Here is a 144,179-nt window from a genome sequence, read left to right as displayed (position 1 = left end):
CTGTGTAACGGGAGCAGCATGAGCTGTATAACGGGAGCAGCATGAGCTGTATAACGGGAGCAGCATGAGCTGTATAACGGGAACAGCATGAGCTGAATACAGGAGCGGTATGAGCTGTATAACGGGAGCAGCATGAGCTGAATAACAGGTGCGGTATGAGCTGTATAACGGGTGCGGTATGAGCTGTGTAACGGGAGCAGCATGAGCTGTATAACAGGAGCGGTATGAGCTGTATAACGGGTGCGGTATGAGCTGTGTAACGGGAGCAGCATGAGCTGTATAACGGGAGCAGCATGAGCTGTATAACGGGAGCAGCATGAGCTGTATAACGGGAGCAGCATGAGCTGTATAACGGGAGCAGCATGAGCTGTATAACGGGAGCCGTATGAGCTGTGTAACGGGTGCGGTATGAGCTGTATAACGGGTGCGGTATGAGCTGTATAACGGGTGCGGTATGAGCTGTATAACGGGTGCGGTATGAGCTGTATAACGGGTTCAGCATGAGCTGTATTGGTAGGGTGGGGTGAAAATACCTTAGGGATTTTGACCATGGGGACCTGGTAATCGGATGGTTGAGATGGTGACTGCTGGGGCTTCAATTCTTTCCCTAATTATAATCCCAGCATTATGCAGCACACTGTGTCCACTGGACATGATTATAATACAATTCTATTACACCCTATACAGACGGGGTCAGTAGGAATTAACGACGGCCGGGATGCCGGACGTCAGTATATAGATAACGGCATCCCGGCCGTCAGTATGCCGGCAGCGTGGCGAGTGCTAGAAAGCCCCTTGCGGGCTCCGTGGCTCGCTGCACTCCCCACAGGTTCTATTTCCACTCTATGGGTGTCGTGGACAATCACGAGGGGGAACAGCCCCTGTGAACCGGGATTCCGGCTGGCGGCATTGTCAGCAGTCGGGATTCCGGCGTTGGTATGCTGACTGTTCGGATCCTGACTGCCGGCAATTTAACTGCATCCCATACAGACATAGGACAGTGCACATGACCATAATCCAAATGTATCACACCCCATATACACACCTGACCACTGCACATGACCATAATCCAAATGTATTACACCCTATATACTGTAAAAGTCAAATTACTTTCTAACAAATATTTAAAATGCCAGCTCTAATATATACTGTGGACGCATGCGCATCTTATTACCATGTGCTATGAATGTGCGCTATACATCGTAAAACACTACATCCCATAAGAGAAACCAATACACCCACACATTATCTGAGTTCCAAAGCTCATTGATGTATATATTTGTTATTAAAAGGATATGTATTCAATATATCACAATGTACAGTGTATATATATATATATATATATATATATATATATAGTTACATGGTTACAATTTACACAGTAAGCAGTTATTACAAACTAATTCAAATACATACATGGCCAGCAATACAATTACCATATTTTGCTCAAATACATTCTCCACTCCATATCACTCTCTCTCTCTCAGTAAAATCATGCAGCCACCGGACAGGCAGCATCTCCACTATCATCTGGGACAAAAAAAAGGCAGCCGGCTCTGTGTGTGATCACCTATACACTGAGTCTCTTGGGGGCGTATACAGATCTCTTGTTACTAGTCTAGGGGAGGGAACTTTCTCATTCATGATGAGTCATTGGTCAGTTCATATGCAAGCCTTGAAGACATCAAAAGGGATGGCCTGATTTTCATGTCCATCACATGCTTTAAATGGAATCCTTTTGTTCTCATCAGAATTGTGGCTTTATATTCCTACATTCAATCATAACTACTCATGGCAATGTGCTACAACTTAATAACAGGCATCAAATGAATCTACACATTAATCTGGTTACTTTGATACCAAGCACAACATGTCCATCCTGCTCCGTTCCAATAATACACATACATGACGTTACTCCATTATATAATTTAAAACCTTATGATGTCTGGCATTTGATATGTTCAATTTATGTGCTGTATGAAATATGTATCGAATCTATCTTTGTGGCATGTCTGTGTAAATGCGTATGTTACCATATATTGCTGTGCTCGCTGCGCGTATTTGCAAGTATAGCGACTCACTATGTGTGGAGTCTGTATGTTCTCTCTATGTAATATTTTTGACTTTGACAGTCCACCCTTTGGCAGTAAACAATAACTGCCATAAATTATTAACATAAGAAAAATATTTCAGACAATAATCGGTGACCTAGACACACGTATGTATTCATTTCGCAAATCAGACACTTGACTATATTTGGGGAAGACAGGGAGGAGGACGAGACATCCTCTATATGCACTTGGCGGTCATGGGACCACTGGCTGGGTGTGGGACAATATTTAACCTATAGAGTATGCTGGGACAGTGCTTTGGCCTATAATGTCTGATTTGAACGAACATTTCACACATACATGTACCTACATCTTCGTACACTGATGTTCGGATTCGATTGAGGTTCTGCTGGGTAGAGGGAGAAGACACAAACAAATCGTGAAAGTGACATAAAATTTTCATGATATACATTCCTATAATTCCCTAAACATAGTTTCCATTTCTGGAACGTTTGCTAGGTCTATTTCATCATTGAACAAGGGTTATAAGTAGTGTCCTTCCTAAATAACATAAACCTTCGGAGTTCGGGGAGAGCCACTCATAAACCTTTCTTCCACACATATTAATGAGCTCTTTATCTGCTATGTGTGAATAGCCATTGTATGATTGTTCCTGATTACCTACCAATTTCCTGAAATTGGTGAGATTTAAACATACCAAGGATTTATCTATGGTACTGGTGGATCTTAAGACTAGGGGGTCTAGTTATATTATACTCTTTGTCCACCAGTCCCCTCCCCCTTTCGTGTAATTCAAGTACCTCAGCTAACTCTAAAAAAAATATGGCACTAAGACTAATCCTGCATCTTTTCGTCTTAGATGTACCTGTGTGCACATCCAACATTCCGTTTGGTTTAAGACCTTACCCACTAGTGAGTGGTAATCACTCAATGGATGTCTGTCACCTTATTGCTAGACTGACATCTCTGGATGCTCTCATCTTCAAATATGGGGTCACAATAACTACAAAATACGACTGGTCTTTCTGTAATCCTTTAGCACGCTCAGGTAGTGTTCAACAGTGCCGCCTCTCAGTCTTCACGGAACAGACTCTCTGGTGATACTTTTGCGATCTCACTCCATTTACGAGTTCCTTCCGGACTACCAACTTTCCTGCAATGGTAATCGTTGACCCAAGTCTCTCTCTCGGCTACTTTCACTGGGATAGTGCTGTCAACAAAACTTGGTACGGTCCTTCCCACCTGTCTATTTGGCAACCTGAGCGTAAGAACAATCACACAATCTCTTGGTTCACAATCAAGACAGGAATCAACAGTTTTAAGTTCTTTTGTCAAGTTCTCAAATGCTGGCTCATCTCGATAAGGTACTGTACTGTCACCTCATTGGTGTATTTCTGATCATTGTGCGGATCAATCATGACATGAGGTTGTCTTCCAAAAACAAAAAAACAAACACAAAAAATTCGAAGAGGGTGATTCGTTAAGTGAAGATCTGGGAGAGGTTCCGATGCTACATAATACTAGTGGCAGTGTCTATGACCACAATAGTCCAATTTCAAGCTTTGCTCCTACTCCTAGGTATACCATATCTACACACAAATTTCTGCACAATTTTCTTTGCGGTAAACACAGCAGCATCCGTGGCGGCAGGAAATGCCTCTACCCAGTTTGAGAAACATCAGTGCACACTAATACATAACAATAATTCCTAAAGGGTGTTAACTGTACGAAGTCGATTTGTATTACCTGAAAAGGTCCGTCTGTAGGAGGGATATGGGATGGCTCCGTTGGTATTGCCTTGCCAATATTCTTCCTCAAGCAAGTAAGACATGTCATTGCTTTCTTACCTGCATGAGAAGAGAATCCTGGTGCACTCCAATAGGCTCTTACCAGCTTGTACATACCCTCCTTGCACAGATGAGTCAGACCGTGTGCCGCCTCAGCTAGACTTGGAAGATATGTTCTGGGGGCCACTGGCTTACCGTGTCCATCTGTCCAAAGTCCTGAGGACTCTTGGCCATATCCCTTCGCCTTCCAGACTGCCTTTTCCTGTAGGGAACACAAATTTTGCATTTCAATTAACTGTTGTGTGTTTGCAATGAAGAGTACAATGAGCATAACTCAAAAAAAAGAAAAAAAAAACATCTCTAGAGGAGAGAAATATCACTGACCTGGTTGGGAAGTGTTGTGGACTCGGGGCTTCTTCCGGTGACCGGGAAGAGGAACCGCTACTGGGTCGCAGTAGAGATGGCCGGATGTAGGTCTTCCTCATACAGGATTAAGACGGTAGGCAGGAGGCACGGGTGAATGCTTGAAGGTCTCCTGAAAGACAAGATTTGTAAAGGGGTTGATGAATTGGTGGAGAGTACCAAAAGCTACAGTGAGCGATGTTGGGGTGCTGGAGGCACTGAGGTACTAGAGGCACCGAAATGCTAAAGGTACTGAGGTGTTTTTGAAGGCGCTGAGGCGCTTAGAGACATTGTGATGCTTGAAGACTCAGTGGTGCTGGAGGCACAAAGGTGCTGGAGGCACGGAGGTGCCGGAGGCACAGCGGTGCTGAGGCACAGCGGTGCTGGAGGCACGGAGGTATTGAGGCACGGAGGTATTGAGGCATGGAGGTGCCGGAGGCACAGCGGTGCTGAGTGCTGAGGCACAGAGGTGCTGGAGGCACGGAGGTGCTGAGGCACTGAGGTGCTGAGGCACGGAGGTGCCGAGGCACGGAGGTGCCGGAGGCACAGCGGTGCTGAGGCACAGAGGTGCTGGAGGCACGGAGGTATTGAGGCACGGAGGTGCTGAGGGCACGGAGGTGCTGAGGCACGGAGGTGCTGGAAGCACGGAGGTACGCTGAGGCACGGAGACACTGGAGAAACTGAGGTGACGAGGCACGGAGGTGCTGAGGCACGGAGACACTGAGGTGCTGAGGCACGGAGACACTGAGGTGCTGAGGCACGGAGACACTGAGGTGCTGAGGCACGGAGACACTGAGGTGCTGAGGCACGGAGACACTGAGGTGCCGAGGCACGGAGACACTGGAGACACTGAGATGCTGAGGCACGGAGGTGCTGGAAGCACGGAGGTGCTGGAAGCACGGGACGCTGGAAGCACGGGAGCTCTGGAGATCACAGGTACAGTAGCAACGATGATACTCAGGCGCCGGAGCACTGCCCGGCGTCTGAATTTGAACTTCCCGCCAGGGCCTGATTGGAGGAAGCCCTGATGACGTCACCCGCACCTCCCGTGGACGCCGGGCGCACACGCCGGCTGGCCGGAGCGCCGGACGCCGGGACCCGCCAGCGAGGATGGCCGCACGGAGACCCAGCGCGCCCGGAGGGGTAAGTATGGGGACCGCGGCGGCGGCGTGACAGTACCCCCTCCTCTAGGAGTGGCCCCTGGACACTTTCCCGGCTTCGTAGGATGTCTAGCATGGAAAATCCGGACTAGTCGAGGAGCCGAGACCTCAGAAGCCTTTATCCAACTTCTCTCCTCAGGACCATATCCTTTCCATTCCACCAGATATTGCAGATTCTTGTGAAGGTAACGAGAGTCTAGAATAGTTTTGATCTCGAAGTCTGTTCCTGTTTCAGTCTCCACTGAGGTGGGGCCAGAGGCCTTTGAATGAAAACTATTAAGGACGAGAGGACGAAGAAGAGAAACATGGAAGGCATTAGGTATACGTAGGTGCGAAGGTAAACCCAGCTTGCAGACCACAGGATTCAGGACTTGTAGCACAGGGTAAGGACCGATGAATCTTGGAGCAAACTTCATGGTGGGCACCTTCAACCGGAGATTACGTGTGGACAGCCATACCCTGTCACCAACCTTGTATTGTGGAGCGGCTCGCCGTTTCTTATCTGCAAAGAACTTGTACCGGACTGAAACCTTCTTAAGATTAGCATGAATCTTACTCCAAATTTGTCCGAAGTGTTGTAGAGTGGACGTTACAGCTGGAACCTCTTCTATCGGAAGGCTTGGAAATTCTGGAACACGTGGATGGAACCCATAGTTGACGAAGAATGGAGATTCACCAGTGGAAGAATGAAACGAATGATTATGGGCAAACTCCGCCCAAGGTAACAACTCCACCCAGTTGTCCTGTGAAGGGGAGAGATAAAGACGAAGGAAAGTCTCTAGATCTTGATTGACTCATTCCGTTTGTCCATTCGTTTGGGGATGATAAGCGGATGAAAATTTAAGTTTAATCTGTAGAGTCGAACAGAGGGCTTTCCAAAACCTTGCGGTGAACTGTACCCCACGATCAGAGACTATTTCCTGTGGCAACCCATGCAACCGAAAATGTTCTTGGATGAACAGTAGAGCTAGTTTCGGAGCTGTCGGTAGACCAGTCAAAGGAACGAAGTGTGCCATCTTCGAAAAACGGTCGACGATTACCCAAACGGTGTTGCAACCCTTGGAACTGGGCAAGTCAGTGATGAAGTCCATGGAAATGTGAGTCCAGGGTCTCACAGGAATAGGCAAAGGACGAAGCAACCCAGCAGGAGGCAAGCGAGGAGATTTATGTTGTGTACACTGTGGACAAGAATTAACGTAATCCTGTACATCCTTCCTCATGGTGTTCCACCAGTAAGACCTTTGCAGAAACTTGTACATCTTCTGGGCACCGGAATGACCGGAAAACTTGGAATTATGGGCCCACTGTAATATTCTTGGCCGGAAACTAGCTGGTACGGACATTCTTCCAGGAGGAGGAGCTGGAGTAGTTAAAGCAGCGGAGACAGAAACTGGATTTAGAATTAAACTCCGCTCAAAAGATTCATCCTCGTCTGTGGAAACTTGTGAACGGGACAGCGCATCCGCTTTAATATTGAGAGTCCCGGCCCGGTACTTGATAACAAAAGAAAATCGGGTAAAGAAAAGTGCCCATCTCGCTGGCGGGGATTCAAGCATTGTGCGGATTTGATGTACAACAAATTTTTGTGATCCGTGTAAATGGTAAACACATGTTTAGCCCCTTCTAAGAGATATCTCCACTCTTCCAAGGCGGATTTAATTTCCAAAAGTTCCTGGTCTCCAATGGTGTAATTTCGTTCGGCCGTAGAGAATTTACGAGAGTGGAAGCCACACGGATGTAATTTCTTATCAGAGGAGTACTGAGAGAGAACGGCCCCAACCCCGACTGAAGATGCGTCCACCTCTAGGAAAAAAGGTTCATCGAAATTTGGTTGTTGGAGAACTGGAGCGGACATGAAGGCGAACTTCAAGTGGGAAAAGGCCTCAATGGCTTCGGGAGGCCACAAACTCGGATTAGAGCCTTTTCTAGTCAGGGCAGTAATGGGTGCGACAATGGTGGAGAAACCCCTAATGAATTTCCTGTAGTAATTCGCAAAGCCCAGGAATCTTTGTATTGCTTTCAAAGAGAGAGGCTGAGTCCAGTCACGAATGGCAGAGAACTTTTCCAGATCCATGCGAAGCTCCGTCCCCGAGATGATTTAACCGAGGAACGGAATTGATGTTACCTCAAAGGTACATTTGGAGAGCTTAGCATAGAGATGATTCTCTCGTAAACGGTGGAGCACTTCTTTGACTTGAGTCCTGTGTTCAACAAGATTTTTGGAAAAAATCAGTATGTCGTCCAAATATACCACAACACTCTGATATAACATGTCTCGGAAGATTTAGTTGACGAATCCCTGGAAAACAGCAGGCGCATTACTAAGACCGAACGGCATCACCAAGTATTCGTAATGCCCATCCCGGGTATTGAAGGCAGTCTTCCATTCATCCCCTTCTCGGATGCGTATGAGATTATAAGCTCCCCTCAGGTCGAGTTTGGAGAAAACGTGGGCACCACGAACCCTATCAAATAACTCTGTGATTAGTGGCAATTCTTGATAGTGATATCGTTTAAGCCGCAGTAGTCGATACATGGTCTCAACCCCCCGTCCTTCTTCTTCACGAAAAAGAAGCCCGCTCCAGCAGGGGAGGAAGAGGGGCGAATAAATCCCTTGAGCAGATTGGACTTAATATATTCCGACATAGCTTGAGTCTCGGGAAGTGACAGGGGATATGTGCGACCACAAGGTGGCGTCTTCCCTGGGACAAGGTCAATAGGGCAGTCCCAAGGCCTATGAGGTGGTAACAGATCAGCTGCTTGTTCCGAAAACACATCCTTGTACCCTTGATACGCCTCCGGAATATACTCTTCATTCGTCTTGGAAGAGACACGGAGCGGACAAACAGGAGTGAGACAATTAGCGTGACAAAAGGAACTCCAAGACAGAATTTGTGAAGACTTCCAGTCAATGTGGGGATTATGAATTTTTAGCCAAGGCATTCCAAGGACCAGATCGTGGTGCATTTCTGGAATCACCAAGAATTCCAGACTTTCTTGATGTAGAGCCCCGACCTGCAGCTTAACTGGCTCCGTGCGCCACATTATGAGACCCTTGGAAATTCTAGTCCCGTTGATAGCCGTCAACGAAATAGGCCGCTCGATAGGCCGTAACTTTAAACCCATGCTTTGGACACAGGAGGAAGAAACGAAGTTCCCCGCAGCTCCGGAATCCAACAGGGCTTCACAAGACCTTGAGGCTGAATCGGTGACTAAAATTACAGGAAGCAAACAGTCCAAAATTGGAGAAGATTTTGTCATAACCCCCAGCTTGACTCCTCCGGAACAAGCTAGGCCTGCCCGTTTCCCGGACGGGATTTACAAAACTTGAGAAAATGATCTGCGGCTCCACAGTAAAGGCAAAGTTTACCCTCACGACGACGCTGTCATTCTTCCGGAGACAGTCGGGATCGGTTAATTTGCATGGGCTCGTCCGAGTTAGGCATAGCCACCGGTCTAGGAGTAGGATTATGGAACCTGGAACGATCTGAACGGCTACGTTCTCTTCCACGCTCCTGCATCCGAAGATCCACTTTGACGCAAAGGGAAATCAACTCTTCTAATGGATCCGGCAGATCCCTTGTGACCAACTCATCTTTCAGCCGGTCGGAAAGACCGTTCCAGAAGGCAGCTCTCAGGGCATCATTATTCCAGCGTAATTCAGAGGCAATGGTCTGGAAATGAACCACGTACTGACCCACGGAACGGGAGCCCTGACGAACACGGAGCAAGTCGGAAGAAGCAGTGGTCATCCTGCCGGGTTCGTCGAAGATTCTTCGAAAGGACGTGATGAAGTTGGTGTAGTTGGAAACCACGGGATCAGATCGTTCCCACAAGGGAGACACCCAATCCAACGCTGATCCTTCAAGCAGGGAAATGATATACGCTACCTTAGAGCGATCCGTAGGGAAGTTATGAGAGAGCAGCTCGAAGTGCACCTCGCACTGATTTAAAAAACCACGGCAATTCTTTGGGTTCCCATTATAGCGGGAAGGAGTAGGAAGCTGAAGACGTGACCTGGTACCGGCCGGAGGTTGGACATTACTGGAAACAGCAACTGGAGCCGGAATTGCGGAGGCTAAGGATGCTTGGATTTGATCCAATCGGCCGGACAGTTCCTGGAGATATTGCATCACTTGACCCTGTGTCGCCTCTTGAGACTGAACTCGGGAAGCTAAACTATGGATGGCGCTCGACTCTGTGTTCCGATTCCCCGGGTCCATGTGGCCTGAGTATACTATCACTGACCTGGTTGGGAAGTGTTGTGGACTCGGGGCTTCTTCCGGTGACCGGGAAGAGGAACCGCTACTGGTTCGCAGTAGAGATGGCCGGATGCAGGTCTTCCTCATACAGGATTAAGACGGTAGGCAGGAGGCGCGGGTGAATGCTTGAAGGTCTCCTGAAATACAAGACTTGTAAAGGGGTTGATGAATTGGTGGAGAGTACCAAAAGCTACAGTGAGCGATGTTGGGGTGCTGGAGGCACTGAGGTACTAGAGGCACCGAAATGCTAAAGGTACTGAGATGTTTTTGAAGGCGCTGAGGCGCTTAGACGTTGTAATGCTTGAAGACTCAGTGGTGCTGGAGGCACAAAGGTGCTGGAGGCACGGAGGTATTGAGGCACGGAGGTGCCGGAGGCACAGCAGTGCTGAGGCACAGAGGTATTGAGGCACGGAGGTATTGAGGCACGGAGGTGCCGGAGGCACAGCGGTGCTGAGTGCTGAGGCACAGAGGTGCTGGAGGCACGGAGGTATTGAGGCATGGAGGTGCTGAGGGCATGGAGGTGCTGAGGCACGGAGGTGCCGGAGGCACAGCGGTGCTGAGTGCTGAGGCACAGAGGTGCTGGAGGCACGGAGGTATTGAGGCACGGAGGTGCTGAGGCACGGAGACGCTGAGGCACGGAGGTGCTGGAAGCACGGAGGTACGCTGAGGCACGGAGGTGCTGAGGCACGGAGACACTGAGGTGCCGAGGCACGGAGGTGCCGAGGCACGGAGACACTGAGGTGCTGAGGCACGGAGACACTGAGGTGCTGAGGCACGGAGACACTGAGGTGCTGAGGCACGGAGGTGCTGAGGCACGGAGACACTGAGATGCTGAGGCACGGAGGTGCTGGAAGCACGGGACGCTGGAAGCACGGGAGCTCTGGAGATCACAGGTACAGTAGCAACGATGATACTCAGGCGCCGAAGCACTGCCCGGCGTCTGAATTTGAACTTCCCGCCAGGGCCTGATTGGAGGAAGCCCTGATGACGTCACCCGCACCTCCGGTGGACGCCGGGCGCACACGCCGGCCGGATGGAGCGCCGGACGCCGGGACCCGCCAGCGAGGACGGCCGCACGGAGACCCAGCGCGCCCGGAGGGGTAAGTATGGGGTAAGTATGGCGGCGTCGTGACAAGAAAGAAGAAGAAAATATCAGGTCTGCGTTCACCAACGGGCATATCAGTGTCTATACAAAAAATTCCCTTCACCAGTATTCTCATCCTTCCTCCACCCTTTGTGCATGACAAGGCACACTGCAGTAATACTGGTGTTATCGTGCTGGTGAGATATACTGGGTTCAGGCAGAAATCTGAAGGACCAATTAAGCATGTAGTGTTTGAACTGTAATTGGGTCCATGTATTATACCACCCTGTGTGAACGCAAAAGATGAAGAGGAAACTGTGGAGAAACAGAATAGAGGTTGGTGACAGATAAGTTTGTAGAGGTGGAGAGGATTTTATTAAAATGACCGCTGGATTGGGCACTACGGGGAATTGACTCTCAACTATCTTGTTTATCCCCGTTAGATCCTGCACTAGCCTGTAACCCCTCCCCCCCACTCTTTTTCACAGGGAAGATGGGACTATTGGCTGTGCTGGACGTCCTGACTAGGATGCCCTGCTGTAGCAGCCGTTCTATGACGGGGTATACTAATTCTACCTCTGGCTTTAGAGGATACTGAGGGATTTTTGGAGCTTTCCTGCCAACTTTTATTTGTTCTACTACTGGGGCTACATTTGCCATCAATCCAGTGTCCTGTCCATCTTTGGTCCAAAGGGAACCCGGTATTTGTGAGATAATTTCCTCTACCTGTGATGGACATGAATCTAGAACAGTGTAATGCAACATTAGTCTTTGAGGGTATCTAACATACCTTGTACTTCCTGAGCAGGAGTACAATATATGTATTTCACATTTAACAAAATCTCTGTTACGTTAGTCAGGGGCCATTTCTGTTAGGAAAAAGAAGGAAAGGAAAGAGTTTAGCATCGTAGGGGCCCAATCGTAACTTCAGCAGATTTTTGTCAAAGGGTAATGTTGCACTTCTTTCGTTCCTCCCATTTGCCGAATTAGTGTTTACCAGTGATCTTATCCAGACGGAGAATTTTCTAGTACTGCAAAAGACAAAAAAAAAATGTAAGAAGCTTCTAGGTCATGCTAAGTATTCATTCAATCCTTCTCATCCCGTATTAAGGGTCTGTACATGGTCCTAGGAATGAATACTTCTTATATGGTAACTAAAACAAATATTCGGGGGTTACCCTGTCTCTGTCCGCTTTCCTACTGGCAAATACTAATGTGCGGACAGGTTTTTTCTCCATTTCTGACGTTACTTTCTTGATTTTATTTTATTTTTGGGTTTTACTATATATGTACATGAATGACACCATACTTACCAGTTCCACTGGTCTAAGCCACTTCCCCCGCAGGCTACTGCTCTTCTTTTACTGGTTGGATACTCCTCTGAGTGCATGAGAAATGGCTGAAACCAATCAGGTCGCTTTCTCCTCCTAAATAAAACTTCGACATTCATTAGTAGTACATATATAGGTTACATTAATATTTTTCATATTTTTATTATTTTCTATAGTTTGTATGCTGGCCGTAACTGCTTCCAAATCTACCTATAGCGGTGTACTTGCTTTCTCTTTTTTTTTCCCCTACTTGTTTATTGTTGCTACTAGTTCAAATAGTTCTTATATTTCCGTTCTTGTCTTATATGACTTTGGTTAGACACACTACCTGCAATACCTTAGGATCAAACTCACCAACCCCAGGGAATGATGCCATATCTTCAGCAGTCATACGAACCCATTCATTGCAATAAGCCTCCGCGTGTGGACCATATTTCCCACACATAATAAACCTTGCTGACCCCCTGGCCCGCAATTCTTCAGCCTGAACCCTCGCTGCTGAACGTCTCTCACTTGAGCAACTGGCTCCCATATTTGTGGGCCTTTTCCCACAAACACCAAAATACTCAATGCAAGCAGACGGTGAAAGTCCTCCGAGCGCTCTTCACCTGCTCTCGTCCACGTTGGCCAGTACAACGATACACTGTCGATAGTGGATCGCAATGTACCCAACCTAGGGCTCCTATAAGACCTTACAGCACCGCAATTTATTTCGGCGGAGGCTCTGTTGGAATATTTTCCTGAGAGAGGCAGCGAAAAAATTCCTTTTCGGTATCTTTCCACTGGAATTTTTGTAGGGTGAAAAAAACAGTTTCCTAATAACTATTGCTCACCCTTTCCAGTGGAAGCCCACCAGGGAGATTTCCCGACGTTATCAAAGAAAAAACCCTTTCTTTTTCCTTTTACACAATCACGTCTGCGTATGCTCGACACAGCGCATATGATACAATAATATCACTTTGTGCTGTATAAAACACACGGACGTGCGGTTCAATCGCACAGCCTATAGATACTAGTTATCTATATGCCCTACGATCGCGGGAGTCGAATTCACAAGTTGCGCTCCTCAGCCGGAGCGTAACAAAAAAAAAATCTATATGTTTGGGATTCACCTTTACTTCAATTCACAATTCTTATTTTTCACAATTCACAATTCCTAATTACGCTCCTGTGCAAGTCTCCTCACGACTTGCGTATTTCGCTCTTTATGTTCACGTAAGGTAGCGAACCTTACACCACCTCTACTAACCCAGTGTTCCCACGGGACCCGATTTTCCGGGGTTCAGCTCCACTCACTCTTACTTTCACTCACTCAGATACACCTTGTTTTTCTTTTCTGTACAGAAAATTTCACTTCCTTTGATTGATGGTTTTAACCCAGAGGCAGTACCGTCTAAACAAAGTCTCAAGGTAATCTGCTTTTGAAATCGGATAGTTATGTGCTATTGTATTAAATGTATACTATCCTGCCTTTAATTGAACAAACTATCGTGTGATTTGTACTTAGCGTCCGCAATCCTACGCAACCTTGCGTTAACATGCGACCGTGCGTGCCTTTTACGCTATGTGCGCGCTCCTGTACTTTGTCCGTACCACATGTACAAACGTGCGTCCGCAACTCAACAAACCACACAGTCTCCATAAATGTGAGCAATAAAAGCTACTATCGCTAAAACACAACACACACTTGTTCTGTATAAACCTTAAGCGAATAGGCCAGAACTGCGTTTCATGTTTTTATAATTACTCCCTTAACACACTATTTCAAATATATTCTATATAGCAAACAAATGTATCTGATTTCACACAGATCTATACTGACTGTTAACCTATAATTTAAATGATATGATTTAGATTGGACAGCTATCTTGCAGAACATACATTAATATAAATATACACATAATTATAATAATATATATATATATATATATATATAAGTCCCAAAGAAATAGACGACACTCAGAGACTTTGAAGAAATGAATATACAAGGCTGTATTCAAAATCGACGTTTCGGGGTGCAACCCCCTTTCTCAAGATTGCATCACAGGTTATGTCTGTTATGCTGTGATGCAATCTTGAGAAAGGGGGTTGCACCCCGAAACGTCGATTTTGATTACAGCCTTGTATATTCATTTCTTCAAAGTCTCTGAGTGCCGTCTATTTCTTTGGGACTTGTACATTATCTTTTGGATGGAGCACCTGAGTCCTTAGCATCTAATTAAGTGAGTGCCGGCTGCCTGTGGACATTGTGTGTGTATATATATATATATATATATATATATATATATTAGTGATGAGCGGGTTCGGTTCCTCGGGATCCGAACCCGCCCGAACTTCACCCTATTTTGCACGGGTCCGAGCAGACTCGGATCCTCCCGCCTTGCTCGGTTAACCCATGCGCGCCCGAACGTCATCATCCCGTGGTCGGATTCTCGCGAGATTCGTATTCTATATAAGTAGCCGCGCGTCGCCGCCATTTTTCACTCGTGCATTGGAGATGATCGTGAGAGGACGTGGCTGGCGTCCTCTCAGTTTCTATGTACAGTGTGCTGCAAATATCTGTGCTCAGTGTGCTGCAAATATCTGTGCTCAGTGTGCTGCAAATATCTACGTTCTCTGCCTAAAAACCCTCCATATCTGTGCTCAGTGTGCTGCAAATATCTGTGCTCACACTGCTTTATTGTGGGGACTGGGGACCACCAGTATTATATAGGAGGAGTACAGTGCAGAGTTTTGCTGACCAGTGACCACCAGTATTATACGTTCTCTGCCTGAAAAACGCTCCATATCTGTGCTCAGTGTGCTGCAAATATGTGTGCTCACACTGCTTTATTGTGGGGACTGGGGACCACCAGTATTATATAGGAGGAGTACAGTGCAGAGTTTTGCTGACCAGTGACCACCAGTATTATACGTTCTCTGCCTGAAAAACGCTCCATATCTGTGCTGCAAATATCTGTGCTCACACTGCTTTATTGTGGGGACTCGGGACCACCAGTATTATATAGGAGTAGTACAGTGCAGAGTTTTGCTGACCAGTGACCACCAGTATTATACGTTCTCTGCCTGAAAAACGCTCCATATCTGTGCTCAGTGTGCTGCAAATATCTGTGCTCACACTGCTTTATTGTGGGGACTGGGGACCACCAGTATTATATAGGAGGAGTACAGTGCAGAGTTTTGCTGACCAGTGACCACCAGTATTACACGTTCTCTGCCTGAAAAACGCTCCATATCTGTGCTCAGTGTGCTGCAAATATCTGTGCTCACACTGCTTTATTGTGGGGACTGGGGACCACCAGTATTATATAGGAGGAGTACAGTGCAGAGTTTTGCTGACCAGTGACCACCAGTATTATACGTTCTCTGCCTGAAAAACGCTCCATATCTGTGCTCAGTGTGCTGCAAATATCTGTGCTCACACTGCTTTATTGTGGGGACTGGGGACCACCAGTATTATATAGGAGGAGTACAGTGCAGAGTTTTGCTGACCAGTGACCAGTGACCACCAGTATTATACGTTCTCTGCCTGAAAAATGCTCCATATCTGTGCTCAGTGTGCTGCAAATATCTGTGCTCACACTGCTTTATTGTGGGGACTGGGGACCACCAGTATTATATAGGAGGAGTACAGTGCAGAGTTTTGCTGACCAGTGACCACCAGTATTATACGTTCTCTGCCTGAAAAACGCTCCATATCTGTGCTCAGTGTGCTGCAAATATCTGTGCTCAGACTGCTTTATTGTGGGGACTGGGGACCACCAGTATTATATAGGAGGAGTACAGTGCAGAGTTTTGCTGACCAGTGACCAGTGAACACCAGTATTATACATTCTCTGCCTGAAAAACGCTCCATATCAGTGCTCAGTGTGCTGCAAATATCTGTGCTCACACTGCTTTATTGTGGGGACTGGGGACCACCAGTATTATATAGGAGGAGTACAGTGCAGAGTTTTGCTGACCAGTGACCACCAGTATTATACGTTCTCTACCTGAAAAACGCTCCATATCTGTGCTGCATTGTAGTATATATAGTAGGAGTACAGTGCATAATTTTGCTGACCACCAGTATATAATATATAGTAGTACGGTACAGTAGGCCACTGCTCTACCTACCTCTGTGTCGTCAATTATACTATCCATCCATACCTGTGGTGCATTTAAGTTTTGCACAGTATATATATATATATATATATATATATATATATATAGTAGGAGGACAGTGCATAATTTTGCTGACCACCAGTATATAATATATAGCAGTACGGTACAGTAGGCCACTGCTCTACCTACCTCTGTGTCGTCAAGTATACTATCCATCCATACCTGTGGTGCATTTCAGTTGTGCGCAGTATATATAGTAGTAGGCCATTGCTATTGATATATTACTGGCATATAATTCCACACATTAAAAAATGGAGAACAAAAATGTGGAGGGTAAAATAGGGAAAGATCAAGATCCACTTCCACCTCGTGCTGAAGCTGCTGCCACTAGTCATGGCCGAGACTATGAAATGCCATCAACGTCGTCTGCCAAGGCCGATGCACAATGTTATAGTAGAGAGCATGTAAAATCCAAAAAAATAAAGCTAGCTCAAGGCTAGTGGTTCAGCTTCACCTGAGGATGGAAGCACTCATCCTCCTGCTAGAAAACTTAAAAGAGTTAAGATGGCAAAAGCACAGCAAAGAACTGTGCGTTCTTCTAAATCACAAATCCCCAAGGAGAGTCCAATTGTGTCGGTTGCGATGCCTGACCTTCCCAGCACTGGACGGGAAGAGGTTGTGCCTTCCACCATTTGCACGCCCCCTGCTATTGCTGGAAGGAGCACCCGCAGTCCAGTTCCTGATAGTCAAATTGAAGATGTCACTGTTGAAGTACACCAGGATGAGGATATGGGTGTTGCTGGCGCTGGGGAGGAAATTGACAAGGAGGATTCTGATGGTGAGGTGGTTTGTTTAAGTCAGGCACCCGGGGAGACACCTGTTGTCCGTGGGACGAATATGGCCATTGACATGCCTGGTCAAAATACAAAAAAAATCACCTCTTCGGTGTGGAATTATTTCAACAGAAATGCGGACAACTGGTGTCAAGCCGTGTGTTGCCTTTGTCAAGCTGTAATAAGTAGGGGTAAGGACTTAAACCACCTAGGAACATCCTCCCTTATACGTCACCTGGACCGCATTCATCAGAAGTCATTGACAAGTTCAAAAACTTTGGATGACAGCGGAAGCAGTCCACTGACCACTAAATCCCTTCCTCTTGTAATCAAGCTCCTGCAAACCACACCACCAACTCCCTCAGTGTCAATGTCCTCCTTACACAGGAAAGCCAATAGTTCTGCAGGCCATGTCACTGTCAAGTCTGACGAGTCCTCTCCTGCCTGGGATTCCTCCGATGCATCCTTGAGTGTAACGTCTACTGCTGCTGGCGCTGCTGTTGTTGCTGCTGGGAGTCGATCGTCATCCCAGAGGGGAAGTCGGAAGACCACTTGTACTACTTCCAGTAAGCAATTGACTGTCCAACAGTCCTTTGCGAGGAAGATGAAATATCACAGCAGTCATCCTGCTGCAAAGCGGATAACTCAGGCCTTGGCAGCCTGGGCGGTGAGAAACGTGTTTCCGGTATCCACCGTTAATTCACAGGGAACTAGAGACTTGATTGAGGTACTGTGTCCCCGGTACCAAATACCATCTAGGTTCCATTTCTCTAGTCAGGCGATACCGAAAATGTACACAGACGTCAGAAAAAGAGTCACCAGTGTCCTAAAAAATGCAGTTGTACCCAATGTCCACTTAACCACGGACATGTGGACAAGTGGAGCAGGGCAGACTCAGGACTATATGACTGTGACAGCCCACTGGGTAGATGTATTGCCTCCCGCAGCAAGAACAGCAGCAACGGCACCAGTAGCAGCATCTCGCAAACGCCAACTCGTTCCTATGCAGGCTACTTTCAGGTTACTTTTTAGGTATCACCGCTTTCCATAAGAGGCACACAGCTGACAACCTCTTACGGAAACTGAGGAACATCATCGCAGAATGGCTTACCCCAATTGGACTCTCCTGGGGATTTGTGACAATGCCACCAATATTGTGCGTGCATTACATCTGGGCACATTCCAGCACGTCCCATGTTTTGCACATACATTGAATTTGGTGGTGCAGAATTATTTAAAAAATGACAGGGGCGTGCAAGACATGCTGTCGGTGGCCCGAAGAATTGTGGGCCACTTTCGGCATTCAGCCACCGCGATTCCGCTAGGCATGTGGGACTTGTGGATGGAGCCCTTAATTCGCTTAACCAGGATTCACGGGTGGTCAATCTGTTGAAATCAGAGCACTACATTTTGGCCACCGTGCTCGATCCTAGATTTAAAACCTACGTTGTATCTCTCTTTCTGGCAGACACAAGTCTGCAGAGGTTCAAAGACCTGCTGGTGAGAAAATTGTCAAGTCAAGCGGAACATGACCCGTCAACAGCTCCTCCTTCACATTCTCCCGCAACTGGGGGTGCGAGTAAAAGGCTAAGAATTCCGAGCCCACCCGCTGGCGGTGATGCAGGGCAGTCTGGAGCGAGTGCTGACATCTGATCCGGACTGAAGGACCTGCCAACGATTACTGACATGTCGTCTACTGTCACTGCATATGATTCCGTCACCATTGAAAGAATGGTGGAGGATTATATGAGTGACCGCATCCAAGTAGGCACGTCAGACAGTCCGTACGTATACTGGCAGGAAAAAGAGGCAATTTGGAGGCCCTTGCAGAAACTGGCTTTACTTTACCTAAGTTGCCCCCCCTCCAGTGTGTACTCCGAAAGAGTGTTTAGTGTAGGCGCTCACCTTGTCAGCAATCGGTGTACGAGGTTACTTCCAGAAAATGTGGAGAAGATGGTATTCATCAAAATGAATTATAATCAATTCCTCCGTGGAGACATTCACCAGCAATTGCCTCCAGAAAGTACACAGGGACCTGAGATGGTGGATTCCAGTGGGGACGAATTAATAATCTGTGAGGAGGGGGATGTACACAGTGAAAGGGGTGAGGAATCGGATGATGAGTAGGAGGTGCCAACAACAAAAAATTTGTGCAAACCAAAACTGGCAAATGGCGCTATAAAAGGCACATATATAGCCCCAAATTAGGTGTCACAGTAATTAATGACAGAAGAAACAATATCACAACACTGACAACATTATGAGTGACACTACTCTTAATTACGTTCCTGTAGTACGTTCAAAATCCAGCGTGTCATATCATCTCTTAGATATCTCTGTCCGTCCCTCTTAATTTTCCGTCAGGTCAAGGGTCTCAGTCGTAGCAATCATATATGAAACAAGAAAAAAGGACCGTATCTCGTGCAGTACGTTCTTTTTCTTTTAATATAACATATAAACTTAACACTACATAAAAAATCCAAAGCACACTAAGCGTCGTGTGATCTCCCACACAGGTAAAAGGGGGAAATAATTACCGGAAAGTCTGAGAACCCGTAAAAGTTCTCAAACAGGTGTAATTCAAATTCCAGATGGCCTCCCGGGAAATGGTCCACTGGAATCCGGTATTCAGTTCCTCCCTGAAGTAATGCGGGGCTCACAGACGCTGTACCACCAACGCGTGTCAAACCCTTCTGGGTCCTTTGTCAAGGTTGAGTGTGCTCAACTCTTCCCTGGATGTTCCTTAAATTGTACTGCCAACCAATCAGGAAATAAATTGTATATGGAGGACACCTGTTAAAACATGGCTGCCCCCATGTGTTTATCCCCGTCGTTATGGTGATTGGTTAGCAAAACTTTCCCAACTTTTCAAAATTTATAAGACAAATGTTTAAAATTCTTCTTATGGTATTCACCCCATCAAGATTAGCACAAACTCTTTAAAACAGGTAAAGAAAAAAACATCTGATACATAAAAAGAACTATATGTCCCGCCTGCTGATCTTGCACACGTCACGTCGCACGTGGTCTACCAGTTGCTAGGTGACCGTGTGCGCCGTCTCCTTTGGTGGACTCAATGTCCCGTCAACCGTTCTGTCGAGCGGTACGTCACGTCCTGTTTCTCGGTTGTCAAGCAACCGCGCGCTCTCTGTGTCCCGAGTGTCTGAGTATGGTATATATTGACACTCCTGCACGAGCGTCATATTCCCCCGTTTGTTTGACAAATATGCGTCGCGTCATTTCCTGTTCTTTTGTCGCTAGGCAACCCTATCTATCGTATCACATTGATAGTATTTTGTGAACATATAGAAGGCAGATCGAATGAAAGATACAGCGGGTGGGGCATTTTCATAATAGTTACCAATAATAAAATTATATCTCATATTTAAAATGTCTAAAATATTTAAATAATACTATTCTGTTACATATTATAGGTACTCATTCCCATTCTCGCGCAGCCTAGCAACAGACAGTTCAAATGTGTCCTTTAGTTCGTCCTTTTAATAAATCTGTACATCCAGAAACCGGAACTGGGTTGATGGTCTCTACAAATGTTTTCCTTCTTCTTTTTTTCTCTCTTTATGATGCTTGATAATATTGAAGTTTGAGGAGGTCAAAGAATATATGTGATCTTTTGATGCCTGAAAGTCCACATTATATTTCTTTCTCTATCTAAAAAGAAAAAGAGGAGGCCAGACAGTACCAATGGAAGTGGACTTGCTAATATATGAATATATATATATATGCACAGAACTCTATGGCAATGATTGTTGACTCTTATTTACAAAAAACATTTTAAATATAGAGATCACAGAAAATCCATTCTTGAAAATTTATTCAAGGATGACGGGGAACATATCGAACTCTTAGATGAGAGTTTAGAGAGCATTATGCGAAAATTGGAGACCACCCTGATTAAAGAGAATAAAATCTGGTGGGAAACAGTGACCCTGGAAAAGTATGTATCCAGTCATATTATTCCAAGAGGCCTTCAAATTAATAAAAAAGCATCCTTTGATAGTGCATTCGAACCCTTTAAAGAGGAGTGGGATAGAATTATTTGTGAGTGTTCCTACTCTCTTATGAGATTAATAATAGAGGAGAGGAGGAGAGAATTAACCAAACTTGATGAGGAAATCAAAGTATATAGAAATCTTATTATCCCTTTCTCTGATTTAAATGACTTTAAGGAGTTAGAATTAAAAATAGAGGCAAATATCAAAAGAAATGAAAAAATATTAATTGATAGAAAGATGAGAAAGTTCATCAGAGATAAAAGGGAAAAGAACAAACAAGAAGAACATATTGACTTAGATACCTCTTTCAATACACAAAATATAACCCCATTGAGAAACACCAAAACTGAAAGACACTTGGAACGAACAAATATGAAAAGGGAAATAAACAATAGAAGATACCAGGAGAGAGCTACCCTACCCAGGAATAGGGACGATATACACCAAAGAAGGGATGTGAGGTTCCTCAGATATCAAGACAGAAATGTACCAAAGAGAAATTTTAGATCACCAGAACAAAGAACCAACTATGGATCCCATAGAGATAGGTCCAATAATGGATATAGAAGGAGAAGAGATGAACATGACGATGATATGACGTTCGTACCACGGAGGAACAGATTTGCCCCACTGGACAGGGAGGGGGTTTTTTTAGAGAGAGGGAGGAGACGGACCAACTTCAGATAATCCAACATAAACGGACCCAAAGAGGGAGAAGGGGGGGACTGAGAAAGAAAAGAAAAATCAAAAAGAAAAATAGAAAAAAGAGAACCAAACCAAGTCCAACCTGTCAAAGTCAGAAAAATATCTCTATACACACTGCCATATTTGCACCTCATTCTGGTCCGCGCTGCGCATGCGTGCGCTCTCCCGTGCGTGCGCATACTCACAGTCGCGGGCACCCGCAGGCGCACGGTATGCGTATTTACGGTAGAGTTTATGTGATCGTAGCGTGCGACTCAATCGTTACATATTTTCAGTAATAATGTATTTTGTAGATCATGGTCCCTTTGATAGATTCTGAAAGTTTAGTTAACATAGCATGTTCCTGAACAGAGAGATCCCTCTTTGTATTGTACGAAGGGTCTAACAGGGGTCATACAGTGGTGTTTGGTACCCATCGGAAGAGTATTTAAATAGCAATATTCCGGTGTTGGTTTGGAGCGGATTAATCGCTCATGCGAATAGTTATGGACATAAGAAGTTTATGTCCATTTACTATTATTTGTTCTTATTTAGTCATGCGGCGGGAAACTCAGTATCCCACCCACCTGAACAGTTGGAAGCAGTCACAGCCCACCTGTATGAATCAACCTATGACCTTTTGTTATAATGCGAAGCCAAATTCCTGTGTCCAATGAACAATGAGATTGTAGGGACCATTGAATTGTATTGTGTGTGGGGCATAAATAGGCAGGCCGACCATATCCAGTTCACTCTCTTCAACGGTTCTCATTGCTGATAATCGGGAGCTGGATATCGAGGCGCATGCGATCGTTTCCCCTTGTGCGTAAGTGTTTCTCCGCAATCATATTGATCTTCTTGTTATTCCGAGCCAATCTCTCTCAATCTCTCTCTCTCTCTCTCTCCTTCTCTTTCTCTCTCATTTTCCCTTAAATTGTATTGTATTGTATTTCCTGTGTAGTTATCTGGTTAGGTAGTCTATGTTATATTGTAGTGTATGACTTGTATTATGTTTAACTCTTTTGCAAGTATAGCATTCATAATATATATATTAGGCGTTGGACCCTGAGCACGGTATCTGTGTGTTTCTTATAGTATTAAGTATTCTCAGAGCGTCGGTGACGCTCGAACAGCTTTAAAGGTAATAAGGTTATACTGTGTTGCATTTACACTCTAACATTACACTAAGGTTTTACTGCACAATACACTGTTTACGGTTTAGATACAAAGGTTTAATATAGTGAGCGTCAGCGCCACTGCTGATCTCCTCGTGGTCCCGAGCGTCCGCTACGCTATAGCGAATCATTACGTTAGTCAACAGCCAATAACGTGCCTGCCTGTGATCTCTTGGCCGTGAGTGAACGTGACGCTTGAGCGTCTCGATCACGGCAAAGCGATTGTTACGCAACTAGCGTACCCTTACGGTACTTCATACGTAGATAGCGTACAGTGTTCTTAGACCTCATAAAGGGTATTATATACGATAAATATTTAGCTTTATCAATTGGAGGCTCGTCCTGTCCTTCACATATCTGCACTAGGTAATTTCAGCAGACATTATCCAGCAGCAAAGGGCGGGAGATCATATTCCTCGTAGTGCTGTTTGGATAAGCGTCTGCTTCTCTTAGTAAAGGGTGCTGAAGGAATCCGGGAACCGGAGGTAAGAACAAAACAATAGTGTCTTTTTAAAACTGTTCATTTTTCTGTCTTGCGTACACACGCATGCACACATATATATCTGCATTTCCTTTTCATTGGTGTATTTTCGTATGTCACTCTCCTGTTTGCCAGTTCTATAGTTGATAAACGTGCTTAGAGAGAGTTGTCACTATTTCATAGTTTAAGAGTAAAGGTAATATAGTTAAAGTATAGACAAACACACAGCTGTGCCTGAGAGACAAGGCGAAGTCAGTGTGGTGCGCGGTAGATGATAAAGGATCATCTACATTGATAAACGTATAAATTGTGTTACGGTGGATCTTTGCTTTGCGTACACGTGTCTCTAACAAAAGACTGAGACTTGCGTACGCAATCCAAGGGCCGACGCACGCAGCGTATATTACGCAACGGAGCGTACGGGTACGCCCACGTAACTCAAATCACAAGTTTTTTTTCTCTCCTCTCAACGCGATAAGTAGCGCCACGCGGTAAATAACGCCAGGCGATAAATCGCGCAAATCTATTTTTTTTACATTCCAAATTTAAATTAACAAATCCTTCTCCTAATTGGTAACACATCTGGTCTAAAGAAAAATTTCTGCGCAGAAATAGAAATAGAAACAAAAGTGTATATGCGGTGAATGAGTGTTTGTTTTTACAATTTTAAAGGTTGAACCACAAGAAAAGTCGAGTACTCGTGAGGTACATGCGTGTAAGTGACGTACACGGTGGCTAGGGTGGCATCCCTGGTTAAATATACAATTTGAGCATTAGAGTGTAGCAGACCAGGAGGTCATACTGTAACAGACCAGGAGGTCATAACAGACCAGCAGGTTCAGGTACAGCAGACAAGGAAGTCCGCTATACAGTCCACAGGCACAACACCAAGAAAGGGTTGGTGCAACACCCATATAGGCCATATAAGTTCTGGCTGAAGGAATTCGCAGCCAAAATTTTCGATTCCGTTGGTCGCTCAGTACATAAGATTAGTTGCTTGTGTACTAAACGATTGTACCGCACGTAATTGTGTGCATTAGTAAACCTGACCGGTACTATTTGTGTACGAAGGTCATAAACGCTATTTGTACATTCTAACGTGATTTGTGTAATTTTTTTTATTTTAAGGGAAGTTCGCTGCTCACTCAGGAACTATCCAGCAACCAATAGTTACTGGAAAGAGTAAGTGTTCTTCGGATCACCCTCACAGGTTCCAGTAAATAGAGGTTCAGGTCGCAGGGGCCCTAGGTCGAGTACGCCAGCACCATATCGGTGTGATCAGGTCGTATTGGTCGGCGTGGGCGAGTGAGTGGGGTACTCGGTAAACCGCCACCGTCAGCCTATTTTGGACATTTGGTTTGCGTAAGGGTTGGCTGGATAAAGCAACATTTTCGAACTATGGGGGCCACTTGTTCAGGTAGGGGGCGATCAACCTCGGTTCGGGTTGATTCAGTGAACCGACCAATTGGGTCGGCAAGGTATGTAATGTGTGAGAAATACGGAAGTCACACAGAAGCTTTATGTGATGAATGGGAGAGAATGACAGTACATGACGGGGAGAAATTCCCAAGAGTAGGTAGCTTCAGCTCAGAAGTGTTACAAAATTTAAGGAGGAGGATATGTCTCATTAAATCAACAAAGAGACGAATCAAACATTACGATTATTTGCAGTTGTGGCAACAGGAAGGTGACATACAGAGAGGATTGGCTCAGGCGGCGGGATCTGGCTCGATCAGAAAACTGATAGCCACGGCCCCACCGCCACCATATATATCAGGAGAAAAATTGGTTGCGGAGAATGACGCATTAAGGTGTAACAAACAACAAACTCTTAGCAACTGTGTAAATGTTAAAGATAATGTTAACCAATTAACCAATGCAAGTATTAACCCGTGCAAGTTGTACCCTGTTTTGAACTTCCCTCAGGAATGTGATCAACAGGACGAATCGGCAACAATTTCAGCGCTCTCTCTAGCAGCCACCATAGCAGAGACCACAGTAGGCACAGCTCCACCCCCGAGATTAGTAACGAAAGCCCCTAGCGGAGGGATAGGTGAGGTCGTATCAACGGGTAAGTACGGCACCATACACTATGCTGAAAATATTTCACCACAGCCTGTAGAATCTACACAGAATGAGGTTGTTAGAGTTAATCCCGTTAGAGTAATAGCAGTGCCAAATGGGAAAACAGACACATCAGGAGCCACTCCCATTAGAAACATTGCCATGTACACCCCATTTTCCCGAATGGAATTAAGGACCATAGTGTCTGAATTCCCTGACCCTAGAAAAGACTTAGTTGCCAGTCAAAAATACATCAGAGACTTAGGTAACACTGTAGAGCCCAACAATAAAGACTGGCAGATATTGCTGAGAGCATTTACCCTCCAATGTTGACGCAACTCAATTTTTAGCTGACTGCGGATTAGATCAGGATGTACCTCTTACAGATGTGTACAACAAAGATAATGTAAAAAGAATAAGCTTACAGTTAAAAGAGTATTTCCCAGCGGTAGTCAGATGGAACAAGATATTCTCCATTAAACAGAAGGAGTCAGAGACAGCTGCAGAGTATTTTCACAGAGCATTATCAGAAATGGCAAAATACACAGGCATAGAGGACATTAAAACAAACACAAACCATCGAGAAGTAGCAGTATCGGTACTGATGGATGGTTTGAAAGAGTCATTGAAGACTAGGGTACAGACCACACAACCATGTTGGCGAGGTCTGTCTGTGGCTACTTTGAGAGAGGCTGCTATTGATCACGATAGGAACATCACCAGACACAGGGAACAACAAGGTGATAAATTAATGGCCGTAAGTATACAGGCCCTGACCACAAGGCAGCCTTTGTTTGTATCACCAAACCCTGTGGGTAAGTCAAGTGTGGTTACTTGTTATTCTTGTCATAAACAGGGACACATGGCACGAGATTGTAGAATGAAGAATTCACGAAACTCATACCAACCCCCTAGACAACGACACGACACACGACATTGGGAGCAAGGTCCGCAGAAACGGAGTTATGAGCCACATACAGGGGAAACAAAAAGATACCCCCCGAACAGAGACTGGCAAGCTTCTGGTAGCTCCCAATTAACTCCGTCACAAGTAGTTGCTGCCAGCGGGATTCAGGGAGGTCACCATGCCCAATAGGGGTGTGGCCATACCTGTAATCTGCAGCCAGTAAAATTGATTGCAAGTCTTGGAAGTGAACCAGAAATTGCAATCAATGTAGCTGGTAAATCATTAAACTTTCTTGTAGACACAGGGGCGGCCAAATCAGTGATAAATTCGACAGTGGGCATGAGAACCACTGGTAAGACAATTCCAGCCATAGGGGTAACGGGAGTAGTCCAGCACTACCCTGTTAGCAAACCAGCCGAGATTACAGTAGGGCCTTTACATACCAAGCATTCCTTTCTGCTGGCTGCATCGGCACCGACTAATCTCCTGGGAAGAGACTTACTGTGGAAAATGGGGTGCGTCATTTATTGTACTCCTGAAGGTGTATTCTTGGACATACCTGAGAATCACGCTCAGGAAGTGCGAGACATGTTAGACTCCCCGTCAAAATTAATGTCACATACCATTATGACAAATAGGACTCCCTCCCAAGTAGAAGAAATGACATCTCAGATACCAGAGTCACTTTGGACTAAAGATGGACAGGACACTGGATTAATGGCAAACGTAGCTCCGGTAGTTGTACAAGTAAAAGATGGTAGGATAGCTCCAAAAATCCCACAGTACCCTCTGAAGCCAGAGGTGGAGTTAGGAGTTTACCCAGTAATAGAGCGCTTGCTACAACAGGGCATTCTGGTAAGAACGTCCAGCACTGCTAATAGTCCCATCTTCCCTGTGAAAAAGAGTGGGGGGAGGGGTTACAGGCTAGTGCAGGATCTAAGGGGGATTAACAAAATAGTTGAGAGTCAGTTCCCCGTAGTGCCAAATCCAGCTGTCATCCTAATGCAAATCCCTCCCACTGCGAAATTTTTCACTGTTATTGACCTCTGCTCCGCTTTCTTTTCGGTACCTCTGCACCCTGACAGTCAATATTTGTTTGCATTTACATACAGAGGAGTCCAATACACATGGACTCGATTACCACAAGGATTCATAGATAGCCCAAGTATATTTTCTCAGGCTTTGCATGATTGTTTACAGTCTTTCCAACCAGTGAGTGGATCAGTATTAATACAGTACGTGGATGATCTACTACTGTGTTCTGATTCATTGGAAGCATCCCTGAAGGATACGAAACAGCTCCTGTTTCATCTTTCAGACACAGGACACAAGGTTTCCAAAGACAAGTTGCAATTATGCCAAACTAAGGTAAAATATTTGGGACACTGTTTAACACAAGGACTGAGACACCTGACCGCTGATAGAATTCAAGCAATTAGAGACATGACTCTGCCACAAACCCAGCAACAGATCAGAACATTTTTAGGAATGTGTGGGTATTGCCGTAATTGGATCCCAGGGTTTTCCATTTTAGCGTTACCTTTGCAGGAGATGGTCTCCTCAAACAAACCTGATCGGATTTCGCATACAGACGAGTCTGAGGCAGCATTTGAGAGACTTAAACAGTGCCTAACGCAGGCACCAGCATTAGGTATGCCGGACTATGGGAAACCCTTTGAACTATACGGAACAGAAAGTGCTGGTTGCGCGGCAGGCGTACTAACCCAAAAGCACGGTGATGCCAGCAGGCCAGTAGCATATTACAGCGCTCAGCTAGACACGGTAGCGCGATCCCTCCCCACATGCTTGCGAAGCGTTGCTGCGATAGCATTGCTAGTAACGAAAAGCGAAGACGTCGTGCTAGGTCACAACCTCACAATTCATACACCACATGCAGTGTCAGCCTTGTTAAATTCTGCCCAAACCAGGCACGTCTCATCAGCGCGGTTTACAAGATGGGAATTGGCACTAATGGCCCCCGTAAACATCACCATAAGGAGATGCAGTGCATTAAATCCTGCAACATATCTCCCAGGTGTGTCTGGACAGACCCAAAGGGTGGAGGATGAGAGTACTGGGGAAGGAGGATTTAATACAAAGGAAGACACTCATGATTGTATGGAATATTTGACCCAAAATTTTGCCGCAAGGCCTGACATCAGTGACAACCCACTGGAAGATGTAGAACTTACGTTCTACACGGACGGTAGTTGTCATAGACAGTCAGACTCGGGAGACTTGTGTACTGGATACGCAGTTGTAGATGACCAAGGCACCATAGAAGCGGAACCGCTAGGCCCACCTCACTCAGCCCAGGTTGCTGAACTGGTCGCCCTAACCAGAGCATGTGAATTGGCTAAGGGCAAATCAGCCAATATCTACACCGACTCTAGATACGCATTCGGGGTAGTCCATGATTTCGGAGCCCTATGGCGCCTCAGAAATTTCATGACGGCAGCTGGTACACCGGTAGCGCATGCAGCTCACATAAAAAGGCTTCTAACAGCGATACAGGAACCCGACAGAGTGGCTGTTATCAAATGTAAAGCACACACATATAGCCAAGACCCAGTATCACTTGGTAACAGCCGAGCAGACGAAGCTGCTAAATTAGCAGCTGCTACCCCCAGACAGACAGACACCACACAACTGATGGTATTTAATACCATCAACACACAGAAGTTGTGTGAAATGCAAAATTTGTGTTCCACACAGGAAAAGGCAGTCTGGAAGGCAAAGGGATATGGCCAGGAGTCCTCAGGACTCTGGACGGATGGACATGGTAAACCAGTGGCCCCCAGAGCATATCTTCCATGTTTGGCTGAAGCAGCTCACGGGCTGACTCATCTAGGCAAGGAAGGGATGTGCAAGTTGGTAAGAGCATATTGGTGCGCCCCAGGATTCTCCTCTCATGCGAGTAAAAGAGCCATGTCATGCCTTACCTGTTTGAGAAAGAATATTGGAAAGGCAATACCTACAGAACCATCCCATATCCCACCTGCCGGCGGCCCTTTCCAGGTAATACAGATTGACTTCATTCAATTACCCCCTTGTCGAAATTTGAAATATGTACTTGTTTGTATAGATGTTTTTTCAAATTGGGTCGAAGCATTTCCGGCGGCCACAAATACCGCTATGTTTACTGCTAAGAAAATTGTGCAGGAATTTGTATGTAGATATGGTATCCCTAGAATTATCGAAAGTGATAGGGGTACCCATTTTACAGGTGATGTCTTTCAAGGAATGTGTAAATTGATGGGAATTGATAGCAAGCTGCACACTTCATACCGTCCACAGGCCAGTGCGAAAGTGGAAAGAGTGAACAGCACTATTAAAAATAAACTGAGTAAAGTGATGGCAGAGACAGGATTGACATGGCCAGAAGCTTTACCCATTGTACTGTACAGCATCAGAACCACTCCCAGGTCCCCTCTTAATCTGTCTCCCTTTGAAGTCTTGTTTGGTCGACAACCACATGTCATGATTAACCCTCAGGATGATTTGAAGTGTAACAATGAAGTGACTGTAAAATACTTGATTAACATGAGTAAACAGTTAAGGAATCAAAATGATAATCTGAAGTTAGTGATTCCTGATTTACCAGATAGTAATTGTCATGACATTGAACCTGGGGATTATGTAATGATACAGAATTTTCTACGCTCAGGTTGCCTTATTGACAGATGGGAAGGACCATACCAGGTCTTATTGACTAGCACTACAGCATTGAAGGTTGCTGAGAGAGAGACTTGGGTTCATTCGTCCCACTGTAAAAAGGTTGCTGATCCAGAGAGGTCCCATGATAAGGAACAGACGGTAGAGGTTGTATCACTGGAGTGTCTGTTCCAGGAAGATTGAGGCGGCACCTGAGCATTGAAAATCACAAGACCAAAAGCAGTTGTCGATCCCCTGTTCCCTTTTATTGTTTTTCTCCAACTCCCCATCTCCTCTTTCCCTCAAATTATTTTTTTTTCCCCTTCTCATTCTTCTCCGTTTCCTCCTACAAGATGGACTTGCCCCAAGAGACTGTGATCCGGATTTTCCTGTTGACCATGATGTTGACCAGAGCAGTCTGTCCCGGCGAGAGTACCATGGAGGTCGAGAGAGGTTCTGGAATGGGTTCTGATGACAGAGATGGAGGCGTAGTTTTCCAAGAACAACATAATCAACAAGCAAAGGCGAGTATCAGAAAACGATCCGACAGCATTGACCATAGAAGGAATTGTGAAGGATTGTTAGCTGAAGAAAACTGTATCTGTCGGCTCTGTAACAATGTCATTGAGGATGGGTGCATAAAGAAATGCCAATCCAGTTTTAATATCCATATGGACCGGCATCCATTGAATGACTATCACTCCTTAGTGGGTAGTGTGTTAAATAAAACAGATTGTTGGGTATGCTCTCAAGTACCTCAAGGTCATAGCAAATCAGGGCTAGTACCATTTCCTTTAACGTTAGGGGAGGTACTTGAGTTAAGTGGTGGGAGACCGGTGGACAGGAGGTTTAATATCTCCAGCCCTCCTAGTTTGAAGCTCCACCAATACCATGTGGATAGGTCCCTATTATGTTTTAACATCTCCAATCCCCGAAAGCCGGGAAATTGGGAAGTGTCATGGAGTAACCAAACCATGACCTTTTCGCATAGAGCAGATAGAATGCCTACAGATACAGAGCTTGTACGCCACATAGCCAGTAGAGGAAAATCTTTCCGGTATAGGTATACCTTAGGAAATAGGATTACTAGAGTTGGAGAGGTATCACTAGGATACTGTGCACATATCGTACAACCTGATACGTGTACTAAGCAGATGGAAGAATTAGGGTTAGGAGATTTCACATGGAAGGTGTGTAATATGGTTATGTCCTACTCCGTCCCATATGTTCTCCCCGATGATGCATATTTCATATGCGGGAGAAAGGCGTACAAGTGGCTTGCCCCAAACTCTGAAGGATTGTGTTATATTGGAAAAGTACTGCCTGAAGTAATGACTGTATCACATGACAAAATGAAAGACATACACCGTGGTGCCCAAGCTCCTTATACTCACACCCATTACGAGCACGTTGTTAAAAGGCACCTGATAGAGAAGACAGAGCATCCGGCCTCTGATCTGATAAGTGAATCCACCGGGATTCAATTCTTAATCGCGTTAGATTTCACCCGCACCGCTAGAGGAGTGCTGAATTATAAATACATATCGGCGCTCGCAAATTTGTTAGATAATATCACTGAAATGTATGATGACACATTTAGGTATACTGGAAGGGAACTTCAAGCTTACAAAACAGAACTGGTACAGCATAGAATGGTTCTCAATTACCTCACAGCAGTGACAGGCGGATATTGTGTCACACTGGCAACACAATACGGCGTGAAATGTTGCACATATATTACGAATAGCACCGAGGATCCGGTCGAGGTCATAGACCAAAAGATGGACGATATTCTCCAATTGAAGTGGGAATTTCGCAGGAGACACAATCTCACTCTTGCTGCTGTAGGTAATGAGCTGACTGGTTGGGTGTCATGGTTGAACCCGCGAAATTGGTTTTCTGGTTTAGGAGAATGGGCTCAAGGAGTCATAATGGATGTTGGGAAGTTTCTCCTATGTATCTTAGGTGTTGTCATATCGATTGGATTGATATTTAGATGCGGTCAGGCTTTAATGAAGTGCAAACACCGTACAAGGGTAATGAGTTTGAGGAGTGAGGAAACTGTAATTCCAATGGATTTGATTTATGACCCAACGGTAGAAACAATGATGTGATGAAAATGCGATTTCTACGGTCCGTTTCTTTCACCTGTTTTTCCGTTTTCTCCAAGGTAAAAAGACCCACTTGGACGAGGAGTTTGATGAGCCGATATACAGACAACAGATGGATTAAAGAAGAAGTTTTGACAACCTGATACACGAATTTTTGATGAACTATGCCATGGATCCCCAGTTTCCCTAGAAATTTTAAAATTACGCTAGCCCAACACTTTTGTAAATCTATGGCCATTGACAGCTTTTGCTCGCACCTTATGGGCAAAAGCACAAAGAAGACTGCATTCAACAGACACCAAACAAGACCTCAATCGACGAATGTACATTTACCTGACATAGAATACCACTGCATTTACCGTAATTATGTCTTTTCTTCATCTCTACAACCTTCAGGTAATTACACACATAGTATAGGGAATACAGGCACAGATATCAGCAATCACATATTCCCCCATTCATGTATCATCAACTAAAATGTGCTCCCCATTTTGTTCAAAATCCGAAAAGAGCTCGGTAAAGTTTGACAGCCCATCCACAGACCCGTACCACGGGATAAGAAGGAATTCAAATGTATACTTCGCAATACCTCGAAGCTTGATTTAAAACACGTACGGCACGATGATACATGACCCCCAAGCACGGATTCATACACACATGCTTCTGCTATCTCACTAGGTCATACCCTTTTCCTACCTTCTCCTCTCCTCCCCTACCCAACCATGTAAATGTATTAACCCCTGACATATATTTTTCTCTTTTGAAATGTTTTAGAAGGTGGCAGTTATTATTGACTGCCAAAGGGTGGACTGTCAAAGTCAGAAAAATATCTCTATACACACTGCCATATTTGCACCTCATTCTGGTCCGCGCTGCGCATGCGTGCGCTCTCCCGTGCGTGCACATACTCACAGTCGCGGGCACCCGCAGGCGCACGGTATGCGTATTTACGGTAGAGTTTATGTGATCGTAGCGTGCGACTCAATCGTTACATATTTTCAGTAATAATGTATTTTGTAGATCATGGTCCCTTTGATAGATTCTGAAAGTTTAGTTAACATAGCATGTTCCTGAACAGAGAGATCCCTCTTTGTATTGTACGAAGGGTCTAACAGGGGTCATACAGTGGTGTTTGGTACCCATCGGAAGAGTATTTAAATAGCAATATTCCGGTGTTGGTTTGGAGCGGATTAATCGCTCATGCGAATAGTTATGGACATAAGAAGTTTATGTCCATTTTCTATTATTTGTTCTTATTTAGTCATGCGGCGGGAAACTCAGTATCCCACCCACCTGAACAGTTGGAAGCAGTCACAGCCCACCTGTATGAATCAACCTATGACCTTTTGTTATAATGCGAAGCCGAATTCCTGTGTCCAATGAACAATGAGATTGTAGGGACCATTGAATTGTATTGTGTGTGGGGCATAAATAGGCAGGCCGACCATATCCAGTTCACTCTCTTCAACGGTTCTCATTGCTGATAATCGGGAGCTGGATATCGAGGCGCATGCGATCGTTTCCCCTTGTGCGTAAGTGTTTCTCCGCAATCATATTGATCTTCTTGTTATTCCGAGCCAATCTCTCTCAATCTCTCTCTCTCCTTCTCTTTCTCTCTCATTTTCCCTTAAATTGTATTGTATTGTATTTCCTGTGTAGTTATCTGGTTAGGTAGTCTATGTTATATTGTAGTGTATGACTTGTATTATGTTTAACTCTTTTGCAAGTATAGCATTCATAATATATATATTAGGCGTTGGACCCTGAGCACGGTATCTGTGTGTTTCTTATAGTATTAAGTATTCTCAGAGCGTCGGTGACGCTCGAACAGCTTTAAAGGTAATAAGGTTATACTGTGTTGCATTTACACTCTAACATTACACTAAGGTTTTACTGCACAATACACTGTTTACGGTTTAGATACAAAGGTTTAATATAGTGAGCGTCAGCGCCGCTGCTGATCTCCTCGTGGTCCCGAGCGTCCGCTACGCTATAGCGAATCATTACGTTAGTCAACAGCCAATAACGTGCCTGCCTGTGATCTCTTGGCCGTGAGTGAACGTGACGCTTGAGCGTCTCGATCACGGCAAAGCGATTGTTACGCAACTAGCGTACCCTTACGGTACTTCATACGTAGATAGCGTACAGTGTTCTTAGACCTCATAAAGGGTATTATATACGATAAATATTTAGCTTTATCAAACCATTGGAGATACCGTCGACACCCCAATAGTCATTAACAACGACGAAGTACCCATGGTCGAAACGGAACCTATACGTACAGAGAATTCGAGTACTGGTGATAAAGTTAAAATTTTTAACATCAGCACACATTCACTTTTAAAATTTGAAATGTCTGTATTGGAAAAAGGAATGAAATATGCTCCAACAACTTCAATCAATAAATTCTCTACATTTATTGATATACACAAATTTATCAGAAAATTATGTCTAAAAATTTTTTTTTTTACTAGAGAAGCTGTAACAGAGTTTGGAGAGACAGAAATAAGCGGAAGGACCCATTTTAAGCCGAAATCAGCTTTTTACCCGCAACATGTAAAGGGAAATTTTATGGAGACCTTTACTGCATTAGTACAAGATGACCTGAGGAACTTACAATGTAACAAAGTTCAATGTAATTTATCATTTAAAGAAAGAGAAGCCCTAAAAAATCTGAAACTCAATTTGGATCTAGTTATCAAACCCGCCGATAAAGGCGGGGGAGTAGTCGTCGTGAATAGGGAATGGTATATTAAAGACGTTGAACAACATCTTAGCGATAGGATTACATATCTCAAATTAAGGGCAGATCCTACCCATAAAATAATAGATCTGTTGAAAACTCTGGTCCAAAAATATGTAGACCAAGTTGTCCTGAATGAGAAAACAAAACTTCTTGATAAATACCGAACCAACGGTTCCGGTCATCTATCTATTGCCAAAGGTCCATAAAAATCCGGTACATCCACCAGGACGACCGATTGTTTCCGGTATTGGTTCTGTAACCGCCAATCTGTCAGAAATGATCGACTTTTATTTGCAGCCTCTGGTGGTTACCAATAGGTCGCATTTGAAAGATACAAAAGACCTTTTAAAATTTCTACCCACGATTATATGGGAGGAGGGGATGTATATGGTTACGGCGGACGTCAAGTCACTTTATACCATCATCAATCACGAGGCTGGCGAGTCAGCATTGACAAATTTTCTGGGAAGAAGCAATATCGACGAAAAAACACAGGAGTTCATAACAGAAGGAGTTAGATTCATTCTCACTAATAACTATTTTAACTTCAATGGGAATTTTTTTCTTCAAAAGAGAGGAACCGCTATGGGCACGAGGTTCGCCCCGAGTTACGCCAATATCTTTATAGGTAATTGGGAGGACAATGCTATTTGGGGACCCAACCCATTCGGGGCGAACCTGGTGTCATGGAAGCGATATATAGATGATGTGCTGTTCATATGGAGAGGTCAAAGAGATTCCCTAGAGAATTTTTGCTCCTATTTGAACACCAATACTCTGAACATCGAATTCAGTTTTACCATCAGTCCAGAAAGCATTGACTTTCTCGATATTACTATATATCTAAAAGAAGGCCGGCTGCATACAAAAACTTAAACTAAACCCACTGACTCACAGACATACATAGAGAGGAACAGCTGCCATCATAGGAATTGGCTAGAATCCATCCCTAATAGCCAATTCAAAAGGATCAAACGCAATTGTTCAGAAGAACATATGTTCATGGAACAGGCCAAACATCTTGAAGAAAGATTTTTGAAGAGTGGCTATAATAAAACTTCTCTAGACACAATACAAGAAGATCTTAAAGAGATTGACAGAGATGATTTGTTAAAAGAGAAGAAAAAGATGGAAGGAAACTCTAAACAATTTGAGTTTGCGTTCATAACAGGATATAATACTCAACATAAAGCTATAGAGAGATCCTTCAGAAAACATTGGATGGTTCTAAAAAAAGATCCAATTTTGAAAGAGATACTACCAGCAAAACCTGTGTTTATTTACAGAAAGGCCCCCAACCTAAAAGATCAACTAGTAAAAAGTGACCTACCAAGAACACGGAGGGAAGGAAGAATAACAACTAAGGGTTTTCATAGGTGTGGTAGTTGCATATGTTGTAGAGAAATCCAAACGGATAAAGGAAAGAAATTGGAAAAAATAGAGATAAATGGACTTAAACATGAAATCAGGGATTTTATTACCTGTAACGTAAAGAATGTTATCTACACAATAGAATGTTCCCGTCATCAATTTTATATAGGACGCACATCGCGACCATTAAAAACACGGATAGGGGACATATTAGAAATGTTAGGAAGGGTTTAGAGACACATGCATTGTCCAAACATTTCAAACAACATCATAATTGTGACTCTAAACAAATAATACGGTTTGTGGGTCTCAAACAAGTCACATGTAGCCATCGTCAGAGGGATCTCTCCAAACGTTTGGCAAAAATAGAAATGGAATATATTTATAAATTTAATACTTTGGTGCCAGGGGGGATTAATGCAGACTTTGAATTAAAATGGTTTTTGTAAATAAGAGTCAACAATCATTGCCATAGAGTTCTGTGCATATATATATATATTCATATATTAGCAAGTCCACTTCCATTGGTACTGTCTGGCCTCCTATTTTTCTTTTTAGATAGAGAAAGAAATATAATGTGGACATTCAGGCATCAAAAGATCACATATATTCTTTGACCTCCTCAAACTTTAATATTATCAAGCATCATAAAGAGAAAAAAAAAAGAAGGAAAACATTTGTAGAGACCATCAACCCAGTTCCGGTTTCTGGATGTACAGATTTATTAAAAGGACGAACTAAAGAACACATTGAACTGTCTGTTGCTAGGCTGCGCGAGAATGGAAATGAGTACCTATAATATGTAACAGAATAGTATTATTTAAATATTTTAGACATTTTAAATATGAGATATAATTTTATTATTGGTAACTATTATGAAAATGCCCAACCCGCTGTATCTTTCATTCGATCTGCCTTCTATCTATTCACAAAATACTATCAATGTGATACGATAGATAGGGTTGCCTAGCGACAAAAGAACAGGAAATGATGCAACACATATTTGTCAAACAAACGGGGGAATATGACGCTCGTGCAGGAGTGTCAATATATACCATACTCAGACACTCGGGACACAGGGAGCGCGCGGTTGCTTGGCAACCGAGAATCAGGACGTGATGTACCGCTCGACAGAACGGTTGACGGGACATTGAGTCCACCGAAGGAGACGGCGCACACGGTCACCTAGCAACTGGTAGACCACGTGCGACGTGACGTGTGCAAGATCAGCGGGCGGAACATAGTTCTTTTTATGTATCAGATGTTTTTTTCTTTACCTGTTTTAAAGAGCTTGTGCTAATCTTGATGGGGTGAATACCATAAGAAGAATTTTAAACATTTGTCGTATAAATTTTGAAAAGTTGGGAAAGTTTTGCTAACCAATCACCATGACGACGGGGATAAACACATGGGGGCAGCCATGTTTTAACAGGTGTCCTCCATATACAATTTATTTCCTGATTGGTTGGCAGTACAATTTAAGGAACATCCAGGGAAGAGTTGAGCACACTTCAACCTTGACAAAGGACCCAGAAGGGTTTGAAACGCGTTGGTGGTACAGCGTCTGTGAGCCCCGCATTACTTCAGGGAGGAACTGAATACCGGATTCCAGTGGACCATTTCCCGGGAGGCCATCTGGAATTTGAATTACACCTGTTTGAGAACTTTTACGGGTTCTCAGACTTTCCGGTAATTATTTCCCCCTTTTACCTGTGTGGGAGATCACACGACGCTTAGTGTGCTTTGGATTTTTTATAAGTTTATATGTTATATTAAAAGAAAAAGAACGTACTGCACGAGATACGGTCCTTTTTTCTTGTTTCATATATGATTGCTACGACTGAGACCCTTGACCTGACGGAAAATTAAGAGGGACGGACAGAGATATCTAAGAGATGATATGACACGCTGGATTTTGAACGTACTACAGGAACGTAATTAAGAGTAGTGTCACTCATAATGTTGTCAGTGTTGTGATATTGTTTCTTCTGTCATTAATTACTGTGACACCTAATTTGGGGCTATATATGTGCCTTTTATAGCGCCATTTGCCAGTTTTGGTTTGCACAAATTTTTTGTTGTTGGTAAATTGTGGGGGTGAGGGAGTCGCCCTTTTAGTGCAATCCCGGTATAGGCTGCTTTGCGCACTAGGAGGATTCTTTTTACTTTCTTTTACACGATGAGTAGGAGGTGGACATCTTGCCTCTGTAGAGCCAGTTTGTGCAAGGAGAGATTGATTGCTTCTTTTTTGGTGGGGGCCCAAACCAACCAGTCATTTCAGTCACAGTTGTGTGGCAGACCCTGTCGCTGAAATGATGGGTTTGTTAAAGTGTGCATGTCCTGTTTATACAACATAAGGGTGGGTGGGAGGGCCCAAGGACAATTCCATCTTGCACCTCTTTTTTCTTTCATTTTTTTTTTTTTGCATCATGTGCTGTTTGGGGACTATTTTTTTGAAGTACCATCCTGCCTGACACTGCAGTGCCACTCCTAGATGGGCCAGGTGTTTGTGTCGGCCACTTGGGTCGCTTAGCTTAGTCATCCAGCGACCTTGGTGCAAATTTTAGGACTAAAAATAATATTGTGGGGTGTGAGGTGTTCAGAATAGACTGAAAATGAGTGGAAATTATGGTTATTGAGGTTAATAATACTATGGGATAAAAATGACCCCCAAATTCTATGATTTAAGCTGTTTTTGAGGGGTTTTTGTAAAAAAAAAAAACACCCGAATCCGCCAAAAAATTTTCAGGGAGGTTTTGCCAAAACGCGTCCGAATCCAAAACACGGCCGCGGAACCGAATCCAAAACCAAAACCCGAAAAATTTCCGGTGCACATCACTACTATATACACACCTGACCGCTGCCCATGACCATAATCCAATGTATCACACCCTATATACACACCTGACCACTGCACATGACCATAATCCAATGTATCACACCCTATACACACACCTGACCACTGCACATGACCATAATCCAAATGTATTACACCCTAAATACACACACCTGACCACTGCACATGACCATAATCCAATGTATCACACCCTATACACTAGTGATGTGCACCGGAAATTTTTCGGGTTTTGTGCTTTGGTTTTGGGTTCGGTTCCGCGGCCGTGTTTTGGGTTCGAACGCGTTTTGGCAAAACCTCACCGAATTTTTTTTGTCGGATTCGGGTGTGTTTTGGATTCGGGTGTTTTTTTCAAAAAACCCTAAACAGCTTAAATCATAGAATTTGGGGGTCATTTTGATCCCATAGTATTATTAACCTCAATAACCATAATTTACACTCATTTCCAGTCTATTCTCAACACCTCACACCTCACAATATTATTTTTAGTCCTAAAATTTGCACCAAGGTCGCTGGATGACTAAGATAAGCGACCCAAGTGGCCGACACAAACACCTGGCCCATCTAGGAGTGGCACTGCAGTGTCACGCAGGATGGCCCTTCAAAAAAATACTCCCCAAACAGCACATGACGCAAAGAAAAAAAAGAGGCGCAATGAGGTAGCTGTGTGACTAAGATAAGCGACCCAAGTGGCCGACACAAACACCTGGCCCATCTAGGAGTGGCACTGCAGTGTCACGCAGGATGGCCCTTCCAAAAAATACTCCCCAAACAGCACATGACGCAAAGAAAAAATAAGAATTTACTCACCGGTAATTCTATTTCTCGTAGTCCGTAGTGGATGCTGGGACTCCGTAAGGACCATGGGGATTAGCGGCTCCGCAGGAGACTGGGCACAACTATAAAGAAAGCTTTTAGACTACTGGTGTGCACTGGCTCCTCCCACTAAGACCCTCCTCCAGACTTCAGTTAGGATACTGTGCCCAGAAGAGCTGACACAATAAGGAAGGATTTTGAATCCCGGGTAAGACTCATACCAGCCACACCAATCACACCGTATAACTCGTGATACAATACCCAGTTAACAGTATGATAACAACTGAGCCTCTCAACAGATGGCTCAACAATAACCCTTTAGTTAAGCAATAACTATATACAAGTATTGCAGACAATCCGCACTTGGGATGGGCGCCCAGCATCCACTACGGACTACGAGAAATAGAATTACCGGTGAGTAAATTCTTATTTTCTCTAACGTCCTAAGTGGATGCTGGGACTCCGTAAGGACCATGGGGATTATACCAAAGCTCCCAAACGGGCGGGAGAGTGCGGATGACTCTGCAGCACCGAATGGGCAAACTCTAGGTCCTCCTCAGCCAGGGTGTCAAACTTATAGAATTTAGCAAACGTGTTTGACCCCGACCAAGTAGCTGCTCGGCAAAGTTGAAGAGCCGAGACCCCTCGGGCAGCCGCCCAAGAAGAGCCCACCTTCCTCGTGGAATGGGCTTTTACTGATTTAGGATGCGGCAGTCCAGCCGCAGAATGTGCAAGCTGAATCGTACTACAGATCCAGCGAGCAATAGTCTGCTTTGAAGCAGGTGCACACAACTTGTTGGGCGCATACAGGATAAAGAGCGAGTCAGTCTTTCTGACTCCAGCTGTCCTGGAAACATAGATTTTTAGGGCCCAGACTACATCCAACAACTTGGAAGCCTCCAAGTCATTTGTAGCCGCAGGCACCACGATAGGTTGGTTCAGATGAAAAGCTGATACCACTTTTGGGAGAAACTGGGGACGAGTCCTCAATTCTGCCCTATCCATATGGAAAATCAGATAAGGGCTTTTACATGACAAAGCCGCCAATTCTGATACACGCCTGGCCGAAGCCAAGGCCAACAACATGACCACTTTCCACGCGAGATATTTTAAATCCACGGTTTTCAGTGGCTCAAACCAATGTGACTTTAGGAAATCCAACACCACGTTGAGATCCCAAGGTGCCACTGGAGGCACAAAAGGGGGCTGAATATGCAGCACTCCCTTAACAAAAGTCTGAACTTCAGGTAGTGAAGCCAGTTCTCTCTGGAAGAAAATCGATAGAGCCGAAATCTGGACCTTAATGGAACCCAATTTAAGGCCCATAGTCACCCCTGACTGTAGGAAGTGCAGGAAACGGCCCAGCTGAAATTCCTCCGTTGGGGCCTTCCTGGCCTCACACCACGCAACATATTTTCGCCATATGCGGTGATAATGGTTTGCGGTTACTTCTTTCCTAGCTTTAATCAGCGTAGGAATGACTTCCTCCAGAATGCCCTTTTCCTTCAGGATCCGGTGTTCAACCGCCATGCCGTCAAACGCAGCCGCGGTAAGTCTTGGAACAGACAGGGCCCCTGCTGCAGCAGGTCTTGTCTGAGCGGTAGAGGCCATGGGTCCTCTGACATCATTTCTTGAAGTTCCGGGTACCAAGCTCTTCTTGGCCAATCCGGAACAATGAGTATAGTTCTTACTCCTCTTCTCCTTATTATCCTCAGTACCTTTGGTATGAGAGGAAGAGGAGGGAACACATAAACCGATCGGTACACCCACGGTGTTACTAGAGCGTCCACAGCTATCGCCTGCGGGTCTCTCGACCTGGCGCAATATTTTTCTAGCTTTTTGTTTAGGCGGGACGCCATCATGTCCACCTGTGGCCTTTTCCAACGGTTTACAATCATTTGAAAGACTTCTGGATGAAGTCCCCACTCTCCCGGGTGGAGGTCGTGTCTGCTGAGGAAGTCTGCTTCCCAGTTGTCCACTCCCAGAATGAACACTGCTGACAGTGCTAACACGTGATTTTCCGCCCATCGGAGAATCCTTGTGGCTTCTGCCATTGCCGTCCTGCTTTTCGTGCCGCCCTGTTGATTTACATGGGCGACCGCCGTGATGTTGTCTGACTGGATCAGTACCGGCTGGTTTTGAAGCAGGGGTTTTGCCTGACTTAGGGCATTGTAGATGGCCCTCAGTTCCAGAATATTTATGTGCAGGGAAGTCTCCTGACTTGACCATAGTCATTGGAAGTTTCTTCCCCGTGTGACTGCTCTCCAGCCTCGAAGGCTGGCATCCGTGGTCACCAGGACCCAGTCCTGTATGCCGAATCTGCGGCCCTCTTGAAGATGAGCACTCTGCAGCCACCACAGCAGAGACACCCTTGTCCTCGGAGACAGGGTTATCAGACGATGCATCTGAAGATGCGATCCGGACCACTTGTCCAACAGGTCCCACTGAAAGGTTCTTGCATGAAACCTGCCGAATGGAATCGCTTCGTAGGAAGCTACCATTTTTCCCAGGATCCGCGTGCAGTGATGCACCGACACCTGTTTTGGTTTTAGGAGGCCTCTGACTAGAGATGACAGCTCCTTGGCCTTCTCCTCCGGGAGAAACACTTTTCTCTGTTCTGTGTCCAGAACCATCCCTAGGAACAGTAGACGTGTCGTAGGGACCAGCTGAGACTTTGGAATGTTTAGAATCCAGCCGTGCTGTTGTAGCACTTCCCGAGATAGTGCTACCCTGACCAACAACTGCTCTCTGGACCTCGCCTTTATCAGGAGATCGTCCAAGTACGGGATAATCAAAACTCCCTTCTTTCGAAGGAGTATCATCATTTTCGGCCATTACCTTGGTAAAGACCCTCGGAGCCGTGGATAGACCGAACGGCAACGTCTGGAATTGGTAATGACAATCCTGTACCACAAATCTGAGGTACTCCTGGTGAGGATGGTAAATGGGGACATGCAGGTAAGCATCCTTGATGTCCAGTGATATCATGTAATCCCCTCTCGTCCAGGCTTGCAATAACCGCCCTGAGCGATTCCATCTTGAACTTGAATTTTTTTATATATGTGTTCAAGGATTTCAAATTTAAAATGGGTCTCACCGAACCGTCCGGTTTCGGTACCACAAACATTGTGGAATAGTAACCCCTTCCTTGCAAGGCAGATTTGAGGAAACGGCGGGGGGGAGACGTCTCGAATTCCAGCTTGTACCCCTGAGATACTACTTGAAGGATCCAGGGATCCACCCGTGAGCGAGCCCAATGATTGCTGAAATATTTGAGTCGGGCCCCCACCGTACCTGGCTCCGCCTGTGAAGCCCCAGCGTCATGCTGTGGACTTAGAGGAAGCGGGGGAGGACTTTTGCTCCTGGGAACTGGCTGTATGCTGCAGCTTCTTTCCCCTACCTCTGCCTCTGGGCAGAAAGGACGCGCCTTTAACCCGCTTGCCCCTATTGGGCCGAAAGGACTGTAACTGATAATACGGTGCTTTCTTTGGTTGTGAGGGAACATGGGGTAAAAATGTAGACTTCCCAGCTGTTGCTGTGGAAACGAGGTCCGAGAGACCATCCCCGAACAACTCCTCACCCTTATAAGGCAGAACTTCCATGTGTCGTTTGGAATCTGCATCTCCTGTCCACTGCCGAGTCCATAACCCTCTCCTGGCAGAAATGGACATTGCACTAATTTTGGATGCCAGCCGGCAAATATCCCTCTGTGCATCCCTCATGTATATAATGGTGTCCAGTAGCCTAAGAAGCCCAAACTACCACCTGTTAGGTAGGTTCGCTTCTTCTCCCCTTAGTCCCTCGCTGCAGTGAGTCTGTTGCCAGCAGATCTCACTGTAAAATAAAAAACCTAAATATACTTTCTTTCTAGGTGCTCAGGAGAGCCCCTAGTGTGCATCCAGCTCAGCCGGGCACAAGAATCTAACTGAAGTCTGGAGGAGGGTCTTAGTGGGAGGAGCCAGTGCACACCAGTAATCTAAAAGTTTTCTTTATAGTTGTGCCCAGTCTCCTGCGGAGCCGCTAATCCCCATGGTCCTTACGGAGTCCCAGCATCCACTTAGGACGTTAGAGAAAAAGAGGCGCAATGAGGTAGCTGTGTGACTAAGATAAGCGACCCAAGTGGCCGACACAAACACCTGGCCCATCTAGGAGTGGCACTGCAGTGTCACGCAGGATGGCCCTTCAAAAAAATACTCCCCAAACAGCACATGACGCAAAGAAAAAAAGAGGCGCAATGAGGTAGCTGTGTGACTAAGATAAGCGACCCAAGAGGCCGACACAAACACCTGGACCATCTAGGAGTGGCACTGCAGTGTCACGCAGGATGGCCCTTCAAAAAAATACTCCCCAAACAGCACATGACGCAAAGAAAAATGAAAGAAAAAAGAGATGCAAGATGGAATTGTCCTTGGGCCCTCCCACCCACCCTTATGTTGTATAAACAGGACATGCACACTTTAACGAACCCATCATTTCAGCGACAGGGTCTGCCACACGACTGTGACTGAAATGACTGGTTGGTTTGGGCCCCCACCAAAAAAGAAGCAATCAATCTCTCCTTGCACAAACTGGCTCTACAGAGGCAAGATGTCCACCTCATCATCATCGTCCGATTCATCACCCCTTTCACTGTGTACAGCCCCCTCCTCACAGATTATTAATTCGTCCCCACTGGAATCCACCATCTCAGGTCCCCGTGCACTTTCTGGAGGCAATTGCTGCTGGTGAATGTCTCCACGGAGGAATTGATTATAATTCATTTTAATGAACATCATCTTCTCCACATTTTCTGGAAGTAACCTCGTACGCCGATTGCCGACAAGGTGAGCGGCTGCACTAAACACTCTTTTGGAGTACACCCTGGAGGGAGGGCAACTTAGGTAGAATAAAGCCAGTTTCTGCAAGGGCCTCCAAATTGCCTCTTTTTCCTGCCAGTATACGTACGGACTGTCTGACGTGCCTACTTGGATGCGGTCACTCATATAATCCTCCACCATTCTTTCAATGGTGACAGAATCATATGCAGTGACAGTAGACGACATGTCAGTAATCGTTGGCAGGTCCTTCAGTCCGGACCAGGTGTCAGCACTCGCTCCAGACTGCCCTGCATCACCGCCAGCGGGTGGGCTCGGAATTCTTAGCCTTTTCCTCGCACCCCCAGTTGCGGGAGAATGTAAAGGAGGAGCTGTTGACGGGTCACGTTCCGCTTGACTTGACAATTTTCTCACCAGCAGGTCTTTGAACCCCTGCAGACTTGTGTCTGCCAGAAAGAGAGATACAACGTAGGTTTTAAATCTAGGATCGAGCACGGTGGCCAAAATGTAGTGCTCTAATTTCAACAGATTGACCACCCGTGAATCCTGGCGAATAAAGGGCTCCATCCACAAGTCCCACATGCCTAGCGGAATCGCTCTGTTTTAGCTCCTCCTTCAATGTCTCCAGCTTCTTCTGCAAAAGCCTGATGAGGGGAATGACCTGACTCAGGCTGGCAGTGTCTGAACTGACTTCACGTGTGGCAAGTTCAAAAGGTTGCAGAACCTTGCACAACGTTGAAATCATTCTCCACTGCGCTTGAGACAGGTGCATTCCACCTCCTTTGCCTATATCGTGGGCAGATGTATAGGCTTGAATGGCCTTTTGCTGCTCCTCCATCCTCTGAAGCATATAGAGGGTTGAATTCCACCTCGTTGCCACCTCTTGCTTCAGATGATGGCAGGGCAGGTTCAGGTGTTTTTGGTGGTGCTCCAGTCTTCTGTACGCGGTGCCTGTACGCCGAAAGTGGCCCGCAATTCTTCTGGCCACCGACAGCATCTCTTGCACGCCCCTGTCGTTTTTTAAATAATTCTGCACCACCAAATTCAAGGTATGTGCAAAACATGGGACGTGCTGGAATTTGCCCAGATGTAATGCACGCACAATATTGCTGGCGTTGTCCGATGCCACAAATCCCCAGGAGAGTCCAATTGGGGTAAGCCATTCTGCGATAATCTTCCTCAGTTGCCGTAAGAGGTTTTCAGCTGTGTGCGTATTCTGGAAAGCGGTGATACAAAGCGTAGCCTGCCTAGGAACGAGTTGGCGTTTGCGAGATGCTGCTACTGGTGCCGCCGCTGCTGTTCTTGCAGCGGGAGGCAATACATCTACCCAGTGGGCTGTCACAGTCATGTAGTCCTGAGTCTGCCCTGCTCCACTTGTCCACATGTCCGTGGTTAAGTGGACATTGGGTACAACTGCATTTTTTAGGACACTGGTGACTCTTTTTCTGATGTCTGTGTACATTTTCGGTATCGCCTGCCTAGAGAAATGGAACCTAGATGGTATTTGGTACCGGGGACACAGTACCTCAATCAAGTCTATAGTTGGCTCTGAAGTAACGATGGATACCGGAACCACGTTTCTCACCGCCCAGGCTGCCAAGGCCTGAGTTATCCGCTTTGCAGCAGGATGACTGCTGTGATATTTCATCTTCCTCGCAAAGGACTGTTGGACAGTCAATTGCTTACTGGAAGTAGTACAAGTGGTCTTCCGACTTCCCCTCTGGGATGACCATCGACTCCCAGCAGCAACAACAGCAGCGCCAGCAGCAGTAGGCGTTACACTCAAGGATGCATCGGAGGAATCCCAGGCAGGAGAGGACTCGTCAGACTTGCCAGTGACATGGCCTGCAGGACTATTGGCTTTCATGGGTAAGGAGGAAATGGACACTGAGGGAGTTGGTGGTGTGGTTTGCGTGAGCTTGGTTACAAGAGGAAGGGATTTACTGGTCAGTGGACTGCTTCCGCTGTCGCCCAAAGTTTTTGAACTTGTCACGGACTTATGATGAATGCGCTGCAGGTGACGTATAAGGGAGGATGTTCCGAGGTGGTAAACGTCCTTACCCCTACTTATTACAGCTTGACAAAGGCAACACACGGCTTGACACCTGTTGTCCGCATTTGTGTTGAAATAATTCCACACCGAAGAGCTGATTTTTTTTTGTATTTTGACCAGGCATGCTCTGCGCTCTGAAATCTCTTGTGTTTAGTTAATCAATTAATTAGTTAATTAGGTGCAGTCTAGCAGGGTGAATAATTGACTCAATGCAGTTCAATTTAAATAGCAGATACTTTTATCACAAAATGTATACACAGTTTAAAAAAAACCAATAGATACATAGAAACAATTAAAAAAAGAAAAGAAAAAAACAAATGTTGCAACTTCTTATACGCACACTGATTAATGATATTATACTTATCTCAGAGATATATTAATAAGAGCAGTATGTAATCCAAGTAAATATTTATTTAAATAAGAACAAAGCTCTCACTGGAATTAATTAAATAATGGACAGACACTGGCGTCCCAGTGTGTCTTTAATTAATGTTGGTCCGCAAAAATATTATTTGTAGTAAATGGGCCGTAATAGTTACCACCGTGCTGGTTCCTGAGAATTATTGCAGGGTCCTGTGTAATTGCACGTGGTAAATATGATGTGATGTTGCCACTTTTCAATGAATGTGAAGCAGTCCCACTGATGTTATTAGGATTGCTGGTATGGAAAGCCGTCAGTCACATGCAAATTGTTAAAATGAGGATCCTCACAGCGGAGGACGTAATCCGTATAACTGGCGGTGTAGCTGCGGCCAGCCGGCACTGTCTCACCTATCCTCGCGGCGGAGGACCGTGACCGTCTAGTTCACGGAGATATTTCCCAGAGACAGTGAAGTTGTATAATTGCAGCAATCTTACCGCACTGTATAGAACAAGCTGGGTATGATCTGACGGCTGTAGTTTGGATATCAGCGGAGTACGGCACTAATAAGCTGGAGACCAAGTCCGTGCTGTATAGTATTCCTTCAGGAGAACTTTGAATGAGAAAAAGGGGCATCAACGCGTTTCGTCTCCTAGCAACCGGAGACTTCCTCAAGACGAATACCCTTCTGTTGGGAGCTGTGTTATTTATACCCAACTAATTGATTGAATGAAATCCAGTGTGTCAATTTGAAACCACAAAATCATTTAATAATATTCATATTCAAATAACTTAAAATAAACACTTTTACGGTCTAAAACCTTTACATAAAATATATAATAATTAAAAGAACATTGAGTCAATGAAGCCATATTCTTTAGTAATCAAATAAGACACTAAATTGTATAATTTTGATAATTAAACATTAATTAGAAAACTTCTGAGTGAAAGAACAGAGCAGAAGACAGAGGGTGGTGGGACCTTAACCCTCTATATTCCACAACAATTAAATATTATTAAAAATAGTAAAGTTCTCTCTCTAATATTTTACATAAAGATTCACATAATATCTTACACCTAATCCTGCCCGATACGGTTGACTTACAAATATTTTACTATGTCTTAAAGAAATATCTAGATAATTCTTTATATATTTGATGTACCCATAAAATGAGTTTGTTCCATTATTTCTATAAAGTATTTATCTTAGAAAATATATAAAAAAATATATAAAAAACTGTCCTATAAATTCATCTAAAAATAAAGATATACATACCTACACGTATAACTACTTAGATATTAAATATAAAAAACTAGAAGCGAAAATGCAAGTAATAGTCCATAGCTTTATTTAATATGTGCAAATTATAGCTACATTTAGAGCCCACATACATATATATATATATATATATATATATATATATATTACACACCCATATACTTAGTGGGACTAAACTAAGCATGTATAATCTAAGGCTTCATTTAGACCTTTAGGATATAAAGTGTCCAACTTAAAGATCCATGATGATTCTCCTATACATCATTTACGGAATCTGTCTCCTCCTCTTTTTGTACTTAAAATTTGTTCTATACCTGTTATTGTTAAAGTAGATGGATCACCATTATGTACTCTGGAAAAATGGCGCGAGACACTGTGAGTTTGAAGTTTTTTTATAATATTGAGTCTGTGTTCTCTAAATCTTGATTTTAAAGAGCGAGTAGTTCTCCCTATATATTGAAGAGAGCAAGGACACTGTAGTACATAAATACAGTATTCTGAATCACAATTTATGAATTGTTTAATTTGAAAAGAATTCCCATTAGAAGTTGATATAATGGATGAAATTTTATTCCTCATATATTTACAAGTTAAACAGATATGTTTATTACAACAATAATTACCCAGGGGTCTCTTTGGTAGCCAAGTCGAACTACTTACTGAAATCTCTGGTTTGAGAAAACTCGGTGCTATCATTTCTTTTAAATTGGTATTTCTTCTAAAGATCACTACAGGTTTATCAGATAAACATTTATTTAAAACTGGGTCTTGTTTGATTAACTGATAATTTGTTTGTATTATTTTTCTTATGGTATTAGATTCTTTATTAAATTTTGAGATAAACTTAACTGAGCTTTCCATAGAAACATCAGCATCTACATGTTTTGGTTGATTATTCTGATTGTTTTCAATCCAATTAATTTCAGTCTAACCAACTGCTTTTGCTCAGCAGCTCTATAGTGCAATATTCATGTTTTGTGATTATTTTTGCTTAATTCATATATTATTCATAGCGCCGAGGTTCACAGTTTGAGCCTAGTCTCTAACTGTATTCATAGATTTTGACCAGGCATGTCAATGGCCATATTCCTCCCACGGACAACAGGTGTCTCCCCGGGTGCCTGACTTAAACAAACCACCTCACCATCAGAATCCTCCTTGTCAATTTCCTCCCCAGCGCCAGCAACACCCATATCCTCATCCTGGTGTACTTCAACAGTGACATCTTCAATTTGACTGCGGGTGCTCCTTCCAGTACTTGCAGGGGGCGTGCAAATGGTGGAAGGCGCAAGCTCTTCCCGTCCAGTGTTGGGAAGGTCAGGCATCGCAACCGACACAATTGGACTCTCCTTGGGGATTTGTGATTTCGAAGAACGCACAGTTCTTTGCTGTGCTTTTGCCAGCTTAAGTCTTTTCATTTTTCTAGCAAGAGGCTGAGTGCTTCCATCCTCATGTGAAGCTGAACCACTAGCCATGAACATAGGCCAGGGCCTCAGCCGTTCCTTGCCACTCCGTGTCGTAAATGGCATATTGGCAAGTTTACGCTTCTCCTCAGACGCTTTTAATTTTGATTTTTGGGTCATTTTTTTACTGATTTTTTGTGTTTTGGATTTTACATGCTCTGTACTATGACATTGGGCATCGGCCTTGGCAGACGACGTTGATGGCATTTCATCGTCTCGGCCATGACTAGTGGCAGCAGCTTCAGCACGAGGTGGAAGTGGATCTTGATCTTTCCCTATTTTTTTAACCTCCACATTTTTGTTCTCCATATTTTAATGCGCACAACTAAAAGCCACCACAGGTATACAATGTAGATGGATGGATAGTATAGTATTATATTACTTATGGACGACGAGTGCACTGACGACACAGAGGTAGGTACAGCCGTGGCCTACCGTACTGCTATATATATATATATATATATATATATATATATATATATATATAGATATTATACTGTATAATAATAACGGACCTAGTGGACACTGTCAGCAGACTGCTAAACTAGTATGAAGAAAAAAAAAGCCACCACAGGTATACAATGTAGATGGATGGATAGTATAGTATTATATTACTTATGGATGACGAGTGCACTGAAGACACAGAGGTAGGTACAGCCGTGGCCTACCGTACTGCTATATATAATATACTGTATAATAATAACGGACCTGGTGGACACTGTCAGCAGACTGCTAAACTAGTATGAAGAAAAAAAAAGCCACCACAGGTATACAATGTAGATGGATGGATAGTATAGTATTATTATATTACTTATGGACGACGAGTGCACTGACGACACAGAGGTAGGTACAGCCGTGGCCTACCGTACTGCTATATATATATATATAGACTGTATAATAATAACGGACCTGGTGGACACTGTCAGCAGACTGCTAAACTAGTATGAAGAAAAAAAAAGCCACCACAGGTATACAATGTAGATGGATGGATAGTATAGTATTATATTACTTATGGACGACGAGTGCACTGACGACACAGAGGTAAGGTACAGCCGTGGCCTACCGTACTGCTATATATGTATATACTGTATAATAATAACGGACCTGGTGGACACTGTCAGCAGACTGCTAAACTAGTATGAAGAAAAAAAAAGCCACCACAGGAGTGTTTTTCAGGCAGACAAACGTATACTGGACTGGTGGTCACTGTCAGCAAAACTGTGCACTGTACTCCTGCTATAACTGCTCCCCAGTCCCCACAATTAGGCAGTGTGAGCAGTGCACTCAGCACAGATATATCATGCAGCAGTGCAGCACACTGAGCACAGATATGGTGGAGCGTTTTTTTCAGGCAGAGAACCAACGGATTAAACTGGTGGTCACTACTATTATAATCAAAACCCTGCACTGTACTCCCTAACAGCTGCTCCCCGTCCCCAATCCTCCCCACAATTATAACTAAGTCACTCTGTGTCTTTTCTACTATAACGGAGAGGACGCCAGCCACGTCCTCTCCCTATCAATCTCAATGCACGTGTGAAAATGGCGGCGACGCGCGGCTGCTTATATTGAATCCGAGTCTCGCGAGAATCCGACAGCGGGATGATGACGTTCGGGCGCGCTCGGTTTACCCGAGCCACACGGGAGAATCCGAGCATGGCTCGGACCCGTGTAAAAAGGCTGAAGTTCTGGGGGGTTCGGTTTTTGAGAAACCGAACCCGCTCATCACTACTATACACACACCTGACCACTGCACATGACCATAATCCAAATGTATTACACCCTATACAGGTTGAGTATCCCTTATCCAAAATGCTTGGGACCAGAGGAATTTTGGATATGGGATTCTTCCGTATTTTGGAATAATTGCATCCCATAATGAGATATCATGGCGATGGGACCTGAATCTAAGCACAGAATACATTTATATTACATATACACCTTATACACACAGCCTGAAGGTAATTTTAGCCAATATTCTTTATAACTTTGTGCATTAAACAAAGTGTGTCTACATTCACACAATTCATTTATGTTTCATATACACCTTGTATACACAGCCTGAAGGTCATTTAATACAATTGATAAAGCTAAATATTTATCTTACTTAAAACCCTTTAAGAGGTCTAAGAACACTGTACGCTATTAACGTATGGAATACCGTAAGGGTACGCACGTTGCGTAACAATCGCTTAGCCGTAGTCGAGACGCTCAAGCGTCACGTTCGCTCACGGCCAAGAGATCACAGGCAGGCACGCTATTGGCTGCCGACTAACGTAATGATTCGCTATAGCGTAGCGGACGCTCGGGACCACGAGGAGATCACCAGCGGCGCAGACGCTCACAATGTTAAACCTTTATAACTATACCATAAAACAGTGTATTATGCAGTAAACCTTGGTGTAGAGATAGAGTGTGAATGTAACACAGTGTAACCTTATTAACTTAAAAGCTGTTCGAGCGTCTCCGACGCTCTGAGTACACTTAAAAATATAAGAAATACACAGATACTGATCTTAGGGTCTAACGCCTTATGTGAATGTTTATACTTGCAAAAGAATAATACAATACAAGTCATACACTACCAATATAACATAGACTACCTAACCAGATAACTACACATGAAATACAATAACAGTACAATAACACTTTTAAGAGGAAAAGGGGAGAAGAGAGAGAGAGAGATATGGCTCACAATAACAATAAAGACAATATGATTGCAGAGAAAAACTTACGCACAAAGGAACGATCGCATGCGCCTTTCTGAATATCCAGCTCCCGATTATCAGAGATGAGAATCGTTGAAGAGAGTGAGCTGGATACGATCGGCTTGTTTATTTATGCCCCACACACAATACAATTCAATGGTCCCTACAATCTCATTGTTCATTGGACACAGGAATTCGTCTTCGCATTATAACAAAAGGTCATAGGTTGATTCATACAGGTGGGCTGTGTCTACTTCCAACTGCTCAGGTGGGTGGGAAACTAGGTTTCCCGCCGCATGGATAAGTGTAAATAATAGTAAATGGACAAACTTCTTATGTCCATAACTATTCGCACGAGCGATTAATCCGCTTCAAACCAACACCGGAATATTGCTAATTAAATACTCTTCCGATGGATACTAAACACCACTGTATGACCCATGTCTGACCCTTCGTATCAAACAAAGAGGGATCTCTCTGTCCATGTACATGCTATATTAACTGAACTTTCAGAATCTATCAAAGGGACCATGATCTACAAAATACATTATATAGTTAAAATATGTAACGATTGAGTCGCACGCTACGCACACATAAACTCTACCGTAAATGCACATACCGTGCGCCTGCGGGTGCACGTAACAGCGGGTATGCGCACGCACGGGAGAGCGTACGCATGCGCAGAGCGGACATGTATGAGGTTCAAATATGGTAGTGTGCATCGTGATATTTTTCTGACTTTGACAGTCCACCCTTTGGCAGTCAACAATAACTGCCACTTTCTAAAATATTTCAAAAAGAGAAAAATATATGTCAAGTGTAAATACATTTCCATGGTTGGGTAAGGGAGGAGAGAAGAAGGTGTGAAAAGGGTATGACCTAGTGAGATAGCAGAAGCATGTGTGTATGAATCCATGTTTGGGGGGTCATGTATCATCGTGCCGTACGTGTTTTAAATCAAGCTTCGAGGTATTGCGAAGTATACATTTGAATTCCTTCTTATCCGGTATCAAGGGTCTGTGGATAGGCTGTCAAACTTTACCGAGCTCTTTTTGGCTGTGGTTGTAACAAAATGGGGAAGCACATTTTAGTTGATGATACATGAATGGGGGAATATGTGATTGCTGATATCTGTGCCTGTATTCCCTATCAACTATGTGTGTCATTACCTGAGGGTTGTAGAAATGAAGATAAAGAACAATTATGGTAAATGCAGTGGTATTCTATGTCAGGTTAATGAACATTTGTCGGTTGAAGTCTTGTTCGGTGTCTGTTGAATGCAGTCTTCTTTGGGCTTTTGCCAACAAGTGTGGGCAAAAGCTTTGTCAATGTCCATAGACTTACAAAAGTGTTGGGCTAGCGTAATTTAAAATTTCTAGGGAAACTGGGGGTCTATGGCATAGTTCATCAAATATCTGTGTATAAGGTTGTCAAAACTTCTTCTTTAATCCATCAGTTGTCTGTATACAGGATCATCAAATTCCTTGTCCAAGTGGGTCTTTTTACCTTGGAGGAAACGGAAAAACAGGTGAAAGAAACGGACCGTATAATCGCATTTTCATCACATCATTGTTTCTACCGTTGGGTCATAAATCAAATCCATTGGAATTACAATTTCCTCACTCCTTAGACTCATTACCCTGGTACTACGTTTGCACTTCATTAAAGCCTGACCGCATCTAAATATCAGGCCAATTGATATGACAACACCTAAGATACATAGGAGAAACTTCCCTACATCCATTATGACTCCTTGAGCCCATTCTCCTAAACCAGAGAACCAATTTCGCGGGTTCAACCATGACACCCAACCGGTCAGCTCATTACCCACAGCAGCAAGGGTGAGATTATGTCTCCTGCGAAATTCCCATTTTAATTGGAGAATGTCGTCCATCTTTTGGTCTATGACCTCGACCGGATCCTCGGTGCTATTCGTAATATAAGTGCAGCATTTTACGCCGTACTGCGTTGCCAGTGTGACACAATATCCGCCTGTTACTGCTGTGAGGTAATTGAGAATCATCCTATGCTGAACCAGTTCTGTTTTATAAGCTTGAAGCTCCCTTCCAGTATACCTAAAAGTGTCGTCATACATTTCAGTGATATTGTCTAATAAATTTGCAAGCGCTGATATGTATTTATAATTCAACACTCCTCTGGCGGTGCGAGTGATGTCTAACGCGAGTAGAACCTGAATCCCGGTGGATTCATGGATCATGTCACAGGCCGGATGCTCTGTTCTTTCTATCAGGTGCCGTTTAACTACGTGCTCGTAATGAGTGTGGGTATAAGGAGCTTGGGCACTGCGGTGAATATCTTTCATTTTGGCATGTGATACAGTCATTACCTCAGGCAGTACTTTTCCAATATAACACAATCCTTCAGAGTTTGGGGCAAGCCACTTATACGCCTTCCTCCCGCATATGAAATATGCATCATTGGGGAGAACATATGGGACGGAGTAGGACATAACCATATTACACATCTTCCATGTGAAATCTCCTAACCCTAATTCTCCCATCTGTCTAGTACACGTATCAGTTTGTACGATATGTGCACAGTATCCTGGTGATACCTCTCCAACTCTCGTAATCCTACTTCCTAGGGTATACCTATATCGGAAAGTTTTTTCTCTACTGGCTATGTGGCGTATAAGCTCTGTATCTGTCGGCATTCTATCTGCTCTGTATGAAAAGGTCATGGTTTGGTTATTCCATGACACTTCCCAATTTCCCGGCTTTCGGGGATTGGAAATGTTAAAACATATTAGGGATCTATCCACATGATATTGGTGGAGCTTCAAACTAGGAGGACTGGAGATATTAAACCTCCTGTCCACCGGTCTCCCACCCTTTAGCTCAAGTACCTCCCCTACCGTTAAAGGAAATGGTACTAGTCCTGATTTGCTATGACCTTGAGGTACTTGAGAGCATACCCAACAATCTGTTTGATTTAACACACTACCCACTAAGGAGTGATAGTCACTCAAGGGATGCCGGTCCATGTGGATATTAAAACTGGATTGGCATTTCTTGATGCACCCATCCTCAACTACATTGTCACAGAGCCTACAGATACAGTTTTCTTCAGCTAACAATCCTTCACAATTCCTTCTATGGTCTATGTTATCGGATCGTTTTCTGATACTCGCCTTTGCTTGTTGATTATGTTGTTCTTGGAAAACTACGCCTCCATCTCTGTCATCAGAACCTCTCTCGACCTCCATGGTACTCTCGCCGGAACAGACTGCTCTGGTCAACATCATGGTCAACAGGAAAATCTGGATCACAGTCTCTTGGGGCAAGTCCATCTTAGAGGAGGAAATGGTGAAAAATGAGAAGGGGGAAAGAAATAATTGAGGGAGATGGGATGGGAAGTGGAGAAAAACAATAAAAGGGAACAGGGAATCGACAACTGCTTTCGATCTTGTGATTTTCAATGCTCGGGTGCCGCCTCAGTCCTCCTGGAACAGACACTCCAGTGATACAGCTTCCTCTACCGTCTGTTCCTTATCACGGGACCTCTCTGGATCAGCAACCTTCTTACAATGGGACGAATGAACCCAAGTCTCTCTCTCGGCAACCTTCAATGCTGTAGTGCTAGTCAATAAGACTTGGTATGGTCCTTCCCATCTGTCAATAAGGCAACCTGAGCGTAGAAAATTCCGTATCATTACATAATCCCCAGGTTCAATGTCATGACAATTACTATCTGGTAAATCAGGAATCACTAACTTCAAATTATCATTTTGATTCCTTAGCTGTCTACTCATGTTAACCAGGTACTTTACAGTCACTTCATTGTTACACTTCAAATCATCCTGAGGGTTAATCATAACATGCGGTTGTCGACCAAACAAGATTTCAAAGGGAGACAGATTAAGAGGGGACCTGGGAGTGGTTCTGATGCTGTATAGTACAATGGGTAAAGCTTCTGGCCATGTCAATCCTGTTTCTGCCATAACTTTGCTCAGTTTATTTTTAATAGTGCTGTTCACTCTTTCCACCTTCGCACTCGCCTGTGGACGGTATGGAGTGTGCAGCTTGCTATCAATTCCCATCAACTTACACATTCCTTGAAAGACATCACCTGTAAAATGGGTACCCCTATCACTTTCGATTATTCTAGGGATACCATATCTACATACAAATTCCTGCACAATTTTCTTAGCAGTAAACATAGCGGTATTTGTGGCCGCAGGAAATGCTTCGACCCAATTTGAGAATACATCTATACAAACAAGTACATATTTCAAATTTCGACAAGGGGGTAATTGTATAAAGTCAATCTGTATTACCTGGAAAGGGCCGCCTGTAGGTGGGATATGAGATGGTTCTGTTGGTATTGCCTTTCCGATATTCTTTCTCAAACAGGTAAGGCATGACATTGCTCTTTTACCTGCATGAGATGAAAATCCTGGGGCGCACCAATATGCTCTTACCAACTTACACATTCCCTCCTTGCCCAGATGAGTCAGCCCGTGTGCTGCCTCAGCTAAACATGGAAGATATGCTCTGGGGGCCACTGGTTTACCCTGTCCATCTGTCCAGAGTCCTGAGGACTCCTGGCCATATCCTTTTGCCTTCCAGACTGCCTTTTCCTGTGTGGAACACAAATTTTGCATCTCACACAACTTCTGTGTGTTGATGGTATTGAATACCATCAATTGTGTGGTGTCTGTCTGTCTGGGGGTACCGGCTGCTAACTTAGCAGCTTCATCTGCTCGGCTGTTACCAAGCGATACTGGGTCCTGGCTATATGTGTGTGCTTTACACTTGATAACAGCCACTCTGTCGGGTTCCTGTATCGCTGTTAGAAGCCTTTTTATGTGAGCTGCATGCGCTACCGGTGTACCAGCTGCCGTCATGAAATTTCTGAGGCGCCATAGGGCTCCGAAATCATGGACTACCCCGAATGCGTATCTAGAGTCGGTGTAGATATTGGCTGATTTGCCCTTAGCCAATTCACATGCTCTGGTTAGGGCGACCAGTTCAGCAACCTGGGCTGAGTGAGGTGGGCCTAGCGGTTCTGCTTCTATGGTGCCTTGGTCATCTACGACTGCGTATCCAGTACACAAGTCTCCCGAGTCCGACTGTCTGTGACAACTACCATCCGTGTAGAAGGTAAGATCTACATCTTCCAGTGGGTTGTCACTGATGTCGGGCCTTGCGGTAAAATTTTGGGTCAAATATTCCATACAATCATGTGTGTCCTCCTTTGTATTAAATTCTCCTTCCCCACCACTCTCATCCTCCACCCTTTGTGCCTGTCCAGGCACACCTGGGAGATATGTTGCAGGATTTAATGCACTGCATCTCCTTATGGTGATGTTTACGGGGGCCATTAGTGCCAATTCCCATCTTGTAAACCGCGCTGATGAGACGTGTCTGGTTTGGGCAGAATTTAGCAAGGCTGACACCGCATGTGGTGTATGAATTGTGAGGTTGTGACCTAGCACTACATCTTCGCTTTTCGTTACTAGCAATGCTATCGCAGCAACGCTTCGCAAGCATGTGGGGAGGGATCGCGCTACCGTATCTAGCTGAGCGCTGTAGTATGCTACCGGCCTGCTGGCATCACCGTGCTTTTGGGTTAGGACGCCTGCCGCGCAACCAGCACTTTCTGTTCCGTACAGCTCAAAGGGTTTCCCATAGTCTGGCATACCTAATGCTGGCGCCTGCGTTAGGCACTGTTTAAGTCTCTCAAATGCCATCTCGGATTCGTCTGTATGCGAAATCCGATCAGGTTTGTTTGAGGAGACCATCTCCTGCAAAGGTAACGCTAGAATGGAAGACCCTGGGATCCAGTTACGGCAATACCCACACATTCCTAAAAACGTTCTGATCTGTTGCTGGGTTTGTGGCAGAGTCATGTCTCTAATTGCTTGAATTCTATCAGCGGTCAGGTGTCTCAGTCCTTGCGTTAGACAGTGTCCCAAATATTTTACTTTAGTTTGGCATAATTGCAACTTGTCTTTGGAAACCTTGTGTCCTGTGTCTGAAAGATGAAACAGGAGCGGTTTCGTATCCTTCAGGGACGCTTCCAATGAATCTGAACACAGTAGTAAATCATCCACATACTGTATCAATACTGATCCACTCTCTGGTTGGAAAGACTGTAAACAATCATGCAAAGCCTGGGAAAATATACTTGGACTATCTATGAAACCTTGTGGTAATCGAGTCCATGTGTATTGGACTCCTCTGTATGTAAATGCAAACAAATATTGGCTGTCAGGGTGCAGAGGTACCGAAAAGAAAGCGGAGCAGAGGTCAATAACAGTGAAAAATTTCGCAGTGGGAGGGATTTGCATAAGGATGACAGCTGGATTTGGCACTACGGGGAACTGACTCTCAACTATTTTGTTAATCCCCCTTAGATCCTGCACTAGCCTGTAACCCCTCCCCCCACTCTTTTTAACAGGGAAGATGGGACTATTGGCTGTGCTGGATGTTCTTACCAGAATGCCCTGTTGTAGCAAGCGCTCTATTACTGGGTAGACTCCTAACTCCACCTCTGGCTTCAGAGGGTATTGTGGGATTTTTGGAGCTATCCTACCATCTTTTACTTGCACAACTACTGGAGCTACGTTTGCCATTAATCCAGTGTCTTGTCCATCTTTAGTCCACAGTGACTCTGGTATTTGGGATGTCATTTCTTCTACCTTGGATGGATTCCTATTTAACATAACAGTGTGGGACATTAATTTTGATGGGGAGTCTAACATGTCTCGCACTTCCTGAGCGTGATTCTCAGGTATGTCTAAGAATACACCTTCAGGAGTGCAATAAATGACGCACCCCATTTTACACAATAAATCTCTTCCCAGGAGATTAGTCGGTGCCGATGCCGCCAGCAAAAAGGAATGCTTGGTGTGCAAAGGCCCTACTGTAACCTCGGCTGGTTTGCTAACAGGGTAGTGCTGGACTACTCCCGTTACTCCCATGGCTGGAATTGTCTTACCAGCGGTTCTCATGCCCACTGTCGAATTTATCACTGATTTGGCCGCCCCCGTATCTACAAGAAAGTTTAATGATTTACCAGCTACATTTATTGCAATTTCGGGTTCACTTCCAAGACTTGCAATCAATTTTACTGGCTGCAGATTACAGGTATGGCCACACCCCTATTGGGTATGGTGACCTCCCTGAATCCCGCTGGCAGCAACTACTTGTGAAGGGGTTAAATGGGAACTGCCAGAAGTTTGCCAGTCTCCTTTTGGGGGATATATTTTTGTTTCCCCTGTATGTGGCTCATAACTCCGTCTCTGTGGACCCTGATCCCAATTTCGTGTGTCATGTCGTTGTCTAGGGGGTTGGTATGATCTTTGTGAATTTTTCGCTCTACAGTCTCGTGCTATGTGTCCCTGTTTATGACAAAAATAACATGTTACCACATTTGACTTACCCACCGGGTTTGGTGATTTAAACAAAGGCTGCTTTGGGTCAGGGCCTGTATACTTACGGCCATTAACTTATCACTTTGTGACTCCCTGTGTCTGGTGATATTCCGATCGTGATCCACAGCTGCCTCTCTCAAAGTAGCCACCGACAGACCTCGCCAACATGGTTGCGTGGTCTGTACCCTTGTCTTTAATGCCTCTTTTAAACCATCCATTAGTACAGATACTGCTACTTCTCGATGGTTTATGTTGGTTTTAATGTCCTCTATGCCTGTGTATTTGGCCATCTCTAGTAATGTCCTGTGAAAATATTCTGCAGCTGTTTCTGACTCCTTTTGTTTAATGGAGAAAATTTTGTTCCACTTAACTACAGCTGGAAAATACTCTTAACTGTAAATTTATTCTTTTTACATTGTCTTGATTGTACACATCTGAAAGGGGTACATCATGGTCTAATCCACAGTCAGCTAAAAATTGAGCTGAGTCGACATTGGAGGGTAAACATGCCCTCAGCAATATCTGCCAGTCTTTGTTATTGGGCTCTACAGTGTTCCCTAGGTATCTGATGTATTTCTGGCTAGCAACTAGATCTTTCCTAGGATCAGGGAATTCAGACACTATGGTTCTTAATTCCATTCGGGAAAACGGGCTGTACATGGCAATGTTTCTGATAGGAGTGACTCCTGTGGTGTCCGTTTTCCCATTGGGAACTGCGATTACCCTAACGGGAGCAAGTTTAATAACCTCATTCTGATTAGATTCTACAGCCTGTGGTGAAATGGTTTCAGCATAGTGTAAGGTGCCGTACTTACCCGTTGATACGACCTCACCTGTCCCTCCGCTAGGGGCCTTTGTTACTAATCTTAAGGGTTGGGCCGTGCCTACTGTTGTCTCTGATATGGTGGCTGCTAGAGAGAGCGCCGATATTGTTGATGCTTCGTCTTCTTGATCACACTCCTGGGGAAAGTTCAAAACAGGGTACAACTTGCACGGGTTAATACTTGCATTGGTTAACTCATTAACATTTACACAGTTGCTAAGTGTTTGTTTGTTACACCCTAGTGCGTCATTCTCCGCAACCAATTTCTCTCCTGATATGTATGGTGGCGGCGGGGCCGTGGCTATCAGTTTCCTGATAGGATTAGATCCCGCCGCCTGAGCCAATCCTCTCTGTATTTCACCCTCCTGTTGCCATAACTGCAAATAATCATAATGTTTGATTCGTCTCTTTGCTGATTTAATGAGACATATCCTCCTCCTTAGATTTTGTAACACTTCTGGGCTAAAGCTGCCTACTCTTGGGAACTTCTCCCCGTCATGTACCGTCATTCTCTCCCATTCATCACATAAAACTTGTGTGTGTGAACCGTATTTTTCACACATTACGTACCTTGCCGACCCGATTGGTCGGTTCACTAAATCAACCCGAACCGAGGTTGATCGCCCCCTTCCTGAACAACTGGCCCCCATAATTTGCAGGTGTTGCTTGCTCTACCTCTGACCTTTATATCAGGGTCTTCAGCGAACCCTTACAAAAAAACAAAATATTCAAAGATAGGTTGACGGTGGTAGTTTACCGAGTACCCCACTTACTCGCCCACGCCGACCAATACGACCTCCACACTGATATAGTGCTGGCGTACTCGACCCAGGGCCCCTATGAACCTTTGTTTACTGGAACATGTGAGTGTGATCCGCAGAGCATTAACCCTTTCCAGTAACTGTTGGTAGTTGGATAATTCCTGAGTGACCAGCGAACTTCCCTTTTAAAAATAAAAAATTACACAAATCACGTTAGAATGTACAAATAGCGTTTATGACCCTTTTCGTACACAAATGGTACTAGGTCAGATTACTAACTAATGCACACAATTACGTGCGGTACAATCGTTCAGTACATAAGCAACTAATCTTATGTACGGAGCGACCAACGGAATCGACATTCAGCAGCTGCGAATTCCTTCAGCCTGAGCTTTATGGCCTATATGGGTTCCGCCCCAACCCTTCTTGGTGTTGGGCTACTTGACTCTATAGCGGACTTCCTTGTCTGCTGTACCTGGACCTCCTGGTCTGTTATGCGACCTCCTGGTCTGACCTCCTGGTCTGCTACAGTATGACCTCCTGGTCTGCTACACTCTAATGCTCTTTATATGTTTAACAAGGGATGCCTCCCTAGCCACCATGTATGTCACTTACACGTATGTACTTCACGAGAACTCGATGATTTCTGTGGTTCAATCCCCAAAATTGTAAAAACTTATATATGCAAACACTCACTCACCACACGTACACTTTTGTTTTTATTTCTATTTCTGCGCAGAAATTTCTTTCCTTTAGACCAGATGTGTTGTAAATTGGAGAAGGATCTATTAGCTTAAATTTCGGACACTGAAATAGACTTGCGCTATTTATCGCGTTGCCACCTCTTCGCCTGCTAAAATAACACTTATCGTGTGATTTGAGTTACGTGGGCGTACCCAGACACTCCGTTGCGTAATATACGCTGCGTGCGTCGGCCTTTGAGTTGCGTGCGCGAGTCTCAGCCTTTTGTTAGAGACACGTGTACGCAATGCAGATATCCACCGTAACACAACTAACACGTTTATCAATGTAGATGATCCTTGATCATCTACCGAGCACCACACCAATCTCTCCTTGTATCTTTAGGTAGAGCTGCGTGCGTGCTTTGCAATTTATCCCTTAATGTATTACTTTTACACTTTAACTATGAAATAGCGACAAATCTCTCTTAGCACGTTTATCAATTGTGAAATGGCAAACAGGAGAGTGATATATGAAAATACACGAATGAAAAGAAATGCAGATATATGCGTGCATGCGTACGCAAGACAGAAATAAACAGTTTTAAAAGACACTAGCGTTTTGTTCTTACCTCCTGTTCCGGATTCCCTCAGCACCCTTTACTAAGCGAAGCAGACGCTTATCCAGACAGTACTACGAGGAATATGATCTCCCGCCCTTTGCTGATGGATAATGTCTGCTGAAATTACCTAGTATAGATATGTGAAGGACGGACGAGCAGCCAATTGATAAAGCTAAATATTTATCTTACTTAAAACCCTTTAAGAGGTCTAAGAACACTGTACGCTATTAACGTATGGAATACCGTAAGGGTACGCACGTTGCGTAACAATCGCTTAGCCGTAGTCGAGACGCTCAAGCGTCACGTTCGCTCACGGCCAAGAGATCACAGGCAGGCACGCTATTGGCTGCCGACTAACGTAATGATTCGCTATAGCGTAGCGGACGCTCGGGACCACGAGGAGATCACCAGCGGCGCAGACGCTCACAATGTTAAACCTTTATAACTATACCATAAAACAGTGTATTATGCAGTAAACCTTGGTGCAGAGATAGAGTGTGAATGTAACACAGTGTAACCTTATTAACTTAAAAGCTGTTCGAGCGTCTCCGACGCTCTGAGTACACTTAAAAATATAAGAAATACACAGATACTGATCTTAGGGTCTAACGCCTTATGTGAATGTTTATACTTGCAAAAGAATAATACAATACAAGTCATACACTACCAATATAACATAGACTACCTAAACAGATAACTACACATGAAATACAATAACAGTACAATAACACTTTTAAGAGGAAAAGAGAGGGAAAGGGGAGAAGAGAGAGAGAGAGAGATATGGCTCACAATAACAATAAAGACAATATGATTGCAGAGAAAAACCTTACGCACAAAGGAACGATCGCATGCGCCTTTCTGAATATCCAGCTCCCGATTATCAGAGATGAGAATCGTTGAAGAGAGTGAGCTGGATACGATCGGCTTGTCTATTTATGCCCCACACACAATACAATTCAATGGTCCCTACAATCTCATTGTTCATTGGACACAGGAATTCGTCTTCGCATTATAACAAAAGGTCATAGGTTGATTCATACAGGTGGGCTGTGTCTACTTCCAACTGCTCAGGTGGGTGGGAAACTAGGTTTCCCGCCGCATGGATAAGTAAGTGTAAATAATAGTAAATGGACATAAGCTTCTTATGTCCATAACTATTCGCACGATCGATTAATCCGCTTCAAACCAACACCGGAATATTGCTTATTAAATACTCTTCCGATGGATACTAAACACCACTGTATGACCCATGTCTGACCCTTCGTATCAAACAAAGAGGGATCTCTCTGTCCATGTACATGCTATATTAACTAAACTTTCAGAATCTATCAAAGGGACCATGATCTACAAAATACATTATATAGTTAAAATAAGATTTTACTTACCGATAAATCTATTTCTCGTAGTCCGTAGTGGATGCTGGGACTCCGTAAGGACCATGGGGAATAGCGGGAGCCAGGGACAGGGCACAAAATAAAAGCTTGAGATATCAGGTGGTGTGCACTGGCTCCTCCCCCTATGACCCTCCTCCAAGCCAGTTAGGATACTGTGCCCGGACGAGCGTACATAATAAGGAAGGATATTGAATCCCGGGTAAGACTCATACCAGCCACACCAATCACACCGTACAACTCGTGATCTGAACCCAGTTAACAGTATGATAAATTTAAAGGAGCCTCTGAAAAGATGGCTCAACAATAACAACCCGAATTTTTTGTAGCAATAACTATATACAAGTATTGCAGACAATCCGCACTTGGGATGGGCGCCCAGCATCCACTACGGACTACGAGAAATAGATTTATCGGTAAGTAAAATCTTATTTTCTCTAACGTCCTAAGTGGATGCTGGGACTCCGTAAGGACCATGGGGATTATACCAAAGCTCCCAAACGGGCGGGAGAGTGCGGATGACTCTGCAGCACCGAATGAGAGAACTCCAGGTCCTCCTCAGCCAGGGTATCAAATTTGTAGAATTTAGCAAACGTGTTTGCCCCTGACCAAGTAGCTGCTCGGCAAAGTTGTAAAGCCGAGACCCCTCGGGCAGCCGCCCAAGATGAGCCCACTTTCCTTGTGGAATGGGCTTTTACTGATTTTGGCTGTGGCAATCCTGCCACGGAATGTGCAAGCTGAATTGTACTACAAATCCAACGAGCAATCGTCTGCTTTGAAGCAGGAGCACCCAGCTTGTTGGGTGCATACAGGATAAACAGCGAGTCAGTTTTCCTGACTCCAGCCGTCCTGGAAACATATATTTTCAAGGCCCTGACAACGTCCAGCAACTTAGAGTCCTCTAAGTCCCTAGTAGCCGCAGGTACCACAATAGGTTGGTTCATGTGAAATGCAGAAACCACCTTAGGTAGAAATTGAGGACGAGTCCTCAATTCCGCCCTGTCAGAATGAAAATTTAGGTAAGGGCTTTTACATGATAAAGCCGCCAATTCTGACACACGCCTAGCTGAAGCCAAGGCCAACAGCATCGACACCTTCCACGTGAGATATTTTAAATCTACCGTAGACAATGGTTCAAACCAGTGTGATTTTAGAAATCTCAACACAACATTGAGATCCCAAGGTGCCACTGGAGGCACAAAAGGAGGCTGTATGTGCAGCACCCCTTTCACAAATGTCTGAACTTCAGGTACTGAAGCCAGTTCTTTCTGGAAGAATATCGACAGGGCCGAAATTTGAACCTTAATGGACCCTAATTTTAGGCCCATAGACAGTCCTGTTTGCAGGAAATGCAAGAAACGACCCAGTTGAAATTCCTGTGTAGGGGCCTTCTTGGCCTCACACCACGCAACATATTTACGCCAAATGCGGTGATAATGTTTTGCGGTTACTTCCTTTCTGGCTTTTACCAGAGTAGGGATGACTTCTTCTGGAATGCCCTTGTCCTTCAGGATCCGGCGTTCAACCGCCATGCCGTCAAACGCAGCCGCGGTAAGTCTTGGAACAGACAAGGCCCCTGCAGTAGCAGGTCCTGTCTTAGAGGTAGAGGCCACGGTTCGTCCGTGAGCATCTCTTGAAGTTCCGGGTACCAAGACCTTCTTGGCCAATCCGGAACCACGAGTATAGTTCTTACTCCTCTCCTTCTTATGATTCTCAATACTTTCGGTATGAGGGGCAGAGGAGGGAATACATACACTGACTGGTACACCCACGGCGTTACCAGAGTGTCCACTGCTATTGCCTGAGGGTCCCTTGACCTGGCGCAATATCTGTCCAGTTTTTTGTTTAGACGTGACGCCATCATGTCCACCTTTGGTCTTTCCCAACGGTTTACAATTTGGTGGAAGACTTCTGGGTGAAGTCCCCACTCTCCCGGGTGAAGGTCGTGTCTGCTGAGGAAGTCTGCTTCCCAGTTGTCCACTCCCGGAATGAACACTGCTGACAGTGCTATCACATGATTTTCCGCCCAGCGAAGAATCCTTGCAGTTTCTGCCATTGCCCTCCTGCTTCTCGTGCCGCCCTGTCTGTTTATGTGGGCGACTGACGTGATGTTGTCCGACTGGATCAACACCGCCTGACCCTGAAGCAGAGGTTTTGCTTGAATTAAGGCATTGTAAATGGCCCTTAGTTCTAGAATGTTTATATGAAGAGATGTTTCCATGCTTGACCACAAGCCCTGGAAATTCCTTCCCTGTGTGACTGCTCCCCAGCCTCTCAGGCTGGCATCCGTGGTTACCAGGATCCAATCCTGAATGCCAAATCTGCGGCCCTCTAGTAGATGAGCCCTCTGAAGCCACCACAGGAGAGACACCCTTGTCCTTGGCGACAGGGTTATCCGTTGATGCATCTGAAGATGCGATCCGGACCATTTTCCCAGTAGATCCCACTGAAAAGTTCTTGCATGGAATCTTCCGAATGGAATCGCTTCGTAAGAAGCCACCATTTTTCCCAGGACCCTTGTGCACTGATGCACTGAGACCTGTCCTGATTTTAGGAGGTTCCTGACTAGCTCGGATAACTCCCTGGCCTTCTCCTCCGGGAGAAACACCTTCTTCTGGACTGTGTCCAGAATCATTCCTAAGAACAGTAGACGTGTCGTTGGAATCAGCTGCGATTTTGGAATATTTAGAATCCATCCGTGCTGACTTAGCACTACCTGAGATAGTGCCACTCCGACTTCTAACTGTTCCTTGGTTCTTGCCCTTATCAGGAGATCGTCCAAGTAAGGGATAATTAAGATGCCTTTTCTTCGTAGAAGAATCATCATTTCGGCCATTACCTTGGTAAAGACCCGAGGCGCCGTGGACAATCCAAACGGCAGCGTCTGAAACTGATGATGACAGTTTTGTACTACAAACCTGAGGTACCCTTGGTGAGAAGGATATATTGGGACGTGGAGATAAGCATCCTTGATGTCCAGCGACACCATATAGTCCCCCTCTTCCAGGTTCGCTATCACCGCTCTGAGTGACTCCATCTTGAATTTGAACCTTTTTATGTAAGTGTTCAAAGATTTTAGATTTAATATTGGTCTCACCGAGCCGTCCGGCTTCGGTACCACAAATAGTGTGGAATAATACCCCTTCCCCTGTTGTAAGAGGGGTACCTTGATTATCACCTGCTGGGAGTACAGCTTGTGAATGGCTTCCAGAACTGCCTCCCTGTCGGAGGGAGACTTTGGTAAAGCAGACTTCAGGAACCGATGAGGAGGAAACGCCTCGAATTCCAGTTTGTACCCCTATGATACTACCTGTAGAATCCAGGGATCCACTTGCGAGTGAGCCCACTGCGCGTTGAAATTCTTGAGACGGGCCCCCACCGTGTCTGAGTCTGCTTGTAAAGCCCCAGCGTCATGCTGAAGACTTGGCAGAAGCAGGGGAGGGCTTCTGCTCCTGGGAAGCGGCTGCATGGTGCTGCCTTTTTCCTCTTCCTCTGCCCTTGGGCAGAAAAGAGTGACCTTTTGCTCGCTTGTACTTATGGGAACGAAAGGACTGAGTTTGAAAAGACTGTGTCTTTTTCTGTTGATGTGAAGTAACCTGGGGTAAAAAGGTGGATTTTCCAGCCGTTGCCGTGGCCACCAGGTCTGTTAGACCAGCCCCAAATAACTCCTCCCCCTTAGCCGGCAATACTTCCATGTGCCGTTTGGAATCTGCGTCCCCTGACCACTGTCTGGTCCATAATGCTCTTCTGGCAGAGATGGACATTGCGCTTACTCTTGATGCCAGGGTACAAATATCCCTCTGCGCATCACGCATATATAGCAATGCATCCTTTAAATGTTCTATAGTTAACAGAATATTGTCCCTATCCAGGGTATCAATATTCTCAGTCAGGGAATCCGCCCATGCTACTCCAGCACTGCACATCCAGGCTGATGCGATTGCTGGTCGCAGTATAACACCAGTATGTGTGTATATACTTTTCAGGATATTTTCCAGCCTCCTATCAGCTGGTTCTTTGAGGGTGTCCGTATCAGGGGACGGTAACGCTACTTGTTTAGATAAACGTGTGAGCGCCTTATCTACCCTAGGGGGTGTTTCCCACCGTGCCCTAACCTCTGGCGGGAAAGGGTATAGTGCTAATAACTTATTAGAAATTAGCTGTTTTTTATCGGGGGAAACCCACGCTTTATCACACACCTCATTTATTTCCTCAGACTCAGGAAAAACTATTGCCAGTTTTTTCACACCCCACATAATACCCGCCTTTGAGGTATTTGTAGTGTCAGAAAGGTTCAATGCCTCTTTCATTGCCGTGATCATGTAACGTGTGGCCCTACTGGACATTACGTTTGTCTCGTCACCGTCGACACTAGATTCAGTATCTGTATCTGGATCCGTGTCGACCCACTGAGGTAGCGGCCGTTTTAGGGCCCCTGAGGGTGTCTGAGACGCCTGAACAGGCACTAATTGATTTGCCGGCTTTCTCATGTCGTCAACAGTTTTTTGTAAATTGCTGACATTATCACTTAATTGCTTAAACACAATCATCCAGTCAGGTGTCGACTCCCTAGGGGGTGACATCACTAACACAGGCAACTGCTCCGCCTCCACCTCATTTTCCTCCTCATACATGTCGACACACGCGTACCGACACACAGCACACACACCGGGAATGCTCTGATAGAGGACAGGACCCCACTTAGCCCTTTGGAGAGACAGAGGGAGAGTCTGCCAGCACACACCCAGCGCTATATATATATATACAGGGATAACCTTATATAAGTGTTAATCCCTTATAGCTGCTGTTAATCTAGTTATTTGCTGCCAAAATGCCCCCCCTTCTCTTTTTTACCCTGAATCAGATGCAGTACTGCAGGGGAGAATCAGGGAGCCGTCCTTCCAGCGGAGCTGTGAGGGAATAATGGCGCCAGTGTGCTGAGGAGATAGGCCCCGCCCCTTCACGACGTCCTTAACTCCCGCTTTTTTGTGTAAAATGGCAGGGGAAAAAATACATCCATATAGCCCTGGAGCTATATGTGATGTATTCCTTTTGCCAGCTAAGGTATATGTGTGTTATATTGCGTCTCAGGGCGCTCCCCCCCAGCGCCCTGCACCCTCAGTGACCGGAGTGTGAAGTGTGCTGAGAGCAATGGCGCACAGCTGCGGTGCTGTGCGCTACCTTAGTCTTGAAGACAGGATGTCTTCTGCCGCCGCTTTCACCGGACCTTCGTCTCTTCTGGCTCTGTAAGGGGGACGGCGGCGCGGCTCCGGTGACCCATCCAGGCTGAACCTGTGATCGTCCCTCTGGAGCTAACGTCCAGTAGCCTAAGAAGCCCAATCCACTCCGCACTCAGGTGAGTTCGCTTCTTCTCCCCTTAGTCCCACGATGCAGTGAGCCTGTTGCCAGCAGGACTCACTGAAAATAAAAAAACCTAACTAAACTTTTATTCTAAGCAGCTCTGGAGAGCTACCTAGTTTGCACCCTTCTCGGCCGGGCACAAAAATCTAACTGGCTTGGAGGAGGGTCATAGGGGGAGGAGCCAGTGCACACCACCTGATATCTCAAGCTTTTATTTTGTGCCCTGTCTCCTGCGGAGCCGCTATTCCCCATGGTCCTTACGGAGTCCCAGCATCCACTTAGGACGTTAGAGAAAATATGTAACGATTGAGTCGCACGCTACGCACACATAAACTCTACCGTAAATGCACATACCGTGCGCCTGCGGGTGCACGTAACAGCGGGTATGCGCACGCACGGGAGAGCGTACGCATGCGCAGAGCGGACATGTATGAGGTGCAAATATGGTAGTGTGCATCGTGATATTTTTCTGACTTTGACACAATATTTTTAATAACTGTGTATTAAACAAAGATTGTGTACAGTGAGCCATCAAAAAACAAAGGTTTCACTATCTCACTCATAAAAGTCCGTATTTCGGAATATTCCGTATTTCGGAATATTTGGATATGGGATACTCAACCTGTATACACCTGACCACTGCACATGACCATAATCCAAATGTATCACACCCTATATACACACCTGACCACTGCACGACCATAATCCAAATGTATTACACCCTATATACACCTGACCACTGCACATAACCATAATCCAAATGTATTACACCCTATACACACCTGACCACTGCACATGACCATAATCCAAATGTATTACACCCTATATACACCTGACCACTGCACATGACCATAATCCAAATGTATTACACCCTATATACACCCCTGACCATAATCCAAATGTATTACACCCTATATACACCCCTGACCATAATCCAAATGTATTACACCCTATATACACCTGACCATAATCCAAATGTATTACACCCTATATACACCTGACCACTGCACATGACCATAATCCAATTTATTACACCCTATATACACACCTGACCACTGCACATGACCATAATCCAAATGTATTACACCCTATATACACCTGACCACTGCACATGACCATAATCCAAATGTATTACACCCTATATACACCTGACCACTGCACATGACCATAATCCAAATGTATTACACCCTATATACACCTGACCACTGCACATGATCATAATCCAAATGTATTACACCCTATATACAATTATACACCTGACCACTGCACATGACCATAATCCAAATGTATTACACCCTATATACACCTGACCACTGCACATGACCATAATCCAATGTATCACACCCTATATACACACCTGACCACTGCACATGACCATAATCCAAATGTATTACACCCTATATACACACCTGACCACTGCACATGACCATAATCCAAATGTATTACACCCTATATACACCTGACCACTGCACATGACCATAATCCAATGTATCACACCCTATATACACCTGACCACTGCACATGACCATAATCCAAATGTATCACACCCTACAGTATATACACACCTGACCACTGCACATGACCATAATCCAAATGTATTACACCCTATATACACCTGACCACTGCACATGACCATAATCCAAATGTATTACACCCTATATACACCTGACCACTGCACATGATCATAATCCAATGTATCACACTCTATATACACCTGACCACTGCACATGATCATAATCCAAATGTAGTATTACACCCTATATCAGTGTTTCCCAACCCCGGTCCTCAAGGCACACTAACAGTCCTGGTTTTAGTGATATCCAGGCTTGAACACAGGTGACTTAATTAGTACCTCAGTTATTTTGATTTAACCATCTGTGCTGAAGCCTGGATATCACTAAAACCTGCACTGTTGATGTGCCTTGAGGACCGCGGTTGGGAATGCCTGCCCTATATACACACCTGTCCACAGCACATGACCATAATCCAAATGTATTACACCCTATATACACCTGACCACTGCACATGACCATAATCCAAATGTATTACACCCTATACACACACCTGACCACTGCACATGACCATAATCCAATGTATCACACCCTATATACACACCTGACCACTGCACATGACCATAATCCAAATGTATCACACCCTATATACACACCTGACACTGCATATAGACATAGGGCACTACTACCAATGTAAGAGGTGGAGGAGGGCTGGCACAGAGGGCACCCTCCCCCTGTGGCTCTGTGAGAGGAGGGCTGCCAGGATGTGTCATCCCTGTGTTTATGTTTAGAAATCGAAAACATCAAAACTGCACCTTTAACTGTCTCCTGCCCGGACCCCCACCCTCCCAGCAGCTGCTCAGCCTGTCAGACCCCGTGTGTGACAAATGCCAGTGGGGAGCTGTCAGGAGCCAGCCGGGTATTACCTCTCCCAGCTGCATTCTGGGTACAAAGATGGCTGAGAAGCAGAAGCACGACGGCCGGGTGAAGATAGGACACTACGTCCTGGGGGACACGCTGGGAGTCGGCACCTTCGGGAAAGTGAAAAGCTGAGTGCATTATCCTATTATCACTGCTGGGGGAGAGGCTGCTGCGTGCTGGGCTGCCCGGGCTGCGCAGGCGGCGTAACGCTGAGCCGGTACACCGCTGCTGCGCCTGGAGACAGCGCAGCGCGCTCTGGGAATAGCACTTATCACCAGCTGTCAGTCGTCCCCCCCGGGGACTATAGAACGCGGCCACCTGCTCTGGCCGTATAGGGGCTGTGTGTCAGGTGGATGATGGCTACATCATGTGTGGGGTGGGTGGGTGGTTGTGTTGGGGGAGTCTGATCATTTCCTGCTGGGGGACAGATGTAGCTGTGTAGCATGCTGTCTGTATACAGGGAGAGGTCTGTAGGGTGTATTATACAGAGGGTGGTCACCCTATACTAGAGATGGTGACCTCTGTTTTACAGTGTGACCTAGAGTTACAGGATGGGGTGAGGACGCTCACAGGGAGGTACCAGGCAATGTGTATATTATCGCCTCGATTCTGAGTCCACCTCCCATGGTTCCGGCTAATTATGGGAGTAACTGCGTCCAGTGTCGGCAGCCTACGTACTAGACGCTAATTAATAATAATAATTTTATTTATATAGTGCTCTTTCTCCAACAGGACTCAAGGAGCTTTTATTGGAGTAACTGCGTCCAGCGTCGGCATCCTATGTACTAGACGCTTGCTAATTATCGGAGCATCTGCGTCCAGTGTCGGCAGCCTATATACTATTTGCTTGCTAATTATAGTAGCATCTGCGACCAGCGTCGGCAGCCTACGTACTAGTCGCTTGATAAGTTTGGGAGCATCTGCGTCCAGCGTCGGCAGCCTACGTACTAGTCGCTTGATAAGTTTGGGAGCATCTGCGTCCAGCGTCGGCAGCCTACGTACTAGTCGCTTGATAAGTTTGGGAGCATCTGCGTCCAGCGTCGGCAGCCTACGTACTAGTCGCTTGATAAGTTTGGGAGCATCTGCGTCCAGCGTCGGCAGCCTACGTACTAGTCGCTTGATAAGTTTGGGAGCATCTGCGTCCAGCGTCGGCAGCCTACGTACTAGTCGCTTGATAAGTTTGGGAGCATCTGCGTCCAGCGTCGGCAGCCTACGTACTAGTCGCTTGATAAGTTTGGGAGCATCTGCGTCCAGCGTCGGCAGCCTACGTACTAGTCGCTTGATAAGTTTGGGAGCATCTGCGTCCAGCGTCGGCAGCCTACGTACTAGTCGCTTGATAAGTTTGGGAGCATCTGCGTCCAGCGTCGGCAGCCTACGTACTAGTCGCTTGATAAGTTTGGGAGCATCTGCGTCCAGCGTCGGCAGCCTACGTACTAGTCGCTTGATAAGTTTGGGAGCATCTGCGTCCAGCGTCGGCAGCCTACGTACTAGTCGCTTGATAAGTTTGGGAGCATCTGCTCAGCACACATCTCTCCCGGCGCTCAGCACAGCGCAATGTGTGCTGAGCGTGCGGGGGGAGACGGGAAGGGGGGGGGCGCTCATTTCACCCAGCGGGTGAAATGAGCGACCTACTAGATTGGCCTGCATGGCAGGCCAATCTAGCACCAGCGATAGCGATTCGCGGGGCTGCGCATCGCTATCGCTGTGAGGGATACACACGGAGCGATCATGCTTAAAATCTAAGCAATCTAGTCAGATTGCTTAGATTTTAAGCAGCGATCGCTCCGTGAGTACCCCCCTTTACTGCTATATATCTGCCCCGGGGCGCTGCTGTGGTGCTGCAGGAAACACTATGGGGTGTAATGAATGCTGGCTGGTTATTACAATCTACAAGGGTCGCATATATTAACCACAGAGATGCACAAATGGAGATGAGATCACCTGGACGCTGGCTGGTGCGCCAGTAATTTTTGGCCAAAAGTATGCCAAGCAGTGGCGTAAGTTTGTCCCAGTTGCCCGGAGGCAAGAAAAATACTGATGCCGCCCCCCCCCTATATATATATATTATATATATATATATATATATATATATATATATATATATATATATATATATATATATATATATATAACAAAGAACCCAGCACTCACCAAAGTAAACTCACTTATCCTCAACAATTCAATAAATAAATGATGGGGGTTTAGTTGGTGGATTGGCCAATGCACGGAAGCCTGCATACCGATTTTCAAGGTACCCCACCTTCATGCAGGTCCTACACTATCACAGAGTCTTAAAACCTGACTACTTCACTGCTGTTACACACATCATCTGCCTGCTAGATTTAATGTGTACCTGCCACAGACTTTATGGCTTTTAAAGGCACACTAGTCACCTATTGCACTGGCTCAACGATGATTGCTAAGGAACAGCTGAGACAGGTTCAGGATAATAAAGTCCACACAGGGGTGCATGAGAAAGCTAGTGGCCACGGTTAATAAGAGCTAACCATAGATTAACCCCATCGTATACATACAGAAAAAAACACAGCACTCACCACACCAGAAGCGGGGCACAGCTATGCACTTACCACTCACAGGGTGGGGTGCATGTAACACAGCACTCTCCACCACAAAAGCGGGGTACACAGCCGTACTTACCACTCACAGGGCGGGGTGCATGTAGCCCATGACCACATCGCTCTAATAAATACAAACAAAGAACCCAGCACTCACCAAAGTAAACTCACTTATCCTCAACAATTCAATAAATAAATGATGGGGGTTTAGTTGGTGGATTGGCCAATGCACGGAAGCCTGCATACCGATTTTCAAGGTACCCCACCTTCATGCAGGTCCTACACTATCACAGAGTCTTAAAACCTGACTACTTCACTGCTGTTACACACATCATCTGCCTGCTAGATTTAATGTGTACCTGCCACAGACTTTATGGCTTTTAAAGGCACACTAGTCACCTATTGCACTGGCTCAACGATGATTGCTAAGGAACAGCTGAGACAGGTTCAGGATAATAAAGTCCACACAGGGGTGCATGAGAAAGCTAGTGGCCACGGTTAATAAGAGCTAACCATAGATTAACCCCATCGTATACATACAGAAAAAAACACAGCACTCACCACACCAGAAGCGGGGCACAGCTATGCACTTACCACTCACAGGGTGGGGTGCATGTAACACAGCACTCTCCACCACAAAAGCGGGGTACACAGCCGTACTTACCACTCACAGGGCGGGGTGCATGTAGCCCATGACCACATCGCTCTAATAAATACAAACAAAGAACCCAGCACTCACCAAAGTAAACTCACTTATCCTCAACAATTCAATAAATAAATGATGGGGGTTTAGTTGGTGGATTGGCCAATGCACGGAAGCCTGCATACCGATTTTCAAGGTACCCCACCTTCATGCAGGTCCTACACTATCACAGAGTCTTAAAACCTGACTACTTCACTGCTGTTACACACATCATCTGCCTGCTAGATTTAATGTGTACCTGCCACAGACTTTATGGCTTTTAAAGGCACACTAGTCACCTATTGCACTGGCTCAACGATGATTGCTAAGGAACAGCTGAGACAGGTTCAGGATAATAAAGTCCACACAGGGGTGCATGAGAAAGCTGTGGTGAGTGCTGTGTTTTTTTCTGTATGTATACGATGGGGTTAATCTATGGTTAGCTCTTATTAACCGTGGCCACTAGCTTTCTCATGCACCCCTGTGTGGACTTTATTATCCTGAACCTGTCTCAGCTGTTCCTTAGCAATCATCGTTGAGCCAGATGATGTGTGTAACAGCAGTGAAGTAGTCAGGTTTTAAGACTCTGTGATAGTGTAGGACCTGCATGAAGGTGGGGTACCTTGAAAATCGGTATGCAGGCTTCCGTGCATTGGCCAATCCACCAACTAAACCCCCATCATTTATTTATTGAATTGTTGAGGATAAGTGAGTTTACTTTGGTGAGTGCTGGGTTCTTTGTTTGTATTTATTAGAGCGATGTGGTCATGGGCTACATGCACCCCGCCCTGTGAGTGGTAAGTACGGCTGTGTACCCCGCTTTTGTGGTGGAGAGTGCTGTGTTACATGCACCCCACCCTGTGAGTGGTAAGTGCATAGCTGTGCCCCGCTTCTGGTGTGGTGAGTGCTGTGTTTTTTTCTGTATATATATATATATATATATATATATATATATATATATATATATATATATATATATATAATAAGATTTTACTTACCGATAAATCTATTTCTCGTAGTCCGTAGTGGATGCTGGGGACTCCGTAAGGACCATGGGGATATAGCGGCTCCGCAGGAGACAGGGCACAATAATAAAAGCGGATCAGGTGGTGTGCACTGGCTCCTCCCCCTATGACCCTCCTCCAAGCCTCAGTTAGGATACTGTGCCCGGACGAGCGTGCATAATAAGGAAGGATATTGAATCCCGGGTAAGACTCATACCAGCCACACCAATTACACCGTACAACCTGTGATCTGAACCCAGTTAACAGTATGATAACAACGAAGGAGCCTCTGACAAGATGGCTCACAACAAGAATAACCCGATTTTTGTAACAATAACTATGTACAAGTATTGCAGACAATCCGCACTTGGGATGGGCGCCCAGCATCCACTACGGACTACGAGAAATAGATTTATCGGTAAGTAAAATCTTATTTTCTCTGACGTCCTAGTGGATGCTGGGGACTCCGTAAGGACCATGGGGATTATACCAAAGCTCCCAAACGGGCGGGAGAGTGCGGATGACCCTGCAGCACCGAATGAGAGACTCCATGTCCTCCTCAGCCAGGGTATCAAATTTGTAGAATTTAGCAAACGTGTTTGCCCCTGACCAAGTAACTGCTCGGCAAAGTTGTAAAGCCGAGACCCCTCGGGCAGTCGCCCAAGATGAGCCCCCTTCCTTTTGGAATGGGCTTTTACAGATTTTGGCTGTGGCAGGCCTGCCACAGAATGTGTAAACTGAATTGTATTACAAATCCAGCGAGCAATCGTCTGCTTAGAAGCAGGAGCACCCATCTTGTTGGGTGCATACAGGCTAAACAGCGAGTCAGATTTTCTGACTCCAGCCGTCCTGGAAACATATTTTTCAGGGCCCTGACAACGTCAAGTAACTTGGAGTCCTCCAAGTCCCTAGTACCCGCAGGTACCACAATAGGTTGGTTCATGTGAAAAACAGAAAACACCTTAAGGAGAAATTAAGGACGAGTCCTCAATTCTGCCCTGTCAGAATGAAAAATTAAGTAAGGGCTTTATATATGATAAAGCCGCCAATTCTGACACACGCCTGGCTGAAGCCAGGGCTAATAGCATCGTCACCTTCCATGTGAGATATTTTAAGTCCACAGTGGTGAGTGGTTCAAACCAATGTGACTTTAGGAAACTCAAAACAACATTGAGATCCCAAGGTGCCACTGGGGCACAAAATGAGGCTGTATATGCAGTACCCCTTTTACAAACATCTGAACGTCAGGCACTAAAGCCAGTTCTTTCTGGAAGAAATTCGACAGGGCCGAAATTTGAACCTTAATGGACCCTAATTTTAGGCCCATAGACAGTCCTGTTTTCAGGAAATGTAGGAAACGACCCAGTTGGAATTCCTCTGTAGGGGCCTTCTTGGCCTCACACCACGCAACATATCTTCACCAAATGCGGTGAAAATGTTTTGCGGTTACATCCTTCCTGTCTTTGACCAGGGTAGGGATGACTTCATCTGGAATGCCCTTTCAGGATCCGGCGTTCAACCGCCATGCCGTCAAACGCGGTCGCGGTAAGTCTTGGAACAGACAAGGCCCCTGCTGGAGCAGGTACTTTCTTAAAGGTAGAGGCCACGGGTCTTCCGTGAACATCTCTTGAAGTTTCGGGTACCAAGTCCTTCTTGGCCAATCCGGAACCACGAGTATCGTTCTTACTCATCTCCCTCTCATGATTCTCAGTACTTTTGGTATGAGAGGCATAGGAGGGAACACATACTCTGACTGGTACACCCACAGTGTTACCAGAGCGTCCACCGCTATTGCCTGAGGGTCCCTTGACCTGGCGCAATATCTGTCTAGTTTTTTGTTCAGGCGGGACGCCATCATGTCCACCTTTGGTTTTTCTCAACGGTTTACAATCATGTGGAAGACTTCCCGATGAAGTCCCCACTCTCCCGGGTAGAGGTCATGCCTGCTGAGGAAGTCTGCTTCCCAGTTTTCCACTCCCGGAATGAACACTGCTGAGAGTGTTATCACATGATTTTTCGCCCAGCGAAGAATCCTTGTAGTTTCTGCCATTTCCCTCCTGCTTCTTGTGCCGCCCTGTTTACGTGGGCAACTGCCGTGATGTTGTCCCACTGGATCAATACCGGCTGACCTTGAAGCAGAGGTCTTGCTAAGCTTAGAGCATTGTAAATTGCCCTTAGCTCCAGTATATTTATGTGGAGAGAAGTCTCCAGACTTGATCACACTCTGGAAATTTTTTCCTTGTGTGACTGCTCCCCAGCCACTCAGGCTGGCATCCGTGGTCACCAGGACCCAGTCCTGAATGCCGAATCTGCGGCCCTTTCATAGATGAGCACTCTGCAGCCACCGCAGAAGAAACACCCTTGTCCTTGGAGACAGGGTTATCCGCTGATGCATCTGAAGATGCGATCCGGACCATTTTTCCAGCAGATCCCACGGAAAGGTTCTTGCGTGAAATCTACCGAATGGGATCGCTTTGTAAGAAACCACCATTTTTCACAGGATCCTTGTGCAATGATGCACTGATACTTTTCCTGGTTTTAGGAGGTTCGTGACTAGCTCGGATAACTCCCTGGCTTTCTTCTCCGGGAGAAAACATCCTTTTCTGGACTGTGTCCAGAATCATCCCTAGGAACAGTAGACGTGTCGTCGGAAAAAACTGCGATTTTGGAATATTTAGAATCCACTCGTGCTGTCGTAGAACTACTTAAGATAGTGCTACTCCGACCTCCAACTGTTCTCTGGACCTTGCCTTTATCAGGAAAACGTCCATATTTCTTTTAAGAAGAATCATCATTTCGGCCATTACCTTGGTAAAGACCCGGGGTGCCGTGGACAATCCAAACGGCAGCGTCTGAACTGATAGTGACAGTTCTGTACCACGAACCTGAGGTACCCTTGGTGAGAAGGCAAATTTGGACATGTAGGTAAGCGTCCCTGATATCCAGTGACACCATATCGTCCCCTTCTTCCTGGTTCGCTATCACTACTCTGAGTGACTCCATCTTGATTTGAACGCTTGTATGTAAGTGTTCAAATATTTCAGATCTCACCGAGCCGTCTGGCTTCAGTACCACAATATAGTGTGGAATAATACCCCTTCCCTTGTTGTAGAAGGGGTACTTTGATTATCACCTGCTGGGAATACAGCCTGTGAATTGTTCCCAATACTGCCTCCCTGTCGGAGGGAGACGTTGGTAAAGCAGACTTCAGGAACTTGTGAGGGGGAGACGTCTCGAATTTCCAATGTACACCTGGGATACTACGTGTAGGATCCAGGAGTCCACTTGTGAGTGAGCCCCCTGCGTGCTGAAACTCTTGAGATGACCCCCTACCGCACCTGAGTCCGCTTGTACTGCCCCAGCGTCATGCTGCGGACTTGGCAGAAGCTGTGGAGGGCTTCTGTTCCTGGGAATGGGCTGCCTGCTGCAGTCTTCTTCCCTTTCCTCTACCCCTGGGCAGATATGACTGGCCCTTTTGCCCGCCTGCCCTTATGGGGACGAAAGGACTGAGACTGAAAAGACTGTGTCCTTTTCTGCTGAGATGTGACTTGGGGTAACAAAAGGTGGATTTTTCAGCTGTTGCCATGGCCACCAGGTCCGATGGACCGCCCCTTTATACGGCAATACTTCCATGTGCCGTCTGGAATCTGCATCACCTGACCACTGTCGTGTCTTCGTCTGGCAGATATGGACATCACATTTACTCTTGATGCCAGAATGCAAATATCCCTCTGCGCATCTCGCATATATAGAAATGCATCTATAGTCAATAAAATCTTGTCCCTGTCAAGGGTATCAATATTTTCAGTCAGGAAATCCGACCAAGCCCCCTCAGCGCTGCACATCCAGGCCGAGGCGATTGCTGGTCGTAGTATAACACCAGTATGTGTGTATATACTTTTAGGATATTTTTCAGCTTCCTATCAGCTGGCTCCTTGAGGGCTGCCGTATCTGGAGACGGTAACGCCCCTTGTTTTTATAAGCGTGTGAGCGCCTTATCCACCCTAAGGTGTGTTTCCCAACTCGCCCTAACTTCTGGCGGGAAAGGGTATACCGCCAATAATTTTCTATCGGAGGAAACCCACGTATCATCACACACTTCATTTAATTTATCTGATTCAGGAAAAACTACAAGTAGTTTATTCACACCCTACATAATACCCTTATTTGTGGTACTTGTAGTATCAGAAATATGTAACACCTCCTTCATTGCCCTTAACATGAAACGTGTGGCCCTAAAGGAAAATACGTTTGTTTATTCACCGTCGACACTGGAGTCAGTGTCCGTGTCTGTGTCTGTGTCAACCGACTGAGGTAAATGGGCGTTTTTACAAGCCCCTGACGGTGTCTGAGACGCCTGGACAGGTACTAATTTGTTTGCCGGCCGTCTCATGTCGTCAACCGACCTTGCAGCGTGTTGACATTATCACGTAATTCCTAAATAAGCCATCCATTCCAGTGTCGACTCCCTAGAGAGTGACATCACCAATACAGGAAATTTGCTCTGCCTCCTCACCAACATCGTCCTCCTACATGTCGACACACACGTACCGACACACAGCACACACACAGGGAATGCTCTGATAGAGGACAGGACCCCACTAGCCCTTTGGGGAGACAGAGGGAGAGTTTGCCAGCACACACCAAAAACGCTATAATTATACAGGGACAACCCCTTATACAAGTGTTTTCCCTTATAGCATTTTTATATATGTAATCATATCGCCAAATAAGTGCCCCCCCTCTCTGTTTTAACCCTGTTTCTGTAGTGCAGTGCAGGGGAGAGCCTGGGAGCCTTCCTCACAGCAGAGCTGAGCAGGAATATGGCGCCGTGTGCTGAGGAGAATAGGCCCCGCCCCCTTTTCGGCGGGCTCTTCTCCCGGAGTTTGTGAGATCTGGCAGGGGTTAAATACATCCATATAGCCTCAAGGGCTATATGTGATGTATTTTAGCCATAAAAAGGTATTATACATTGCTGCCCAGGGCGCCCCCCCCAGCGCCCTGCACCCTCAGTGACAGTTGGTGACTGTTGGTGAAGTGTGCTGACAACAATGGCGCACAGCTGCAGTGCTGTGCGCTACCTTATGAAGACTGAAAGTCTTCTGCCGCCTGTTTCTGGACTCTGGACCTCTTCAACTTCGGCATCTGCAAGGGGGGTCGGCGGCACGGCTCCGGGACGAACCCCAGGGTGAGACCTGTGTTCCGACTCCCTCTGGAGCTAATGGTGTCCAGTAGCCTAAGAAGCAAATCCATCCTGCACGCAGGTGAGTTTACTTCTCTCCCCTAAGTCCCTCGTAGCAGTGAGCCTGTTGCCAGCAGGTCTCACTGAAAGAAAAAAACCTAACTTAAACTTTTATTCTAAGCAGCTCAGGAGAGCCACTTAGATTGCACCCTTCTCGGCCGGGCACAAAAATCTAACTGAGGCTTGGAGGAGGGTCATAGGGGGAGGAGCCAGTGCACACCACCTGATCCGCTTTTATTATTGTGCCCTGTCTCCTGCGGAGCCGCTATATCCCCATGGTCCTTACGGAGTCCCCAGCATCCACTAGGACGTCAGAGAAATATATATATATATATATATATATATACACACACACACATAAGCCAAAAGCCGGCACTCGTTTGCTAACACGTATACCTTGCCCTGGTGCTCCTCCCGGGTCAAGCAACCCCAATCCATTCACTGTATAGGGTGGCACTCACGGGTCTTGATGAACGAGAATAAAAGACTGACGGAGTCCGTTCTAAATGTTCATTTAGAACGGACTCAGTCAGTCTTTTATTCTCGTTCATCAAGACCCGTGAGTGCCACCCTATACAGTGAATATATATATATATATATATATATATATATATATATATATATATATATATATATATATATATATATATATATATATATATATATATATAATATATATATATATTATTTTTTTTTTTTTGCTCCTGCATAGCAAGCCTGCAGATTCTAACTATATGAAGCTACTACAAAACTGTTGCAACTAGGCAGATCTATGTAGGAGGCCAGCCACACACTACACAGATCTGCTCAGTCACTCACAATGCTGATCATTTCTCTGACAATTAATTTGCAAGTGTCATATCCAGGATTAGAACCCACAACCTATTACACTGGAAGCAATCACCTTACTGATGGAGATATCTGCTCTTGCACAGGAAGTATGGGAATTCTAACTATATGAAGTTACTTGTAATTGTCAGAGAAATAACTTCATATAGTTAGAATTCTCATGCTTCCTTTATAGGGGCAAATATCTTCATCAGTAAGGTATCTGCTTCCAGTGTATCTATAATAAAGACGGTGTGATTTGTAAGGTGCAGTGACTAGTGGGGAAGTCGGCTATGGAAGAGATACCGGCTGCTGTCATTTAACTTAATTTATTAATGTCGCTGAACACATGGAAAAGGAGGAGAGGTGCCCCACTTCAAAGCAGGAGCCCGGCGGCAGCTGACTCTGTTGCCTTCCAGAGTTCGGCCTCTGATGCCAAGCACCTCAATGTTGCTGTTTGTTATATTGCAGAGTTTATTATAATTATTCTAATTAGCAGTGCTTGGTACTATAGAGTGTGCATCGGCATTATATTTTCTCTTTCTTTGTGGAACTACAAGTCTCAGCATGATAGCACCTCTCATTAAATTTGTAATTAGCGTGTGCAGTACAAGGTCCCCCTCCCACATATTAATGTTTTCAGTGTATTTGAGTGTTCTTTGGAAGTACGTCAAATAAGGAGGCTGCAGGAGGTTTGTGGCTACTGTATGTCTGTGGAAAGAGTAAAAATATCAATATAATGGCCTATTCCCACCTTAGAAACATCGATTCCGCTATATCAACTGTTACAACCGGTTATGGGTCAATAGATCTGCAGGAAAATGGTCTACAATCAATAGGTCGACATCAAATTGTCAACATTGAAACTGTCGGCAGGGTCAAAAGGTGGACATGGTCATCTTGTCGACATGGACAATGTAGACAGTGGAAAAGGTCGACAGGTACAAAAGGTCGACACGTGAAAGGTCTACATGGAAAATTGACAACACAAAAAAAGTTCAACGCACTTTTATTTATTTTTTTGGGTGTTTTCGCCGTCATAGCACAGGGAACCCCAATTAGTGCATCAAGTCCCCTTGCATGGCTTGTTTTGCTCACCACGCTTCGGGCAAGGTAACTATCCCCAATCATAGTCCACATGGATGGTACATTTATGACATATTCTGTGGCATAAGTATCTTCTTTATTTTCTTCTAATAATTAGTTTGGGAGGCACTGATAGCAGTGCCTCCCATACACAATGGGAACAGGATAGAGCAGGGGGGCAAGCCCAATAAAAAAACATGCTGAATGCGGCACTTAAACAAGTGCCTCGCGGACAGGGACACCACCCCTATGTCAGTGAGGCAGCTCTGATTGGACAGCGGATCCAGTGCTGGATCCGCTGTCCAATCACCCACAGGCGGTGCGATGGGCGGAAGTGGCGGCAGGTCCCGGCGGTGACTGTCATTGAAGCTGTCCCGGGCTCGCGGCTACAGCAGCGGTGGAGCGCGGAGCGGTGCCCGTGAAGGCGGTAGCTGTGGGAAGCGGCGATGGCCAGCGCTCTTCCCTATCCTTCCTGCTGACCGCATGCAGGTAATGCGTCTTTCTCATATGTCATACATCCTTACTGAGTGTACTTACTCTAAAACAGGGCACCCTTCCCTTCCCCATCCCTCCCCTCCAAACACGTGCAAATACATGCGATGACATTGGTCGCCAGCGCTGGGAAGCGATTCGGATTGGCTATTTGCACAGATGCTGTTAGGTGTGGTGGTCTTTGCGTGGACATGTTACGTATTTTGCTTTGTTTATATTAGCCATATTTCATGTAAACAATACAGAGAGCTGTAACTTATATTAAATAGGGGTTTTCTATAGGTTTTATTGATACATAATCACAGGTGTTGTTTTTACCAAACAAAACTAATTTTTAAGACTATGGGTGTAAATGATTGTGATATATGGTGAGCATAAACCAGGCATACCCCCTCCTGCCTTGGAGTCTTTGCTCTTTGGTGGCCAACGTCATCTTCCCAAATATAACTTGAAAGATGAACCTGGCTGGAGAGGACGGACCCGCTTCCAGATCAAGTATGGTAGGAAGCAGGTGCCATACCCCGTGCCCTGCCAGCCCCCCCCCCCCCCCCTCCCCCTGGTTAAAAAGGTACCTTCCTTGTGGAGCGCGTGCAATTATTTTATTATTAAAATACTTGTATATTAAAGGTCACAGTCACGCCCACTTTCTTGAGCCATTTACCAGGGCCCGGCGTGTCTCTCTGCAGCCTTGATGACATATATGTACTTGCCTTCAGGACAGTCCTGAGTAACGTGTAAGCAGTCCATGAACGAGGCTTCTATTCACAATGCAGGGAGAGCCTGGGGGCAGCGCAGCATCTGCAGAATGCAGAGTACTGACCCGTCGCTGTGTCATTCTTCATTGGCATCAAACAAGAATGACACATAGACACAGTGTAGGCTTAACCAGTATTTATGAGGATTCAACCAATCACTGCTGTAGAAACTACTGACATCACTGAGCGGCATTAGGCAGTTCAGCATACACTACAGTATGTGTGGACGTCATATCACCCAAAGGACGATACTCGGCATTAGGAATAGGGGGCGCTGGTCAGCACACAGGGGTCTGGTCTGGGCACTGGGTGTATGGCACAGGACCCCTAGTAACGCATGTCCCCCTGCGTACAGCACCTCCTGTGCCCATTACAGACACGCCGCTCTAGCCACGCTACGTAACCTATGTTGCTTTTGGACATTTGTTGAGGAAATTCTTTACAGTCTTCTACTGATTTCCCGTTTTATAACCGTGCGCCATCAGACATTGGCCACATTCACCTAAATCCACCTGCATTTTTTTACAGCTTTCCAAAATATAATCCGCTCCTTCAGGCTCTGCTAATGATGTTTAATAACTTGTGAGAAATTGGCAGCGGGTCGCTGAGTGACACCTCTCTTTTGCTATTTCTTATTTACTAAACATTACTTACATAATATGGATTCATTGAAACTCCAGACTGCTGAGATGTTGGATTAACTGTAACGAGGAAAACATCTACTTTGGAAAGGAAATAATGAGACCTTTTTTTTTTTTTTTACTCATAGTTTTTCTTTAGTATTATTTTTTGTTTCTGATCATCGATGGTTCCTTTTTATATTCTTATACAAGTAAGATTTGTTTATATGTGTAGCACCGAATGTACTCAGAGCCAAAAGGCCAACCATGGAACCGTGTTCTAGATACAGTGATTTCTGGTTTGAACCTTTCATAATACTATATACTTTACATAAAGGGGGTCATTCGGAGTTGATCGTAGCTGTGCTGCCGCCGTTCTGCCCCCCGCCCAGCGACCACCTCTGCCTGTCAATCAGGCAGAGGCGATCGTAGCAGCCCGATGCGCGGTTCTGACCCATTCGCACCGCTGACCCATTCGCACCTAGAGAAAATGGGTGTGGATCGTTGGGTCGGCATTAACTAAGTTGACAGTCATTAGGTTGACCACTATTCGTCGACCGTGACTAGGTCGACACCTGAATAGGTCGACACGTCATTAGGTTGCCATGGAAAAAAGTCGACATGAGTTTAAAAAAAAATTGGTGTCGTTTTCTCCGTAAAGTGACCGGGAACCCCAATTAGTGCACCGTGTTCCCTCTCATGGCTCACTTCGCTCGCCATGCTTCGGGCAAGGTGCCTCGCTCCTCTATCCCTGCGCTCGGCACAGATTACCGTTCCCAATCGTAGTCCACGTGGAACTTAAAGTATGAAAATGTTAAAAAAATAAATAAAATCTGAAAAACTCATGTTGACCTTTGTCACGTTTACCTAGTGACCATATCGACATAATGCATGTCGACCAACAGTGGTCGACTTAACGCGTGTCGACCTAAGTGTTGTCGACCTAAAGATAGGACACCAAAGAAAATATCAGATCATACATTTATGCTAATACGCAGCAAGCCACTCATTTTGGGGGTCATTCCGACCCGATCGCTCGCTGCAGTTGTTTGCGCTGACAACTGGGAAGGGCCCCCATTTGTCAAGTGACCTGGGCCCCCCCAAAGGCTTAATCTGGCCCTGCATCTCCAAGCTCCGGCAGAAGAGAGACTGCACCCTTATACCCCTTTCACACCAGCACCTCTGAACACGGGTTATTGGCACATGAACGCGCATAACCCGTGTTCATGTGCGGTATGAAAGGGTACCGGGCTGAAATACGGGGTCCAGTGACCCGGTATTTCAACCCTGCTCTTGAGCAGGGTTGAACCCGCGTTCAACCCGGCTCACTGTGCGGTGTGAACGGGAGCCGGGTCAATGTGCCCCGGCTCCCGTTCACTCTCTATGTATAGGCGGCGCTTGGAGATCATGTGCTCTCTAGCTCCGCCCCTGCCGCGTCACCGCTGACGTCAGCAACCCGGCAATATGCTGGGCTACTGACTGCAGTATGCAAGGCGTCTTACCCGGGAATGTCCCTGCATGATCCCGGGACCGTATTCCCGGGTAAGACCCCTGCATTTTTGGTCTGAAAGGGGTATTAATGTGCAGTGTAAACTGCGCCGCCCTGGAATTAACCCGGGTCAGAGGTGCAGGGTGTATTGGGTCTGTCCCGGGTCTGACCTGGATTGGAACTTGGGCCCTCATTCCGAGTTGTTCGCTCGGTATTTTTCATCGCATCGCAGTGAAAATCCGCTTAGTACGCATGCGCAATGTTCGCACTGCGACTGCGCCAAGTAACTTTACTATGAAGAAAGTATTTTTACTCACGGCTTTTTCTTCGCTCCGGCGATCGTAATGTGATTGACAGGAAATGGGTGTTACTGGGCGGAAACACGGCGTTTCAGGGGCGTGTGGCTGAAAACGCTACCGTTTCCGGAAAAAACGCAGGAGTGGCCGGGGAAACGGTGGGAATGCCTGGGCGAACGCTGGGTGTGTTTGTGACGTCAACCAGGAACGACAAGCACTGAAATGATCGCACAGGCAGAGTAAGTCTGGAGCTACTCTGAAACTGCTAAGTAGTTAGTAATCGCAATATTGCGAATACATCGGTCGCAATTTTAAGAAGCTAAGATTCACTCCCAGTAGGCGGCGGCTTAGCGTGTGTAACTCTGCTAAATTCGCCTTGCGACCGATCAACTCGGAATGAGGGCCTTGGTTCCAAGTTCCAGGTCGGATCCAGGATTTTGGCGGACAAGAGGTATAAAGGAAGTTCTTAGCCCACAGCCCTGTTATACTCCACCAGTAGGTGGTTATTTGTAGATGCCTCCCTGTTCCAGCATCGCAGTCCCTCTGTCACCATTTATTTCTCAGCAAAAAAAAAAAAAAAAACATACCCAATAGCTGGACCTTGTGTCAACATTTTCCAAACTGTTCCACACAGTGGCGTAAGTTCGTCACAGTTGCCCGGAGGCAAGATAAATATTGGTGCCCCCCTATTTCCTATATTAAGATAAGCGAGGGGGTACACTTATTAGGGTGTTGGTGTGAAAAATTGATTTGTAAAAAAATGTGTTGACCTTTTTTGTGTCAACCATTTTCTTGTCGACCTTTCTGTCCTGTGGACCTTTTGTACCTGTCAACTATAGACCCTGATGACCTTTTACCTGTCGTCCCAACTACCCTGTCAACCTGTTGACCTAATATGGGTCGACCCATTAGTCCATACTCGTTAAACTGGCTCTGGTTTTGGAGCAATGGTAAAAAAGTCACTGCTTGTGTGAACTCAGATTCATAGAAAACTCAAAGAGGCAAATTAGTGTATAAAGAGCAAATTTGAGTGGTAAAAAAACATTATTATTTTTTTACAAATTCACAGTTATATTCTCATAGAATCTTGAGTTTAAATTCTAGTAAAATAATTAAGTCCAAGTCCAAGGTTTCAGATTGAGGACTTTCATGGGAAAGCAGAACACGGATACCCCTTTCACACCTCAACTATAACCCGATAAATAGCCGTTTTTTAAGCCTTCCAAAACGGTTCTAGCTGCGGTGTGAAAGTGCCACTTTGAATTTACTGGTTACAGATTACTGGTATTTTAAAACGGGTAAAAAGCAGGGTCCTACACGGTTCAGACCCGTTTCATTGTGCAATGTGAAAGGCTCTGAAACGGTATTTCCAAACCACAGAAGGTGATAGGCTGTCTCCATGTGTGATGTCACCAGGCAGAAGCAGGAAATAAACTGGAGGAAACACACGAGAGTGAAGAAGCATTTTTTTTTAGACAGTATACAGTTTAAAATGGCAAATTGGAGTGATGAGGAGGTTAGGGAGCTGCTTAGGATGAGAGGGGATGAAGAAATTGCTACACAAATCACTGGGACAGTGAAGGATGCAGTAATCTACAAAAACATGGTAAAGATGCTTGAAGCTGCTGGGTTCCATCGTACGACTAGCCAAATTATTAATAATTAATTAATAATTATTAATAATGTGGCCAGAAAAGTCCATTTAAAATGACAACCACTGTTTTCTATGGGAGAAACGGGTTCAGTGTGAAAGGTACCAAAACGGTAATGAAACGGTAATATACCAGTTACAACATGCGATGTGAAGGGGGTTTAACTGCTCAGACCCGTTTTAAGAACCGTTTAAAGAACCGTTTCAAAAGCAGGGTTTGCGATGTGAGAGCAGCATTAGAGATCTATTTAGCTGCTCCTGCCCCAGTCAGGATTATCAGTAACTTGCAGCAGTTACACCAGTCGAGTTGTTTAACAGAGGGTAAGTAATACCCCTTTCACACCGCAGCTTGAACCCGGTAAATTGCCGATTTTTCAGGCTTCCTAAACGGTTTGAGCTGCGATGTGAAAGGGTCACCTTCAATTTACCGTTTTCAAAATACCGGTATTTTGAAACGGTAAAAAAGCAGGGTCCTACCCGTTTCAGACCCGTTTCATTGTGCAGTGTGAAAGGGTCTGAAACGGTATTTGCAAGCCCCAGAAGGTGATAGGCTGACTCCATGTGTGATCCCAGGAAATAAACATTTAAAATGACAACCACTGTTTTCTATGGGTGAAACGGGTTCAGTGTGAAAGGTACCAAAACGGTAATGAAACGGTAATATACCAGCTACAACATGCGATGTGAAGGGGGTTTAACTGCTCAGACCCGTTTTAAAAACCGTTTAAAGAACCGTTTCAAAAGCAGGTTTTGCGATGTGAAAGCAGCATAAGATTGGCATAGGTGTGTCTGACAAGGTCAAGACATCCCTATCGTCTGTGTTATACATACAGAGCTACGCTGTCTGATTAGAGAGGCTCCATGTGATATAATCCACACATCACTCAGATGGTAACAGACCCATCCTTTGTGTTTTTTTTCAGTGGGGGAACATCAATTGACAGGGCACAAAGTGGCGGTGAAGATCTTAAATAGACAGAAGATTCGGAATCTGGACGTGGTCGGGAAAATTAAACGAGAAATACAGAACCTGAAGCTATTCCGTCACCCACATATTATTAAACTGTAAGTGTTGTGTGTTGGCGTTTATTACAAACACTGCATTTTCCCCAAGTTACTTACATAGTACAAAGTCAAGCTGTTTGGAGGAAATAAGATAGGTTAAGCTCAGGCAATGCAAAATAAATTGCTGATATACAGTACTGTGCAAAAGTTTTAGGCAGGTGTGGAAAAAATGCTGCAAAAGTAAGAATGCTTTCAAAAATAGAAGTGTTAATAGTTTATTTTTATCAATTAACAAAATGCAAAGTGAATGAACAGAAGAGAAATCTAAATCCAATCAATATTTGGTATGACCGCCCTTTGTCTTAAAAATAGCATCAATTCTTCTAGGTACACTTGCACAAAGTAAGGGATTTTGTAGGATTATAGTCAGGTGTATGATTAACCAATCATACCAAACAGGTGATAATGATCATTTTCATATATAGGTTGAAACCATACTTGCCTACCCTCCCGGAATGGCCGGGAGGCTCCCGAAAAACGGTTGACCCTCCCGGCCCCCCGGAAGAGCAGGCAAGTCTCCCGATTTACGGGGGTCACCCCCTGCCCGCCGCCCACTTAACGAGTAAAGTGGGCGATCCGGGCAGGTGATGACGCGATTCTTGTTGAATCGCGTCATCGTAACCACACCCCCTGCTGTATAATGCCGGTAATCGCGGCATTACACAGCGGGGGCGTGGCTTAAATGACGCTGACCGGAAGCCACGCCCCGTTCCGCCTCTGGCCCGCCCCCGTTCCACCTCTGGCCCGCCCCCTGACACATCACCTCATTGCCCCCCCCCCCCCCCTGCTGAGCCGACGGGCAAGACTGAGCACAGCAACAAGACACAAAGTAGTTATACTGCATCAGCAAGGACTCTCCCAGGCAAAGCAGACTGGGATTTCAAGTTGTGGTGTTTAAGCTCTTTTGAAGAAGCACAAAGAAACGGGCATCGTTGAGGACCGTAGACGCAGTGGTCGGCCAAGGAAACTTAGTTCATCAGAGGAAAGACACATCATCTTTACTTCTCTTCGAAATCGGAAGATTTCCAGTAGTGCAATCAGCACAGAACTGAAAGAAACCAGTGGGACCCAATGTAAACCCATCTACTATTCAGAGAAGTTTGGCCAGACTTGGTCTTCATGAAAACATAGGAACTGGGTGCAGAAACATGGCAGTAGGTGCTCTGGACTGATGAGTCAAAATGTGAAATATTTGGCTGTAACAGGAGGCAGTTTGTTCGCCGGAGGCCTGGAGAGCGGTACAATAATGAGTGTCTGCAGACAACAGTGCAGTATGGTGGAGGTTCCTGGCAAGTTTGGGGCTGCATTTCAGCAAATGGGGTTGGGGATTTGGTCAGGATTAATGGTGTCCTCAATGCTGAGAAATACAGGCAGGTACTTATCCATCATGCAGGGAGGCATCTGATTGGCTCCAAATTTATTCTGCAGCAGGACAACGACCCCAAACATACAGCCAATGTCATTAAGATCTATATTCAGCGTAAAGAAGAACAAGGAGTGATGATATGGACCCCACAGATCCCTGATCTCATCATCATCATCGAGTCTGTCTGGGATTACATGAAGAGACAGAAGGATTTGAGCAAGCCTACATCACCAGAAGATCTGTGGTTACAGAAGGAGCCGTGCTCATCTATAGCAGTTCCATCGCAAACGTGCACTCCAGGCGCGACTAGGCGATCTGGCGTCTAGCCGCACTACGGGTGTGCACTGAGACCCTCCCATTACAGCTAATGGGGTGTATTACGGACGCCCGTATCGTAGATGTTGCGATAGGTGCTCCTCGGCAGACGCACTGAGGCGCAGACGGAGCCACGATTAGCGTGGCTCCATCTGTAGTTCTCCAAGATGTTTGGAACAAGCTCTCTGACGAGCTCCTTCAAAAACTGTGTGCAAGTGTACCTAGAAGAATTATTGCTGCTTTGAAGGCAAAGGGAGGTCACACCAAATATTGATTTCATTTAGATTTCTCTTCTGTTCATTCACTTTGCATTTTGTTAATTGATGAGAATAAACTACTAACGCTTCTATTTTTAAGGCATTCTTACTTTGCTGCATTTTTTCCACACCTGCCTAAAACTTTTGCACTGTACTGTAAATGGGATGTATTTTCCCTTTAATTAGGACATTTGTGTCTCTGATTGTAGCATTGTAAATATTATTATATTATACACTCAATGTCCATATCTGTCTCAGCACAAAGCGTGTACACACTGGCTGATATGATTGTTTGTGAGTTTGACCTTGGTGTGTTACTGTATCTCAGAGACAAAGTTTATAAACAATTGCGCACACTGTAGATCTGTCTGCAGGATGTTACGTTGTGTCTGTGTTTTTGCATAGTGTTGCTTTCTACACAAATATAAAGGGGCCAATGCAGTGCCGGGATTATTAACTTTCCTCATGGCCGGGATAATCGAGTTCTTTAACATAGTTATCAAGAACTGGATTTTAACCACTTGCCTTATAAGCAGAGCCATTTTAATATATAGGAACACTGGGCAGCAGCCCAGGGCCCCACTTTTCTAGGGTCCTTCAATGGTAGGGCTGGGGGTAATCTGCTCCCAAGGCTAGTGCCTCAGGAGCTTCTTGGGGGGGCAGGTAAAGAATGCCGCCCCGGCCGCTCTGAATGGCTGTCAGCATGCTGATTGGTGGATGGCTGGAGCTAGCCACCAATCAGAATGCAGCATTCTCTACCTGCCTCCATCCTGTAGCCAGACAGTGAATTGCTGTACGCACGTTGATTGGTGGTTGGCTGGAGTATCCACCAATCAGTCCTGACAGCCATTCTCTACATGGCCATTCTCTATATGGAACTGCAGTAGGGCTAAGTTTTTGATATTTTTTAATTTATTTATTCCCTGTGGATGAGTGGTGGGCCCCAGTTCATTGCTTTGCGCAGGGTCTACAATGCTGTTAAGGCGGCTCTATTTATAGCACCAGTGGGTAACTGTTCCAATTCTGTTTTATATCGGGGTATCCTATTCTGAGACAGCAGCGCTATAACACTTTTTTTTTTTTTTTTTTTTTACGCCATTAGTGCAACTCAGGTTTTGGTTGCTATGGGTAACGTCTCCACTCTTTTCACTGCTAGATACATCAGGCCCTATGTGGGAAAGTTAAGATAACGGAGCTAATTATTATTCAGGGTTGATGAATCCGTTCAGACCTCTATAGAGTAGTTTAATATTATCCAGATGTAAATGTCAAATAAATATCTGCGTGCCTCAATACAAGTGTGTAATCTGTTTCTTCTGTAGGTACCAAGTGATCAGCACCCCCACAGATTTCTTCATGGTGATGGAGTATGTGCCCGGTGGCGAGTTATTCGACTATATATGCAAACACGGGCGGGTGAGTCAGGTTGTATGACTACAAGCAGAGAATGTTGTGACACATATCAACAATGCGGCAGGGACCTTTGACTGAATGGTACAAAAATCTGCCCAGTAGAGACAGGCGACCCTTCTCCGTATGCCTGAATGAGAATCGCACTGAGCGAAGGGTAATTCTATGATACTGCCACAAGATGGCAGTTATGTGCAATAGCATTATCACCACCCAGTTCCCGCCCTAAAACGCCCTATTTCATGGAAGATAGATCTGACCAAGTTCTGGCTCAGAACAAGACGGACATATTCAAAAATTTGTGAATCAGATGGCTCTCCTTGTAGCCACAGCCCTGCATAGCTCACAAACTCCATGTACAAGAGCACCGCACACCTCTACGCAACCTAGCCTACAATCTAAATGCCCGGTTACACCCATTTAGCCGCAAGTGAAATGCGACTGGGTTACGTGCAACTCTGAGGGCCTGATTCAAAAGATTTACGGTAAAGGCACAAATACTGCATCTTCGAAAGCAGCGGCTGTGCGGAAACGTGCAAAAGTCGCAAGAGGCGTCTTGTGTTAGAAGACGCGGACTGCCGGTTTCTGTGATCTGCTGACTGCGTCCAAAGGAACAGCATCGGATCCTCTCGCCATCTGACATCTGCCTAACCCTCAGATTACTGACCCATTCAGAGGTCAGGACAGGGGCCAGGAGAAGAGGTCATAGTCCAGGCAGAGGTCAGGACAGGCAGCAAACGGTCAGTCAGGGTCCAGTCGAATCAGAGGTTAGGGCAGCCCAAAAGCAGCATAATCCAGAAACAAGATCAACATAGGAGGAGTATAACATTCTGCACCTTTAGGGGGTCTATTCATGAAGCAGTGAAAAGAGTGGAGAAGTGAGTCTGTGGAGAAGTAGCCCATGGCAACCAATCAGTGTTGAGGTAACATTTATAAAGTGCATTCTATAAAATTATATGTAGCAGCTGATTGATTGCCATGGGCAGTTTCTCCACTGGCTCACTTCTCCACACTTTTCCCTGCTTCATGAATAGACTCCATAATGTGCAGTGAAAGGAATAACTACCTGCACAAAACAGAGGTAGGCAATAAATAACACATGTAGACAGCTGCGATGCAAAATAACCGATGTCTGACGGGGAGGAGGATCACGCATTGCGGTGCACTTGTACACCAGCCACCGCTTTGAGAACACCCCTTTTCAGGGACACGATTGAGTCCTGGGACGCCTTGCTTGTTTATTTTAGATTTGGGCAAAATTATCTTATAAGGAGGTTTTGTACACAATAAAATGTGTTTCTTGTAGCTATCATAAATGTCTATGGGGGTCATTCCGAGTTGATCGCTCGCTAGCTAGTTTTAGCAGCCGTGCAAACGCTATGCCGCCACCCACTGGGGAGTGTATTTTAGCTTAGCAGAAGTGCGAACGCTTGTGCAACCGAGCTCTACAAAAACAGTTTGTGCAGTTTCTGAGTAGCTCTGAACCTACTCAGCGCTTGCGATCACTTCAGCCTATTCGTGTCCGGATTTGACGTCATACACCCACCCAGCGAACCCCCAGCCACGTCTGCGTTTTTTCAGACATGCCTGCGTTTTTGCAAACACTCCCTGAAAACAGTCAGTTGACACCCAGAAACGCCCCCTTCCTGTCAATCTTCTTGCGGCCGTCAGTGCGAAGAAAAACTTTGCTAGAACCTGAGCACAACCACAAAGGGCTTTGTACCCGTATGTCACGCGTGCGCATTGCGGGGCATACGCATGTGCATAAATGCCATTTTCTCACCTGATCGCTGCGCTGCGAAAGTCGGCAGCGAGCAGTCAACTCGGAATGAACCCCTATGTGCATTGCCCATGGCAACCATTTAGATTATAGCTCTCCTTTACATAGCATAGTCTATAAAATGATAGCTAGAATATCATTGGTTGCTATGAGCAACACCTCCGTTTGGCCTCTTTAGGAGGTTTGATAAATCTCCCCCACTGTGTGCCTGTCTCACTGCTAAATACTTCAGGGTAAATTTACTAAAGCTTCTAAAAGTGAAAAGAGGTGATGTTTCCAGTAGCAACCAATCAGATTCTTTCTATCATTTTTTTTATTGCATCCTAGGAAATGATAGATAGAACCTGATTGTTTGCTATGGGCTTTTCACCTTTAGAACCTTTAGTAAATGTATCAGTTGATGTTTCCAGTCATGCCTGTCTCCTGGTCACCCAGCAATAACCCTTGTCCACTTCTCCAGAGATGACAAGTCCCGTTTCCACCCCGCAGGTGGATGAGGCTGAGGCCAGGCGTCTCTTCCAGCAGATTCTCTCTGCTGTAGATTACTGCCACAGACATATGGTGGTGCACCGAGATCTGAAACCGGAGAACGTGCTCCTGGACGCACATATGAATGCCAAGATTGCTGACTTCGGTATGTGACTCCCCAAGCCTTCTAGGAATGCAGCCAGCCAGCCAGAAGGTCATTTGCTGAAGGTTGTCGGTGTAACCTGTTCCACAGAGCGCTGTGCACGCTTCACAAACATTCTTCACAATCTTGCAAATACTTTCATAAGCTCAGAAAAGAATATTAATGAATTAATTGTGAGATGAGAAAGTTGACAGAACATGATGTTTGTAAGAAAACAAAGAGGAGCTTCCTCGGTTCTGTAACAGGTCCAGAACTATTAACGTTTTCTAAATCTGAACTTTTTGGGGGTATACGCAATAGGGTACGATTTTCCGTGAAGCGGCGCCGTCTTGGCAATTAAACCCATAGATTTAGATCCACAATACCTTAAAAAGCAAAACCCGGTTGGTTTTGCCTTTAAAGTTATTGGCACTTAAAGGGGGGGTATGCAATTAGTGCCGATTTTTTTTGCCAAGTAGAAAAAACTGCACTTTTCCACGTTTTTAGGGTGAATATGTATTCGCACTATTCAATTCCAGTGCTGCTTTTTCGACTTGTCGAAAATGCCTGCACTGGCGAAAAACACATGGATCGCCCAAATCACCGCCGATCCACATGTTTTGTTGAATTGACAGGGGGTTTTCCCCATTTTCGCCCATGCCAATTCAACCAAAAAAAAAAAAGGTGAAACTGTATTAAAAAATGGGCGAAAATGACGAAAAAAAGGCACTGATTGCATAACCCCCTAAATCTACAGGTTTAACCGCAGAGATCGCTCTGGCTCACGGAAATTGCTCACTATTGCGTATACCCTTTTGTAAGATCTCGTAACGAACATTTATGAAAGTGTCATCCTGCTGCCATAAATAGGGCAAGCCAGGCAATGTTTTTCTCTATGATGTACCTGCAAAATATTTCTGTTCATAATTGTCTTGAAAGTCACACGTATCCCAAGATACATAATAATTAGACACTATACCATACAGGTTTCTTTGATTTGTCCCTTAGATTTTGTCTTGTGAAAACTGAAAACCAACATTTCAGTAGACATAGGAAGTGAACGTGACATATATTTTCACAATGAAGAACTGTATAAGCTCAATAACGTAGGCAATACAGTGCAGCCATTACCATCAGCGCTCATCATTTCATTTGTCACTATCCCTGGTATTTAATGCCTTTTATAAGGGAACACAGGAGCTGGCACAGAATTGAACGCACACCCATTTTGCGGATGATTCTTCCATACAGTGGCAGCTCTGTGTCCTATGCTAGCCCCACCCCCTGAATGTGTGATTCCCACACACATGATGCGGCTGTTATAATGTCCGATGTACGTTCAGCTCGGAAACAGTCCCACAATGGCCCTCATTCCGAGTTGATCGCTCTCTAGCTAGTTTTAGCAGCCGTGCAAACGCTATGCCGCCGCCCACTGGGGAGTGTATTTTAGCTTAGCAGAAGTGTGAACGCATCTGCAGCCGAGCTCTGCAAAAACAGTTTGTGCAGTTTCAGAGTAGCTCTGAACCTACTCAGCGCTTGCGATCACTTCAGCCTATTCGTGTCCGGATTTGACGTCATACACCCACCCAGCGAACGCCCAGCCACGCCTGTGTTTTTTCAGACACGCCTGCGTTTTTGCAAACCCTCCCTGAAAACGGTCAGTTGACACCCACAAACGCCCCCTTCCTGTCAATCTTCTTGCGGCCGCCAGTGCGACTGAAAACTTCGCTAGAACCTGTGCAAAACCACAAAGGCCTTTGTACCTGTATGTCGTGCGTGCGCATTGCGGTGCATACGCATGCGCAGAAATGCAGATTTTCAGCCTGATCACTGTGCTGCGAACAACGGCAGCTAGCGATCAACTCGGAATGACCCCCAATGTCCTTCAGTTAGGTAGCACAAGCTAATTAGCCTTGAGGAATACCAGTTAATCTGCTGTACATGGCAACTCCACATTTTTCAATTCATATTCCGCAGTCCATAGATATATTGTTTGAAATGTATATTTATTTATTTACGTTTCTACCATTTGGTTGACAAAATACATATTTACATTCATTCTAACCTACCTACTTGTGAGCTAGAGACTTCAGATGATGAAGGAGTTTGAAAAGATAGTAGTCCGAGTCATGAGGCCATGTTGTTGCCATCATTCTGCAGAAAACGTTAATGGTAATCACACCTGTTCCAGGCAAAGAGTTTTTAAAAAGTACCCGCAACCCATATACTCTCTATATTGTAACTGTGGGGTTCACAGGAAGGCTGAAAGGAGACCCCTATATGTCATCCCTGTCTCTCACTTCCAGTATTGTTACTATGGGCACCGAGTACAAGTGCAAATTGTTATAGCACCCAGATTCTGCGTAAGGACAGGGGCAGTAGATGGGACAGAAATGGGTCGCCTTCTGCTGAAAATCTAAAGGGACTCCGGGAAGGAAAGCCCCGAATATGGACCCACATGGTTAATATAACAGGGTCAAGGGGCAAACTTAAAAAAATGTTGAACCAAGGAGATTCAGAAATGATCACAAGCCCTCACACTATTTTTTTATCCATTGGATATATCCATAAAAAGAATCATTACTCTGTCCAATGAATAGTTTGGACCTTAATACATGTAATCTACGATTCTATCCAGGTCTGTCTAACATGATGTCAGATGGGGAATTCCTGCGGACCAGTTGTGGGTCTCCGAACTACGCAGCCCCTGAAGTTATATCGGGAAGGTAAGATCTGTACGAGACGGGACATAACACTGAAGATGGATTTACTGCTGGATTACTATATGATGTCGAGCACGTCAACTTCTTATTAAATAAAAGAATGGTCATAATTGTTATTGCCTAGGGAAATCAAGAAAACTCTGTAATGATACAGTCTGAACTGTAGGAGGCGCTGTTTTGTCATATACCAGTGGTTCTCAAACTGTGTGCTGTGGCTCCCTGGGGTGCCTCGGGACACTTGCAGGGGTGCCCTGGGTTGGTGGTCCAGGACCAATTCTAATTATTTATGGTCAATGTAATAGGCAAAACCAGTGCTGGTGCCAATCCTAACATATGTGGACAAACAGAAGCAAATCTTGTCCCTTACCACATAGCTGAGCCTAAGAATGACATATAAACACAATTTACTTAATTTTATATTTATTTCTAAATTTCTCAATAATAAACTTTTGGCCTAGGGGCGCCGTGAAGAAAATTCTGATTCTCTAGGGCACAGTGATTCAAAAAAGTTTGGGAACCACTGTCATATACAAATGTAGGATGTGCAACTGGATGGAGCTTGGTGAGCTGCATAAATAATACATTTGAACATCATGTAATCTGCTGTATCTAGGAGTGTCAATAGGGGGGGAGGTGTGGGTACAGAGTACCAGGGCCCAGGACTACCAGACATGCAAAGCTCTTCAAGCCCCCGGCATAATTCAGTAGCACCAATAGGATTGCAGGGATTTACTAAAGGCAGTAGGGTGTTCCTGAGGCAGTAGGGTGTCCAGTTCTTCCAAACACCCCCAAGGGCCTGAGTCGGTTGCAGCGATGATGTCAGACTCAGTGCAGCGATGATTTTCCTCTGTGCAAGCCTCTCAGTCACACACTGCATGCATCCCAAGTTTGCTTGTGCAGAGTCACATTAAAGATTTGGACGCACAGTGGGGGTAATTCAGAGTTGATCACAGCCGCAAATTTGTTAGCAGTTGGGCAAAACCATGTGCACTGCAGGTGTGGCAGATATAACATGTGCAGAGAGAGTTAGATTTGGGTGGGTTATAGTGTTTCTGTGCAGGGTAAATACTGGCTGCTTTATTTTAACACTGCAAATTAGATTTCAGTTTGAACACACCCCACCCAAATCTAACTCTCTCTGCACATGTTACATCTGCCCCCCCCCCCCCCCCCCCCCTGCAGTGCACATGGTTTTGCCCAACTGCTAACAAATTTGCTGCTGCGAACAACTCTGAATTAGGCCCAGTGTCAGATAGCAACCAATCGGGTGCTGTCTATCATTTCTCTATTGCCTTTTAGAAAATGATAGACAGCATCTGATTTTTTGCTATGAGCATCATCACCAATTCCCTGTTTTAGAAGCTTTAGTAAATGTTCCCCTCTGAATCAGCCCCTAAATTGGGGACATCCCAAAGACTTAGGCTAGTCCAACTAGTTGTGACTATAAATACTGTCATTCTGTTTTGAGGGTGAATAAAATGTGGCATTGTTTTGTCATTCTGCCCATGTAGATTGTACGCAGGCCCGGAAGTTGATATTTGGAGCTGCGGCGTCATCCTGTACGCTCTCCTCTGCGGGACTTTGCCGTTTGATGATGAACACGTTCCAACGCTCTTCAAGAAAATCCGCGGTGGAGTATTTTACATCCCCGAGTACTTGAACCGTTCCATCGCCACCTTGTTAATGCATATGCTGCAGGTCGACCCACTTAAACGTGCCACAATCAAAGATATCAGGTAACGCCATCAAACTGTACAGGGATCATCATACGCTTCTTAATAATGGAAAAAGACATGAATCTATTATATCTGCAGAGGACCTGCCACCAGATTTACAAAAACATTTGTGTGTCCAATATTCTAGTTTTAGAATAAAATTCATGTTTGTCCGAAATGCCGATATTTACGCTAATGAACGATTATCGGTAGACTGCGCTTGCGCCGTGATCGCACGGCGTACACGACAGAGTAATTGACAGGAAGGAATGCAGGCAGCCAATCATTTACAAGGCATGGTTATGACTTGTAAATGATCGCCCCTTTAAACAAAAACGTCCAAGCTCGACCGGCATCCCGCAAGTCGGGCGAACTCGGACTCCATTATTTCTCTAACGTCCTAAGTGGATGCTGGGGACTCCGTAAGGACCATGGGGAATAGCGGCTCCGCAGGAGACTGGGCACATCTAAAGAAAGCTTTAGGACTAACTGGTGTGCACTGGCTCCTCCCCCTATGACCCTCCTCCAAGCCTCAGTTAGATTTCTGTGCCCGACGAGAAGGGTGCACACTAGGGGCTCTCCTGAGCTTCTTAGTGAAAGTTTTAGTTTAGGTTTGTTATTTTCAGTGAGACCTGCTGGCAACAGGCTCACTGCATCGAGGGACTAAGGGGAGAAGAAGCGAACTCACCTGCGTGCAGAGTGGATTGGGCTTCTTGGCTACTGGACATTAGCTCCAGAGGGACGATCACAGGCCCAGCCTGGATGGGTCCCGGAGCCGCGCCGCCGGCCCCCTTACAGAGCCAGAAGAGCGAAGAGGTCCGGAAAAATCGGCGGCAGAAGACGTTCCTGTCTTCAATAAGGTAGCGCACAGCACTGCAGCTGTGCGCCATTGCTCTCAGCACACTTCATACTCCGGTCACTGAGGGTGCAGGGCGCTGGGGGGGCGCCCTGAGACGCAATAAAACATGATAAAAATACCTTACATGGCAAAAAAATACATCACATATAGCTCCTGGGCTATATGGATGCATTTAACCCCTGCCAGAATATACAGAAAAACGGGAGATAAGGCCGCCGAAAAGGGGGCGGAGCCTATCTCCTCAGCACACTGGCGCCATTTTCCCTCACAGCTCAGTTGGAGGGGAGCTCCCTGGCTCTTCCCTGCAGTCACTACACTACAGAAAGGGTTAAAAAAAAGAGAGGGGGGCACTAATTAGGCGCAGTATTAAAACATACAGCAGCTATAAGGGGAAAAACACTTATATAAGGTTATCCCTGTATATATATATAGCGCTCTGGTGTGTGCTGGCATACTCTCCCTCTGTCTCCCCAAAGGGCTAGTGGGGTCCTGTCCTCTATCAGAGCATTCCCTGTGTGTGTGCTGTGTGTCGGTACGTTTGTGTCGACATGTATGAGGAGAAAAATGATGTGGAGACGGAGCAGAGTGTCTGTAACAGTGATGTCACCACCTAGGGGGTCGACACCTGAGTGGATGTACTGTTGAAAATTACGTGACAGTGTCAGCTCTGTATAAAAAAAAAACAGTGGTTGACATGAGACAGCCGGCTACTCAGCTTGTGCCTGTTCAGACGTCTCATAGGCCGTCAGGGGCTCTAAAGCGCCCGTTACCTCAGATGGCAGATACAGACGCCGACACGGATACTGACTCCTGTGTCGACGGTGAAGAGACAACCGTGATTTCCAGTAGGGCCACACATTACATGATTGAGACAATGGAAAATGTTTTATACATTTCTGATAATACGAGTACCACCAAAAAGGGGTATTATGTTCGGTGAGGGAAAAACTACCTGTAGTTTTCCTGAATCTGAGAAATAAAATGAGGTGTGTGATGATGCGTGGGTTTCCCCCCGATAACAATTGATAATTTCTTAAAAAGTATTGGCTGTATACCCTTTCCCGCCAGAGGTTAGGGTGCGTTGGGAAACACCCCCTAGGGGGGATAAGGCGCTCACACGCTTGTAAGAACAAGGGCTCTACCCTCTCATGAGATGGCCGCCCTTAAGGATCCTGCTGATAGAAAGCAGGAGGGTATCCAAAAATGTATTCACACACATACTGGTGTTATACTGCGACCAGCAATCGCCTCAGCCTGGAGGTGCAGTGCTGGGTTGGCATGGTCGGATTCCCTGACTGGAAATATTGATATCCTAGATAAGGATAGTATATTATTGCCTATAGAGCATTTAAAAGATGCATTTCTATATATGCATGATGCACAGCGGAATATTTGCCGACTGGCATCAAGTATAAGTGCGTTGTCCAATTCTACCAGTAAAATGGTCAGGTGATGCGGATTCCAAACGGCATTTGGAAGTATTGCCTTTGAAAGGGGACATTTGGGGTCGGTCTTTTAGACCTGGTGGCCACGGCAACAACTGGGAAATCCACGTTTGTACCCCAGGTCGCCTCTCAAAATAAGACGCCGTATTATCAGGCGCAGTCCTTTGTTGGCAAGCGGACAAAAGGTTCCTCTTTTCTGCTCGTGACAGAGGGAGAGGAAAAAGGCTGAAGAGATTAGCCAGTTCCCAGGAACAGAAACCCTTTCCCGCCTCTGCCAAGCCCTCAGTATGACGCTAGGGCCTTACAAGCTCAGGCACGGTGGGGGCCCGTTCTCAATGAATTTCAGTGCGCAGTGGGCTCACTCGCAAGTAGACCCCTGGATCCTTCAGGTAATATCTCAAGGGTACATATTGGAATTTGAGACGTCTCCCCCTCGCCGTTTCCAAAAGTCGGCTTTACCGACGTCTCCCTCTGACAGGGAGGCAGTTTTGGAAGCCATTCACAAGCTGTATTCCCAGCAGGTGATAATCAAGGTACCCCTCCTGCAACAGGGAACGGGGTATTATTCCACACTATTGTGGTACCGAAGCCAGACGGCTCGGTGAGACCGATTCTAAATCTAAAATCTAAAATCTTTGAACACTTACATACAGAGGTTCAAATTCAAGATTGCGTCACTCAGAGCAGTGATTGCAAACCTGGAAGAAGGGGACTACATGATGTCTCGGGACATCAAGGATGCTTACCTTCATGTCAAAAATTACCCTTCTCACCAAGGGTACCTCAGGTTATGGTACAGAACTGTCACTATCAGTTCAGACGCTGCCGTAGGGATGGTCCACGGCACCCCGGGTCTTTACCAAGGTAATGGCCGAAATGATATCCCTTCGAAGGAAGGGAATTTTAGTTATCCCTTACTTGGACGATTCCCTGATAAGGGTAAGATCCAGGGAACAGTTGGAAGTCGGTGTAGCACTATCTCAGGTAGTGTTGCGGCAGCACGATTGGATTCTCAATATTCCAAAATCGCAGCTGGTTCCGACGACTTGTCTTCTGTTTCCTAGGGATGTTCCTGGACACAGTCCAGAAAAAAGGTGTTTCTCCCGGAAGAGAAAGCCAGGGAGTTATCCGAGCTAGTCAGGAACCTCCTAAAACCAAACCAAGTCTCAGTGCATCAATGCACAAGGGTTCTGGGTAAAAATGGTGGCTTCCTACGAAGCAATCCCATTCGTTAGATTCCACGCAAGAACTTTCCAGTGGAACCTACTGGACAAATGGTCCGGGTCGCATTTTCAGATGCATCAGCGGATAACCCTGTCACCAAGGACAAGGGTATCCATCCTGTGGTGGTTGCAGAGTGCTCATCTTCTAGAGGGCCGCAGATTCGGCATTCAGGACTGGGTCCTGGTGACCACGGATGCCAGCCTGCGAGGCTGGGGAGCAGTCACACAGGGAAGGAATATCCAGGGCTTAGGGTCAAGCCTGGATACATCACTTCACATAAATATCCTGAAGCTAAGGGCCATTTACAATGCTCTAAGCTTAGCAAGACCTCTGCTTCAAGGTCAGCCGGTGTTGATCCAGTCGGACAACATCATGGCAGTCACCCACGTAAACAGACAGGGTGGCACAAGAAGCAGGAGGGCAATGGCAGAAGCTGCAGGGATTCTTCGCTGGGCGGAAAATCATGTGATAGCACTGTCAACAGTATTCATTCCGGGAGTGGACAACTGGGAAGCAGACTTCCTCAGCACGACCTCCACCCGGGAGAGTGGGGGCTTCACCCAGAAGTCGTCCACATGATTAAAAAACTCGACAGGTATTGCGCCAGGTCAAGAGACCCTCAGGCAATAGTTGTAGACGCTCTGGTAACACCGTGGGTGTACCAGTCAGTGTATGTGTTCCCTCGTCTGCCTCTCATACCCAAGGTACTGAGATTGATAAGATGGAGAGGAGAAAGCACTATATTCGTGGCTCCGGATTGGCCAAGAAGGACTTGGTAACCGGAACTTCAAGAGATGCTCACGGAGGATCCGTGGCCTCTACCTCTAAGAAGGGACCTGCTCCAGCAAGGACCCTGTCTGTTCCAAGACTTACCGCGGCTGCGTTTGACGGCATGCCGGTTGAACACCGGATCCTGAAGGAAAAAAAGGCATTCCGGATGAAGTCATCCATATCCTGATCTAAAGCCAGGAAGGATGTAACCGCAAAAACATTATCACCGCAATTGGCGAAAATATGTTGCGTAGTGCGAGGCCAGTAAGGCCCGACGGAGGAAATTCAACTGGGTCGATTCCTACATTTCCTGCAAACAGGAGTGTCTATGGGCCTGAAATTGGGGTCCATTAAGGTTCAGATTTCGGCCCTGTCAATTTTCTTCCAAAAAAGAACTAGCTTCAGTCCCTGAAGTTTAGACGTTTGTAAAAGGGGTACTGCACATACAGCCTCCTTTTGTGCCTCCAGTGGCAATTTGGGATCTCAATGTAGTTTGGGTTCCAAAAGTCACATTGGTTTGAACCACTTAAATCTGTGGAGTTAAAATATCTCACATGGAAAGTGGTCATGCTGTTGGCCCTGGCCTGGGCCAGGCGCGTGTCAGAATTGGCGGCTTTATCCTGTAAAAGCCCTTATCTGATTTTCCATTCGGACAGGGCGGAATTGAGGACTCGTCCTCAGTTTCTCCCTAAGATGGTTCCAGCGTTTTCACCTGAACCAACCTATTGTGGTGCCTGCGGCTACTAGGGACTTGGAGGAATCCAAGTTGCTGGATGTTGTCAGGGCCCTGAAAATATGTTTCCAGGACGGCTGGTGTCAGGAAATCTGACTCGCTGTTTATCCTGTATGCACCCAACAAGCTGGGTGCTCCTGCTTCTAAGCAGACTATTGCTCGTTGGATTTGTAGTACAATTCAGCTTGCACATTCTGTGGCAGGCCTGCCACAGCTAAAATCTGTACAAGCCCGTTCCACAAGGAAAGTGGGCTCATCTTGGGCGGCTGCCCGAGGGGTCTCGGCTTTACAACTTTGCCGAGCAGCTACTTGGTCAGGGGCAAACACGTTTGCTAAATTCTACAAATTTGATACCCTGGCTGAGGAGGACCTGGAGTTCTCTCATTCGGTGCTGCAGAGTCATCCGCACTCTCCCGCCCGTTTGGGAGCTTTGGTATAATCCCCATGGTCCTTACGGAGTCCCCAGCATCCACTTAGGACGTTAGAGAAAATAAGAATTTACTTACCGATAATTCTATTTCTCATAGTCCGTAGTGGATGCTGGGCGCCCGTCCCCAGTGCGGATTGTCTGCAATACTTGTACATAGTTATTGTTACAAAAATCGGGTTATTATTGTTGGAAGCCATCTTTTCAGAGGCTCCTCTGTTATCATACTGTTAACTGGGTTCAGATCACAAGTTATACGGTGTGATTGGTGTGGCTGGTATGAGTCTTACCCGGGATTCAAAATCCTTCCTTATTGTGTACGCTCGTCCGGGCACAGTATCCTAACTGAGGCTTGGAGGAGGGTCATAGGGGGAGGAGCCAGTGCACACCAGTTAGTCCTAAAGCTTTCTTTAGATGTGCCCAGTCTCCTGCGGAGCCGCTATTCCCCATGGTCCTTACGGAGTCCCCAGCATCCACTACGGACTATGAGAAATAGAATTATCGGTAAGTAAATTCTTGTTATTCCCCCCTTGTCTTTTTTTGCTATATTTGGTTGTACTGTCAAAGTATCTCCCATCGAGAGAAGTATGTACTGTAGCATCCACGCCGTTGGAAAAGGGGGTGTGGTTTTAGAAAAGGGGGGTGGCTTCGGCCCCCAGTTTCTCGTCACTATCGAGGCACGACCAGCACTCAGTAAGCTGCTGGCATGCCCCCTCTCCCTCTGTCTGTGTGAATAGACACTGTGTGCGCGTGCGCACAGCGTCTGTTCACTGCTGCTCTGCTAAGCAGAGCAGCGAGAGTAAGAGCCTCCCAACTGCGCCCCCCCCCCACCCTACCGCGGGGCACTGCTGCCCGCGGGTGGGACAGCAAGACAGTCCCAAAAAAGCGGGACTGTCCCACGAAAAACGGGACAGTTGGGTGGTATGGAAGAGGTCCACATCAGCCGTGCCGGACTTTGGACAGGTAAGCTGCTAATCAGGGGCCTCACATTGTAGTAGATCTATTGCGTTTGCGTTTTTGCGGTTTATAACATGCACCCAGGTTTTCTGTTCTGTACCGTTATTCAGGCCAGTCATTGCCTGATTTATTACACTACAGATGATATATATTTTATATTAGCTCATATCACCTCTGTCTTCTCTGCTGAACTGTATTATTTGTTTTGCATATAAATGTTTAGTCGCGCAGCATCATTGCTTTGGACTGCTCTGGGGGCAGAACTGAGCACAGGAATTATATTAGTAAAGTCTCTGGTTTTTTGTGTGTATGTTGGGATAGAATGTGTTCCCTCAACACTACAGTACGCAGGCAGTTTCCAGAATGGAGTGATAGCATCTAAGTGCTGTGTTATGGTCAACAAAATTATTCCATTTGGATTAAATATTAACAGTTCAGATAAGTAGCGAGTCTCCAGTTTCATTAAAATTATCCAGTCATAAGGACATGGATATATAGTAGGAGGCTGATCTTGTGGTACTCCGGGGTAGTGAGGTGTTAGTGTGTGATGAATAAACAGAGGTAAGATGGTACCCTGGGCAGCACAGATGGCGTAATGATTAGCATTACTGCCTCGCAGCTCTGAGGTCATGAGTTAAATGCTAGTCTGTGTGGAGTTTATATGTTTTCCTCGCATTTGCATGGGTTTCCTTCAGCTGCAACAGTTTCCTCACACATTCCAAAACATACTGCTAGGTTAATTTTTTTTTTTTGTCAAAATTAACCCTAGTCTATATGTATGCGTGTACATGCGATAGGGAATATAGATTGTAAACTCCACTGGGGCAGGAGCTGATATGAATGTCAAAATATTCTCTGTAAAGCGCTGTGCAGTATATGTGCAGTATATATAACTGTTAGTAAATAAAATTAATAAATACCTTGTTACAGCACACCTTCAGGAATCGGCTCTTGCAATCTTTCTACCAACCACACCACAGCAGAGAGGCAAGGGTACCCCCCCCCCCCCACCAATGCACAGGCAATGGCAGATTGTGATTATGCAAAATAGATCGAGCCTTATTTCTAATGACCCTAACAGACTGAAATGGGTTACTGAAAACAAGAATGCTGTTTCAAAGGGTATCAGAAACAGAATCAACTTTATTAGCCAGGTATACAAGCGTATACTATGAATTTGTTTCCGGTTTCCAAATCATCAGCCAGGTATTCACATAGAAAGGGTAAACACATACGATATACATGAAGTACACAGTGCAGTAAAATACAGTAATACTGTAAATACAATACTAATCACGAATGACCATAAAATGGAAGTGTCTACCATTACATTAGAAGGAGATATATAGTGTATTTTATCATCATTAGGTCAATATGAGAATTTCAACATGCTTGTAATGTCGACATATTAAATGATCATCATGTCATCATTAACTATGTCAACAATGATGTAATGTCAGCACTGTTGAAATGTCAATAATGTATTTTCGTGTAATTCTATCCAGTAACTGTAACACTAACCATAATGGAAATGTTGACATATGTCGACATTCTGTCACTCTCAACATATTTCTAGGTGTCATTATTAATGATGTTGATATTTTAACCATGTGTCAACATTCTTGTGTCGATATACTGAATTTTAATATTTTGATTGGTGACTTCATGACTGCATAACGTTTAAAATATTTCTCCTTGAACATCCGATCAACCACAGAATTACAATATCATTCACAATTACAATTACACTGTAAATTTATTGAATGTAACCTTATCTTTGACTAGTACGAATGCTTCCTATAACTCAGGAATATTCCTACACACTTACTTAAGTTACCGCAACCTGTGCGTGTGTATTTACCGCATTGTAATAAAAAAGTAGATGGTTCACCAAGATTGTTATTGCCATCTAAACACAACTATAAAATAGATGGCTTTGTCTTCTGCTAAACGAACAATGGGGGTCATTCTGAGTAAATCGCTAGCTGCTTTCGTTCGCTGTGCAGCATTGAGGACAAAAAACTTCACTTCTGCGCATGCGTATGCGGCGCAATGCGCACGCGCGAAGTAATATTACAACAAACGATGTAGTTTCACACAAGGTCTAGCGAAGCTTTTCAGTCGCACTGGTGGCCGCAGAGTGATTGACATGAAGTGGGCGTTTCTGGGTGTCAACTGACCATTTTCAGGGAGTGTTCGTAAAAACGCAGGCGTGCCAGGAAAAACGCAGGCGTGGCTGGCCGAACGCAGGGCGGGTTTGTGACGTCAAAACAAGAACTGAACAGTCTGAAGTGATCGCAAGCGCTGAGTAGGTATTGAGCTACTCTAAAACTGCACCAAAAAAGTATGCCGCCGCTCTGCGATCCTTTCGTTCGCACTTCTGCTAAGCTAAAATACACTCCCAGTGGGCGGCGGCCTAGCGTTTGCACGGCTGCTAAAAACTGCTAGTGATCGAATAACTCTGAATGACCCCCAATGTCCTTAAGACAATAATACAATGTCCCATTAGCGTTAGAGGATGGACTTGGGCACAGATTTATCAAACATTGGAGAGTGATAAATTACACAGTGATAAATTACCAGCCAATCAGCTCCTAACTGTCATTTGGTTTAAGTTGATTCATTAGGGGGTGGGTTAGGGTTAGGCTGCGGGCTGGGGTTTAGGGTTAGGCTGTGGGGAGGGAGGGTTAGGGTTAGGCACGAAGGGGGGAGAGTTAGGCTGGGTACACACTTTTTGATGCACGTCAGATGTGACATTGGGCCTAATTCAGACCTGATCGCTAGGGTGCGTTTTTTGCATCCCTGCGATCAGGTAGTCGACGCCTACAGGGTGAGGGGGAAATCGCTGTGCAGGGGTGCGAGCACATGTGCAGGAGAGCGGCACAAACGTCTCTGCACAGCCCAGGAGTTACTCTTCCCGTGTGATGATCGGGGCCGGAGCTGACGTCAGAAACCCTCCCTTCAATCGCCTGGCTCCTCCTGCTTTTCTCCGGACACGCCTTAAAAAAGGTCAGTTGTCACCCACAAACGGCCTCTTTCTGTCAGTCACCTTGCGATTGCCCGTGCGATCGCTTTTCTTGCACCATCCCGTCGCAGCCCAGCGATCCCCGTCACTGCGGACCGAAGCGCCTGCATATTGCGGTGCAAACGCATGCGCAGTTCAGACCTGATCGCAGGATGTACAAAAATGCAGCCTAGCGATCTGGTCTGAATTAGGCCCATTGTGCAAGATTTCCCCAGGCAAACGTTATTGTTCATACACACTGAACAATATCGTTTACTATATCGTAAGTGGCGGCATGCACGCGAATCCAGCAGCACGCCGTCTTGTACAGTATCTTTAGATTTCAAGGTAAAAACTAAAGACATTGTACATCGTTATCAACCCGCGGGAGCGCGCATCGTTAACGATATAGTGAATACACACTGGACGATGTGACCAATACAGATGGAGCCGCTCATCTAATGCAGCTCCATCGCAAAAGTGCGCTCCCGGTGCGGGTATGCGATCCGACGCTCCCAATGCAGTGAATGGGGCACGTGCGTGTCTCACACGCGTCCTCGACGATGCGATAGGAGGGCCTCGGCGGGCGCGCTGCGGTACAGACGGAGCCGTAATTAGCAATCTGTATATTGTCCAATCCGCCCGATCGGACGATATATCGGGTGCATCTCGCCAAGTGTGTACCCAGCCTTAGGTTTAGGTACTAAGGGGGAATGGTTAGGTTTAGGCACTTAAAGGGGGACGGTTGCGGTTAAGTGGGGGAGGGGGGGATTAGGGTTAGGCATCAGGTAGGGAGGGTTAGGAGGGTAGGAAGAAAGGCAGAAAGGGGTAGTATACTTATGTACTAAACATTCACTTTCTGCAAAAAACCTGCAATACAACTTTTACTCTGACCCTGCAAATACCTGGAAAACAAATGTTTAATTGAGAAGCATATTTGATGAAGTAACACTGACTTGTGGTTTGCCAACACTGTGTAATTTTCCATCTAACATCAACAAATATTTGATTTACTGGTGATCTGTAGATATTAACATCATTTTAATTACTTGCAAATCGTATTTCTTTCTGCAAACTTCACTGCTCTCTCATACAGCCACCACTCCTCCCCCTATTCTCATTATACTACCAGTTTACACACCATCCACACTATGGCCAGGCTGGCAACCCCCATTACTTATTGTCCTTCTAATCCTTTATTCTGTCCCCTGTTACCACCTCTATCCCTCTCTCCCAGTCTCCTACATCTCATCCTCTCTCCTCTCCTCTGTCTGCCTCCCTACCCCTCTTCTGTTTCCCCATTGCAATTCACTTCTGCCCCTTCACACCACTTATACCCCACCGCTCAACCCTACTCTTTCCCTCCTCTGCCTGTCTCCTCACCTCTCCTCCACCAGTATCAAACTGCACTCCCTCCCTGTTTCATGCATGCAGTCTCCCTTCCTAGCCAAGGCCCCAGCACCATCATCACACCCTCTTTATCTTCTCCTTCCAAATTACTCCTACCTCAACGCTACAGCAATCCTGATAATCTCATTCACATCTCTCCCACAAACTCATACCCCCTATCTTGTGCACTCTGGAATGCCAGATCTATTTGCAACAAACTGACCCCCACTCATGACCTTTTCATTTCCAACTCCCTGCACCTCCTGGCCATTACAGAAACCTGGATTACTCCTCATGCCACCACTTCTCCTGCTGCTCTCTCTGCTGGGGGCCTCACATTCTCACACACACCCCGACCCGGGGGTCGCCATGGGGGTGGTGTTGGGATCCTTTTACCCTCAAGCTACACATACCAACTTATACCTCCAGAACCTTCTCTTACATTCTCTACATTTGAGGTCCATGCATTACGCCTCTACCAACCTACTAATCTTCGAGTTGCTGTAATTTACCGTCCACCTGGCATTTCCTCCAAATTCCTTGACAACTTTGCTTCCTGGCTTCCTCACTTCCTCTCTTCTGACATTCCCTTCATTATTCTAGGTGATTTCAACATCCCTATCGATAACCCCACAAAATCACCTGCCTCTAAACTCCTTAACCTCACCTCTTCACTTGGTCTCTCCCAGTGGACCACCTCACCCTCCCATGTGAACGGGAGCTCACTGGATCTGGTTTTCACTCACCGCTGTGATATTTCTGATTTCTCCAATTCCCCTTTTCCCCTCTCCGACCACCATTTGCTCTCTTTCAACTTATCTATCTCTGCTTCCCCATCTCTCCCTCCTAAGGCTACCATCACGAAGCGTAACATTGAGGCTATTGACACCTCATCCCTGTCCTCCCTGTTTGACTCCCTTCTCTCTCCTCTTCTCTCTCTCACATGCCTTGAACAAGCCACATCCCTATACAATGCATCTCTTACTTCTGCCCTTGACTCTGTTGCTCCGCCAACCACTATTCACCCTCGCAGATCAAAACCTCAACCCTGGCACACCAAATGCACCAGATACCTACAAAAATGCTCACGTACTGCCGAGCGACAGTGGAGGAAATCACGCTCTAAAGCAGACTTCCTCCATTTCAAATTCATGCTCTCATCCTTCAGTACTGCCCTTTCCCTTGCTAAACAATCATACTTCAAAAACCTCATTTCTACACAGTCTTCCAACCCCCGGCGCCTCTTTGCCACTGTTAACTCCCTCCTCTGCCCACCACCACCTCCTCTCCCTTCCTCATTGTCTGCTCTTGACTTTGCCACTTATTTCACATCCAAGATTGACTCCATACGTCAGGATATCACTTCCCACCAGACCAGCAACCAGCCACCACCCATCCCTTGCCACCCCTCCCCTTCCCTCTTACCAACTCTGACATCTTTCTCCCATGTATCTGGCGAGGAAGTCATGGCCCTCATCCGTTCCTCCCCCCCCACAACCTCCCCGCTCGACCCTATCCCCTCCCACCTCCTCCGTTACCTCTCCCCTTCTGCCTGTTCCCATCTTGCCCACCTTCTCAATCTCTCCCTTTCATCAGGCACTGTCCCCTCTGCCTTCAAGCATGCTCTTGTCTCCCCTATTCTTAAAAAACCTACCCTTGATCCTAACACTCTCTCCAACTATCGACCCATCTCTCTCCTCCCCTTTGCCTCCAAACTTCTTGAGCGTATTGTCTATAACCGCCTCACTGCCTTTCTTTCCTCTCACTCACTGCTTGACCCATTCCAGTCTGGTTTCCGTTCTCTCCACTCCACTGAAACTGCCCTCACAAAAGTCTGCAATGACCTCCATGCAGCCAAATCTAAGGGCCACTACTCTCTGCTTATTCTTCTTGACCTCTCTGCTGCTTTTGACACTGTGGACCATCCTCTCCTTCTGCAAATCCTTCACTCTCTTGGTCTGCGTGATACTGCCCTCTCCTGGCTGTCCTCCTACCTCTCTGATCGTTCCTTCTCTGTCTCCTCTCATGATGCTACCTCCCCCCCACTTCCACTAACTGTTGGTGTCCCCCAAGGCTCTGTTCTTGGTCCTCTCCTTTTCTCTCTCTATACGTCCTCTTTAGGTGAACTCATTAGTTCTTTTAACTTCCAATATCACCTCTATGCTGATGACACTCAAATCTACCTCTCCTCCCCTGATCTCTCCACGGCTCTCCTCACTCGTACCTCAAACTGTCTTTCTGCTATCTCTTCCTGGATGTCTCAGCGCTTTCTTAAACTCAACATGTCTAAGACTGAGCTGATCATCTTCCCACCATCCCGCACAGCCTCACCTCCCACAATCTCATTATCCATTGATGGCACAACTATCTCCCCTAGCCCCCAAGTACGCTGTCTTGGCGTAATCCTTGACTCCTCCCTCTCCTTCAAACCACACATTCAGCACCTCTCACAAACCTGTCATTTTCATCTCAAAAACATTTCTAGAATCAGACCTTTTCTCACACAGGATGCCACTAAGATCATTATTCACTCACTGATTATTTCCAGACTGGACTACTGTAATCTCCTCTTAACTGGTCTCCCTGACAATCGCCTCTCTCCACTCCAATCTATCCTCAATGCTGCTGCCCGGCTCATCTTCCTCACCAAACGCACTACGTCTACCTCCCCCCTCCTACAGGCCCTCCACTGGCTTCCCTTCCCTTTCAGAATCCAATTCAAACTTCTCACACTCACTTACAAAGCACTCACCCACTCCTCTCCCATCTACATTTCTGACCTTATCTCCCTTTACTCTCCCACCCGTCCTCTTCGCTCTGCTAATGCACGCCGTCTCTCCTGTCTTCTGATTACTTCCTCCCACTCCTATCTCCAAGATTTTTCACGTGCTGCTCCATTTCTCTGGAATTCTTTACCTCTCCCCCTCAGACTCTCCACCTCTCTACAAAACTTCAAACGGGCTCTTAAGACTTATTTCTTTACCAAACCTAGCCAAATCTCAACATAACCCTCTGTTCCACGCTCTCTATGTACCCCATCTGTGTCATCCCTGTCTGTCTACCCCTCCCCTTAGAATGTAAGCTCTCACGAGTAGGGCCCTCTTCCCTCATGTGCTTATACTTTTCTTACTTTAATAATCCTCAACTGCCCAGATCCCACAGTTTTTTGACCACCTGGAACTTATCTCTGTTTACTGGTGTAGTTATGCTTAATTGCCCTGTACTTGTCCTATATTGTATTCAACTGTAAGTCACTTTTCCTGTTTTTTATGTGCATTTGTACTCTGTAATCGGGCGCTGCGGAACCCTTGTGGCGCCATATAAATAAAGGATAATAATAATAATAATAATACTAGCTGCCGATCTAATGACCAGCGGGATTCTCAGCGCCAGGAATGCATATCACACCCAAATAAACATATTGGGGGTCATTCCGAGTTGTTCGCTCGCAAGCTGCTTTTAGCAGCTTTGCACACGCTAAGCCGCCGCCTACTGGGAGTGAATCTTAGCATAGCAAAATTGCGAACGAAAGATTAGCAGAATTGCGAATAGACACTTCTTAGCAGTTTCTGAGTAGCTCCAGACTTACTCGGCATCTGCGATCAGTTCAGTGCTTGTCGTTCCTGGTTTGACGTCACAAACACACCCAGCGTTCGCCCAGACACTCCCCCGTTTCTCCAGCCACTCCCGCGTTTTTCCCAGAAACGGTAGCGTTTTGTCACACACTCCCATAAAACGGCCAGTTTCCACCCAGAAACACCCACTTCCTGTCAATCACACTCCGATCACCAGAACGAAGAAAAATCCTCGTAATGCCGTGAGTAAAATACCTAACTGCATAGCAAATTTACTTGGCGCAGTCGCACTGCGGACATTGCGCATGCGCATTAGCGACTAATCGCTCCGTTGCGAGAAAAAAATAACGAGCGAACAACTCGGAATGACCCCCATTGTTTGTTTTTTATCCCCCTTGTATCTTTGTACAGAGCTACGGAACTAATAATTCTGATTAGGATGAACGGGGAGATTTGCAATTCAGTGTAAAGTAGAGCAATAAAGGGCCTAATTCAAATCTGATCGCAGCAGCAAATGTGTTAGCAGTTGGGCAAAACCATGTGCACTGCAGGGGGAAGGGGAGGGGGGGTTAGATGTAACGTGCAGAGAGAGTTAGATTTAGGTGGGGTGTGTTCAAACTGAAATCTAAATTGCAGTGTAAAAATAAAGCAGCCAGTATTTACCCTGCACAGAAACAAAAAACCCCACCAAAATCTAACTCTCTCTGCACATGTTATATCTGCCCCCCCCCCCCCCCCCTACAGTGCACATGGTTGGTCATTCTGAGTTGTTCTCTCGTTGCCAATTTTCGCTATGCTGCGATTTGTTGCTAATTGCTCATGCGCATGGTACGCAGCGCGCGTGAGCTTAGTTATTTAACTAAAAACTTAGCAGTTTTGCTGTGGATCCTGCGGCGCTTTTCAGTCGCACTGCTGATCGGTGAGTGATTGACAGGAAAGGGGCGTTTCTGGGTGGTAACTGAGCGTTTTCCGGGAGTGTGCTAAAAAACGCAGACGTGCCAGGTAAAAACGCAGGGGTGGCTGGAGAAACGGGGGAGTGGCTGGCCGAACGCAGGGCTTGTTTGTGACGTCAAACCAGGAACTAAACGGACTGAGGTGATCGCAATCTGTGAGTAGGTCTGGAGCCACTCAGAAACTGCAGGGAATTATTTAGTAGCAGTTCTGCTAATCTTTCGTTCGCTATTCTGCTAAGCTAAGATACACTCCCAGAGGGCGGCGGCCTAGCGTGTGCAATGCTGCTAAAAGCAGCTAGCGAGCGAACAACTTGGAATGACCACCATGGTTTTGCCAATTTGCTAACAACTTTGCTGCTGCGGTCAGATCTGAATTAGGCCCATAGAAATATTATGCAGCAGTATATAGAGGATATCTGACAGTGTCAATTATTTACTACACGATAGGATTCATTTTTTAGAAGCCAATTAACTTACCCCTGTGTTTCTGGAATGTGGGAGTAAAACAGAGCACCCAGAGGAGAGCCAAGCAAACACGGGAAGAACATGTAAACTATATTGGTGTTAAATTAAAATCTTTGGGGGAGATCAAATCTTGGAGAGCGATAAAGTGATGAGAGAGAAACTACGAACCAATCAGCTCTTAACTGTCATTTTACAAGCTGTTGTAGAAAAATTACAGCTAGGAGCTGTTTGGTTGGTACTATATCTCTCTCCACTTTATCTCATGCCAAGATTTGATAAATAACCCCCTGTGTGATGTACGGTTGTGTTTCGATAGTTGTAGTTTGTGGCTCTCCAGCTGTTACGGCATGCTTAGATTTGTAGTTCCACAATAGCTAGAGAGACGCAGGCTGTCTAACCCTATTAAGTACAATTCTGGGGTTAAATGTGTTGATGAAGAAATCTGTAGAACATTTTTGGAAAGTGACTCGTGAGTGATTCTGCAATGCTGTAAAGGTAAATAGGTTACAGTGCTCTGCATATGACCCAGAACAGAGAGGGGCTGACGACACGGCTCTGACTGATAGGTGTGAGGCCTCAGTCTGTGCTGAGGTATGACAAGCTCACTGTATCCACAGCAAAGTGTCTTATAGCGTAGAAGAGGGGATTATGGGTAATTTGCAACATCCTGCATCGAACGCCAATCACACAAGCACTCCCGGCCCGGTTCTGTGCTGTTCTCTTGCAGCTATTCAGCCGTAAGCGACTCTCTGACCCTGTCTGGGCCCCTCGGGAAGGGCTCTTACACTGAGTGTATGAGACAATTTATTGTTTTTTTCTCTCTCACATTTTCATGTCTTCATTTGTTTAGTTTACTTGAAAACTTAATTGCGGTTTGGAAGACGGAGGAGTTTATACAAAGTCACTTAAGCACTGATTGAGTCATCAGCTGTCTAGGAGATGACTTCACTCTATGGGGTACATAGGAGAGCACCCAAGCTAAAGTATGTGTAGGAGAGCGCCTCTGCTATAGTATGTGCAGGAGAGCTCCCCTGCAACTCAGAAAATTAGAATAGCGTGCAAAAGTTCATTTATTTCAGTAATTCAACTTAAAAGGTGGAACTAATATATTATATAGACTCATTACATGCAAAGTGCAATATTATATATTTCAAGCCTTTATTTGTTATAATTTTGATGATTGTGGCTTACAGCTTAAGAAAACCCCACATCCAAAATCTCAGAAAATTAGAATATTACATAAAATCAGTAAAAAAAAGGATTTTAAATACAGAAATATCGTCCCTCTGAAAAGTATAATCATGCATATGTACTCAGTACTTGGTTTGGGCCCGTTTTGCATGAATTACTGCCTCAATGCGGCGTGGCATGGATTCTATCAGCCTGTGGCACTGCTTAGGTGTTATGGAAGACCAGGATGCTTCAATAGCGGCTTTCAGCTCTTCTGCATTGTTCCGTCTTATGTCTCTCATCTTTCTCTTGGCAATGCCAAGAGAATTCTCTATGGGGTGCAGGTCAGGCGAGTTTGCTGACCAATCCAGCACAGTAATCCCACGGTCATTGAACCAGGTTTTGGTAATTTTTGGCAGTGTGGGCAGGTGCTAAGTCCTGCTGTAAAATGAAGTCAGCATCTCCATAAAGCTTCTCTGCTGAAGGAAGCATGAAGTGCTCTAAAATGTTCTAGTAGACAGCTGTGTTGACTCTGGACTTAATAAAGCACAGTGGACCTACACCAGCAGATGAAATGGCTCCCCTAATCAACACAGACTGTGGAAACTTCACACTGAACTTTAAGCATCTTGGATTGTGTGCCTCTCCATTCTTCCTCCATACTCTGGGACCTTGGTTTCCAAAAGAGATGCAAAATTTGCTCTCATCAGAAAAGAGGACTTTGGACCACTGAGCAACCGACCAGTTCTTTTTTCTTTAGCCCAGGTAGGACACGTCTGACGTTGTTTGTTGTTCAGGAGCGGCTTGTCAAGAGGAATCCAACATTTGAAGCCCATGTCCAGGATCCGTCTGTGTGTGGTGGCTCTTGATGCACTAACTCCAGCCTCAGTCCACTCCTTGTGAAGCTCCCCTACACTTTTGAATGGCCTTTTCCTGACAATCCTCTACAGGCTGCGGTCATCCCTGCTGCTTGTGCACCTTTTACTTCCACACTTTTCCCTTCCACTTAACATTCTATTAATGTGCTTTGATACAGCACTTTGAGAACATCCAACTTCTTTTGCAATTTCATTTTGAGGCTTTCCCTCCCTGTGGAGGGTGTCAATGAAGGTTTCCTGCACAACTGTCAGGTCAGTAGTATTCCCCATGATTGTGATTTGTACTGTACCAGACTGAGACACCATTTGAAGACTCAGGAACCCATTGCAGGTGGTTTGGATTAAGTAACTGATTAGAGTGTGACACTTTGAGCCTACAATATTAAACCTTTTTACAATATTTTAATTTTCTGAGATTTTGGATTTAGGGTTTTCTAAAGCTGTAAGACACAATCATCAAAATTATAACAAATAAAGGCTTGAAATATCTCACTTTGCACGTAATGTGTCTATAATATATTAGTTCCACCTTTTAAGTTGAATTACTGAAATAAATGAACTTTTGCACGATATTCTAACTTTCTGAGTTTCACCTGTATGTAAAGGAGCGCTCCCCTGCTATAGTATGTACTGTATGGAAGAGCTCCCCTGCTATAGTATGTACTGTATGGAAGAGCTCCCCTGCTATAGTATGTACTGTATAGAAGAGCTCCCCTGCTATAGTATGTACTGTATGGAAGAGCTCCCCTGCTATAGTATGTACTGTATGGAAGAGCTCCCCTGCTATAGTATGTACTGTATGGAAGAGCTCTCCTGCTATAGTATGTACTGTATGGAAGAGCTCCCCTGCTATAGTATGTACTGTATGGAAGAGCTCTCCTGCTACAGTATGTACTGTATGGAAGAGCTCCCCTGCTGTAGTATGTACTGTGTGGAAGAGCTCTCCTGCTACAGTATGTACTGTATGGAAGAGCTCTCCTGCTACAGTATGTACTGTATGGAAGAGCTCCCCTGCTATAGTATGTACTGTATGGAAGAGCTTTCCTGCTATAGTATGTACTGTATGAAAGAGCTCTCCTGCTATAGTATGTACTGTATGGAAGAGCTCTCCTGCTATAGTATGTACTGTATGGAAGAGCTCCCCTGCTATAGTATGTACTGTATGGAAGAGATCCCCTGCTATAGTATGTACTGTATGGAAGAGCTCTCCTGCTATAGTATGTACTGTATGGAAGAGCTCCCCTGCTATAGTATGTACTGTATGGAAGAGCTCTCCTGCTATAGTATGTATTGTATAGAAGAGCTCCCCTGCTATAGTATGTACTGTATGGAAGAGCTCCCCTGCTATAGTATGTACTGTATAGAAGAGCTCCCCTGCTATAGTATGTACTGTATGGAAGAGCTCCCCTGCTATAGTATGTACTGTATGGAAGAGCTCTCCTGCTATAGTATGTACTGTATGGAAGAGCTCTCCTGCTATAGTGTGTACTGTATGGAAGAGCTCTCCTGCTATAGTATGTACTGTATGGAAGAGCTCTCCTGCTATAGTATGTACTGTATGGAAGAGCTCTCCTGCTATAGTATGTACTGTATGGAAGAACTCCCCTGCTATAGTATGTACTGTATGGAAGAGCTCTCCTGCTATAGTATGTACTGTATGGAAGAACTCCCCTGCTATAGTATGTACTGTATGGAAGAGCTCTCCTGCTATAGTATGTACTGTATGGAAGAGCTCCCCTGCTATAGTATGTACTGTATGGAAGAGCTCTCCTGCTATAGTATATACTGTATAGAAGAGCTCCCCTGCTATAGTATGTAATGTATGGAAGAGCTCCCCGCTATAGTATGTACTGTATAGAAGAGCTCCCCTGTTATAGTATGTACTGTATGGAAGAGCTCCCCTGCTATAGTATGTACTGTATGGAAGAGCTCTCCTGCTATAGTATGTACTGTATGGAAGAGCTCTCCTGCTATAGTATGTACTGTATGGAAGAGCTCTCCTGCTATAGTATGTACTGTATGGAAGAGCTCCCCTGCTATAGTATGTACTGTATGGAAGAGCTCTCCTGCTACAGTATGTACTGTATGGAAGAGCGACCCTGCTATAGTATGTACTGTATGGAAGAGCTCTCCTGCTATAGTATGTACTGTATGGAAGAGCTCCCCTGCTATAGTATGTACTGTATGGAAGAGCTCCCCTGCTATAGTATGTACTGTATGGAAGAGCTCTCCTGCTATAGTATGTACTGTATGGAAGAGCTCTCCTGCTATAGTATGTACTGTATGGAAGAGCTCTCTTGCTATAGTGTGTACTGTATGGAAGAGCTCTCCTGCTATAGTATGTACTGTATGGAAGAGCTCCCCTGCTATAGTATGTACTGTATGGAAGAGCTCTCCTGCTATAGTATGTACTGCATGGAAGAGCTCCCCTGCTATAGTATGTACTGTATGGAAGAGCTCTCCTGCTATAGTATGTACTGTATGGAAGAGCTCCCCTGCTATAGTATGTACTGTATGGAAGAGCTCTCCTGCTATAGTATGTACTGTATGGAAGAGCTCCCCTGCTATAGTATGTACTGTATGGAAGAGCTCCCCTGCTATAGTATGTACTGTATGGAAGAGCTCCCCTGCTATAGTATGTACTGTATGGAAGAGCGCCCCTGTCATAGTATGTACTGTATGGAAGAGCTCTCCTGCTATAGTATGTACTGTATGGAAGAGCTCTCCTGCTATAGTATGTACTGTATGAAAGAGCTCTCTTGCTATAGTATGTACTGTATGGAAGAGCTCCCCTGCTATAGTATGTACTGTATGAAAGAGCTCCCCTGCTATAGTATGTACTGTATGGAAGAGCGCCCCTGCTATAGTATGTACTGTATGGAAGAGCTCTCCTGCTATAGTATGTATTGTATGGAAGAGCTCCCCTGCTATAGTATGTACTGTATGGAAGAGCTCTTCTGCTATAGTATGTACTGTATGGAAGAGCTCCCCTGCTATAGTATGTACTGTATGGAAAAGCTCTCCTGCTATAGTATGTACTGTATGGAAGAGATCTCCTGCTATAGTATGTACTGTATGGAAGAGCTCCCCTGCTATAGTATGTACTGTATGGAAGAGATCTCCTGCTATAGTATGTACTGTATGGAAGAGCTCCCCTGCTATAGTATGTACTGTATGGTAGAGCTCTCCTGCTATAGTATGTACTGTATGGAAGAGCTCTCCTGCTACAGTATGTACTGTATGGAAGAGCTCCCCTGTCATAGTATGTACTGTATGGAAGAGCTCTCCTGCTATAGTATGTACTGTATGGAAGAGCTCTCCTGCTATAGTATGTACTGTATGGAAGAGTGCCCCTGCTATAGTATGTACTGTATGGACGAGCTCTCCCGCTATAGTATGTACTGTATGGAAGAGCTCTCCTGCTACAGTATGTACTGTATGGAAGAGCTCCCCTGTCATAGTATGTACTGTATGGAAGAGCTCCCCTGCTATAGTATGTACTGTATGGAAGAGCTCTCCTGCTATAGTATGTACTGTATGGAAGAGTGCCCCTGCTATAGTATGTACTGTATGTACGAGCTCTCCCGCTATAGTATGTACTGTATGGAAGAGCTCCCCTGCTATAGTATGTACTGTATGGAAGAGCTCCCCTGCTATAGTATGTACTGTATGGAAGAGCTCCCCTGCTATAGTATGTACTGTATGAAAGAGCTCCCCTGCTATAGTATGTACTGTATGGAAGAGCGCCCCTGCTATAGTATGTACTGTATAGAAGAGCTCTCCTGCTATAGTATATACTGTATGGAAGAGCTCTCCTGCTATAGTATGTACTGTATGGAAGAGCTCTATTGCTATAGTATGTACTGTATGGAAGAGCTCCCCTGCTATAGTATGTACTGTATGGAAGAGCTCCCCTGCTATAGTATGTACTGTATGGAAGAGATCTCCTGCTATAGTATGTACTGTATGGAAGAGCACCCCTGCTATAGTATGTACTGTATGGAAGAGCTCTCCTGCTATAGTATGTACTGTATGGAAGAGCGCTCCTGCTATAGTATGTACTGTATGGATGAGCTCTCCTGCTATAGTATGTACTGTATGGAAGAGATCTCCTGCTATAGTATGTACTGTATGGAAGAGCTCCCCTGCTATAGTATGTACTGTATGGAAGAGGTCCCCTGCTATAGTATGTACTGTATGGAAGAGCTCCCCTGCTATAGTATGTACTGTATGGAAGAGATCTCCTGCTATAGTATGTACTGTATGGAAGAGCTCCCCTGCTATAGTATGTACTGTATGGTAGAGCTCTCCTACTATAGTATGTACTGTATGGAAGAGTGCCCCTGCTATAGTATGTACTGTATGGAAGAGCTCCCCTGCTATAGTATGTACTGTATGGAAGAGATCTCCTGCTATAGTATGTACTGTATGGAAGAGCTCTCCTGCTATAGTATGTACTGTATGGAAGAGCTCCCCTGCTATAGTATGTACTGTATAGGAGAGGGCCCTGGCTATAGTATCTACTGTATGGAAGAGCTCCCCTGCTATAGTATGTACTGTATAGGAGAGGGCCCCTGCTATAGTATGTACTGTATAGGTGAGGGCCCCTGCTATAGTATGTATGGGAGAGGGCCCCTGCTATAGTATGTACTGTATAGGTGAGGGCCCCTGCTATAGTATGTATGGGAGAGGGCCCCTGCCATACTGTGTATAGGAGAGGGTCCCTGCTATAGTATGTACAGGAGAGGGATCAGTATGTATTAACGACAATCAGTATGCCGGCCGTCAGTATGTATAAGAGAACGACCCTGCTATACTATGTACAATATAGGATAGCGACGGCCATAGGATGTATAGGAGAGCACCAGACATAGGATGTATAGGAGAGCTTCTGTCATAGGATTTATAGGAGAGTGCTGGACATAGGATGTATAGGAGAGCACCAGACATAGGATGTATAGTTGAGTGTCGGTCATAGGATGTATAGGAGAGCACCGGACATAGGATGTATAGGAGAGCGCCGGACATAGGATGTATAGGAGAGCGCCGGACATAGGATGTATAGGAGAGCACCGGACATAGGATGTATAAGAGAGTGCCGGCCATAGGATGCATAGGAGAGCACGGGCCATAGGATGTATAGGAGAGCGCTGGCCATAGGATGTACAGTATAGCAGAGTGCCTGCCATACAGTAGGATGTATAGGAGAGTACCTGCCATACAGTAGGATGTATAGGAGAGTGCCTGCCATACAGTAGAATGTACGGGAGAGTGCCGGCCATACTGTAGGATGTACAGGAGAGTGCCTGCCATACAGTAGGATGTACAGGAGAGTGCCGGCCATACAGTAGGCTGTATAGGAGAGTGCCTGCCATACAGTAGGATGTACAGGAGAGTGCCTGCCATACAGTAGGATGTATGGGAGAGTGCCTGCCATACAGTAGGATGTATAGGAGAGTGCCTGCCGTACAGTAGGATGTACAGGAGAGTGCCTGCCATACAGTAGAATGTACAGGAGAGTGCCTGCCATACAGTAGAATGTACAGGAGAGTGCCTGCCATACAGTAGGATGTACAGGAGAGGGCCTGCCATACAGTAGGATGTACAGGAGAGTACCTGCCATACAGTAGGATGTATAGGAGAGTGCCTGCCATACAGTAGGATGTACAGGAGAGTGCCTGCATTACAGTAGGATGTACAGGAGAGTGCCTGCCATACAGTAGGATGTACAGGAGAGTGCCTGCCATACAGTAGGATGTACAGGAGAGTGCCTGCCATACAGTAGGATGTATAGGAGAGTGCCTGCCATACAGTAGGATGTACGGGAGAGTGCCGGCCATACAGTAGACTGTACAGGAGAGTGCCTGCCGTACAGTAGGATGTACAGGAGAGTGCCTGCCATACAGTAGGATGTACAGGAGAGTGCCTGCCATACAGTAGGATGTACAGGAGAGTGCCTGCCATACAGTAGGATGTACAGGAGAGTGCCTGCCATACAGTAGAATGTACAGGAGAGTGCCTGCCATTCAGTAGGATGTACAGGAGAGTGCCTGCCATACTGTAGGATGTACAGGAGAGTGCCTGCTATACAGTAGGATGTACAGGAGAGTGCCGGCCATACAGTAGGATGTACAGGAGAGTGCCTGCCATACAGTAGGATGTACAGGAGAGTGCCTGCATTACAGTAGGATGTACAGGAGAGTGCCTGCCATACAGTAGGATGTACAGGAGAGTGCCTGCCATACAGTAGGATGTACAGGAGAGTGCTTGCCATACAGTAGGATGTACAGGAGAGTGCCTGCCATACAGTAGGATGTATAGGAGAGTGCCTGCCATACAGTAGGATGTACAGGAGAGTGCCTGCCATACAGTAGAATGTACAGGAGAGTGCCTGCCATTCAGTAGGATGTACAGAAGAGTGCCTGCCATACTGTAGGATGTATAGGAGAGTGCCTGCTATACAGTAGGATGTACAGGAGAGTGCCGGCCATACAGTAGGATGTACAGGAGAGTGCCTGCCATACAGTAGGATGTACAGGAGAGTGCCTGCCATACAGTAGGATGTACAGGAGAGTGCCTGCCATACAGTAGGATGTACAGGAGAGTGCTTGCCATACAGTAGGATGTACAGGAGAGTGCCTGCCATACAGTAGGATGTACAGGAGAGTGCCGGCCATACAGTAGGATGTACAGGAGAGTGCCGGCCGTACAGTAGAATGTACAGGAGAGTGCCTGCCATACAGTAGGATGTACAGGAGAGTGCCTGCCATACAGTAGGATGTACAGGAGAGTGCCTGCCATACAGTAGAATGTACAGGAGAGTGCCTGCCATTCAGTAGGATGTACAGGAGAGTGCCTGCCATACTGTAGGATGTACAGGAGAGTGCCTGCCATACAGTAGGATGTACAGGAGAGTGCCGGCCATACAGTAGGATGTACAGGAGAGTGCCTGCCATACAGTAGAATGTACAGGAGAGTGCCTGCAATTCAGTAGGATGTACAGGAGAGTGCCTGCCATACTGTAGGATGTACAGGAGAGTGCCTGCTATACAGTAGGATGTACAGGAGAGTGCCGGCCATACAGTAGGATGTACAGGAGAGTGCCTGCCATACAGTAGGATGTACAGGAGAGTGCCTGCATTACAGTAGGATGTACAGGAGAGTGCCTGCCATACAGTAGGATGTACAGGAGAGTGCTTGCCATACAGTAGGATGTACAGGAGAGTGCCTGCCATACTGTAGGATGTACAGGAGAGTGCCTGCTATACAGTAGGATGTACAGGAGAGTGCCGGCCATACAGTAGGATGTACAGTTGAGTGCCTGCCATACAGTAGGATGTACAGGAGAGTGCCTGCATTACAGTAGGATGTACAGGAGAGTGCCTGCCATACAGTAGGATGTACAGGAGAGTGCTTGCCATACAGTAGGATGTACAGGAGAGTGCCTGCCATACAGTAGGATGTATAGGAGAGTGCCTGCCATACAGTAGGATGTACAGGAGAGTGCCGGCCATACAGTAGAATGTACAGGAGAGTGCCTGCTATACAGTAGGATGTACAGGAGAGTGCCGGCCATACAGTAGGATGTACAGGAGAGTGCCTGCCATACAGTAGGATGTACAGGAGAGTGCCTGCATTACAGTAGGATGTACAGGAGAGTGCCTGCCATACAGTAGGATGTACAGGAGAGTGCTTGCCATACAGTAGGATGTACAGGAGAGTGCCTGCCATACTGTAGGATGTACAGGAGAGTGCCTGCTATACAGTAGGATGTACGGGAGAGTGCCGGCCATACAGTAGGATGTACAGGAGAGTGCCTGCCATACAGTAGGATGTACAGGAGAGTGCCTGCATTACAGTAGGATGTACAGGAGAGTGCCTGCCATACAGTAGGATGTACAGGAGAGTGCCTGCCATACAGTAGGATGTATAGGAGAGTGCCTGCCATACAGTAGGATGTACAGGAGAGTGCCGGCCATACAGTAGAATGTACAGGAGAGTGCCTGCCATACAGTAGGATGTACAGGAGAGTGCCTGCCGTACAGTAGGATGTACAGGAGAGTGCTTGCCATACAGTAGGATGTACAGAAGAGTGCCTGCCATACAGTAGGATGTATAGGAGAGTGCCTGCCATACAGTAGGATGTACAGGAGAGTGCCTGCCATACAGTAGGATGTACAGGAGAGTGCCGGCCATACAGTAGGATGTACAGGAGAGTGCCTGCCATACAGTAGGATGTACAGGAGAGTGCCTGCATTACAGTAGGATGTACAGGAGAGTGCCTGCCATACAGTAGGATGTACAGGAGAGTACCTGCCATACAGTAGGATGTACAGGAGAGTGCTTGCCATACAGTAGGATGTACAGGAGAGTGCCTGCCATACAGTAGGATGTACAGGAGAGTGCCGGCCATACAGTAGACTGTACAGGAGAGTGCCGGCCATACAGTAGACTGTACAGGAGAGTGCCTACCGTACAGTAGGATGTACAGGAGAGTGCCTGCCGTACAGTAGGATGTACAGGAGAGTGCCTGCCATACAGTAGAATGTACAGGAGAGTGCCTGCCATTCAGTAGGATGTACAGGAGAGTGCCTGCCATACTGTAGGATGTACAGGAGAGTGCCTACCATACAGTAGGATGTACAGGAGAGTGCCGGCCATACAGTAGGATGTACAGGAGAGTGCCTGCCATACAGTAGAATGTACAGGAGAGTGCCTGCAATTCAGTAGGATGTACAGGAGAGTGCCTGCCATACTGTAGGATGTACAGGAGAGTGCCTGCTATACAGTAGGATGTACAGGAGAGTGCCGGCCATACAGTAGGATGTACAGGAGAGTGCCTGCCATACAGTAGGATGTACAGGAGAGTGCCTGCATTACAGTAGGATGTACAGGAGAGTGCCTGCCATACAGTAGGATGTACAGGAGAGTGCTTGCCATACAGTAGGATGTACAGGAGAGTGCCTGCCATACTGTAGGATGTACAGGAGAGTGCCTGCCATACAGTAGGATGTACAGGAGAGTGCTTGCCATACAGTAGGATGTACAGGAGAGTGCCTGCCATACTGTTGGATGTACAGGAGAGTGCCTGCCATACAGTAGGATGTACAGGAGAGTGCCGGCCATACAGTAGGATGTACAGGAGAGTGCCGGCCATACAGTAGGATGTACAGGAGAGTGCCGGCCATACAGTAGGATGTACAGGAGAGGGCCTGCCATACAGTAGGATGTACAGGAGAGTGCCTGCCATACAGTAGGATGTACAGGAGAGGGCCTGCCATACAGTAGGATGTACAGGAGAGTGCCTGCCATACAGTAGGATGTACAGGAGAGTGCCTGCCATACAGTAGGATGTACATGAGAGTGCCTGCCATACAGTAGGATGTATAGGAGAGCACCTGTAAGACATATTAGTGCTCAGGAAAGTCAGAGTCCCATGACCTCCTCCTTGTTGTTCTATATGAACAACAGTCACAGAGGTCAGTGGCTGCTGTCTCCTCAGACAGAACGTGGCAGACATTCTGCAGTCTCTAGTCATTTTCTGCAATCCTTGTAAGAATTCCAGAAAAAGAAATTATTATTATTATTATTATTAATAATAATAAGAAGAAGAAGAAGAAAAGCATATAAGCAAGTACCTTTGTGTCTGGAACAAACCATGTTGCAATGCAAGCGGTGCATACGGTATACATTTATTTTGCATGCAGGGTAAATAGTGGCTGCTTTTGCATGCTGCAGCCCGCACATGCGGGGCAGCTTTATTGTTACACTGCAACTTAGATTTTGCCGTCATTAAAATATTGTACTTTACAGAGAACATGAATGGTTCAAGCAGGACTTGCCCAGCTACTTGTTCCCGGAAGACCCCTCGTATGATGCCAATGTGATTGACGATGAGGCTGTGAAGGAGGTTTGTGAGAAGTTTGAATGTACAGAGTCCGAGTTCATGAACAGCCTCTACAGTGGGGACCCTCAGGACCAGTTGGCGGTGGCATACCACCTCATCATAGACAACCGAAGGATAATGAACCAGGCCAGTGAGTTCTACCTCGCCTCCAGCCCTCCCACTGGCTCATTTATGGACGAGATGCACATCCCACCCGGCGTCAGGCCACACCCAGAGCGTATGCCTCCATTAGTCGCAGATAGCCCCAAGGCGCGATGTCCCTTGGATGCCCTGAACACTACTAAACCCAAGCCTTTGGCGGTGAAGAAAGCCAAGTGGCACCTGGGAATCCGCAGCCAGAGCAAGCCCCATGACATCATGGCCGAGGTGTACAGAGCAATGATGCAGCTGGATTTTGATTGGAAGGTGAGCAGTGCAATAATAATCTCCGTTACCTGTGGACAGGGGCCATGTATCAGCTGAGACACAGCGTTCCACGGGGGTTCTTCACACTTTCTTCGCCTCACTGAGATAGTTATTGCTGGCTGCATCGTAATATTCCTCACAACGTGACTGGGGTTGAAGAGGTCGCCCCAGGGTACACTGTAAACACCACGCCATTGCCCAATTCCTACCCTGAGACAACCTCTTTGTCCAGGTAGGTGGGTTTCACACTTTCTGTAAAATGGGAATTCTGGGTGGTAACCAAAGCAAACAAAAGGAACTGTAGAATCACGTGAAAGTGTGGTGGGAGTGTTGGCGGCCTCTGTGCAGTATCGCATTATGCGGGTGGATGATGGTTTCGGATAGTAAAAGTGGACAAGATGAGCTTCTACATGCTGCGTCGGATTTACGCATATAGCGGCAGATTCCCACATTAGTGTAAGGACGTATAACATTCGAATCAGATCCTTCATTGACATTCCCCTCAGCTTGTACCTATTATTTCATAGAGTGTACTTGATAAATGCTACCTCAAAGTTTATTGTTCGCTGTGGGCAACTAATGCATTTGTTATTTCCCCACTCTTTTTACTGTTGATACATCAACCCCCGGACACTAAAAAATCTTAATTTAATCTAAAAGCAGATAATTTGTACATTTCTAAATTTACTTTTATGTTGTGAATATATTTGTTTCTTTGCTATTTTTTGTAATTGGAATTTCTTTACAACTTTTGTTAAAACACATGCAATAGATCTGAGAATTCCACACTGTGGGTGTGATGCAGATTTGGTCTCTAAGATGGGCATAGTTGCCAGTATAATGCCAGTCTGCATAGGCATATGCATGTACCAACTTGCAAGCTTTGCCATGCCAACTAGAGTTGCACTCACTCTACATTTGTGTTTCGTCTGTGTCTGAAAATATTTGAGAAGCCGATACACGTTGTCTCAGTGTAGATGTTTAGATGAGATGCTGTGAAACAAAAGTGTCAGTAATAATACTGTTAGTAAATATTTACTTAATAATAATAATGATAATAATAAAACACGCTAGTTGAGAAACCTGCAGGGTGTGTGTAGACGCAGTTACATGTCACGTCACTGTGGTGCAGGGAGACCTTTGCACAAATGTCCACATATTTAGTATAGTGAAAGGACACGAAGCCCCCAGCACGTGGCGCTGTATTGCCTGACATCAGAGAAGTGTCTCCCAGCCGCCACATTGTCACAGTATTCCTCTTCCCAGGTGGTGAACCCGTATCATCTACGGGTGCGGAGGAAGAACCCGATCACCGGCAGTTATGTCAAAATGAGCCTTCAGCTTTACCAAGTGGATAACCGCAGCTTTCTGCTGGACTTCAAAAGTATTGATGGTAAGTTACATGGTCTGCATCATACTGATATGGTCTGTTATCCTATTGGGTACACACCCCAGCATTTATATCTCTTGGAAACGTGAGTGTGGATAATTTTGGACTATAAATGTAAAGCTCTTAATATAAAATTTTTGTGTGTTCAGATGTTACCATGATGCATGTATCCATCCCACTTCACCCCTTCCCCTTAGTATGTGAGTTACTATAGGTAGAGGTCTGATTCAGTGATGGAGGTATGTCAATGTTGTTCGCAGTGGAGCTATATTCTGCTACTATGCATGCTTACAAGCTGCGCATGTGCTATGATGGCCGTGTGGTGGCGGCCAATGTGAGGATTTGTGACAGGCCGTGAGCTCCGCAGGGTTTTTCTAAATCGAGTGCACAATTGAATATGCCAACTGGTGTAATTCATTCATGCTCAGCAGCCGGAAGTTAGGCTCTAGATAGCTGCAGCCAAGTGAGTGATCGTTGCCAGCGCATCATGTACAGAATGTATCACTGGCACACAGGTGTGATATATTTATAGCGGCATGCATCAGGATGCTTGTAGTCGGGAATCCCTACGCCAGAATCCCAATACGCAACCAGAATGCTGGCGCCGGAACTCCGAAAGTGGCCGAAATACCTATTCCAGAATCCCGATACCAGGCATTCCAATTGTAGGTATACGGCCGCCTAATACTATTAGCCTGCAGAGGTTGAGGTTAGATTTAGACTGCAGGGAAAGGAGAGTTAGGGTTAGGCTGCGGGGAGGGGGGTTAGTTTTAAGCACCCCTGTGGAGGGTTAGGTTTAGGCTGTGGGATGGGAGGGTTAGGCTGCGGAGGAGGGAGGCTTAGGGTTAGGGGGGTATTCGGGATTTTCACCTTTGTGATGCTGAGTAAATCGTTTGTAACCCATATATAGCCATGATTTATATATTCTTCTTAGCTGCATAGGCATTTACATGTATCTGTGTAGCAGAACTTACAATCTACATTCCCCCATGATAGAGACTGCCACCCCTGAACTGGACGGCTATCAGAAACTGGACAGCTACTGTATCAGAAAATACATGAGTATTTTATTATTTAGCGCTTTAAAGAGAGTATTCACATCAGTTTCTGCGGAGTATTCCCTATCACACATATGCACAAACACTAGGGTTAAATGTATTCAGAAGCCAATTATCCTACTAGTGCAGTGGTTTCCAAACTTTTTTGAATCACGGCGCGCTAGAATATCAGAATTTTTTTCACGGCACCCCTAGTCCAAAAATTTCTTATTGAGAAATTTAGAAAGAAATATTACATTAAGTAGATCGCATTTATATGTCATCCTTAGGGTCAGTTGTGTGGTGAGGGACAAAATTTGCTTCTGTTTGGCCACATATTTTATGACTGGCAGCCACCAGCACTGGTTTTGCCTATTATATTGACCATAAATAATTTGAATTGGTCCTGGACCACCAACCCAGGGCACCCCTGCAAGTGTCCCGAGGCACCCCAGGGAGCCACGGCACACAGTTTGGGAACCTCTGTACTAGTGTGTTTCTGGAGTTTGGGAGGTAACTGTAGCACCCAAAGGAAACCCACACAGATATGAGGAGAACATGTAAACTCTACACATATACAATTCTGGTTGGAATTTTAGACTTCGAAAGGCTCTATGCGTTGTCCTTCCATTGTGTTAAGCTAGAAAGTCATATGTGCTTATAGAACTGTCACTTTTGTGAATTACATACTTATCTCCTGGAACGTATTTCTGAATGTTACTGTTATTCCTCACAAAATTCAATGTGCATGGTTTGATTACTAGTTCTTACTAGTTCATACTGACATAGGAGGTAAATATAGCCAACCTTCTAAAGAGGACAAGTAGAGAAGTTGCCATAGCAACCGTTTAGATTCTAGCTATCAATGTACTAGATAAATGTCACCTGTAAGCTGATTGGTGCTATAGGCACTTGCCCTCTAGAAGTTTTGCTACATCTCCCCTTTAACCTGATCCACACTGAAAGCTTATCGCCTTTTTTTTTTGCAGATGAAGCCATGGAGCACAAGTCCGGGTCATCAACGCCACAGCGTTCGTGCTCAGCCGCCGGCCTGCACCGGCCACGACTGAGTATTGATTCAGCAACAGCCGATTGCCAGTCGCAAAGTGGACCACTCTACGGCTCCTTTTCAGGCTCATTCTCTCAAACCAGCCCACGAACTGGTAGCCACACCATGGATTTCTTTGAAATGTGCGCCAGCCTGATCACCACTTTAGCTCGTTAACAATTTGTGAAGTTTTTCACATAGTAATGTGACCAGTTCTGTTTCCAACATCCAGACGTCTCAAACAGGTCATGCTCATCTTGCAGCAGGCGTTCCATGCTGCACTGAAGAGTATTACTCCTGAGGAAGGGTGATTAGACAGGTGAGGGTTAGGGGTGGCTTCACAACCATCAATGGTCTTTGACCGATGGCAAGTTGTTTTACCATCAATGGTGCAGGTCCGATTCCAAACCATTGTTGGCGACACTTGATTTTGTAAAGGTGGGGCGGGGGGGAGAAGGGGAACCATCGGTGGTGGTGGTCTGTTGACTGAGGTCTGCACATCGATCATTGATGGAACAGCTGGTAGTGGCCAATACCAGATGAGAGTTCGAAAATTCGGGATGTATAGTTTTATATGAGAAAAAAAAAAAAAGACTGGGGGCGTCCAAACTTCGAAACAGAACTAGTCGTATGGCACAATTGGTGAGATTTGGTGGATTGTTTTTAGAAGCTTTATCATTTAACTCAGGCATTGTGTAGAGTGCAGATAATCAGCACTGAGACACCACAAACCCCACACAGCTGCTGCTTCAGATAGTTAGCTGTAAGATATTTATAAATAATCCTTATTATTTCCCATTAGGTTTTTTTTTGTTGTTTTTTTTTTTTTTTTTCGTAGGACATAATAAAATACAGAACCTGCGCTGATTATATTAAACAGCTAATTTATAAATAGAACTCGAGATTTTTTAAATTTATTTTTCGGTATTTTATAGTTGTATTATGAACAGCTGCCTTTGATTTTTTATATGTGCGCAAGTAGAAAATGCAGTTACGTAGACGCGGCACGCCAGGAAATTCTGTGCACTGAAAAAAAAAATAACATTTCGATTTGTGTAGAAAATACGTTTATCGGTAACTTCTGATTAATCAGGCATGTATACAAATTGTATCCTGCAGAGTTAGTATGGTGCACTATGTATTAAAATAACACACTATGGGGGGTATTCAATTACTGGCAAAAATGCGTTTTTGCGGTAAAAAGACGTGAAATTACCACCATTCGCTGTAATTTCGTCAAACGTCTATTCAATTATGCGCAAATTTTTATTCACCAAATCTGAGCAGGTGATAAACTTGGGAAAAATCCCTATTTTAAGTTAAAAATGTCAGGATTTGGTTCTGAACCCCTGGGACTCCCCTAGAAGTTTTTAATTATTTTTAATTGCCCAATAATGACATGTCATTTTGGGGGTGAAAAAGTGCAAAATGACGGAAATTGGGGTACAAGGTATGGGACAGGTATATTGGGGTGCTGTATGAGTGGGACAAGTATTTTTAGACTTGCAGATGGGAGTAATCAGTCTGTTTCCACTTTTATTTTTAAAAGTCCCCTAAAATGACCCAAATATACACTTATACTCATTTTTATGTGCCCCAAGTTTAATTTTAGCACATATTTTGCTGGGAAAAAAATGCATATAAACATCCATTTGGCGGCAATCCCGTTTTTGCGAATTTGCATATGAATAGGGCAAATCGCGGGAGTGCAGACACCCACGAAAATGGAGTTTTCACCGTGAAAATGGCAATTGTGGTAAATTGCTGTGATTTTGGCGCTAATTGAATACCTCCCTATGGGGTATATTTATATGCCATAAGTTTCATAGAAATGGAGATGTTGCCTATAGCAACCACTCAGATTCTACTTATCATTTATCTAGTACCTTCTAGAACAGTGATGGCTAACCTTGACACTCCAGCTGTTGTTGAACTACACATCCCAGCATGCCCTGCATCAATTTTATCGTGGCCAAATAGCAAAACTGTAGTAGGGCATGCTGGGATGTGTAGTTCAACAACAGCTGGAGTGTCAAGGTTAGCCATAACTGTTCTAGAAGATAATAGCTAGAATCTAATTGGTTCCTATGAGCAACATCCCCACTTCTATGAAACTCACACCTTAATAAATATACTCCTATATTCTTGTACGTACAGTATGCAGTACATGTGAATTCCAAAACCTGGAACAAAATAGTTTGTACAGTACCAGAAGTATCAACGTGCAGCCTTCCAGCTACTGTGGGACTACATATCCCAGCATGCCCTGCCACCGTTTTTGCATTCCCGCCTTCAGCAAAACTGTGTCAGGGCATCCTGTAGTTCCACAGCAGCTGGAGGGTCAAATGTTGATACCCCTGGCTTATATTATAGTCTCTCCCCATCTGTAGAGGTCAGCTTTGGAGAATGTATGCAAGATTCTGGTTAATATAAGGCAGCCTTGCACCGGCTGGTGTAATGGAGAAATAAAAGATTAATAGGAGTAGTAATAGCCGTAGATCTGATGATGAGATGAAATGTTCTTATTCCGTGTTATAGAAAGAGCTCTATTTGAATGTTGATTTTAATGTGGATTATTGTGCGAGTTTAGCAGCGTCCACAATGCTTTGTAGCGTTTATTACAGTTTGGTGTTATATGAAGTATATAATACCCAAGTAATGGATGGATTTATATAGATTTTAACATTTAAAAAGATTGTATTTAGAGACTGAATGATGACCACTATCTGGACCCTTGTGTGCATCACAGCACTTTAGGGAGGGTCAGAAAAACTTCACCAGCTCGCTAATCGTTGGCTTTCTGTTACAGAACATAAAATGCACAAGGACAGTGTTAAATGCGTATTTGCAAACAACAGATAACTAAGATGTTTGGAAATGATAAACAGAGGTAGAAAAAAAGGTAACTCCACTTGCGAAACTACAAATCCCAGCTGCAGGCAGAGCCTGTTTGGGCTTCTAGTGCCACTTGATCTGGAGACTACAAGTTAATAGCCTCTTATACTTTTGTCTATAACAATTTGTTTTGTACTTTAGTGAACTTGTATTTTTATGATTTGAATGCAGTGAATTGGATTTAACCCAAATGTAAAATTATTATTATTATTATTAATATTTATTATTATTTTAATATAATATAGTGTGTTGTTAAAATGGACCCATCTTCCCCACATGAAACCACAGTGAATCACAGTCCGCGGCACCTCAGAAAATAAAATTATCACTCTCTCCCTATATTGAACCATAATCTCCCCTACATAGGTGCATCTATAATATGTGCAGTGCACGTGGGCCGGCGGGTCCAAGGGGGCCCACACCACACACCGTGCGCCCATGTTCAATTGCTTACCTCGCCGGGGGCCCGCGCTGGCACTACTGCTACTCGAGCGCTGCTTTTTACGCATGCCAATAAACTGCGTATCTGCGGTCAATGCGGTAGTTTGACCCATTTGGGACTAATCGTGGCCTCTCTGGCTGCACAGTTCCGTATTGCCGTGTATAGGATAATGTCATTGCAAGCTTTTCACTGCTTTGTAAATTGCGGTAAGCCGGAACCCATTTTTTTTTAATCACACAAATAGCTTTAATAGGGGCTGCTATTTGTGAGATACCTAAGATACCGTTGGCCATTGTAGCCTATGGGCTACTTTCCGCATAATTTACTGGGAGAGGGATCTGCAGGACCCCTTCCTGGTAATGGCTGCTCACACATGCCGATTCTGATGACCACGGTAGCACAATAGCGCGGAACGCGCTCCTCTCGGATCCTCTGTGTCTGGATGTGTTTTTTAATACATTCCAAGCATACATTATTTCTTATTGCTGCGATGAAGTTGCAAAGAATTATAATTATTGCATCTCAATATGCCCCAGAATGAGAGATCAGTTTAAACTACTACAATACCTGTCTGTCTTCTCCAGTGGCGTAGAGAGGGGAGCAAGTACGAATTACCCAGCCCCAAGCATCTTAAAGGGGCCCGGTTGGGGCCAGGCTCTACCTCTTACCAATCACTGGCAGCAGCCTCTTTCCCCAGCCCAGCGCATGCCCCCTCTCCCTGGATCTGACACGGGCTGAGGGGTACACAGCGCCCCCGTGCAGCACATAAAAAGTATTTTCTATACTTATTTTTTTTACAAGGGGGCGTGGAAACACCTCTAATTAGGCCACACCCCCATTATTACTGGGGCACAGTAAAGCTCTCTACAGCCCTGGCCTTCTCTGCCTTATTAGCATACAATGCCATTGGCACATTAGATGTATGAGAAAGATCCAGCACTGCAAGAATAGTTATTTATGTAATAAATGGTAGGGTCACGAATAATTGTGGAGGCGCTGTATGAAGTACTTAAAGGCCCAAGCACGTGTAATGAAAGTGGCTCTGAATATTATTGGGTGATAAAGCGGTTTATGAATCGGTTACAGTGTACCAGTAAGTGATTGAAAAGCAAGCGACAATCGGCATAGGCCCTCATTCCGAGTTGTTCGCTCGCTAGCAGTTTTTAGCAGCCGTGCAAACGCATAGTCGCCGCCCACGGGGGAGTGTATTTTCGCTTTGCAGGAGTGCGAACGCCTGTGCAGCAGAGCGCCTGCAAACACATTTTGTGCAAAACAAGACCAGCCCTGTAGTTACTTATCCTGCGCGATGATTGCTGCGACGAGTGACACGGTAATGACGTCAGATACCCGCCCGGCCACGCCTGCATTTTTCCAAACACTCCCAGAAAACGGTCAGTTGACACCCAGAAACTCCCACTTCCTGCCAATCTTCTTGTGACCGCCAGTGTGACTGAAAGCGTCGCTAGAACCTGTGCAAAACCACGATGCTCTTTGTACCCGTCTGTCGCGCGTGCGCATTGCAGTGCATACGCAGATTTGCCATTTTTTCAACTGACCGCTGCGCTGCGAAAAACAGCAGCGAGCGATCAACTCGGAATGACCCCCATAGAGAAGATCTGGGGCTGCCAATTGTCAATATGATAAATTGAACCCTCACCCAAAAATCCCCCGCTACAGAAGCGTGTATGTGTGGGCGGAGACATGCAAATGAGCCGAGTGACAGTATTACATAATTTTCGGAGTAGTATGTTTCCAACCAGCGAGCCTTCATCAAGATATATGGCCCGGACTGGCTGGAAACATAGGGAACGGGTATTACAGAAGGCTTATAAAATACAATGTGAAAAAGAGAACGAAGAACATAATGGACAATAGTTATATACAGCAGAGGGGCTGCATCGCACATGCTCCTTGTACACGCCTAGAAGACAGGTCCACTTAAGCTTTTCTTGATACGTCGGCGTTCTATTACACTGGATTGCCTTATTCCTTGTTGTCTGTAGATTTATAGTGGATACATTTAACATAAAAAATAAACTTTGATAACTTGCCGGCTTGTTAAGCTCAGACTATGCAGAAATGTTGATGATTAATGTATTTCTACCAAAACCTAAACGCACTGGAGCGCTATTTAATAAACGCCACTGGCTGCCATTGTTCTGCATCAATATCTTGCCAGTGACCTTATGTGAACAGTACACAATCAGTGACAAATTGTATTTTTATTTGTAATGTGTGTCTTAATGTGAATATGTAATAGAAATGTTTTGTGGCAAAACTCCAGTATTTTCTCATCAAGAATATAAACTGTTTTCTTTGGTCTGACTGGCAAATGCTTAATGCATGGTGGATGGAGGGTAGTTACAGAATCACATAGGGATCGGTAGTCCCTATAGAAAAGAGCCACGGTACACACCATGCTACACCTAACACAGATTTTGTTTTTCGGTTTTGGCAAAATCACCCCCATGTTTTGGATTCGGATTTGGTCTTGGGTTCTTGGGTGTTGATAAAAAAAAAAAACAGCTAAAATCATGTAATGTGGACCTATATTTGTTCCTACAGTATTCTTAACATCAATAACATTAATATCCAGTGTGAAATGGCATCTTAAAACACTAAAGAGAGACTTACAGCCCATCAAAAACACGCAAGCTGAGTTTTTCCGATCAGAGATCTGAACTTGCGGATGACCCGAGCCGGAACGCAATTCGACTTGGATTCCCTAAGTTCAGGTATGTTCGGTTACTGCTCATCTCTGTAGATCAGATCTGAAACATGCCCTCAGACCTCCACCCCTGCCATTTTATGCCCATCAAACCTTTCACATGCCCTCAGACCTCCTTATAATTCCCAATAGAGACCCTACCATACGCCCTCATTCCATATGCACAACAGACCCTCCCACATGCCCTCAGACCCCCCCATGTGTCATTTATACGCCCATCAAACCCCACACATCCTCAGACATGCCCCTTATAATTTCCAACAGAGCCCCCCAACTCCACGCACACATACCCTCATTCCTCCCTCCACATCATTGTGATGCATAACAGACCCTCGGATACCCCCACGCATCATTGTTATGCCCATCAGACCCCACATATGCCACCCGTTATCAGGCTCTCCATATCCCCTGTGTCTTAAACACCTTTGTAAAATTACTATGAGAAAAAATATGGGCCCTTTGGAGGGGAGGGGGGGGGAGGGGAGAAGCATGGGGTTCTGGGCACTCGGAAAGCCCTACCCAGCAGATGTGCCCCTGGATCACTTGTTGATGTTCCATCCACCGTCTGTTAAACCACGTACGCAGAGCTTGGGTGGGTGTAATTAGCTGCCCAGCCGGTATTTGCCTATTTAGTGCACTTGAAAAAATGCCTTAAATATTGGTTTGTAGATCTTGACATCTTCAGACAAATGTGGTTATGAAGCAACGAGTAAGAAAACTAAATGCTGAGAAATGTAATTCATATGGCCACAAACTTGCCAAAGTTGCAGCCAACCAACAATGGTGGCGTAATCCCATGGGTTTTCAACGCTAAACGGGAGAAGCACTAGCCGCAAGTATTGGAATATTGCCATTTAGGTTAGTAGATGGTAGGGTGAGCTTAGATCTCTGAGTCTAGCACATCTTAGCACGATTAAGCCAAGCAAAGAGTAATTGCATATACAGTATCTGTTACTAGTTGTGTTACGTAGGACAATCTTGTAACATACATGTGTGTGTGTCATGTCATGTCAAAAAGCTTTCCGTGTACAGAAAAAAATAATCTGTAAACGTGTGTAGATATTAAAGGCCTAGATCTGTTAGTGACCTCTCTAGAACGCCATGTGCATTACAGATTAGACAGTATTTATTATTGGTTTGTAGATTTGTACACAGCTGCACATATAATTCTGTTTACCTAAATTATAGATGCATCATTTCATTAAATTGTAACAGTGTGAAGAGATTCTAATTGTGGTTGTCTGTTTGTTACACACACAAAAGCTGGTTTGAAAGTTGTTGTTTTTTTAAAGTGAATTTTTATTGCAAAGCTTCATACAAAACCATACAAAATATGGCATACGGTACATAGAAATCCAAGAGCATTGAAACACATGCGACCTGAACATCAACGGAAGCATTGCGGTTTTAATAGCATAAAGAACAAAAAGAAATTAGGACCTATACATGATAAAAAAAAGAAAAAAAGACTGAGAAGCCAAGTAAAAGTACAGGATAAGAAGAAAAAAAAAAAAAAAAAAAAAGAGGAAAAGAAGACAAAGAAGAAGATGGTGGTTTGAGAGTTTTAACTTCCCATATGGCAGAGGTGGCAGATTTATGGGGGGCACCTATACAGCTGATCTCCTGGGGTAGAGGGCGTTTTCACTTTACAATGGTTGACAGCCGCTGGGGTTACTATGCCGGAGTAACAAATCATTACAGGTCTCTGTATTCTATGAAATCCAGATGGCTACAAAGAACTGGGGTCAGGGCCCTTGCCTGCTAAATATTTGCAGTCACACTCCCCTTCAGCAGAGTTGGGTGGGGCCTGATATTAATAACATGGTGTGATCACAACGGGATCCGGTCTGAAGATCGACAGTGTCTAGGTCGACCACTATAGGTCGACAGTCACTAGGTCGACATGGATGGAAGGTCGACAGGGTTTCTATGTCGACATGTGCTAGGTCGACAGGTCTAAAGGTCGACATGAGTTTTTAACATTTTTTTTCTTTTTTTGAATTTTTTCATACTTAACGATCCACGTGGACTACGATTGGAACGGTAAAGTGTGCTGAGCGAAGCGAAGGCACCATGCCCGAAGCATGGCGAGCGAAGCGAGCCATGCGAGGGGACGCGGTGCACTAATTTGGGATCCCGGTCACTCTACGAAGAAAACGACACCCAAAAAAAAAAAAAAACCTCATGTCGACCTTTAGACCTGTCGACCTAGAAACCCTGTCGACCTTCCATCCATGTCGACCTAGTGACTGTCGACCTATAGTGGTCGATCTAAACATTGTCGACCTAGACACTGTCGATTTGATGAACCACACCCGATCACAACACCCACACTGTGTGGCCTTCACAGGGGGTCACAACATTTCTGATGGGGGCACCATTGTACCTGCAAAACTAAGTGATCTGTAAATAATTTAAGATCTCCAAACACATAGCAGCTAGGAATATAGCACATCAGTCCAGGGTTTTCATGCAATCTAGCCGTAGCTAGTTTTATTGTGCAGTCTAAAACAAAACATAAAAATAAATCCTAGCCTGTCTGAGCACTAACTGCACATAATAGATTACCTCTCTCAGGGTGGTAGGACCTAATGACCCTACCACAAATATAGGGATATGCACAGTACTTACAGCGAAGTAAATCACAGTGTCTCACAACAAGTTTGCTGCCTGTTCCCCCAGGCAGTGAGCCCTGAGCCAAGCCCTGTCAGAGCTTATATCAGCCTCCTACAGGTGCAGTCCCTAATTAGCCTGATCTCAGGCTGAAGGCCTAAAGACGCGAAAATGGCCATGTGGATGGAGCCCTACCTTCTCTCTCACATCCACAGCCCCAGGACCCATTATCTGGCTTTTACTAAAAGCCCAAACTCTCAAAGTCTGTTTAGCAAAAAAGACATTTCCTGGGGGTTTAAAATACATAGGCCAGAAACTTGGGACAAGCATATCTTCCGTTTATTGCTTTTCCAGTGCTTCAATCACAATAAAACTCTAATACATACGGTACTCACCCCTTTGCCTGAATCCACCAATCCATACATTTAATTTCTGCCAACAAATCTGTTAGTCACTCTCTCTCTATGGAGATAAACTCACCCCACCTACCGTGGGGGCTGCTATGGTATGAGGAATGAATTAGATCATGCCCATCTGTAATGGACGTATTAAAAGGGTGTAGTATGATATTTCAACAGCCATAATGTCAACATAGCCATGTTGACATTCATCAGGTAGACACTGATGAAATGTCGACATGTTAGAATGTCGACATATTACCCTTGGTGGGCCAGCAGTGACTTACCTGCTCTGGTGGCTTCAGCGATTCCAAAGGCAGATTCCGGGTCCCGGCAGTCATGCGAGTTTGACTTCTAGCACAGACCTCTCTTGGGGCAGTGGTTTTCCCCTTATCCCTGACCCAACTTCTGCCTACTGCCTATAGACCCATACACACTTGGCAATTTTGAGCTCAAAGTAGCTCACTTGCCGTTTTGAGCTAGTTTGAGCTCAAAATCGCTTAGTATGTATGGCTGGGCGATGAGCGGTGATTGCTGATGTGCGCTCCGCATCTTCATTGGCCGCCGTCCGTCGTCCTGTTTTACCGGCCGAGTAAACCACTTTCCACAGTCTCCTACTGTAGAAAGTGGTTCACCCCCGTGAAAATCGCTGGGCCGGGAGAAAATTGCTCAGTGTGTATGCACTTGTGATTTTCCGGTCAGCGATTTGCACATCATCGCTCTGCATACACACTGGGCAAAAATAAGAATTTACTTACCGATAATTCTATTTCTCGTAGTCCGTAGTGGATGCTGGGGACTCCGTAAGGACCATGGGGAATAGCGGCTCCGCAGGAGACAGGGCACAAAAGTAAAAGCTTTAGGATCAGGTGGTGTGCACTGGCTCCTCCCCCTATGACCCTCCTCCAAGCCTCAGTTAGGATACTGTGCCCGGACGAGCGTACACAATAAGGAAGGATTTTGAATCCCGGGTAAGACTCATACCAGCCACACCAATCACACTGTACAACCTGTGATCTGAACCCAGTTAACAGCATGATAACAGCGGAGCCTCTGAAAAGATGGCTCACAACAATAATAACCCGTTTTAGTTAACATTAACTATGTACAAGTATTGCAGACAATCCGCACTTGGGATGGGCGCCCAGCATCCACTACGGACTACGAGAAATAGAATTATCGGTAAGTAAATTCTTATTTTCTCTGACGTCCTAAGTGGATGCTGGGGACTCCGTAAGGACCATGGGGATTATACCAAAGCTCCCAAACGGGCGGGAGAGTGCGGATGACTCTGCAGCACCGAATGAGAGAACTCCAGGTCCTCCTCAGCCAGGGTATCAAATTTGTAGAATTTTGCAAACGTGTTTGCCCCTGACCAAGTAGCAGCTCGGCAAAGTTGTAAAGCCGAGACCCCTCGGGCAGCCGCCCAAGATGAGCCCACCTTCCTTGTGGAATGGGCATTTACATATTTTGGCTGTGGCAGGCCTGCCACAGAATGTGCAAGCTGAATTGTACTACACATCCAACTAACAATCGTCTGCTAAGAAGCAAGAGCACCCAGTTTGTTGGGTGCATACAGGATAACAGCAAGTCAGTTTTCCTGACTCCAGCCGTCCTGGAAACATATATTTTCAGGGCCCTGACAACATCTAGCAACTTGGAGTCCTCCAAGTCCCTAGTAGCCGCAGGTACCACAATAAGCTGGTTCAGGTGAAACGCTGACACCACCTTAGGGAGAAACTGGGGACGAGTCCGCAGCTCTGCCCTGTCCGAATGGACAATCAGATATGGGCTTTTGTGAGACAAAGCCGCCAATTCTGACACTCGCCTGGCCGAGGCCAGGGCCAACAGCATGGTCACTTTCCATGTGAGATATTTCAAATCCACAGATTTGAGCGGTTTAAACCAATGTGATTTGAGGACTCCCAGAACTACGTTGAGATCCCACAGTGCCACTGGAGGCACAAAAGGGGGTTGTATATGCAGTACTCCCCTGACAAACTTCTGGACTTCAGGAACTGAAGCCAATTCTTTCTGGAAGAAAATCGACAGGGCCGAAATTTGAACCTTAATGGACCCCAATTTGAGGCCCATAGACACTCCCGTTTGCAGGAAATGCAGGAATCGACCGAGTTGAAATTCCTCCGTGGGGCCTTCCTGGCCTCACACCATGCAACATATTTTCACCAAATGTGGTGATAATGTTGTGCGGTCACCTCCTTCCTGGCTCTGACCAGGGTAGGGATGACCTCTTCCGGAATGCCTTTTTCCCTTAGGATCCGGCGTTCAACCGCCATGCCGTCAAACGCAGCCGCGGTAAGACTTGGAACAGACATGATCCTTGCTGAAGCAAGTCCCTTCTTAGTATCTCTTGAAGTTCCGGGTACCAAGTCCTTCTTGGCCAATCCGGAGCCACGAGTATAGTTCTTACTCCTCTCCGTCTTATAATTCTCAGTACCTTGGGTATGAGAGGCAGAGGAGGGAACACATACACCGACTGGTACACCCACGGTGTTACCAGCGCGTCCCTGCTATTGCCTGAGGGTCTCTTGACCTGGCGCAATACCTGTCCAGTTTTTTGTTCAGACGGGACGCCATCATGTCCACCTTTGGTCTTTCCCAACGGTTCACAATCATGTGGAAGACTTCCAGATGAAGTCCCCACTCTCCCGGGTGGAGGTCGTGCCTGCTGAGGAAGTCTGCTTCCCAGTTGTCCACTCCCGGAATGAACACCGCTGACAGTGTTATCACATGATTTTTCGCCCAGCGAAGAATCCTTGCTGCCATTGCCCTCCTGCTTCTTGTGCCGCCCTGTCTGTTTACGTGGGCGACTGCCGTGATGTTGTCCGACTGGATCAGCACCGGTTGACTTTGAAGCAGAGGTCTTCCTAGGCTCAGAGCATTGTAAATTGCCCTTAGCTCCAGTATATTTATGTGGAGAGAAGTCTCCAGACTTGACCACACTCCTTGGAAATTTCTTCCCTGTGTGACTGCTCCCCAGCCTCTCAGGCTGGCATCCGTGGTCACCAGGACCCAGTCCTGAAAGCCGAATCTGCTGCCCTCTAGTAGATGAGCACTCTGCAGCCACCACAGAAGAGACACCCTTGTCCTTGGAGACAGGATTATCCGCTGATGCATCTGAAGATGCGATCCGGACCATTCGTCCAGCAGATCCCACTGAAAAATTCTTGCGTGAAATCTGCCGAATGGAATCGCTTCGTAAGAAGCCACCATTTTTCCCAGGACTCTTGTGCATTGATGCACTGACACTTGGCCTGGTTCTAGGAGGTTCCTAACTAGCTCGGATAACTCCCTGGCTTTCTCCTCCGGGAGAAACACCTTTTTCTGGACTGTGTCCAGAATCATCCCTAGGAACAGCAGACGTGTCGTCGGAATCAGCTGCGATTTTGGAATATTTAGAATCCACCCGTGCTGTCGTAGA

General features: G+C 45.5%; 1 protein-coding gene across 1 annotated transcript; it reads left to right on the top strand.

Moving 5' to 3' along the window:
* Positions 1-71,833: 71,833 nt before the first annotated feature.
* Positions 71,834-138,951, top strand: PRKAA2 (protein kinase AMP-activated catalytic subunit alpha 2). Its single transcript, XM_063939291.1, has 9 exons — positions 71,834-72,189; positions 89,707-89,848; positions 93,109-93,202; positions 95,466-95,610; positions 98,225-98,312; positions 99,821-100,045; positions 127,688-128,186; positions 129,453-129,579; positions 131,603-138,951. The coding sequence occupies exons 1-9, from the start codon at positions 71,925-71,927 to the stop codon at positions 131,836-131,838; spliced, it is 1,821 nt and encodes a 606-aa protein (XP_063795361.1). The 5' UTR covers positions 71,834-71,924; the 3' UTR covers positions 131,839-138,951.
* The last annotated feature ends 5,228 nt before the right edge of the window (positions 138,952-144,179 follow it).

This window comes from Pseudophryne corroboree, chromosome 9 (assembly GCF_028390025.1).
Source record: "Pseudophryne corroboree isolate aPseCor3 chromosome 9, aPseCor3.hap2, whole genome shotgun sequence".
Lineage (NCBI taxonomy): Eukaryota > Metazoa > Chordata > Amphibia > Anura > Myobatrachidae > Pseudophryne > Pseudophryne corroboree.
This window is presented reverse-complemented; position numbering and strand designations above follow the sequence as displayed.

What these genes read in the sequence shown, in the direction of transcription:
- PRKAA2 (XM_063939291.1), top strand. Translation starts at nt 71,925, where the DNA reads ATGTTTAGAAATCGAAAACATCAAAACTGCACCTTTAACTGTCTCCTG. An exon ending in CACCTTCGGGAAAGTGAAAA is followed by an intron (nt 72,190 to 89,706) that starts GCTGAGTGCATT and finishes GTTTTTTTTCAG; the next exon opens with TGGGGGAACATCAATTGACA. An exon ending in TGCCAAGATTGCTGACTTCG is followed by an intron (nt 95,611 to 98,224) that starts GTATGTGACTCC and finishes GATTCTATCCAG; the next exon opens with GTCTGTCTAACATGATGTCA.